This window comes from Rhododendron vialii, chromosome 5a (genome assembly GCF_030253575.1).
Source record: "Rhododendron vialii isolate Sample 1 chromosome 5a, ASM3025357v1".
Lineage (NCBI taxonomy): Eukaryota > Viridiplantae > Streptophyta > Magnoliopsida > Ericales > Ericaceae > Rhododendron > Rhododendron vialii.
In genome coordinates, this window is record NC_080561.1 from 36,422,555 (window position 1) to 36,558,523 (window position 135,969).

Below are 135,969 nucleotides of genomic sequence, written 5' to 3' on the forward strand. Positions count from 1 at the left end.
TTTAGAAAGAATATCATTTTATGCTACAATTCTAACAATGTACTTGAAGAATCGCTTAATAGGAGAAAGTGAAAAGTAAACAGCCAGAATGGAATATTGGCAGATGTAAGTATCCAAGAATATATATTATAGAACGATTATTTTTATTATTATTTTGTGATCCTTGCAACCAGGACCGGCCCTGGAGTAAGCCCAGCAAATTCTCGGGCTTGGGCAACCAAAAAAAAAAAAAATCTATGTATATATGTGTGTGTGTATAGACCACACACACTTTGACAGAAACATGGCTTAGAGGATGGCGATGGTTTGTTGGTAAGTAGCGTATATTAAGATCAGTGTGCTCACGGTTTGAATCTCGTGCCCAGAGACAAGAATTTATTTATTTTTGCTGACGCCCAAAATAGTGCTGTTGATGTGACATGGCCCAATTAGAAAATACTACTTGCAATTGCAATTAATTGTTAATTCTAACTCCTTTCATCTCTGTCTAGGGATTATGTTCTTTTTCAATCTCTCTCTCTCTCTCTCTCTCTGTCAAGGGTTTAATACTCATTGCTAGCAACCCACTTTACCTTCTTCTTTTTTAAACTCCTGTCATGGTCTAAGACTTTAACTCTTTTAATATTTAGCCTTAGATTTTATTTGGGTGATTGAATTTTATTGGCATACTTTCTTTTTTTTTATCTTTCGTTCAAATATTTGTACTTTTTGCATTGATTTTAATTGAAATAATTCAAATAGATACAAAAATTAAGATTATACTTTAGAACATAAAACTTAATATTTTTACTTTTTGCGTTTATCTTGAATATTTAAAATGAACAAGGTAAATATCAATACAGAAAACATAAGTTATATATTTTACAATATGCAGCACTTCCACATTAGTATATTCTTTCTATAAAATATTTTTGTCTTTTCTGAATTTTTTTAGATTCCTCTTATTTGTTGGATTAATCATTTATTTCGACGAGAGGAGTGTAAAAAGAAAAAAAAATACGGCCAAAAGGGAAAAAAAAAAGAAGGGGTCACTAAAGAAAATAACTTTTTTTTATTTTATCCTTAATGTTGTTCTATCTAAATCTTTTTAAAACTTTGGTTCACATTTTTATATATTTCTTGTTCCTTTCATCAAGATCAATAATTCATTTAAAAAATGATGATGAAAAGTTCAATTTTTTTTATAAAATACGATAATCGGGATTGCATTTTGATTTTGAATTTTTAATGTAATTCAAGCTAAAAACACAATATATATAACCTTATTTTTCTTTTAGTTTTTTTACTTGTTTTTTTAATGAATTAATATTAACCTTATTTTTAGTTCTATCTTTGGGTAGGGGATAAACCTATACAGTTTTTTTTTCCTATCAATAGGACTAAAAAAATGTTAAAAATTCTTTTTAAAAGGAGCTATTTTTTTAGCTCTGTGGAGTGGCAGAGGGCCCATAATATGCTTCGTTGTTTTTTTATTTGTGAGACCTTGGTTCATTTATCCACCGAAGAGATTTGGTGGTTTCTGAACGTTTTTTTTTCCGTTGCATAAAAGAGATTCCTTTCTCTCGCTCTGAAAGATAATGAACATGAAATCCCGGAGGCTGCAAGTACTATGAATCCTCCGACTCCCAATCGGGTTGCCTTCTGTATTCTTCTTTGCCTAATGCATCTCTACAGTTTTCTTTTTGTAATTGTCAATTCCTACAAAATAGTACCCTTCTTTGTCCCTGTCTTAAGCTCTACAATTAGCCACAAAAAACAGCCAAGTTAACACCACTTGTTCTTTATCAACAATGTGTGATGCTCCACAGGGCTTCAACTCAGGACCATCACCATTCATGTTTAGCATCACAACACCCACCTACCTGCACCAATCGGGGGATGGTGCTATGCACCCGCCCCACAGCACCTGTCCAAATCTCAACTTCATCGTGTAGCATCCGAGCCATTCATTATTGAGAAAAAACCTTAATCATAAAATTGCTGAACGGACGGCTCGGATGCCGCACAATACGGTACTGTGCGGCGAGTGCAACACCAACCCCCAGTTGCACCTGCCCTATTTTCTTTCAGGCCGGAGGACGCCATACATACGGACTGGGAGAAAAAAACAGTGAAGTTATTTCAGGATCTTACAATAATGTCACTGCTATATCATTCTCTGACAACAAATTCTGTATTCACCTACAAATAGGGAAGGGTAATGCTGTCCTTGCCTTTCCAATGGTCATGAAGTGCTTACGACTACACAAATGTGTGGAACCAACCGCGAAACATTTTTATGGCTCCAACCGATGTGTTTGATGGAAACGCTCAGAATCGAATGTTAAAAATACTTATTGACATGATACTTCTTCACACCGGCACTGAGTGCAATTTCGTTCACTCATCCAAAAAGTGAGTAAACATTACCCTCACCGTGTCAGGCTCATACTGAGTACCACTTCGGAACAATCTTGCAAATAATTCACTCAATTGAAGATCTGTATATGTTGATGACAGTAATCAATTCTTGATTGAAAATTCTAATAAAGAACAAGCATGGTTTGATCAAATACTTACTAGTGGGGGGACTAAGCTAATTTTTTGTATGATTTCAAAAAAAAATTAGTAATACCTAAAGTATACTATTGTAATCGTCGAAGAAGGATCCGGTATGAGCCCGCACAGAAGATCACGGTATACCTGAACAAAATTGCACTTTTATGCACCGTGTGGGAAATATCCTGCTAACTCAATGTGGATCGACTGATTGATAAAATCGGAATCATTGGATTACCAAGCCCCATGATCAAGATCTTCACGCAATCCGATCATGACACTTGTACATCAAACCGATTGTTTGGGGTCGCACCATACTCTGCCCCCCACCAGATTACCACCAAATCACACTCCCAAATTACTACCGCCGCCGCCCACCTTGACAACCACCTTCCACAGCCGCTCAATCTCGCCGTACACATCATCGGTCGGAAGCCGGTATCGGCAGCAGGGACACGTGTTTCTCTTCTTCAGCCACGGCAATATGCAAATCCAATGAAACAAATGATCACACGGCAATTCACAAACGTCTCTCCCTTCCCTCATATCCTCTTTGCAAATCACACACTCTCTCCCCACCACCCCGCTCACCGACGGCAGCGCCACCACTGCCGCCACTGATGCCGCCACCTCCCTTCCCTCCTTACCGCCGCCGCACCCCATCACCCCGACAAACCTCCTGCACTTGGCAATTGTCTCAATGTAATGAATGACAATCTCATTGGGTGACATGGGAATGGTGGAGATTGTTAAGATGGTGTCAGAGATGTAGTTAGTGAGGGTTGAACGCCAGCTGGGCAATGGGGTATTGGAGAGGGACTCGGGGTCGTGCTGGCGGATTTCGCAGAGGAGAAGGAGGAGGAGAGCGGAGTCGAGGTGGCGGAGATTGGCTGTGGCGGGTGGCGGTGGAGTGGTGTTGGTGGTGGGGTGGAGGGAGTGGGCGAGGAGGGAGAGGGAGGACAGGAGGTGGCGGGCGATGAGGAGGGATTTTTGAGGGAGGGAGAGGGAGTGGAGGTGGCGGAGGGTGAGGGAGAAGAGAGTGGGGGAGGAGAGGAGGGAGGAGAGGCGGCGGCGGTGGCGGTGGGAGAGGGAGGAGATGAGGTGGGTGAGGTGGGAGAATTGGGGAGGAGGGAGGGTGGAGAGTGCGGCCAGGATTGTAGTTTCGGTGGAGGTTATAATCGGGACTTCTTCCATATCATGTGGGATGTTGTGCTATTGGTGCTTTCCACCTTTGTTGGTGTGGGCAGTGTTGGCTTTTTAACAGAAAATTGGTAAGAGTCCAGTTGGGCATATGATAGTCTCTCTTTTTTCTTTTTTCTTTTTGTGGGGGGGGGGGGGGGGGGGGGGGGTAAATATGATATTCTCCTTTACTTCCCCTTTGTCCTGATTGATTATTCAGTATTGTTGAGTTGAGTACCTGTCACGTGATATTTCAGAGACCTATACCACTGCACATTAATTGACATGGGAGTGTGCATGTGGCATTTGCTATTGACGTGGAGGTGGGGCATCTACCACCACACATTTCCGCCACGTGAATGTGTTGTGGTAGATGCCCAACCCCACGTTGGATGTGTAGAGGTAGAGGCTTTTAGAGCACTACGTGGTGGTGCCTCAAGTGCCAAGAGCAAGTAATAATTTTTCCTATGTTCTCTTATCTCTTTTATTTTTATTTTTATTTTCTTCCCATTTGGCCTTTTCTTTTGGTACATGTGAAGCCTCACAATACAATAAAAACTCCGCATTTCCCTTAAAGTCTTTTATTTTTATTTTTTGATCACCACATTTCCCTTAGAGCCAGATAAGACTACTTTGATGCCACACTAAAGTCTACATAGTACGAAGTAGGAAAAATTCTGGTTATTACTTAATACGGATGGAATTCTGGGTATTTGATATGGTTTCACAAGAATAACATGACAGGAACAATTAAAATCGCTTTCTAATTAATTTGTCACGTATTTAATGGTAATGGTGAGTCAATGTATTTTTTTGATAACTCGGTCTTAATCTTGAAAACTTATTCCATAGTCCATTAGCGATGGATAATCAATGAATAATGCTCATGCTAGTGGTCTAGAAAAGACACGACAACATTACTAGTACGACTTGGATCTAAGCTGTCTCTCATTGTTTTTTAAAAGAATTTGTGAGATCCTATAGCATTTACTTCACATTTAGGATTTGCATTGGTAGTGGAATACTACATGCATGGTCTTTATTACGGCCTTTGGGTATCTTTTGTTATTATTACATGAAAAGCAAGAACGCTAGTATGTATCTAGCTATGTACATACGAGCAATGTGATGGTGATCATATTTGTATGTATAATTAGGTCGCGTAAGATGTCTAATCAAATGGTACTCAAATACGGTGCATAAGTATAATGAACGGTGTATGGATCAAGTACGTTATGATGCATTGAGATATGAAGGAGTGAACGTGTAGAACCTTGGGAATAGAGGTGAGGAGGGTGGTGGAGTGGAATGGAAGATAGGGGGAGGGGAGTGGCTAGGATTTGGTGATGTTGGGGAGGTTTTTGTCAACAAGCATGTGTCCAGTTCAAGCAGTTTTGGCTTTTTCCTTTCTTTTCGTTCTCTCTATATATGGTTACAATTGACAATCGTGGTGAATATATAAACAAGGCAGAAAGAACAAGCAGATGCAAAGGAAAGAAAAGAAATCATTTGTCCCATCACTTGACTCTGTTGTCCCTACAAATGAGAGAGAAAAAAGAGCATTCAATAATGCAAAATTGTGTGGCTTTGCCACCCCATAGGGTTAGGGGCCGGGGGGTTGGTTTGTCACCCTTTTACTTCCAAACCCGCAGCGGACTTGGGGTTTTTGTCGTGCACCCCGGCACTACAGGGATCTCAATTCCATCCCGTGCCTTAGTCTCGTGACAATTATGTTAGACTTTTGGGCAAAATCTTGATCACACACATATATATATTCTTGTAGAAGAATGATGTATCTGACTACATTAGGTATAATTTGTGCTCGTATTTTATAAATTTGAGCCAACATGGATTAGAAAAATTGCCCTAAAGCTCTCTTGAAAATCTCAATCCTTGCCCTTGGTGATTAAGGCCCCGTTTGTTAACCCTCTTCAGCCATTGGGATTGAGGGATTGGACTATCAATCCCAATGGCTTTCTAATCTCTTGTTCGGTAACCCAAAACTACTCCAAACTATATACTGTATGAATCCGGAATCCCATGGGATTAGCAAGACCCCAAATTGGGGGTATTAGCAATACTACTTGGGACTTGGTATTCATAGTCCAATTCCAACCCGTTTTTATTACCAATCAATTCTCATTACCAATTTCTTCTATCAATCCAATCCCATTATTTAATCCCATATCAGACAAATATGATATTAATAATCTCATCATCCAATCTCATCTTAAACAAACAATATACTCATTACTAATTCCTTCTCATTATCAATTCCAATCTTAATCTCATTTCCTTACAAATTCTATCCATTTATCACTGTTATCAAACGGAGCCTAAAAGTCATGTATGGCTTTAGTGACTTGTCAAATAAATATTAGCTCCGCGCCTTAATTACATGTGTAATTTGCCGATACTTTTTGGATACTGATAAAACACTACCAATCGTTACACCATCCTAATTTACCATTGGCACCCTAATGTGGTTGAGTATTGCATAAACCAATCGCAATACAAATTGGAAAACCACTCAGATCATGAACTCTTTCCTGAAAGAGTCTGTTTTCAATTCGAACAATTGATTGCCGAGATGGATGATCCGGTTGCGCCCTGCACCTACTTGGTAGGGACCTACTTGACAGTGTTCCGGGTCCCACAATAACATGATGTATGACTTTATGTAATGTCAAGTATGGGGACATATTTCCCAAAATATATAATAGCAGAAGCAATATATTAAGACATATAGCATCAACTAAAGGAGGCATAATGATACTTTTGGGGGATCCAATGTAGGCTTAAGAATTATGACACTTGAGTGCCTAGTACTGGAAGCCTTAAACTGCAAGTAAATATCTTATAGGATTAAGCAATAGAAAAATCATATCCTTGGAACTTCTCTTTTCATGTCCCCAAGGAATGTGCATGGCACTTTTTTCCCCCTTCGATCTGGTGTTCAAGTACTCTACCACAGAATCGATCCTTCTCTTTTTTTATAAGCTAAACTAGTTACAGATCCAGCTTTTCTGTAGTTGGGCAGAAGTTAGTACTATTCAATCACGCCCGTTCACTGCACAATCAATGATTCAATGGTTTAAATTTGTGGAAGTATGGCCTATAAGTAAGATATATCGTACCATATACGCAACAACATACTTCTTAGCAAATTACTAGTCCATTGAACTTTTGTACGTCTACGATCATGTGAAATTGCAGCAATTGCTCTATAGTAAAAAAATGGACTACAACCAAGCAGTTTCCATCGGTTACTGGGAGCGCTTAGTCACAAACAAAAATATGTTTCTTTACAACTCTTGATACAATATTTGAGGAGGTTCAAAATCAAGGTTCAAAGCAATGAAACGACATCGCTGCCGTAACATCCATTAACACAAGTAGTAAAATTCGACCGTGTGGAAAAAAATAAAATGAAAACCTCTCACAAATGTTCAAATCTCAATTCATTTTTCTATCATCATTCTACTAAAATGAATTTTTTAACAGGTTAATGTTAATCAATGCAATGTTGTCCTCAGGTGAATGGACTGATATTATGGCATTATCAATACTCATAACTACCATTGTTTCATCAGATTATACATCTCCATCAACTCTCTTTATAAAACTATAATAATATGTGAAAAAGATTATACTCTGGCCGCAAATTTGTATACACCGGCTGTACACTTTTACGTCATGATTACAAACTTTTACACAATGGCTGCAAACTTTTACGCCATGGCTGCAAAATTTTACTTCACTGGCTGCAAACTTCTACCCTTTTGCGCAAAGTGAAACCTCGTGGGCGCAATGTCTGACCTTTGGGTCAGAAATTGGGTTTTCGAGCTGGGCCTTTCAGGCTTCTTTGGGCATGGACTACTTCTGTTTTAAGTGCAAAAATGGTTGAAAACTTGAAATAGGTCCAAAACACGTTTAAATTTTGGCTGCTAATTTTGCCACTTCCTTTTTTGTTAACGCCACTTCCCTGCAAGTGTATTTTTGTACCAAAAAATACACCTGTAAGAGAGTGACGTTAACAAAAAAAGGAGTAGCAAATTCATTTTCCTAAATTTTTTCTTTTAATTAAACCCTAATGCATCCCATTTGTCGCCCCTTAGATTATTCGATTCCTTATTTTTCTGGGATTTATTTTAAGATTTTTTTTTTTTTATCCCTTAAACTATGTAACTTTTTTCTAATTAATCAATTAACTATCAATTTGGCGATTTCATCCCCTTAACTTCCACCCTATTACCTATGCGATCCAATACATAACAGAACTCAGATTCTGGACGGGAAAAGAACCTCACGTGCTCATCACGTGAGATCCCAATCCAAAAGACAAGGGTAAAATAGACATTCCAGGTAGACCGACATATTACCCCCACATGCTACGTCATTTTTTTCACACCCCCCTCTCTCTCTCTCTCTCTCTCTCTCTCTACACGTTACTTCTCAGTTCTCTCCCTCTCTCATCTCTATGGTTCGATCATGAGTTAGGGTTTGATCTGGAGCAAAAATCAAAGAGAAGGCAAGGGTTTTGGCGCAAAATCCTCGGTTGATTCACTGGGAAGGCAAGCATAGTAGTGCATTAGTTCGGGATGGATGAGTTGAGGCAAGGGAAAGGCGTTATCCCCAACTGTAAGTACAAAGAACAATTTTTTTTTTCTCGATCGTGCATAGCAGTGTGGGGGTTTAAGTTTGTTTGTAACTAATGATTTCCCCACTGTAATACTCATCTTCCCATGGTGCAACCCAACTGTACTGCAACTTATAATTAGACCTAGAGTGGGGGTTTACGTTTCTTTGCATTTTTGGGAAAAGATCGATTAGCATGTACAAAAATAGGTTAGCATTGTCAATTAATTGCATGTACAAAAATAGGTTTGTGTGGGGTTTTGTTTCTGATTCTCATGCATCAATTTTATATGACACAAGTGGTCCATTTTGTATTAAAGAAACAGTCACTTGATCTTCTCTCACAAGAAATGGGTTTTTCGCCTTGCCCAAAAGTTTTTTCGAGAATTCCTCCCATGGGTTCAATCCAGTTTTGTTTTATTTCCCAAGTTTTTTCTTGTTGGACCCATCTTTAATCAAGGATTCAAGGGGCATTTCATACATTACACGTTTGCAAGCATTGCAAGCAGAGAGAGAGAGAGAGAGAGAGAGAGAGAGAGAGAGAGAGAGAGAGAGAGAGAGGTGTACTCTGTTTTTTTGTGTGTGTGCAGATAATGCATATAGAATGGGTGTATATTGGACATTTGGAGCAAAACACATGTTTAGTTGGCACCAATGGGTTGGTCTACCTGGAATGTCTATTTTACCCGTCTTTTGGGTTGGGATCTCACTTGATAAGCACGTGAGGTTCTTTTCCGTCCAAAATTTGAGTTCTGTTACCTATTGGATCGCATAGGTAACAGAGTGGAAGTTGAGGGGATGAAATTGCCAAATTGATAGTTGAGGGACGAAGTAGAGAAAAGTTGCATAGTTTAGGGGATAAAAAGAAAAAAAACTCTTATTTTAACTTCATTCAACAATTGCCTAAGCAAAATCTTGAGCTTTTTGCGCCAATTTTGGAATGAACCTTCAAATCTAACTTTTGAGTTTACAGTGACCTGCTATCAGGTATCTTCTGATCGGGTCAACTCTTTGTTCAGCGATTCTTAATGTTTATTTATCTTGAATTCTCTGAATGATTCGGTTTGTATACTTCATCTTGTTTTTATGCTTTAAGCAATTTAGGGTTTGGATTTGAACATATAGTTAGCAAAGTCGATTAATTCCTGCTCTGTTTGGTGTAATGGAAAATATTACTACCAAGAAAATGATAAATGGACCCTTATAGAAAAACCAAGGGGTTGTCGCAGTAGTTAATTGACTTGCCTTGGCGGGGCTTACCACCCCAAGGTCGCAGGGTCAATTTCCCTTAACAACGATTTGTCTTTGGGGCCCGCTCACCTCACGCAAACGCTTGGAAAGGGCTGTGGGAGGGGCTTGAGTGATTAGTTCGGTTTATTGGGACACTCTTCATTACCGGAAGTAAAATAAATAATTTTGGTTAATTTACCAGCTTTTTTGTTTTTCCTTCACAAATCCCTCCATAAATCTAAAAACCAAACACAGCTTAGAGTTTGGAATGATCTATGGGAGAACTGTGAATATCTTCTTGATGATTTCTGTACTGAAGAAAGGTGTAGAAGATGAGGTTAGTGCTTGAGATTTCCCCACAAATACTAACGTGTCAGTGTGAAAAAAGGGCCAAACTTTGCCAGGGTAATCGTCTGTTTAAGGTCATCATGGATGAACCACAATTATGGATTCTATTATATGAATGCATTGAGAAACAACCTGAATTAACTGTGTTGTAGTTTGGTGTTGTTTACAAGTATCCTATGTTACATGGACTCGTCTTAATGTAGAACTTACCCGTGTCAGACACCTAACCCTAGGTAAGGGATATAGGATATGCGTCTGAAATGTTTTTGTCACATGTCCTGCTAGCAAGCATAACTGTAATTTAAGTTTGCAGGGAAAATATGCATAAAAGTTCTATACTATTCGTTAATTGCTTTAAGATGCCTCCTAAATCTTAAAGAAATGTTTTCTATGACCTGAGTCCATGTGCCATAGCAAGTATCCAGTGTATACTCTAGAAGGAGTGGGCCGAAGTGTTGTTACCTGGAGTGTGTCCTCAACATTAGAAAAGACAGTGTGAACTAAAAATCTAAGGGGTGAGAACTTGGTTTCTCCTAGTTCTACCTTTGACTTTACTATTGCAGAAATGTAACATGTCTCTCTTTGGATGGCACATAGAAAACATTGCGAGGGTTCGAGAGGAGCCTACGGGTTGCATGGACAACTTGGGTATCTCTTTTCCTTACCTGTCTTGTGTATATGAGAATGCCTTTTATATGTGAAAACTACCACCGAACCCAAGAGTTAGAACTGCTGACAAGAATCATTCTCCTGATAAGGGTGATTGGATAACCCATTGAAAACTACGAGTAAGCAATTTCTGAAAATTTCCTAAACTGAGGATGCATCCTACAACTGAAGAGGTATATGTCCTATAACAACGCTTAAGCAGGATAGGTTTATTCTTGATGTTTGGAATTGCTTTAATGGTCAAAGTGTCAAACAATATGTATCATTTCTCATCCAAACAAAGCTTGTAATTTATATCATAATATGTGCATGGAAATCCAAAATCCAATAGAATTCTCCCATAAACCTATATCCACAGATTCTCATCTCAGAATTTGGAACTTGGGATCTTTAATGAATAGCATCAAAACTTTGGTTGGGATTTTATACTTAAACCTATCATACCAGCCTGACCATGGAGGAGATTGTGGACAATATCTTAATGAAAAACCCACACCTTGGCTAGTACTCTGGGATATTCCGGAATTAGGCTTGTAATTTGATCAATCTGTGAGTAAAATGATCGTGGGTAAGGCATACTTTGAAAGCCAAATACCGCAAGTTTTCTTTTTGAAATCTGCATTCCAGTGTTTCAAATAGATTGTGGACATGATTTGACTTTTTTCTCTTTCAAAGTTACGTGTCCAGCACATGTTGGCACGGTACATATCTATATCTTGTACATGTTTTGAGTTGATACACTATTGAGTTCTAAGTATTTCCACATTGCTTGTAGTTGTAACCCTTTAGTTTGCAGTGCATTATTGGTACCACTTGATGAATATGCGGACTATTTATAGATGTTCATCAGTTTATGTTTGTACTTTTCTGGCAATGCAAATCCTTACATTGGGCAGTGATTCTATTTCTTGGTTCAACTACCTAAAATTATTGTACTCGGCAGTCACATTTTAAGCCCTAACATGATCTATAATACAAGTCCGTAAGATGAGTAATCATTCACTTTTTTTCGTACAGATCAATAAGTTCTATCTGCCAGATTATTGAAGAAATCCACTGGAGATGGACATAACGTGTAAAGAGGAAGAATCAGAAACTTTACCAACTTCGGTGTTTGAGTTACCAGGGGAACCTGCTATTGTTATCAATGGCGTTCCTCCATTGCCCCCGAATTATAATGCTCTTGTACCCTGTGACATTGTAGGTGAAGCTAATTCAGACAGGACAACAGGTTTTGGTGAATGGCTGAAGGGAAGAGAAGTTAGGAAGTTGTTCGGGGAGCAGTTTTATAAGGGGAATGTCACTGAGTTTGACAAAGACGCCAGTTGGTACAAGGTGGTATACGAAGATGGTGACTATGAAGATCTTGAGTGGCATGAGTTGCAGGAAGTGCTCGTTCCTCTGGATGTTACTATGCCGATGAAAGCATTGGCTTTGAAGATCATCAAACAGAGACAGAAACCCTCTCATAAAACTGGGAAGATGGTGACCAAATCTAGAAACCCTCAAGCGATACAAACGGGATTCAGTAGTTAGTTAATTGGAGACACAATGTGAATCTACAACTGCAGACTGCTAGATTTCAGAACGTATGCAATTAGGACATTGTAAAAGAAAAGCATGTTTTTGGAGCGATGAAACAACATACTGTGATGACGTGACTGCTAAATTTCTCAATCTGAGAACTATGGGTATCAAGTTGAGCAACTTTTGCAGCTTAGTTAATGGGACTTTTGTGTGATATAATTTTTTTTCGAGAAATGCTACACTTACAACATTTTTCTACAACATGTTTACAATATGGTAACGTGGCCAGGGGACCCACTCACTTTACCCAACCAAAAAATAAAAAAATGAGTGGGTCCCCTGGCCACGTCACCATGTTGTAAACATGTTGTAGAAAAATGTTGTAAGTGTAGCATTTCTGTTTTTTTTCCCGGTAAAAGTTTTTTCCATTAAAGCCCAAGCACAGAATACAAGACAGTCCAAAGGACCTACGCAATACAGGACAGTCTAAAGGACGTACGCAATACTACTATTTAGGCCATGCAAGACCAAGAAACACCAGAAACAAAAACAGATAGCATGGCAGACTTGGCAGTCAACTGCCTAAGCCAAAACACACCTAAACGACAGAGATTCCATGGTGAGAATTTGAGGAAAAAACTTAGGCCGGTTTACCCTCTCGTTTACACTAATTATTAAGTTCTGGTATTTTAGCATCTTGTTCATACTAACTAACAATTTGTTAATAATTTTTTCACTTACATACCTATCTATAACTTATTCACTACCGAAAAACAGCTTGACATTTCTCAACAATTTATTCACTATCGAAAACACCTAACAACTTGGAAGCACCTAACTTGATTGCAACAAATTTTTTCTCACAACTTATTCACTATCGGAAATGACCCTTAGTAGGATTTAAACCTTCAGTTTTGGAGTTGGGAGGTTAATGGAAGACCAGGACGTGCGTTTTACGAAATTCCAACCTCCGGTCTTGAAGAAGCGAGCTGCTTTAATTAACGAAAGTTACGAAAGGGTTAATTACTTGTTGCTCCCTTTATCTATATACATTTTCAACTTTACCCCCTCTCACTATAAAACACTACAACCTGCCCCCTTTATCTTCCAATTCCTAACACATAAGGCCTGCCGCTAACAAAAGATATGGCAGAGCCCCTGCCCTTATATTCATCCATACTTAGGGATTGTTCGGCTAAATAAGCTACTTGGCTTTTTTTTTGTCATTATTCATTTTTTTTTTGCATTTGTTACTCATCAATTTTTTGGAATTATTGCTTCGTCATGACGAGAAGAATCTAAAAAGTAAAAAATTACGATCGAAACCTATTTTTTTTGAATAAAGACAAAAATAAGTCAATAAGCCAATTTTTTCGTCTATATTAAAAAAAATGGATTTCGATTGTAGTTTTTTACTTTTTAGTTTCTTCTTGTCATGAAGAAGTAATAATCCCAAAGAAAAATTGACAAAATTAACAAATTCGAAAAAATCTGAATAAGGACAAAAAAAAAAGCCAAGTGACTTATTTAGCCGAACAACCCCTTAAAACAAAATAGGTAACTAAGTTTGGCAATTGACATAGTCAATTACATCCAGGAGAATTCATATTTCATCAAAAGATAAGGCCACAAGCCTTAGTGAATTACGTCCAACTTGTCAAGTTTCCAGCAATGTATGGCAGAGCCACTGCCCTTACATTCATCCATACTTAAACAAAATAGTTAACTAAGTTTGGGATCCCAGACTAACGGCAAACCTTATGTGTTAGAAATTGGAAGATAAAGGGGATAGGTTGTAGCGTTTTCTAGTAAGAGGGGGTAAAGTGAAAAACTTGTATAGATAAAGAGGGCAATAAGTAATTAACCCTTAACGAAACGTCGCAGTATCATTTGACATAAACCCAGATCGTCTGTTCGTGTTTCCGACTTTCGAACCCCACCCCCTCCCACTCCCCCTCCCCTCCCCTCTCTCTCTCTCTCTCTCTCTCTCTCTCTTTCCGAGAGTGTGCGCAGGCCGCCAATCCTCCCCCGCTAAACCGTTCGACGACGTGCCTGAAGGCACCACCAAACCTCCCACGCACCACCGTGCGAAAGTCTCTCGCCACCACTGTTGGATGCTTCCCACTATTCCCTCCATGTACGTCCGACCCTCCCTCCCTTCCCCCTTCTCTCTTTCCATATATATATATATGACGCAAAAACAAAACGAAGAGTACCCAAAAAGTCTCAAAGTAACTAACAAACAAATCTTGTTAGTTACTAGTTTAAGATTGTTTTAAGTTAAGCAGTGTTCATCACGAAAAGGTCGGCATTAGGGGCCGAAATATTTATGGGTTTGCTTATTTCTGTCTCTGGGTTTGCTAATTTGGGGTAAAGATGTTTTTTTGTTGCTTATTTCTGTCTCTGGTTTCATGTAGGCATTTTTTTTTTATATTGGTTTTTTGACTTTGATTATGGTTGTTTGGCTTTTTATGCTTTGATTTTGATTAATGTTTCCATTATGAAGCCCCTGCGAAGTAGTTCAAATATGGGTTAGTAAGGGTTTGACAAGAAGAAGGTGATCATGGCAAGAGGAGGGGCAAAAAAGATTAATTGATTTGTCCCGTCCAAATATGTGAATGCTAGTTTTTTTTAATCTTCCATATTTTCTATTTCTTTTTTTTTTTTGAAGAGAAAAACGTAAACTTGTTTAAAGAAGATAGAAATTTGAAAAATGGGATTGACAGTGGTACCAGACAGAGCTTAATTGGTTTCGTGCATGTGATTTCTCAGATCTTGAACTCCTACGGTCCTACACGAAGCCAATGTGGAAGCTGCACATCTCTTGATTTTTGGGGGCACTTAAGGAAAGAACGTTGTTGCCGATTATGATTGTGTCTTATTGCTATTTGTAACGAAGAACGCTGCTATGCCCCGATCTCTTTCTTTAGAATGCGTTCCAATCCCAGGCTAGGGTTTCTCTTAGCATGTGGCAAGAAATCATTGTTTCATGCTCTGTTGTTGAATAAAAAATATGGCATTGCTAGGGGAAACAGGGACTTGTTGTCGACTGCTATTCCAAGCTCCAATAGCTTTGCTTCTCTCTGCAGAATTTTCGCCGGTTATTCATTCTCGGGTCGCCGAGCATTTTGCGGCTACACCGTTGAACAGTTCTCAGATGATGAATATGAGTGCGACTACGACAATCATAAGGTTTTTCCATATAGATAACCAATTATGTTGATACTTTGTTTATCTGTGTTTAATTTATTTGTGTCTTCTGTTTTGTATATGTATTGGTAGTTCTGGATATATATAACAGAGGTTTGAAGCTCTTTACACGTAGTTCAGTTGCGTACTTGCAATATTAGTCATTGGGGTTCTCGCTCTCTTAGAAAAATCTGTTCAACCTTGACTAATATAGTTAATTAGGAGAGTTTTCTCTGTGTTTTGGGAATTCCAACGGAGGATGAGTTTTTTGCGGCATTGGGGTATGTGGAAGGGACGATTCCCAAACTGGGTGTTTTGCCAATAGGATTACGAGCAGAACAACCCTGATAAGATAAAAAAACAAATATCAAAATAGAGGGTTATTGTAGCTTTTTTTTTTTTATTATAGTAAATGACTTGTTGGAGTAAAAGGGATGTACATGGTCCAAGTATCGTTCGATATCAAAAGCCTGGCCCAATGCAAAAATCTTTCTTCTGTTTTCAAAAATTGTTTTACTTGTTTGAGTGACTGATCAGGGCGTGATGGGCGAGCGATTAATGACACAGCTCATACAACAGAACCAGTTTGTATATGTATAGAGGGTTTGTGTTTGTGTGTGTGTGTCTTTTTTCAGCTTTTATTCCCACAGTGCCGGTTATGGTGTTTCCATACCCCATGTTGTTCACTGTTTGTTAAAGTTCTTTTTTGGGATGAAGGCAAACAGTGGCCATCAAAGTTAGTTCAAAGGCTTTTGATACTGAGAAGCATTATGTAAGATTCTCAATGTCCTCTGTTAAACATGGTCTTACATTCTACGGTAAGCGAAAAGATAAGCTTTTCAAACAGGTATTGGTTGCTCATAAACCCAGAAAACTTTTGTAGATTTAAATACATATTTCCCTAGGAGTCTATTGTTGATGTGGTCTGTGACTATCTATTTAGTATTCTCTGTGAGCATAAATTGTGAATTTATTAGTATAGTTTAGACAGGTAAAAGTTGGGAAACTTGTGTTTGAAAGCATTGTATCGATGGCAGGCATCTTCTTCTGTGTGCAACATTGATGAGTGGAAATGGAAACTTAGCTTGTTATTACGAAGTGAGAAGGACCAGGAAATTGTGTCCCGAGACAAAAGGGATAGGAGAGACTATGAACAAATATCTAACCTTGCCAAGAGGATGGGCCTTTACTGGTGGGCTAAACATTTGCGTAGTATACTTTTGTTGGTTTATAATGTTCTAGCGTTTACTGCATTTTTCTTTGCACTGAAATTTTGCATGTGTAGTGAAATTTATGGAAAGGTGATGGTTGCGAGCAAAGTTCCTCTTCCCAACTATAGGCCAGATCTTGACGATAAGCGGCCTCAAAGAGAGGTAAACTTCTGGTTGCTCCTGGAAGTATCTCAATTCTATGTTTATGGGAAGTTCCATTGATGTCTGGGAGATTCTATTTTTTATTCGCTGTTCTTGCAGGTGGTTATCCCGCTAAGCTTGCAAAGGAGAGTGGAGGGTCTGCTGCAGGAACACCTTGATAGAATGCAGTTGAGTTCTGAAAAGGTCAGTGGCACTTCAAGTGACATTAAGGTCACTGATCGGGGTGAAGACGTACATTCAAATGAAGACCCTGATTCTTTCCTAGATGGTTCTGTTATGGAAAAAGTTCTACAAAGAAGAAGTTTGCGAATTCGTAATATGCAGAGATCATGGCAGGTGTCTTTCATTTCCTCTCTGTGCTACTTATTCAAGTTCGCATAAACTGACCTGTTAAATGTCAATTCAGGAGTCCTGTGACTCTAAATGGCAGATTCTACTTTCTGTCATTTGACTACCTTTTTTTATTGCTCAATCTTCTAATGCAATTGATTTGGTTCTTTTTAATGCAAAGCTCTTCCTTTTTATGAGTGGGTGTTTTTTGTCTTCAATCTTCACTATTAACGTGAGATAATGTGACAGTTTTGTTTCAACCATCGAACTGACAGTATCATTGTCCCTGGGTAGGGGATATAGAGTCATACACCATGCTAATGGGCAAAATTGTTGTTCCATGCATAGAGAATGTCAAAGTCCATGATTCTGGTTTGAAATTCAACTGAGAGCAAGTGATGCAGACAAGTGTACTGACAGAAATTAAGTGACAAGAAAAACTACCAACTGTTTTGAATTAATGATGCTCTTTCTAAGTCCAAGTACATAATTTGCTTTGTTGTTAGGCTAGATCCCTCAAAAGGAAAATATAAGTGTAGTAACCGCTACTAAGTCTTTTTGACCAAGCAACGATTAAATAGGGACAAATCAAATCAACTCAAGGTAGGAAAGCTCCCCAGCTTAATCCAAGGGAAAAAAAAGAGTTCTCTAAAATTACCTGTGCATCATTCTCCTCATCCTGCTCAATCCTATTCTGGTTCTGGAGTTGATTTGCGGACAATGAAGGAGCCTTTATGAGGACTGCGTCCTGTTCTTTTTTCATTAATTATAGATGAAGGGCCCATTATATTTCAAGCCATAATGGGAATGCATCATTTGGAACTTCCATCCATGTGGATTGCTCTTGTTGCTTTTTTGAAACTGAATAGAACCTTTTATTGTAGGAATCACCAGAAGGCAGGAAAATCCTTGAATTCCGGAGATCTCTGCCTGCATTCAAGGAGAAGGAAAGGCTGCTCGAAGCAATTGCGAGGAATCAGGTTGGATATAGAAACTCATACCCGTCCTTTCTTTATTTTCATCATGGTAGCTCATCAAGTTGATTTTTTTAATCTGTTTTGAATGCGTTTTCATGCTCTCTACCAAATGGTTCTTTGATTTGGCCCTTGTGCTGATTTTTCTTTGGTTAGGTCCTCCAATGCTGTTGGTCAATTGTATGATCTTACTTTCCTCGGTCCGATTACTTTGACTGCCACCTTAATCTCCTTAAAGTTTTCGTTTGAGTTGAGGCAAGGGGGAGAAAGAATCAAACAATTCACAAAGTTGCTTTACCATGCACATAAGATGGTGTGTGGAAAGAGGACAAAAGAGGATTTTTTTTCTTTTTTTGTTTGAGCTTCATCTCTTGTAGATTGGAGAAGTTCTTTGAGGTCGTTTATTACTAGTGTTTAAATTTTTTTTTTCCTCATCTTTGTTTGGTTTGGCTTGTGTTGGGCGTCCCATTTGGAATTCATGGTATGTTGTGCCTTGTTCAGCAAAATCAGCCTAGGTGCTCGGCAGACCCCCAATGCCTAGATTTTAGGGTCTAGGTGGTAATTAGGCATTTCTACAGTGGTTGGCAATTAGATGCCTATTAATTGGCTCAGGGGCGATTAATCAGAGGGGTGTGTTTAATCGTTTTATTTTGTGGTTAAACGTGTAATAGCAAAAAGTACGAGGTGATAAGTGCTATTTCACAAAATATATATGTTATATAGTACATACACAAATACATACGAAAGCACTAAATTGGTTAACAAAGTATATACTTTAAATGCATAACATAAATACGTAGTATATATTTAGTGTTACTTTTTAGTGGTTACTTTAATCTTAATTCATCTAAAAGTGGGTTTCCATGTAAGATAACCACATTCATGTTCCCTTTTAGATGTGTATTATTATCTGTTTCGAATAACTTATCAATTTTTTTTTAATCTGTTCAGAATAAAGAAATCAAACAGGCCAAACTCTCAATTTCCATGCAACAATGGGTCAGGCATAGTTTTTGTGATGAGTAATGAAAGACCCACTTCTAACAGGGTGTAGAGTAGCCAAATCTTCACACCTAACAAATCAAGTTTTCTTGGAGAGTAAATAGGTTTAGAGAAAGCCAAAACATGGCATATAACCAACTCTAATGACATTAAAACTGTTGCTTGAATCCTTTTCCAGATATAGAACACAGCAGCAAAGAAGGGCCAGAGCCTAATACATGCCGATAATGAATCAATCTTATCGTATCTTACTTCTCGAATAGTGAATCTTGCGATGCATATTAGGTTTGAATCATTCTTTAAGTTTGAATAACCTGAAAGAATTCTTGTGTGAGCTGGATTACTAAATAATGACGCATAGCAGATTAATGTCATATGCAGGCTTATATGAGAAAAATGATAATACCATTACCCCAGCCTTGGAAGTGGTTAATGATTTATCATCCTTAAATTTGGTCTCCTAACATTATATTTGAATTTCTATAACCTTCTTTGTTTGTTAGTTGTTACTGATATTCATCTATTGTCATTTAATGTAATGGTTTCGGAATTGCTGCAACATGTAAGGCATGAACGACCGGAGCTTTGTGGATTGAATTGTGGTTATATAAAAAGTGAATTTACTTATTTCATCTAAAAATGTGATCTAGAAGAACCTGATACGATTTTTACCCATCTTTTGAACAACAACAATTGTGCAAATGTTTGCGTTTCTTTTTCGTATGGATGCAGGGAAATGGATCTAATGATTTATTCTTCAAACCCGTGTGCATGAGTTTACATTTAGAACTGGTTTAATGCTATAGGTGGTTGTAATTTCTGGGGAGACTGGATGCGGTAAAACTACCCAACTTCCTCAGTTTATATTGGAGTCAGAAATAGAATCTGGTCGTGGAGCATTCTGTAGCATAATATGCACACAACCTCGAAGAATTTCTGCCATGGCTGTTTCAGAAAGAGTGTCTACTGAGCGAGGAGAGCCTCTTGGTGAATCAGTGAGCCTCTTTCCCTTTTATCCCCCACTCCTTGTGTTCTGTCATTTTAAACTGGAATTCCAGTATTCTTGAATGCTGAGTAAGCAGCTTGCTATTTGAAAGCATCTTTATTTTTACTTGCTATTCGAAGAGATTTTTTCATAGGTTGGCTATAAAGTTCGATTGGAGGGAATCAAAGGAAGAAATACTCATCTGCTTTTTTGTACAAGTGGTATTTTGCTTCGACGTCTGTTGAGTGACCGGAACCTGAATGGTATAACGCATGTATTTGTTGATGAAATTCATGAGCGTGGCATGAATGAAGGTGCAGTCCCTTATAAATTTACCTATCATTTGGGCTTTTACCGCATCATTGAACTCCAATTCTTAACACTTGAGGTTTTTTCAGATTTCTTATTGATCGTGTTGAAGGATCTTCTTCCACGAAGGAAAGACCTGAGATTAATATTAATGAGTGCTACTTTGAATGCTGAGCTATTTTCGAATTATTTTGGAGGGGCACCAAGAATCCACATCCCGGTAAGATGATACTTGAGGTTTTAGCAATATGGTTTCTTTGTTTGTCACCAGGGTTTTCGTTGTTGAGCTGATTGTGTTGTTGTTGGGGCATGGTTTGCCTTGTAATCCACATCAACTGAATGTGAAAAACTGCAGAAAATTTTGGAGAACTTCCATTTTTCTGGATACCAATCCTCACCTCCTCGGTTTCTCGAGAATACAAAGTGCATGGTTTAATTGCTTTTGAAAGCCAATCTTCTGCTTTTTCGTGTCCTTTGCCAGAAAAATAATGTGAGATTAGCTTGTCTATAACTGGAGTGAGGTCATAACTTTAGTGCTTACAGTTCTATGAAATTGCTGCATATAGTTGAGATAAGAAGTGAAAAGTTGCGTTTGTTTCTAAATTCAGGGCTTTACACATCCTGTGAGAGCAAACTTTCTGGAAGATATATTGGAAATTACTGGATATAAGTTGACTTCTTTCAACCAAATTGATGATTATGGCCAAGAGAAGTTGTGGAAAACCCAAAGACAGCTGGTGCCAAGGAAAAGGAAAAATCAGATTGCTACTCTTGTTGAGGTACTGCAAACTAAGAAATGTGAAAGCTTCATCCACTTGTTGTCTTAAACGCCAAGAGAAGCTACAAAGAAACCTGGCATAGTGCAGATTTGAAGATTCACATAATATCTGCGTCACTATTTCCATAACAACTGCTGGCTAGTGTTTCACCTTTTTGCTTTTTCACAGGACGCTCTTAACAAATCCAGCTTTGAGAATTATAGCTCCAGAGCTCGTGATTCACTGTCATGTTGGACTCCTGATTGCATTGGTTTCAATCTTATTGAGGCTGTTTTATGCCATATATGTCGGAAGGAACGGCCTGGAGCTGTCTTAGCGTTCATGACTGGCTGGGAGGACATTAGCTGTTTGAGGGATCAACTTAAAGCTCATCCTCTTTTAGGTGACCCTAACAGAGTTTTGCTGCTTACTTGCCATGGTTCAATGGCAACATCTGAACAGGTAAGAATATTTGCAATTCCACTGATATGCTGTGGAATTGATTGTTTCCTGTGGATTTTTTATGTTCTTCATCGTCATCATCATTATCATCAGCGTTATTGTAGTATGCTGTATTATTTTTCTTAAGAACTGTTATTCTTGTTTAGAATTAGAAGTTCAGGATACGAGTTGTTAGGAGCTAATATCTGCTTTCATGCCATACTGATTGATATCTGTAATGAAGCAAATGGTGAATAGGTCACGCAGTCAAGTTTGATATTCTTATTTTATAAAGCTCAAATGGACTTAATATTGTGATCAACCTGAGCTTCTTGGTTCGCTCTCTGAGCTTCTTGGTTCACTCTCTAAGGTTCCGTAGTCCAAACATTCATGTGCAAGATATACCTTTATGTTTCTGGAAAATTAGAGACACATTGGAAAATAAAAACTAAGAAAGAACCTTAGCCTCCATGCGCATTGGTATCTGACCACTCCTTTCGTTTGTTATGTTCCCCAGAAACTCATATTTGAGAAGCCGCCTCCTAATGTTCGTAAAATAGTACTTGCTACTAATATGGCAGAGGCAAGTATTACAATCAATGATGTAGTGTTTGTTGTTGATTGCGGAAAAGCAAAGGAGACCACTTATGATGCGTTAAATAATACTCCCTGTCTCCTACCTTCATGGATATCACAAGCTTCTGCTCGGCAAGTAAGTTATGTTCTGCTCTTCTCTTATCTTTGGGCAACACGGCCAGACTGGATAATTAAGTGGCAGAGAACCTTTCTGGTATCTGAATCATTACTACAGGATTTTGTGAACTGGAATTTTTTTTTCACTTTTTGAAAGGTGCATGTGTGGAAGCTTGCGCTCCATAGCTTGTGTTCCTGTCTTCCCAATTCCAATATTGCGCTTTTTTAAAGTGGGTGATCTTTTCAGGCCAGTCTATTTCTGACTAGCTTAGTGGCATTTGTGGAAGCTCCTAGGAATGCATGGATGCATGCAATGTGGAAGCTGGAAGTTTGTTTTTGAAGGAAACTGTCATTATAAGCATGTCTTGATGTAGAGATATGGAAGTAGCTTGTCTTGCATAAAGTGGTCAAAGGCGTACTAGCAGATGTTATAAAAGAGTTTTTTAGGGTTCCATTGGTGTTTTTTAGTTGCTTCTTTGGTGTGTCTTCATTTGTTCATTATCGTACTTATCTCCAAGTCTTAGTGCTTACAAGCTTCTTTATTTCATTGTTCTGCATATTGGTGCAGAGAAGGGGTAGGGCTGGCCGTGTGCAGCCTGGCGAGTGCTACCATCTATATCCCCGCTGTGTTTATGATGCTTTTGCTGAATATCAGCTTCCTGAACTTCTGAGAACTCCTTTGAACTCTCTCTGCTTGCAAATAAAAAGTTTGCAGGTGGGGAGTATTGGAGAATTTTTGTCAGCTGCTCTGCAGCCACCAGAACCGTTGGCTGTAAGTTATTTTGCATCTAATTTTTATTTGTTTTATGTCTTCTTGCTACGCAGATGTGTAATTGCATAATATTTGTGGATCTTTCTCATTATATGTTCCCTGCCGTAGCTTCTTATATATGCAAGTCCTGCTAGTCTGAAGCTTCGGAAAATGCAGTGGGCCATGCCTAAACTTTCAATTGAGAGTACCATTTGATTTGTGAACTCTCTTTACCAGCAAAAAGTTATACTCACTCTGTTCCACAATATTAGCCATTTTGGGACTACCTACTTTTGTGAGGATCATACATTTAATGCACTTGAATTCGAACAAAAAAAGTATTGATTTCGAGCATTTTCCCTTTATCCCGACCTTTACAAGTACCCATAAATTTGTAAGGGAGAGTTTTGGAATAGTACGAAGTTGGTATGCTTTGACCTTTCAAAGTGGATATGCATTTGAGGACATCCCAAATTCAAAAGATGGACCTATGTCACCCGTACCCTAGCGATCACAATGTATTTCCTATTTGTTTCAATAAAGATCTGGATAGAGCGTAGATTTGCAAGACAAAGTATAAAAGAAATTGGTCAAAAGACTCAAAACACTCTCAACAGTCAACATAAGCGTTTAGCATGAATTAAATTGAAAAATAAGGCAATTTATTGGATGTTTATCGTTTGCTAAGAGTACGTTTTGGTATTATAAAATATAGAAGTGTACCCTCGTCGTCCCACTATTTAGGGCATGTGGCGTACCACTTTCATGTTCTCCTTTTCGTTCTGTTCCCGTCCCATTCCTCATTCCAGAATAATCCGCATCCCTGATAACCCTGAGGTGGATAAATAAAATTGGACGGAAGGAGTAAACAAAAATAGACGTAAATCTTGCAGTTAATTTTGATATTTCATGAAAGTTTTATTTGACAAATGCTACAGCCCCACAGATAATGTACTGATATAAATCAGCTTGGAAGCATCGATCAAGAGAGACCAGAGTGCTGTTATTTTTAGTTCTATGCGTGCTGTTATTTTTAGTTCTATGCCCAGAGACTCAGGATTCAGGATCCAGGACACAATATGTTGGAAAGTGTTTTTTTTTTTTTGGGTAGAAGAGGCAGAGTATTTGTTTAGTATTTGCCATGCCCTAAATGTACACATATCAATGCCTTGAATTTTCTTCTTTTAAGGCTTGCAGAACCCCTGCAGCCTTATCAACATGCAAACAGACTTCAGGTTTCTGATTTATCTTCACTAGCCAATTAGGCAGACATAAGAAACAAATTGGGTATTTTACGTAGGTCCTATTTGGGGCCCTTTGTAATAAATTTTGGTGTACTTGGAGTCTTATTTTAAGTTTAATGTAGGTGAGAAGGCCACTGGTTCAGTTTTATTCATAATCTACAGTGTTTAGGCGGATTAGGGCTTAATGGGTTTGAAATCCAGGGCCCAATGCACCAACCTCGTTTGTTTTGGTGATTTTTGGCTAAATGGGTGTGAAATCCAGGGCAATAAATGTGCAAAGAAATCTGTCCCGCTTGAGTGATCCAGCTATTAATTGAGTCTCCATTTTCATTCTTTTAGTAGGAAACATGCTCATGGACTCGACAAAGCTAATAACTAAAAATACAGACCCTTGCAATGAAATTGCCAACACAAAAAGGACCAGGGGGTTACTAAACACAGTTTTAATGGTTTTTGTACCAGCTTGGGTATTCATGTCTGAGATGATTAGGGTTAGGGTGCCTTCAGGTGTGCTTATATAAATGGAAGTGAAACAAGTTTGACTTTATGTGTTACAGGTCCAGAATGCTGTTGATTTTTTGAAAATGATTGGAGCACTAGATGAGAATGAACATCTTACGCATCTTGGTGAGTGATTTCTGTGTGATGAAAGATACTTGTTAATGGATACTTTTGTTTATTCTTATTGATACTGTCTATCCTATATGTTTTTCTAACCAGGTGGATATCTTGCAATGCTGCCAGTGGATCCCAAGCTTGGGAAAATGTTAATAATGGGTGCTATATTTCATTGCTTTGATCCTATTCTGACAATTGTGGCTGGACTTAGTGTGAGGGATCCTTTTCTTTTGCCTCAAGAAAAAAAGGATGTAAGTACAAAAGTTAGCTTCTTTTTGTTTCAACTTGAGGTAAAAGGGAATGTATGAACTTATTACTTTCTCGTCCTTTAGTTTACCAATGTGCATTGTTCGTGGCATCTATAGGTTTCATTTATCTACCTTTGGACTTTGATCATTGAAATATAAGGTGGTGTTTGTGTAAGTGACTTTAAGGATCTGCTGCATCAGGAAACAATACCCATGGGATAATGAATAACTAAAATTCTCAAAATAAGTTGAGCGAATTCCATTGAAGCTACTTTTGTAAACAATATTTTTTTTTAAGTTGTCATCAACTAGTCATGGTGCATTGCCTTGAAGATATGTATGTCTTTACTAGTTTCCCATGCTTTTATCCAGCCATTTTTGTACCTAAGGTTTTCTTTGTAGACTGTTGTCCTATACAGACTTCTAAATATGAGCATTTGGTTTGTATTTGTTTAACAACCTTCTTAAGGTAACTTGGCTGTATTGGAAACCCTTTCACAGAAAGGAACTAAGATTTTGTGAGAGAGTTTATGAGTCTGTGAGTCTATGAGAGGCAATCCAATTCCTTGCACAAAGTAAAGTTTCAATTCTCTCCATTGAGATGAATTCGGTTTTTAGTATGCTTGCAATGGTTTAAAGACCCAGATAATCGCGAGAGGGACAAGAAAGAGAGATTTCAAATCTAGGACAGGATTAAGGTTGAACATATCAGTAGGGTCTTCGAATTTTGGTGTTAGACACATGCTACATTTTAGTTTTTTATTACCTCTTCATGGTATAAGGCTGAGCACCTTTTTGGTATTCATTGTTTCTCCTTTGTAGTCAGTAACTTTTTTTTATGTTGAAGACATAGATTCAACTGTCCATTGCTTTTCTTCCTTTCATTTTTCTCTCGTTGTAGTGTTGATAGGACTGGTTTAACAGACAGGTGGTTTCTCCATATGTTGCGTGATATAATCATTTTGTTTTCAGTTGATCAGCAATGCTTGCTTATCAAGAATTTACTCGTCAATATGCTTTTGCTCCTGTATCTCATGCACATCTTCATGGGGTCATTGTCTTTGCTGGCCAATTTTGGCCTTAATCCGCGCATAAGCTTCTCTTTAATGGTTTTGTATTTCTTTATTTTTAAAACTCAGTTAGCAGGCACAGCAAAATCCAGGTTTTCTGCAAAGGACTATAGTGATCATATGGCGCTTGTCCGTGCCTATGAAGGATGGAAAGATGCAGACAGAGAAGGATCAGCTTACGAGTACTGCTGGAGGAATTTCCTTTCTGCCCAAACACTTCAAGCAATCCATTCTCTTCAAAAGCAATTTCAATACATTTTGAGGGATGCTGGATTGCTAGATGCTGATGCTGGCACTAACAATAGATTGAGTCATAACCAGTCATTAGTTCGAGCAATTATATGTTCTGGCCTCTTTCCTGGAATCGCATCTGTGGTGGTAGGGTACTGTACTTGCAGTTGAACTTGTGAGTATTTCCTGTTAATGTTAGTTCAGATGACATGTGCTGCTTTCTTATCCATGTGCAGCACAGGGAGACATCCATGTCCTTCAAAACGATGGATGATGGCCAGGTTCTACTTTATGCTGTAAGTGTTTAATGGAAATATTGTTGCTGAACTCCTAGAATATAGTAATGTGTCAGTTTTAAGTGATTCGATATGCAACTGCCTGTGCACTTGGCTCCTTTATAATTACATACTCCTAAGGCTATACTGACCAGAAGTCTGGTTGCATTCATGGAATGAACTCTTGCTTTTTAGTTTGTGTATTGCCTATGAAACGGAATGTGGATTTCACACGCTTTTATTTCGCAAAAATATTTGGCTATCAAGGAGATTGACACCTAAGAGAAAATGTTGAATGCATGATCTACTTTTAGCTCCATGTTAAGGTGATAGTCATCTGCTCATATAAAAGCTATTGGAGAGGGGTAACTGAAGATAATTTAAAAAAAATGTGCATATCTACTAAGAGTTCATCTTGCATGGCTCACACACATCATAAAATGTTCATGCTTCTATGTGAAAGTTTGTTATGTGCTCTATGCTTCTATTCAATGCAGTTCATTGCAAGATCACGTTTAATGCCTCTATTTGGATCATAATTTATTAATGCGGGTCCCTCCTAGCCCGCCCCATTTAATGAGGAGAAGGGGATAATTGCCTTTTCATCTACCTGCGGGAGATACACCTAACTCCTGCTTTTATATTAGACTATTAGTAGTAGATTTGTTGAAAGGAAAGGATAGGTGCACAGATTTTGTGCACATATCCGGACACTGCCCGCTCACTAGGGATTGGTCCCACAGAGCATCCTCCCATTGTGAGATGTACAGTCTCCACCTAGAAAGAAAAAAATTGTCAGCCATTTCTTGATCATTAATTTGGTGGAGAAACTTTGAAACTGGAATGAAAAATCATTGTGCAAATAGTTTAATGCAAACGTTTTCGCCAGGGAAAGAGAGCGAGTGTATTGGTAGATAAGATTTGTTTCCTTTCAGGAGGATATCCCTCGACTAGTAGACTCCATTTTGTACATCTGATTGTGCCAATTGTTTTGCTTCAGAATTCGGTGAACGCACGTTACCAGACGATTCCATACCCATGGCTTGTCTTTGGTGAAAAAGTAAAGGTCAACACGGTTTTCATACGCGATTCAACTGGCGTTTCTGATTCCATTCTTATCCTTTTCGGCGGTAATCTTAGCCCAGGAGTTCAGGTAATTTCCTTCCCTGCCACATCGTGTTTAGTGCTCAATTTTGGTTGTGTAATTTGATGAAGGGCTTCTATAATTCCTAATTTACCCTCTTTTAGGCTGGACATTTGAAAATGCTGCAAGGCTATGTTGATTTCTTCATGGATCCCAGTCTGGCAGAGTGTTATGTGAAGCTTAAGGAGGAGCTTAATAAGCTTCTGCAGAAGAAGGTGAGCTTTTCAAAGACTAATTACAGTAATTGAAAAAGAATATGCATGCCTGTATGTTTCGTATATTATTTTATAGTGGTACCATATGAATATTGAGGTCCATTGCAAAATACAATCATGCACATCCTTCCCCATGTAGTAATATGGCTGGAAAAGGCCCCCTTTGTGTATATTAGTATGCCCTCAAATGTGATTCCATTTGTTGTGCCATTCTCTGTTCTTTCTTTTATAATTGTAAGAACTAGCACTTTCAGTGATTTATCATCCCGAATTTGCTAAATTGAGACAAACTGTGTTTACTATTTCATTGAATCCCTTCAGCAAATAAACATAGACACATCTATTGGCTACGTGTATCTATTTCTGACAAGTGTCAGGCACAGACAAGATAGGACGCCCAGCGGGCACGTCGGTCACGTCGAGTTGTATGTTGAACTTTGTTACTACCTTTTGAGGTTGGACACCTTCGAAAATGCTTGGTCATGTTGGGAAACACTGGGACATGTTCTGGATGCATTAAGAGATTGAAATGCATTTTTTAGAAGTTGCTCATGGTCAATTTCCATTAGTGCTTAGTTCATGAATTCTGATTTTCTGACTATGATTTACATCTTCCTAATGTTATGTCCCTTATCTGTTCTTCTACTAATGTTATGGAAATAGTGTTTTTGACTTGTATATGGGTCGTAAGGTACAACCTACCATGTGAATAGATTTTATCTTCAACGTGCCCTGGCCCCAAAGTTCTAGTGTCATACTTTGTAAGAAAATGACGTGTGTGTCTTGTGCCCGTACCTGTGGTTGAGGCTGTTGGGTAAAAATACCCGATCACCCGCATAACGGAAGCGTAACGAAAAACAATCACACACAAAAGAGACACAAGATTATGTGGTTCTCCAAACTCGGGCACGTCCACGTAGAGAGAACAACTTCTACTAAGATTGAATGAGTACAATGAGATACAAAATACCCTACTCTAGCTCTCAAGCTCTTGGTATTTTTATCTCCCTCAAACTCACACAATTTTCTCTCTCTGCCGTTTTTTTCTTCTTACAAAATCACAGCACATCACCACTTTAAATACACAGCATTGGCAAAGGCATGAAAAACTCTTCCACTGCCGAGAAGCCTCTAGAGCCATCACAACAAATGCTCTATGGGACTTGTAGAAATGCACCACCCAAAGCCAATTAATTCCACCGAACAATTTCCTATACAACCAAATAAATTCCCTCTATTTTCATTTTCCAAAAGCATTAACACCATGGGCAAAACCCAACAAACACCCCCTTTTGCTCATGTGAAATCGCACCCCCTCGCTCGGGAGCCTCGCACCCCCTCACTGGGTGTCTAGTTGAAAATATCGGAGACCAAATTTGGTGCGAAAGAAACCCTTTTCCTGGCGCACGATTTTTCTTCACCTTGTTCCAAAATCAACAATTGAGGCATTTCATTCTCGATGTTGCTCTCCACACCTAAAGATTCATTTGCTTGTGCCTTCACACGCCATACTTGTGCCGATGCCCATAATTTTTTCTTGGTCGGTATCCACCATTTGCACGCCACACTTCAACTCGACCTTGAAGCTTGTAAAGATTGCCTGCCATTTTTCCTTGCAACATAACTTTATCATTCTTGAAAACCTCAAGAACATCAACCCTTGTCGCAAAGCTACAACCCTTTGAATGTAACATTCCCAAAGAAATTAAACTTTTCCTTAGTCCCGGCACATGTCGAACTCTGGTCAACCTCTCAAATCTTCCATCGGCCATTCGAAAACGTACCGTTCCTATGCCAACAACCTTGTTCACTGTGTTGTTTGCCATCCTAACGGTACTTTTCTCACAAGCCTCATACAAACAAAAATACTTTCGATTTGAACACATATGAAAAGAACAACCGGAATCCATAACCCAATCAAAATTCTCCATACCTTCCGAAGTCACCGTGAGCAAATCATCATTTTCGGTGGAACTCTCAACCACCGCCGCTTTGGATTTTTCCTTCTCTTGCTTTATCTTGGCTTTGAGCTTTGGGCAAAACTTCAATATATGGCCTTCTTCATTACAAAAATAGCATTTCCTTTTGTCAATGGCCCGTGACTCACCACCTCGAGAGTGTGATTGCCCCCTTGGCTTGGACTCATTTTGCCTTTCCGTCGTCTGCCCTCTAGCTTGACTACCGGAAGATGCAACCATGGCACGATCCTCCGACATCCTCTCACTCTCCTTCCTCCGCATCGACTCATGGGATAGGAGTGTAGCAATAACCTCATCAGTCCGAGAGTGTCTTTCCCAAACAACAATGTAGTTTGGAGATGCTCATATGATATCGACAAGGAAACCAACAAAATGATCGCCTTATCTTCCTCTTCAATCTTTGCGCCAATGGCTTCCAACTCTGTTATTAGCTGATTGAACTCATCCAAGTGCTCATTAATATTTCCTCCCCCGGACATACTTCACGCATACAATTGCTTCTTTAACGACAACCTATTCGTCAAAGACTTGGACTTGTACCTACTCTCCAACTTCGCCCAAAGTTCCGCCGGATCCGTTTCATTGATGACTTCCCGGAGAGTGCTATTCCCGAGATACAATTGGATGGTGCTATTTGCAAGCTCTCTCATCTCCTCCCATTTATCTTCCTTCATTTCTTCCGGCTTTTCGGATTTCGGCTTGAGTGCCTTCACCAAACCTTCTCTCACCAAAATATTCCTCACCCTTTGTTGCCAAAGAGTGAAATCATTGTGCCCATTGAAAAGCTCAACCGCGAACCCGGTGCTTTTCCCCGCCATACCGTAGCTCTGATACCACTTTGTTGGGTAAAAATACCCGATCATCCGCACAATGGAAGCATAACGAAAAACAATCACACACAAAAGAGACACAAGATTACGTGGTTCCCCAAACTCGGGTACGTTCTCTCTCCACGGAGAGAGAACAACTTCTACTAATATTGAATGAGTACAATGAGATACAAAATACCCTACTCTAGCTCTCAAGCTCTTGGTATTTTTATCTCCCTCAAACTCACACAATTTTCTCTCTCTGCCGTTTTTTTCTTCTTACAAAATCACGGCACATCACCACTTTAAATACACAGCATTGGCAAAGGCATGAAAAACTCATCCACTGCCGAGAAGCCTCTAGAGCCATCACAACAAATGCTCTATGGGACTTGTAGAAATGCACCACCCAAAGCCAATTAATTCCACTGAACAATTTCCTTTACAGCCAAATAAATTCCCTCTGTTTTCATTTTCCAAAAGCATTAACACCATGGGCAAAACCCAACAGAGGCATTGAGATGTACCACCTTCCAATGTTCTCTTTCAACGGATCAACTACCATGTAGTTATGGATATTCAGTTCATGTATATTTATTTAGTGACTATCCATTTACTATGATATTTAACGTTAAATACTAAGTCCTTTTATCCTAATGTGTTAGAAATGATGTTTTTGACTTGTATATGAATTCACAAGGTGCAAACTATCATGTAAATACATTTTATCTTCAATGTGTTCCAAAGTGTCAGTGTTGTCTATGTGACGTGTCCGTATGCGTTCTTGAGGCATTGAGATTCACCACCTTCTAATGTTCACTTTCGAAGGATCCACTAACCATTCTAGATATAGTAAGGGCTAGAACTGTCATTCCTTCGAGCTCGGGGATTTTCTCGTCATTATGGAAATCTGAGTCTGGGTTGTGTTTCCAGCAATGAGATCACAAGTATGATAGGGAAATAATCCAGCTGTGTCCCCTAGGGGGTTGGGGGAGTCAATGTCTTTGTCCAAATCCCTCCATGGTATGAGCAAAGGATAAATAAAATGAGGATAAGAATAATAATTAGTTTCAAATTAAAGTTCTCCGGCTAAGTTTGAATCCTATAGAAGGAGAGCGGTTGGACTTGGGGACAAGAAAAAGAAGGATAAAAGGACAAAACTGATTCTTTTGTACATATTCTTCCATGGCTAATAATAACACTCTAAACTTTTAAATTTCCTAAAGAATTTTTTTTTATCCGATAAGTTCCTATAGAGTGACTAAGGTCCAGAAACAAAAGGAACCAAAAAAAAAAAGATGAAAGAAAGTGAAACAGAAAAAGGAGACAGGCATCTTAAGATGAAGGAAGCCACTTTTGTTATCATGACAGCCCCAAACTTCATTGTATCCTGATCTTATCCCTTTTAAAGAACTACAGAAAAGCACAAGGACCATAAATTTGGCAAACCCTAATTTCTCAATGCACCTACGCCTCCACCCAGGTAGTTCTTCCCCGCCACCACCTCCACCATCCTTCCCAATATTTCCACCCTATCCAACCCTCCATGTCACTCACCCCATTAGGCCATTACTCTTGGAAACCCTAGCTTTCCACCCTGCTGCCACAGGTGGCACGAAAGTATTTGGAAGTTGAGGTGGACATTGCATTTAGGATGTTGTAATCAGGTTGGCCTAAGAATCTAATGTTATCCACATTGAGGCGTGAAAATGCATAGGTGAGGTGAGGCTTTGTAGATATCATTGATCAGTTAACAAGACTATAAACACTAGGAAGATATTTGACGACGAGTTGAGGAAGAGTATGTTAGCATAAGAAGTAAAATTAAACAATTAGATAGTAAATTATGAGTAATACAATAGAGTTGTTGGTTTAAGAGTTTTAGAGTTTCAATAACACCGTCTTCAAGTTCATGTTTGGCATCTAGATATAATAATTGTTTGTTGCATGGAGCAAGAGCGGTGTAGTGGAGCATTTACAGTATGAGGCTAGGTCCGCTAGGAGCACCAATGTGAGCGTCTATATTGTTACATTTTTTAGAGGGTTCCAACCTAAAACCAATTGACAATAGGTGGAGTAGCCTCTAGATTTTATTAACCAAGCTTAGGTGGCTTAGATGAGCGATGTGGGACAAGTCTAACACTCCCCCTCACGTGCAGCCCGGATGCACGTGGAGGTTACAGACCAGGAGCTGAGCTGACTGACTGACTTGGGCGACAGAGATGACAAAGACTTTCCCATGAGAGATGAGGCCACCCAAGACCTAGCTTTGATACCATGTTACATTTCTTGGAGGGTTCCAACCTAAAACCAGTTGGCAATAGGTGGAGTAGCCTCTAGATTTTATTAACCAAGCTTACGTGGCTTAGATGAGCGATGTGGGACAAGTCTAACATGTATAACAGTAATAACATGTCCCCAACGTGGTGTCATGTTTTGCGTGGCGGTAGACTATGTCATGCTCTTTGCCTGTGTCAGTGCTACATAGATTCATACTAAGAAGACTAATAGAAGAGGACAGAGAGAAGAGGAGATACACTTTAAGAAAAATGTCTGATAGAGTGGTGGAAGTCTTAGATATATGATACTGTGGGTGTTAGAGATAATTCAAGTGACAAAGGGATGGGGGTATACTTATGCAATTGATAATATACAAGACCTAGTAAAAATTAGTTACTGTAGGGTCAGTCATCAACTTTGAGTCCTTACCTAATTTTGTTTATTTTGGGCATACTCAAAGATGATGTTTGGTGGTTATGTTGTTGGCAGATAATGTTGTCTTATTGGATGGAATTTAAAAAGGAATTTGCATCATGTGAAGCTCGAGAGCTAAAAAAGAGCTTAAATTGAGTAGGGTTGGATCTGATTCTCTGTGAATAACTTTAGTGAGGCAAGTAGGAATAGCATAGAATTCGATATTGAAAACTAGGAGATATCATATAGCGAACAGTTTTGTCAGGGCCTCATTTTATTAGTTCGTACAGGTTTAAGATTTGTGACGTATTTCATGTTGGTTGGCTTAAAAGGGGTAGCACCAACTAAATATATGTTGAGAAAAAATGTTAAGTTGATTCGGTCATATACAATGAAGACTGACAGATGCAACACTAAGGAACAGTGTGATAAGATCACTATAAATGGAAATCCTTGGGGGTGACGGAGACCTAAACTATATAGACTAATAGACGTTCTCATATTGGTGCAATTCTTTCGGTTTTCTAAAAGTGTGTCGTTATTCAAAGTACATGTATCTTTAGTTTTTTGCGTTTCGAGCTTGCTGAATTTTGATTGTTGTCATTATTATTTTTGCCTGTCAACCTAACAATATGGGTGATAATCTTGTTGCACTTACACAGCTCCAAGATCCTAGCATCGACATCCACAAGGAAGGCAAGTACCTCATGCATTCAGTTCAGGAGCTAGTATCAGGAGATCAATGCGAGGGTAGATTCGTATTTGGCCGTGAAAGTAAGAAACTTAGGGTGTCTAGTGACAGCGAGAGATTTGCAAAAGACGGATCAAACCCTAAGAGCTTGCTACAAACTCTCATGATGCGGGCGGGACACTCCCCTCCAAAGTACAAAACGAAGCATCTAAAGACGAATGAATTCAGGGCACTGGTAGAGTTTAAGGGGATGCAATTCGTGGGGAAGCCCAAGAAAAACAAACAACTTGCAGAGAGGGACGCCGCCATAGAGGCATTGGCCTGGTTGACTCAAACCTCTGACAAAAATCAAGACGAAGATGATAATTCCCCTCCTGATGTCACGGACAACATGTTGAAACTTCTTGGTAAGCGCAGAAGATCAAAGCGGCGCTCAGGTTGATTACACGTTCTTATTGGTTGGATCTTTTACAACTGTGGGGCCACAGAATTACAACTACGCGAGTTGCAATGTATAAAGACACCGATCTCGCAACTGGCATTGTTGGAAACATGCTAGAATTCTTTGAAGACGCTAGGATTGAAGCACCGGGTACTCACACTCAGTATTTGGAAAACGTTCTCGGGCTTTAGTGGTAACTTGAAGGGCGGTCGGTCTTCATGGGATCAAAAGTTGCTCTCTCGGAGGAAGAACAAAATCGATATTAACGGAAGAAAAATAATGTTTTGGAAATTTATGAGACCCGGCCAGCGCGATCTGAGTATCAGAGAGTCCTTGTTATTGCGTACAATCTATTTAATGTTCATTTACTTTGATGGGTGACAATTTTTGATTATGAGAATGGCAGGTTGGGAAAAGCATTTGAGCAAAATTTGTATCATAGGGGATTCAAATTTTGTATCATAGTGGGTTTCATGCATGCATGTCAGGATGGGAATGCGATCTAATTGTGATTGCAGAAAGTCTGGGCACACTTTTAAAACACAACTTCAGACACAATTGTGTCCGGAACCATTCATGCTTGTGAATCCATGCGCATCAATTGGTTCTGGACACAAATATGTTTGGAGTTATGTATTAAAGTTGCGTGTGTAACATTGCTTGATTGATGTAATTGTGATTATTTGCTTAATAAACTAGCGAAGTGCGTGGCCTAGGAGTTGAGCCACAAGTGGTTCTTACCTCAACCAAAAGTATTTCAAATTTCCATACAGGTGTTCACAAATGAAAATAAGGGCCTCTTCGATCTAACTTATTGGAGATTTTTTGGTACAGTTTTTTTTTTTTTCCTTCTTCCCATTATTTTCTAAAGGGCATACCCAGTGCACGAGACTCTGGCCATTACGGGGTTTGGGGTAGAGTTAATTTATGTAGTCTTACTCCTGTAAGTAGAGAGATTATTCTCTCTTAACTTTCCATGGTTTTCTCTTAACTTGTACTCCCTCCGTCCCTTTTTTTGTGTCCAGTATTTTATTTTGGGCTGTCTCTTAATAAGTGTCCATTTTGTAAAGTTAGATGGGTAAAAGTTGGTGTATTGTCTATTTTGTCCCTAAAAGTAGATTTTATTTTGAAAAGTTAGTCAGTAAAAGTGTAATGATGATGGGTAAGTGGGAAAGTGGAGGAAAAAGTTAATATGAAAGGTGTAATGATGATGTCTTTTTAATAAGTTGAAGTTACGAAGCAGGACACTTAAAAAGGGACAGACACTTAAAAAGGGACGGAGAGAGTATTAGAATTGAGTCAAATTTTTACATCATATTGTTGGTCTCGATGAGAAGAACCAACTGAGATTTGCTCAGTTAGCCATCCTTGTACATTTGATGTATTTTAGATATTTGTGTTCTTCTATCGCTTGTAATTAGGAAAAAATACTATTCAGTGAGAATTAAATAGCTAACGTTACTCCCTTAATTCTCTCTAAGATGAACTAACTTAATCAGTAAAGGCAAGAATTGAGTATTAGTTCTCTTGTACTTAAGCTTTACATTTCGCTAAAATTGTTGTTTTTTAAGTATTTTTGTTTTGTTTTACGAGATAGGTTATTCTTGCATAATACATCACATTTAATTCAAAATAAGTACTTATTTGAGTTAGTGGAACACATCCATTATTTTTCGTATAGGGCTCTCTATTGAATTGTCTTGTATTGGGCTTAATTTAGATATTGTGAACTTCACAAATTAATTTGAGGCTCTTTATTACTATGATTATTAGAATATAATTCTCGAAATAAGCATTTTTGCACACTTTTTTTCCACTACGTATACTCCCTTTTTTATTTCATGGTTCTGGAATGTTCTCACTTTTCACCATATCGAAACTGCCCTCTTGAAATAGCAGTTTGGCATTACACAAATGATTAATCTGAAAAGTTATATGCGAATTTAATAGATATTTAAAAAAAAAAAGGATAAAAAATATCACAATAGTTAAAAACAAAGATCTTAGGATCACATCGTGTACTCTCATTTATACATCTTCTTTCACAAGTGATTGGACCCTTTAAAGTAGTGTTGTGAGCCTTATCATCACTTGCAAAAATGGATGGGAACTTAATTTGTCCGACATTTTTTTCAATTTCAATCTACACTTTTTACTATATATATAATATTATAATATTATATTTCTATTGCGTTCTAGATTCGGCTTCTGTTCAGTTTCGTCCAGTTTTGACAATTTGTCGAGCCCACAACAATGATCGGATCTGTTTACTTTTTAGAGCTCGTCATAAACAATAACCATGCAAAAAATAAAGTACAGAGTATATCATATACCGTTTGATACGACTTTTAAATGTATTAATCTTGTAATAAAAAGGGTGTGCAACATAGGATTACATCCCATTTAACACATTTATCGGAAGCTTAAGGCATTTAAAAGTCCTATCAAACGGTATTTGATCTACGTGGTTTAGGACTTGGGGGGGCTGCTGTCCCGGCCGAGGGGCCCCCGCTCCGGTCTCACTTCGACTATCGGAAACGTTTAGTTTGTAGAGCTCGTCGAGTTGAGTAAGTTTTCAAAAAAATCAGTTTGATCGGATATCTTTAAGTTCCTGATTGGAACACATATAAGTTGCCAATAATGGGTTCTAGTAGATTGATCCAGTGTTTCGGATCCATTCTTTTCAAAATAAAAAGGTTTCGATTAGGTACTTAATGATATCTGATCGAGTTGATTTCTTTACCCATTTGTTCAACTTGACGAGCTCTACGAAATGAACGTTTCCGATCGTCGGAGCGAGACCGGAGCGGGGCCCCCTCAGCCGGGACAGCAGCCCCCAAGTCCTGTGATTCTGGGCATGACAAATGTTTTTGGCAAATTTTTAAAAAATGAACAGTTCTCATAATTGTTAGAGCATCCACATTGTAATAAGCAAATTGGTATGGATAAATAAACTTAACAACAATGCTAAAAAAACACCTCACATTATAATAAGCAAAGTTACAAGTCTTTTAGCAAATAACCAAATTCCACACATTCTATAACCAAACTTAACAACTTTTACCAATAACTAAAACTCAATAATCAAACCCAATAGCAAAATTCAAAACTAAAAAATTGAAAAATACCTTACATTATAATCGTCTCAACGAGACGAATAATTTGGTGTGGTCGGGTGCGTGATTGAAACTAGTTTACAATTGAACATAGGTGCATTGCGTATTGTGGGGGTTTTTTTTTTTATAGGTATACAAAAATAACTAATGTGAAGGTCAAGTTTGTTAAGTTTGATTATAAACTATATGGATAATTAAATACTGACGTGACACATTTTGGTTATCGATTTTGATTATTCCCATTACGGATGCTCTTAAATTGTCAAAATTGGACAGCAAACGGAGGGGAAGAAATTGGACCAGAGCCGAGTCCCTGCATTCTGCATAGCAGTCTTTTCATATCCTTCGCCTTTTTCAAGTCCCCACCAAGTGACCCCTCTCCTCCGCACGTCAGCGTCTTCTTCCTCCTTCCTACCGTAAACCAACCCCCCCGCTCTCTCTCTCTCTCTCCAACTCATTTTTTGTTTACTACCCAAAAAAAGACTCCATCTTCACACTTGAGTCAAATGATCTGCGCTCAACCGTCTCTTCCCGGCTGTAAGTTTTGTTAACTTTCAATTCCTTCGTCTCTATCTTTCCTCATTTTATATTTCTTGCATCCATTTCCCTTTCTGAATATATTCATTTTACAAAAGTCGGGCCTCATTCCGTTTACATTGTTTCCTTGAAATTCTCTTTTTATTCTCTGTTTAGTTGCCAAGAAAAGAACGACTTTTTTGGGAATTTTCTTTCTGGTGACATGGGTGTTGGAGAAGATTTGACTAGAATTTTCATGCCGAGAAATATATATATAAGAAAGCTGAGTGGATTTTTCCCCCCCTAATGTAATCGGATTCATAATAGTCTTACAGGTTTTGAGTGTCTTTCTGTTTCCTTCGAGAACTTGGAATGCAATGAGATCATAACTTGGTTTTAATTATTTTTATTTTTTTATCATAGTTTCCAATCTTTTTTAAAACAAAGTTTGAATACAAAATTGGAAATACATTTGCAAATTCCATACATTTAGGAACTTTTGTGGGAATTTTTTTGTGTCCTTATAATAAAGTATTTTAAGTGTATGACTGTAAACCTTCTAAACAAGCCCTGATTTATGTTGATCCCTCCGTTCCAAAAAGAAAGTGTGGTCCGAGAACTTTAAAATAATTCATTTTTGCCAAAAGTTTCACAAATTTTTTTCCACAAATTAGTGGATATATGTTTGAAAAACCAGTTCAAAATGTATCTTATGAATTCTTTCACTTTGTGAATTTAATTTTGAATATTTTTAACAAAATGTATTCTTTTGAAGTCCTCATTTCGTGGACCGAACTCTCTTTTTGGAACAGAGGTAGATATATGTATGAAAAACGGAACCAGTTCAAAAAATGAAAATGCTGATTCTCTGAATGAAGCCGATCTCTGTAATGATGCCTGTATGTCCTATCACAGTATTCAAACAGAGAGCCATTGTTCCATGTGTACACCTCTCTAGTGGAGTTCTATTTGCGCAGATATACTGTATATACATCAAAGTTGTTCTATGTCTGGCCGTTTGTGCATTTCTCTTCTTGTGTCAATCTCTATCCATCTATCCACCCCTAGATACATATAGGTTGCTCGTGTAGCGCAACCAAATGCATGGCCCAGTGCTTTAAAAAGCTCTGTGTGCACCGAGGCGCCACTGTTCCGCATAGACTAGACACAAGGTGAGGTGCATGCCTCATTATAGTGAGGCACAAATTGTAGAAAGAATGTGGGCAAATATTCTGCATAAGAAAATACTCCTAGAATTTCAAATAGTATCATATAAAAGATAACAATCTACATGTTCAAACCATAGATTTCCTGCCATCCAGTGCTGTGTATGGAAAAGCCCTCTTTGGAATTAAGTACCTCACGATTTCCTCTTCGCAAAAATAAGTCTTCACTTGACCGGAGCTTGGGCTAATCGTGATGAGACTCTTATGAGGCTTCAAGGCCTGGAATCTATCTTCTGCATTGGCTGGTTGCATCAATAACCAAAGGTGGTGACTTGCTTATCCACTTATGAGATGCACCACGTGACGTGTCCTATAGTTTTAAATTATTCTTAAGCAAAGGGACACATCGGGGACACCCGTGTCTGAACTTGGACATGGATGGAAACATGACAGGGATCAATTTATTTTATTGAAAGCTTATTTTGGGGGTATGCATTCCAAAATAGGAAGAAAAAATGACGAATAATTAATATTGACCAAATAAAAATCTCGTTTAACTTGTAATATTTAGAATGGAAACAACAAGAACTGTAGAGATACTATTAGTGTTGGTTATTCTGGATGGAATTTTTTTTTTTTTTTGGGGGGGGGGGGGGGTGGGGTCATAGTGGAATGTTAATATGAACAAGAATGAAATATCCATCGTAATTTGTGCGTATGTATATATATATGTATGTATGTTATGTATATTTGCCGTGTCTGTGTCCGTATCCGTATCCGTATCCATGCCTGTCTCATTTTGTCCATGTACATTTTTGTGCTTCTTAGATCATGTACTTACGTTGGATGTTTATTTGTGTGTTTGAGGCAATCTTGACCTACATATATTGCTTTCTAGTTTTCTCGTATTTAATTGTACATCATCTCTTATCCCCGCAAGGTAAAGAAATGGACAAAACAAGGAAGATTATTTTCATGCGAAATAGGGCTTCTTTCCTGGTATTGTTGTCATTGCTAAAGACCTTGGTGATTTTTTTGTTAATGAATATTACCGGGTTTTATAGTAATGAAAAAATCAGCGAAAAAAAAATGCTAAACAGTAAGCATTTATGGTATTCAAGGATGCAATCTCAAACATTAGACGCTTGCCATTCAAAAGTTAGATGTGTCTTGTAATATGAACTTGAAAGGTATCTTGGAACATTGTCACATCTTCAAAATATAATTTAGTTAATAATGCTTTTAGAGTTTTCTTCGAGTTTTTGTTGGTTTTGTTCATCTTGTACATGATGCGGTGTTGGTCTTAGTCCATCATCCTTGATACAAAACATGACTTGTGTTGTGGTTCCACTTTCGCGTTTTCTTATCAGCATGCTTGTGAGGTGCGGATAAGCATCAAGGGTGCAGAAAAACCTGAGTATCAAATGGCTGAGGAGAGAGACATAAAGGCGGCACATGTTTTGATGGAACTTGCCAACTGTGTTCTGTGTTTGCCAGAAATTAAGTTATTGACTACAGCATTGACTAATGGTACTAGGAAAGATGCTAATAGTCTGAGCAATAACTGCAAGAGCCGCAAGATAAAGGCGGTAATTGGTGGAAAGTTGAACTTTCCATTATCGAATGCCTACGCAGAGAGAAAACAGAAGAAAAGAAAAGCCGAGAATGTTTTTGCACTGCCGAAGTCAAAAATACATTGGACTCGACCCATTATTGAGGAGGAGGAATACTTGGATGGGTGGAATGAATACAAGTATCTACACTCGAGATCCAAAAAGTTCACCGATGAGCCTACTTCTTTGATGAAGAACTCAGGTTTACAAAATGTGGGTGCGGAAATTTCAGATGATGCGTCTATAAAACCAGAAAAAAGTCCTATGATCACTCCCACCCTTCACACGGGATTCTCATTCTCCATTATACACCTTCTTTCTGCCGTTCGTATTGCGCTTTTGACCCCACCTGCAGAAGGTCTTACTTCAGCAAACGGTATTCAGGAGGATAAAAACCCTCAAGGTATTAATGCGTCTCCTTCTTGTCAATCCAAGGGTGTCGAAAATTTGAAACAGGCAGAAGAGAAGAATTTACCTAAGCTGAATATTGATCAAATTGTCTCTCGTGTGAGATTAAGGCCTGGAGACCCTTGTATTCTTGAGACCAAAGAGCCTCTTATCGATTTAGTTAGAGGAGTTCTAAAGATACTTTCATGTAAAACAGCACCTCTCAGAGCGAAGGGTTGGAAGCCTCTCACAGCATATGCCAAATCTAACAAAAGGTGGTCCTGGATTGGTCCTGTCTCTCTTAACTTCTCTATCAACGATTGTGCCAGCGTAGATACAGCTTCTGAAGCGTGGTGTATTCCTCACAAAATAATTGTAAAAATGGTGGATTGCTTCGCTAACTGGCTGAAAAACGATCAAGAGGCGCTCAAACGAGTTGGGTGTCTTCCTTCACCACCTTTGGTATTATTGATGCAACCTGCCAACGCAGAAGATAGATTCCAGGCCTTGAAGCCTCATAAAAGTCTCATCACGATTAGCCCAAGCTCCGGTCAAGTGAAGACTTATTTTCACGAAGAGGAAATCGTGAGGCACTTATTTCCAAAGAGGGCTTTCTCATACACAGCACTGGATGGCAGGAAATCTATGGTTGCTCCTTTGAGAATGTGCAGCGGTAAGCCTTCAGGTAAGGCTAGAGACCATTTTATGCTTAAAAGAAGCCGACCACCTCATGTGACCGTTTTGGGTCTGGTGAGAGATGCGGCGGCTAGATTACCTGGAAAAATGGGTACCAGAGCAGATGTTTGTACTCTGTTGAGGGATTCACAGTATGTTGTGGATGATATTTCCAATATTCAAGTTAACCAAGTCGTGAGTGGAGCTTTGGACCGGTTACACTGCGAGGTGGATCCGTGTGTAAAGTTTGATAGAGATAGGCACTTGTGGGTTTACTTGCATGGAGATAGAGAAGAGGAGGATTTTGTGAGTGATGGTTGTTGTTCTTCTAGGAGGAATTGTAAATCACAAGGGGAAACAGGTGACGGCGAAGGCTCTGGATAATACTTTATTTTGTTTTAGTTTAGTTTTTTGACAAGAAAGGCATTGAAGGTGAACGAAAGTGGTGGCTTGATCCACTACAATGGTGACCTTAGCTAATCAGAAGTTACTAAAAAACAAGACTGTATATGGAACTAACCAGCATTTTGATTATAGTACAGAATCGCGCCTTTGGTTTTGATGATGCCGGGAAAATGAGGATGCAATTTCATTGTTGGTTACTTACAGTGCCTTGTTTTTTGACCAATTCTGAAAACATCAACGATATGTGACACCAGCAGCTGGCTGGTTTGTGGTACGTACTCTTGCTGTGGTATTTTTGTCTTCGTTTTCTATTTCATTGGTGGAAGTGTAAGAGCAGAACTTAGGAAGACTAAATTCGATGTCCTCAAATGGGGGCAAAATGATTTGCTGCCATTAGAAACTAGGACTCACCTCACTGAATAGTGACTTGTTAAAGTTCGATTTGAAACCTTGAAAGTGTATCAAAATGACAAGGGTGAAAATGATTTTGCTGGCATTAGAAAATGGGCTTTTGTTTGGCAGCTTATTGAGTCAAGCATGCTATGTACTACTGAGTCCAACTCTTATTTTTTCGCAAAAATAAATGACACGAGTCACAGCTGTTAAACTCATTTTGATAAGAAACCGAGATTTTAGACTTGTTTTACCCTATAAAGTAAAAGAGGACCAAAAACGTTCCAGGTGCCGATCTGTACTATAGTCTTTTCCAGGTAAAGGAAAGTGAATAAGAAAGGAGGTTAGCTGCCTTTTCCAGGAACAGAAAACTGAAAAGGAAATGAGGTTAACACTTGGAATAGTTGTCTTTCAAAATTTCTTCCCTTGAATCTCACTATGAGAACAGATTAAACTCATATGAAAACTGAGGAGGAGGACGAGGAGACTAATAGAATTTCCGCAGCTAATTATTTAGGCAGATCTTACAAAAAGCAGAAGGCTATGATAACACTTTGGTGTCACGTATTCGTTGCATCCCATTGCAGTCTGTGTCATGTCCCTTCTCACTAGTTAATATCGGTGATAGAAAATTTGCGATGCAATGATTGAGCAGCCTCAGACAACCCTAATGGCTTGTTTATGTCGCCATTTAGTTGTTTTATAGGTCTAGTGTCCCAATGCGACTTCAACGACTCAAATGCTGGAGTTTTGAGCTCTTCAATTGATGTCGTGCTTGGTAGATCAAACGGTTGCTTCTGTGGCGTTGAACGTGGAAGCTCATCCACCTAGTAAACAGAAACACATAAGGAGACAACTTTTCAACTGCAAATGCAGTGACAGGGAATCACACAAGACTCTCACCGTTTATGAAGGAAATTTGAATTTTGTTGGGGGATAAAAACTTGTTTCTGATGCGCTTACCATGTATTCGTCTATCAGACATTTCTGTGCGTTTTGTACGACTTCAATGGTCTTGTGGGAGACAGCGATTTCCATTTCTAATGCCCCGTCACGACAAGGAGTAATGAACGAATTGATTTTCTTCGTCGTATCTTGATCAAGTCTCAACAAATCTGCAAGAAAATCATTTACGGATTGCTTTGAGGTTCCCTTACATTGCAATCAATACCAAATTTGTACAGGACACTGAATTACCATCCAAGTAGAGAAAACGAATTCTTACTGGAAAACAATGTATATGCAACTTCGAACTTTTTTCTGGGTTCGTATAATTCGAAACTTACTCTCTATAGAGGAAAGACAACTCTTGCTTGCTTCATCTGATTCATCCATTGTTGACAAGGCAATAGAAGAAAACTGAGCACTGATCGTTTGATTCGTTTCCAGTCTATCCCTTCGTAAACAAATAACGAAATATTTGTGAACCGAAAAGCAAAAACAAATCAAAAAAGGTAACACAAGATGAACTTTACTTGACAATAGAGTCCACTGAATCAACTGTTATTCTCTCAAGACTTGAAAGTGATTCTTCAGCATTCCTCCATTGTTCGGCTAGTGTTTTCGCCTTTTCCACACTACAAATTGAAACAAGCACGTATAAATCAAGAAATGAAGCAAAGATGAACTTATTACCAAATCATCATCGCAATTGTCATGAAGTTGTTCGTACCAATATCTTAGTCCGTCTTCTAGGCCGTCCTTCCCACTTTCCACTACAGATATGTCCTCGATGAACTGGGTGCTGAGCTTCTGTATGTATTCTGTCCATTCTTCTTGGACAGAAGTAGTCGAATCGTGAATGTTTGACATTTCCTGATGTAGCTTGCTCATTCTACTGGTGGCACTCTTTCGAATTGCATCCACTGCTGTTTGAACCTAAATAGAAACAAGAAAGCATCCAAGACTAACTTCATCAGAAGAAGCTGCACGGATTGAAAGCGATAGAGATACTTCAAAATGTTCAACGTGGATTTCGACAAGGTAGGCATACTATAAATTGAAAAAATTTAAAAGAAATTGATGATCACCATGCGGTCGTATTATCAATTTTGGAAGAGTATTCTAGTTCATAACAAGGAACTCCCGAGGGATAAATGAAAAACGAAATGAAAAATTATCTTGCCGATTGGATCCATCCAGTCAATGCAACCCTAATAGATAAATGAAACAAAGGATGTTTCCTTGAGCTAAATGAAGCTGAACAAGAAATCACAAGAAATCTACCTTTTACAGTAGAGACTCAAAGGTCTAAGCAGAAAGCTATGTGTGGACTAATAGGTAAAAGCCTTAGAACTAAGCCAGAACGCCACTGCTAAAAGTTTATTTATTTTTGATATCCGGATGTCTGGACCAGCATGAACGCTTGCCGCCAAAAGTTATCATTCGGTAAATGGGGTCATCTTACCATCTTTCTTTTCCTATCATTTGAACTTGCTAACATCTCTGTCACTTTGTCCAACAGTTGCCTATCTTCATTAGCAGATTCCTACATAATCAACTCAACAAATTAGTTAAGTAAGTTGCCTTACATTATACCGATGAACATGCGAAAACAAGCTTTAATGAATATTAAGAGAACTACCTCAAGCTGCTTTTCGAATGCACATAGTTCCTGGTCATTTGTTTTATGTGCTTCTTCTACTAGAAGGGTCAAATTTTCGAAACTCATGCTTATACTCTGGAAGAATTTCCCTAGAGTTGCAGCAATTAATCGGGTCTCCCTCAATGTTCTGGTATGAGCCTGATGTCACAAAGGGTCAAAGATAACAATGAAAAATGGCAACTATTGCTCAACATCTTCGACGAATAGAAGTAAAAATAATAACAATCACCAACTGCTAATCACATACCTCGTGCTGCTGCTGTGCAAACGCAACGATCTTTTCCTTGTGATCGTTGAGGTTATTTTGAAGATCATCAATTATACCGCATCCTTCTGAAGCCATGTTTCTGAAAAGCTGAGTAAAACAAAATCCACTTAGGAGAAGATCAAAAACTGTCAGACGGCTCACTTAGCCAAAAAAACATTACTCACATCCATTAGGGAAGTTGAATTCTTCGATATTTCTGATTTTAGACTACTGAAGGCTGATTCGGAATTGCCATGAAGTTCACCTTCTAAATCATCAAAATACTTCAAACTGGAACCATATAAAACTTTCAGCTCTTCGAGTTGTGCTGTAAGTTGTTCAGTTGCCTACACAAACATGGAAAGAACAACATGAGTATCCAAATCCTCCATGAGTTGGCTTCAAGCATTGCTAATTAGTTTACAAAACCAAGGGTCTGCTTGGATCAAGAAAATGGAAGTGGAAACGTCGAGGGATGTAACCATTGTGAGCCGTTAACCTTTCCATTTCCTATTCTTTTTCGTTATCCAAATCCTCGATCCAAATACAGCCTGAAGAGTTTTCGTTATCACCAAATTTAGTAGGCAAATAACGAAAAGAATTGGTATTTTTACCATTGCCTTTGTCGATACAAACAATTGTGTCTCTTCTTCTACTACTTTGAGTTTCTTTTCTTGTTCTTTTACTGAAGCATCAACGGTTGTGTGTAAACTCGCAAGCTGCTGAGCTAGTTGAGCACGAAAGTTGTGGATAAGAACTCTGTTACTGTCTTCCATCTTGTTCTTACGGTCTGTCGAGAGAAACAATAGTTTGCAATGTCAGTGGATCCATACTTGGACGATTTTCAGCCACTGACATGATCTGCTAATAACGAATGAGTACAAACCAATTTCGGCGAGCAAGCTTGATACCTCTGACGCCGCCTTTTCCAGCTCAGCACGGAGCTCAAAAGCTTTTTCAGTCAGTGCTTTCTCTACGGAAAATGACTGAAGATTATCACGACATGAAAGCGATAATGAAATACAGAACCAAGATGCAAACCCTTATGAAGAAGTACCACATTAGCTAGATACATGCATTGAATTTCTTATACTCTATGAGGAAAATTATGTTCATGTGTGTACTAACACTTCCGTGCACACAAACTGCGACTCACAGATGACTCGTTAAATACAGGACAAATGATGTTTGTTTATATCCATATTCTTATACCGAAAGAGAAAAGAAGGTCTGCGCGGAAAACATCCTAATACTGCACCAAAATGGGAAAACATGAAATAGAAGATATTATCGTTCCTGCTCACCCGATTTTCTCAGAATGAACAAAATGAAAGCAATGTGAAACAAGACTAGAATGCCAGTAGGGCGGAAACCTATGTGCATAAGAAAAAAAATCGACAGCACTTGACTTACCCGATCCAAGGAGATTAAAAATGAGGTCTTCTTTTTCTTTGATTGTTTCGGTTGCGCGTCTTTGTTTTTCTACTAGATAAACCATTGCTTGTTTAGTTCGATCAAATTCTCTCTGCACGCAAAGTGAAAGCATGAAACAGGTAATTTAGTGCAAGTCGCTGAGGGCAAGGGCACTGCAGTTGGACATCAAGTAACATCATACCTGTGTCCTTCCAAGTTTTTCACTTAATTCCGCAAACAGCTTCTGCTGATTAACGTAAAGCTCCTGAAGCTCCGTTAGTTGCTGTTTTAGCAACAAATGTATTTATTCAACACCATATTACTTGTGGAGACACAAAATCACTTAAGGGTTACATTCACACCTTGTTCTTAAACTCTGATTCGAGTTTTACGTGCTCTATTTCCTCATCCGTGGCCTGTCAGACAGATCAAGAATTAGCAAAATGTTCAAGTCATAACAGCATTCTGTTGTTTTTTTACATTTTGAATAAGAGTGACTTCATCTACTAACGACTAAGGACGGGGAACTAAACCTTCTTGACAGCTTCTTCATTTAGGTAATTTTCCCGTAACTCTGTCGACAAAAGATAAAATAATTACCGAAGAAGATAGAAAAACACAACAATTTTGTACATGAGTCCAAGATCAGACTTTCTGCACATAAATTTATGTATCCTGTCATTATATAGATACTAAAGTAAAAAAGATCAAGGATCCAAAGGGCGGAGGTGCTCAAAAACCTTGTTTAAGACGGTCTATCTCCATATACAGATCATTGATCAGAGCAGATTTTGTCACCCTTTGATTTACCTGAACGAAATAGCGAGCTGAAATCAGTAGGGGTGGTCAAAAGAAAATAACCAAACCAAGCCGAGCCTTATGTCCCAATCACTTGGTGGTCAAAAGACGATAGTGTGAAAAAAAATGCGATGAAATGGCATCAAGAGACTTGAAACGGGTTACTAACCTCCGGTCTGTTTCTGATGTTTTTGGCACGGTATGCATACTCTAGAGTGCTGAGTGTTTCTTCCAAACAATACACAGACGGTGATATCGTAGCAATCATGCATGTCTTTGTTTCACCTCCTAATGAGTCTCTCAATAACCTTGTTAAGTTGCTATCCCTGACATTATTCCAAAGTGAAAATCTCAGTTTCGTTCATCATGCATTCTATGTCTCGTGGAGTGTTTCGCTTGAATTCATATACCCGGAAAACTATATCAGGAACTTGTGTATTGTTTTGATAACTAGAATCTATACCTATATGGAACATGTCCAGAGTGCTCAACGAGTGCATTTATGACGCGACCAAGAGTAAGCAAGCTCTTATTGATCTCCCCAGCTTCCCTTGCTCTTTCCTGCATAGAATACTTCTTGGTGTCGGTAACTTCAGAACTCTAACAAGACAGTCTTTGGTTCAGGAATGAAAGTAGGAATGGGATGGTCACTCTCTCGGATGTAAGTTCAATGTTCGGCTAGTCAAATCAATGGCTCGATGTGCACCAAAAATGGATCATCATTCATCAGTTTTTGTTCACCATTGCATTAGAAGGCCGAGGAATAACCATTCCGTTCCTCCCCAAATCATTCCCAGTGAACCAAACTCTACGTAAGGCTGAATTTCAACCATGGATTTGCGGAGGGACTAATTTCTTTGGCTTCACTATGGTCTCTATTCCGGGAAAAATCCATACAAATCCATGATCCACAATCGCAACCTTAATGGTAGATTCACTTCATTGAGAGCACTTGAGAGGCCAAAGAATGAGGGAGATTTTGTGAAGCGTATACTTAGAATTTTGGAAAAAGCAACAATAACATCCATCACTTAGAACCAAATTAGAAAAATGTGAACATAAACCAGATTCACCTCTCTTGCACCAGACCGTAAAACATTCTCAGAACCTGCAAGGTCAACAAGATTCAGTTTTCCGCACTTGATGAGCTCTACTCCCTCTGAAGCACACTCCTTGATTTCAACGGTAATGGAGAGTATCGAGTGAGACCGGTTACTTTGTTTGTTCAAAAGAGTCTCCTCTGCGATATGCTTCCTCATAGACCCTTCCTCTAAGATTTTGTAAATCTCGTCTGCTGTGTGAACTATACCCTCTTCTAGGCCCTTCACAAAAACAGCTCCCTTCCCATCTTCCATGACAGTTATTGGCTTCCTTGAGCCTTTCTCGGGGACTAGAAGATCCGTTATGTCCTCATGGTAAAGCTCCAGAAACGTAACTTTCATGCCATATTCGGCATTTTGAGCTTCAAGAGTGTCGAAAATTTGCTTGACAGCTCTTGGAATCACCCCGGCATCGTTGTGGAATTCTGTCTTCTACAAAAAATGGAAAAAACATTCAAGCAAGAAGCACGTTGCTCATTCCGTATCAAAAATTTATTCGACATGGCTCTAAATCGTGATAAAATAGCTGTAGGCAAATACACATTTATAGTTGAATTGTGAGCAATTTTCTTCAAAACATGTTTTGCGTAACCAAAAAACGTAATTTGCTAGTGTACTAGCATTGTGTTGGTAACACATAACGAGAATAGAAAAGAGAAAAACTTACAACAAAAGCAAATAAACAGATTAAAATGCATAGAGAACTAGATATGTAACTGAGATGAATATACGCCAACGATGATAAAAAAAAACCTTTTGTTTTACAGCTTCTCCCTCCATGGTGTAAGTTTTCCCCGTTCCTGTTTGACCGTATGCAAAGATGGTGCAAGTGTAGCCCTCGAGAGCCTCATTGACAAGAGGCGCAATGGCTTGTTCATACAAATCCTTCTGTTGGGATGCCGGCCCAAACACCTAAAACAAATTTTCCAAACCATCACTGCTAAAGAAAATTCCCAATCCTATCAACTAGAACGAAAGCAAAACCAAAAACTCACATTATCAAATACAAACGCTTTGTCCCTGTACTTATTAGCTACATTTTGGATCACAGATACTTCTCGACTATGCTCGTTACAAGATATTGCCACCGGAGTTTTTGCCCTCTTCTCGTCCTCACTCAATGGCCTACAACACAAAAGCTTCGGTTGAAAAATCAAAACACTTTTGATTTCTAAGCTCTTGTTTTGTAACAACCAACAGTTACTGAAAATCGAAGGTTTCTCACCTGCAACGCAGCACAACCTGCACATTTACGTCCTTATCTTTATCATTCTTGCCCGGGCTTCCACCAGCTGATCGCAAATCTTTAGTCGACCTATCGCTTGACCATAGGATTTGGGAAGATTCAAGGGGGATTGAACTCCCCTTCCTCTGCAGATTTGCCTTTGGATTATCCATAAATGAAGTTCTAATATTTCACCCTTGTCCCTATACCATTATGTCCCTATACCATTACAATCTAACAAATTGTGAGAAAAAAACAAAGAACACATAACACTACAAGAATATAAAACAATCACTTTCAAAGTCAAGAAATAAGAGAAGTCAATCCATAAGACAATTGAACTATCCATAATTGATGTTCTTATGTGAACATATCACCCTCTCTATCTCTATAACTTTTCAGACCATATGCAAGTACTAAAGTAGCGAAAACCGCAAAACTACGAGTACAAAACAATCCCATAAATTTCAAGAAACAGAATTAACTCATGTCCTAATAACCATAGTAGTTATGACAATTCTCGACGATATTCAACTTTTCTTCGGCTAACCTGTAAGCGATCATAGAACTTTCTGAACTCGCGACTGCTTGTATGAGCAGATAGTTTGTTCTTGTTCTCAGGTTCTGATTGTGTTCTTGTTTCCGGGGTATGCCCCTTTGGTTTTGTCCTCTGTTTTTTTTTTGGTTATAAAATTTTACATTACCAAAAAGAAGAAGTCTGGATTCAACAAGTAGCAAGGCAAAAAAACAAAAAAATGTTTTTAATCTTAAATTATCAATTCCTGAGTATCGCCGGCATTGTGCAATCAACTAAAAAAAAAAAAATCCGGCCCGATAGATCATACTATTTTAAGATGCTTGTTATATATATATATATATTGTCGTGACACATCAATGGAATCTATCTATACATAAAAGATTGTAATTTTTCTTATGATTGGTGAAATATATCAAGATGGTCGTGCGGTTAATTCCAAAAAGAGGATGTACATGGTAAATTAAATTTTATTCGCCATGTAAAATTCTGTATCAATAAAATTTTTTATAATTATATATGTATGTCTTTGTCACCGACCTGAAATTTTGGAACCGTCACTGCTTCGAGACAAAATAAAAGCATACAAATTAAATTCGGACAAGATTGGAATATTAGAAGCAAGACATAAATACAATAGCACTGAGATTTGACTGGTAAAAGTTTTTTTTTTCAGAATAAATATGCTAATGAAATGAAAATAATGTCTCACCTCTTTTTATTCCTTTTTAAATTGAAGTTGGGTACAGGGGATTAGTTGGTTAAATAATGCCGGCCCGGGACTAAGGCGTACGAGGCGGCCGCCTTAGGCCTCCTATAAATTTCAAATGTGTTAAAACAGCTATTTTTAGCGACCGTCTTAAGTAGTAATATTCCCAGTCATGTTGATGGCCGGCCGTTGAGACATTTGGGTTTGTGAAGAAAAGTGTATGACTTTACTAGCCGAATGGTGAAAGGTACAAGAACCAAAAGACTATGAATTCGAGAGAGAGAGAGAGAGAGAGAGAGAGAGAGAGAGAGAGAGAGAGAGAGAGAGAGAGAGGATCAATGCAATTAATCCTTTTTTCCTTTAATTAATCACAGCAATGCTCAAAGAACTGGGAAATGGTGCGTTTAATTAAGAGAAAGTTATACTATGATGCTTTTATTGTTGTGTTCGACAGTTTCAAACATTAATTTGGAAAGGGGAAGCTGTGGTTTTTTTTTTTTTTTTGAACAGCCATTAAAAATGGAACATGCGTTTCGTAGATTAGTTTGATTCTCATAAGAGATGGTTTGATTTTTGGTTTACCACAAAATCAGACTACCCGATTCGTGCTCACCCCTAATTTTTCCTGAAAACGATTAACGGGGTCACCGGAATATGACAAATTAATAGTCCATCGGTAACGGTGTTAAGGTCCTGTTGATTGACTGCATTAGACACATGAGATTGTATTGCAAATTGGAGAAATATTTCGGCCTAAATTTTGAAATTCTTATTACTTTTTTGTCAAAATAGTAACTGCTTCATTTATAGGAAAAACATAGGTACAAAAGATAATCATTTAGAAGTAGCATTCGTCCTTAAACAAAGGACCGTAAAGCCAAAATAGAGGTACAAAAGACAATCATTTAGAAGTAGCATTCGTCCTTAAACAAAAGACCGTAAAGCCAAAATAGAGAGTAGCTTTCTCAGGTGCATGCACCCTGACCACTGCTACGTACCTCTCCTTGCCAAAGAATAATTCACTCCATTCGCACTTTTATGCACAAAAGAAAACTTATGCTGATTAAAAGTCCAAACACCCGTAACAGCGAGGCCAGCAAGGCGATCGATTGGCCTTTAAAGTGAACAAGTGGAGAGATTGCACATTAATACTACGATGATTTACTAACCTACAAATGCCGTTCAAAAAAATAAAAAACCTAGACAACAAATACAATATGCTAGAAGCTAACCAATGGCCAATTAGTGTGAACATGCCTTAGGAGTAGTACTCATCTCTCTCAATGTTTCTTTTGGCTGCTAGGGATTGGAGAAGATAGATCATACTGATCTTGTGCCTCAACAGCCAAGCATCACTCACGACACATGCCGCCATATAAGAATGTTTTATCCGCCCCGAACACCTAAGTTACTAAAAAGTGTAGAGTGTCTTATACTTTCAAACCCGTAATTTATGGCTTGGTTATCAATTTGTTTGCATTTGTTGTGGTCATGCCTATACCTTCTTGGGGCAAAACATTAGCGTTGTTTGAAATATTGGCCGTTATTATACAATCCAAACAGACCATCTATACTGAATACTTCGATTCCATAGGTATTTTAGTATCATGGTCTATTTGGATTGGATAATAATGTCTAGTGTTTCAGTATACACCATATGAATACTTCACACACACAGTTATATAACTACCCGTTTGAAGTATTCGTATGGTTGTATGTTGAAACAAATTGATAATGAGGTTCGGTCAAACATCTTTCAAGTTGCAGATGAGAATCAGGAGTGGAGTCAGGTTAGTGGGGTCAAAAAAATCAATTCATATGCAAGTTTTTTTTCTACGCACTGGTCCAAAAATAACTAAATTAAGAGGTTAATTATAAGATCGACACTACAACAAAAATCACATTTTATAGCGTGCGAAAAAAGCTGTATTATCCGATGTTATTAAAAGTCAAGACTTTCAACCGCGTTCATTGCACGCTATGGTATACTACCTTTTTATAGTGTTTTTTAAACGCTATCTTTTACATATTTTCAATAGCGTTTTTTAGAACATTGTCTTTAAAATACTTTTAATAGTGTTTTTTGGACGCTGTCTTTGATAAACTTTTAATAGCATTCATAGAATGCTATGTTTGGAATACTTTTAACAGCATTTTTTGCATGCTAAATTTGAGATTCTTTTAATAGCGTGTTTTTCATTGCACCACTCATTCAATATAATTTTTTTATAACATTCAATATTATTTTTCATTGCATTCAACACCAAATACATCCAAACGCGAAATGATGTCAATGTAAAATAAATAATTCAACCATTGGATGAAGATTCATTACAATAGCTTGGAAAATAATTTTCCAACACAAACTATATCGAAGACTCAGACTAATTACACTCATTAGAAAAACACTAATGTAATCTCCGTTTCCAAAAAATAAAATCCTATACTAGGCAGCCATATCATTCAAGTACCCCAATTCTTCACCCGCAGAGATGTTCTTTACTTGAAGATTACTTCTTTACCGAGTTTATACCCTTTTGCTCCCAAAGCCGAACACATACCTGTAAGTATATAAATATTCAAAGTAACACAATAGTAATGTAAAAATCATTAAGTACAAAATTTTTTTTAAAGCAACACAATGCAAAACACATACATATATAAACACACAATAATCATGAAACTGATACTAGGAGTGACATTGAAGTTAAATTGGCTACCTAAAGAGAGGCCATCTTCGTCCATTGTTGTGAACCAATTGGATGCCATTGTCTAAATCTTCAACTATAACTCCTTCCAAACTTTGAAATCAAGAACAAAAACAAAGGAAAATGAGTCTATGTTTTATGTGAGAAAACCATGAATAAGAAGAAAAGTATACTAAAGAATAAGAAGAATCAATGCATAATGGAAACCTTGCTTCCCCTTGCCAAACAACAATTAGTCCAAGATGAAACTGTATGTTCAAAGGAACACAATCAAACATCACAACATGATTAATGTCCTTCAAATGCCTCTACTCGTGCTTTTGGATCAGTTGGATCTGCCTTGTGGTGGTGAAACTTCACCACAATGCATGTGATATTGTCCGCACTGCCGCGTGTGAAAGCAGTCTCTGTTAACCCTCGGGTTCTTCTTCCTTTCCTATTTCAAATTACTCTCAAGATGGCTACGAGCAAGTCCTCATCTTAACTAATGAAGATAGTAGTCATAACGAATGTCAGGCTACAAACTAGCCTAATTAATCAGGCATAAATATGATAAGCAGAAAAAGGAGTAAGCAAATACAAGTCCTATTTAACCTATACAAACAACAAATGCAAGTTACGCGTATACAAGCTAAAATACCTTTTTCGCACCTTGGTGCATACATAAATCACACTAATGTACCCTCACACATAGAGCTATATCATTACTCTTCAGTGAAAGACTACAATACACACCCCTTATTTGGGTGTGTATTATATGCACCCCCAAAATGTTATGAATTATAGAGAAAATGTTACGAATCATATTGCTAAAAAAGTTACGAATCGTATAAAGGTTACGAGATACACCAAAATGTTATGAATCATAATGAAAATGTTACGAATCGTACTGCTGAAAAGTTATGAATTCTAGAACAAAAGTTACAAAATACGCTAAAATATTATGAATGAACTATAAAATAGGTGCATATGGTACACCCTTTTAAGGGGTGTGTATTGTAGACTTTCCCTACTCTTCAATGTGGATTTGGAAGAAAACACAATAGGATTGGATTCATGTGCAAATTAAACAACATGGAAGTTGAGAAGGAATTAGTTGCTACCACGGATGTTGTAGTTTGAAAGCCAAAACAGCAGCAAGATGTAAGCCCGAAAGCTCCGCCATGTTTCATTTTTTGTTCTGTCCCAACACCCCCGGATATAGAGTGCCGAAATAAGGTAACATTTTTGTTGGAAAATGATTAATTACACACGTGACACCACTCCTAAAACCCATGTACTCATCTAGTTCCGCTAAACAACAAGCGATTTCACTACCTAGTACGTAGTATCTTTTTACTATTCGCGCAAGTAGGATTCGAACCCGCGACCGGGAGCCATGATGCCCCTATGAACAGTTGGTTAATTGTTTACCACCGAGATGGACTACTCCTTGTTTCATTGGCTTGAGTTTGCCCATGACAAAATTTACCAGAGAGGAGGAGTCGTCCCTGCTATTTACAATTGAATTCAAGAATCCCATCTGAATAAGTACTCATAATCCCGTATCCGCTACTCTTCACTTCAATGTCAGGTCTCTCTGCAAATCTCTCTCTCTCTCAAAAAAAATCCGAGGTGGTGGTAGATTAGGATCAGAGACAGATAGATTGATAGATTGATTTGTGAAACTTGATTTGATATTGTTCACGTTTCACTGAACCTAGACATAATTATCACGGTAATTGGTGATGCAAATCCTAAGTTATAGATATTTTGCTATACGCAGCAGCCAATGTAACTCTACGCCCAGGTGCAAGGAGATGCGCCTGAGTCGCATCACAGAGCATTTGGATGCGCCCGGGGCGCATTTCTAGGTGCCTGAGGCGCAAGGAGATGTGTCTGAGTCGCATTATAGAGCACTTGGATGCGCCCGGGGAGCATATCTAGGCGCCCAAGGCGCAAAGCGATGCGCCCGGGGAGCATTATAGAGCGTACTTGGATGCGCCCGGGGAGCATATCTAGGTGCCCAAGGCGCAAGGCGATGCGCCCGGGGAGCGTTATAGAGCGTACTTGGATGCGCCCGGGGAGCATATCTAGGAGCCTGAGGCGCAAGGAGATGCGCTTGAGGCACATTATAGAGTGCTTGGATGCGCCCGGGGCGCATTTTTAGGTGCGTGAGGCACATTACACAACACTTTGCTACGCCATTTCATCTTTCCTCCATCGCGACCCTGCCTTTTTTCCTTTTCCTCCCTACTCTTTTAGCACCACCACTACTACATAGTCCAGGCCAAGGCCCGCAATTGTACTTTTTTTTTTTAGTTGCTTCCCTACCACTATCATAAAACTATGTAAAATTTGTCTTGATTATTCTTTGCGCCACGCATGTGTTTTACTAGTTTGGCCAATTTCTCAACAGATATATCGTTCTATAGACAGTTTCGTTCGAAAATATTGGTGAATTCGAGGGACAAAGGAGACCCTGATACGCCATTTCTTCTTTCCTCCATCGCGACCCTGCCTTTTTTCCTTTTCCTCCCTCCTCTTTTAGCACCACCACTACTACATAGTCCAGACCAAGGCCCGCAATTGTACTTCTTTTTTTTAGTTGCTTCCCTACCACTATCATAAAACTACGTAAAATTTTTGTCTTGATTATTCTTCGTGCCACGCATATGTTTTACTAGTAAAATATTTAAATATTCATCCTCTTTATCCATGTCATGTAAGAATTCATCCCGCCCTGTTTTCATACTTATGTTTTCATCCTTTTAGTGTGTGAATTACATTTCTTACGCTTTTCACTATGATATACATATATTATGTTATATTGCTTTCCTAATTTAGTGGGATTGAATTTGATTGTTTTCCCAATTTAGTGGGATTGGATTATTTTCCTAATTCAATGTTATATTGCTTTCCTAATTTAGTTGGATTGGATTTGATTGTTTTCCCAATTTAGTGGAATTGGATTGGATTATTTTCCTAATTCAATGGGATTTGGTAAATTTCAATATGATTGATTACTTATTTTTAGGAATATAACATGATAAGTTGACCACATATTTGCATTTTTTCTTCATTTTTTGAGTTGGCCAACCAGATAACAGAAAGTCATATTTTTCATTGATCTTATTACATGGAACATGACTAAATTACCGTAAAAAAATATATAACATGACATATTCAAACCGTTACATGGTTAAATTACCATGATATTACATGGTTAAATATAATTACCATGACGATTACTACGTGGACACGATTAATATTCCATGATTCGAACAAATATTTCATGGTAAATGATTCAAATAAACAAAAAACCATTCAATTTGTGTATTGTCATGGAAACCTTCATTAATAATCATGGTAAGAATACCCAAATAAGCCATAAATAAAAAAAATCAACGAACAAGACGAGAAAAAAAATATGAATATTCAATCGCCGATTCATGGTTATTAAACCATGAATACCCAAACCATATAAACAAAAAAAAACTTCAAATCACTACATCTTGAAGATTTGCTCCGGCGATAACGATAACGCCCACTTCTCCGTTAAACTTCATTGACGATAGAAGATGATTGATTGGCGAAAGGGAGGAGGGAATCGGTCGACAGCAACGGTATCGAAGGGAGATTTCTGTCGGCTTCATTGATGACGACGAAAGATGATTGATCGGCGAGAGGGAGGAGGGAAACGGCGGCGATAGAGCGGAAGACGTCGGACGACGAGTGGATCGCCGCCCACCGGAGGACGTGTAAATGGCAGCGGCTGTTTATGGAGGACGAATGGAGGACTTTGGAGAGAGAGAGAGAGAGAGAGAGAGAGAGAGAGAGAGAGAGAGAGAGATGCTTACTTATATATAATCCCACCCGAATTTTTGAGATCCATAATTTTAGGGATTGAACGGAAATCGTGGGACGGGACAGGAAAGATTATGTTTTGGTCTCATTTTCTGGTGTGTGTGTGTGTGTATATATATTAGGGGCACTTTTGGTATAAAAAAAAACAGGGATGAAATCATAACTATTCAAAAAATGAAGGATAAATACTTAAGTTGGATGAGATTTGAGGATGGATAATTAAGCTTCCTGGCCAATTTCTCAACAGATATATCGTTCTATAGACAGTTTTGTTTGAAAATATTGGTGAATTCGAGGGACAAAGGAAACCGGATTAGTGCGCTACCGGATGAAATCATTGACTGCATACTTCTATTCCTGCCAATGAATAGATTTAATAAACTTCAGAAACAACGGACCCAAACTATGCCAATTGTCAAGGCAAAGGAAAGTTGAGAGGCCATTACCAATTCTAGATTTAATAAATTGTTGCCCTTGCCCTCTAAGAATAAAGAGTTTTCTTAAAGTCCAAGAAGCATCAGAGGGCAGTTTCATAGACCAAGACTCAGAAATGCGGCCATTCGTGAGATCATTGCTAACATTGATGCTGGTTTCTTACGTGATATTTCCAAAGATGATGAGGTTATGTGGACCTTGACACCAAATGGTTGTTATTCAGCAAAATTTGCCTGGATGGCTCTTCGAAACCAAGCCCCATCTGTGGATTGGGTTAATATGGTTTGGCATAAAAGGAATGTTCCTCGCTGGTCATTTATTTTGTGGTTGGCTCTTCTGGGCAGGCTATCTACTTTGGATAGATTGATGAAGTGGGGGGTTACAAACGCCAAAGACTGTGTCCTTTGTCATGGTGGTCAGGAATCACACTCCCATTTGTTTTTTGATTGTCCATATGCTACCTTAGTGTGGAATGGGATTAGGTCCAGGTGCCATAGGCATGGGGATAGCATGAGCTTGCTGACTAAGTTCCAGTGGGGATCCCAGAATCGTTCCAAGTCTGGTGTCATCTACTATTTTCCAGTGGTGTTTGGCAGCCTCAGTATATTTCCTTTGGAGGGAAAGAAACTCAGGAATTTTCAGACATAAAGGGGAAGATTCCTTTGCCCTTGTTAACAGAATTGAGAACGAGATTAAAGCCTGTTTGGCTTCTCTGAAGTCTTCCATCCACTCTGCTTCTGAGGTTGCAGTGTGCCAAGCTTGGGGGATTTTCAGTTAGAGCAGTTAGTTAGCCTTGTTTTGTTCGCTTGTATGTTGGTGCTTTGTTCTGTTCGATCATTGTTTTGTTAGGTCGGGAGCCTTTGTGTTGGCTGTATTGTTGTAATCTCTTCCAAGGCTATCTTCTTGGTCTTTTGGGCTTGGTCCCTTTATAAAATCGCCTTTTTCCAAATAAAAGATTATGTCACCTCTGGAAATTCAACCCCGCTGTTGAATTTTCAAATTTTCCATTTCAAGGACCAAAGCCCAAACTTTTGCATCTCACTAGGAAGTTAGGAGTCATTTAGTCCATTTGATCCTAGGTTCTTTGAACTGCCCGAGTCATTTTATGTTGAGAAGAATACGATTCCTTAGGAGTAAATTATTTCTCTTAAAATACCCATCAATTGTATACACGGTACACCATTCCCATATTTTTACACGTATCTAATAATAACCAATCATATTCATTAAAAAGAGGGGAAAATAAAGATAAAGAGAAGCTCCGGAGTGGTATGATCCAAAAAAAATAGGGCAAAGAGAAAAGCGTCTTTTTTTGGGCCCACATAAGAACTTAAAATTGATTTGTGTTCACAGAAAAGATTCATGTGTTTTTGTGTGATAAGTTTGTTGTAATCTAAGTTTTCATGTCCCAATAGTCTTTTTAAAATTACGGAGAGGCCGACAAGTTATTTTTTTACATGTAAATAAAGAAAAAAAATTATTAAATAATTATGGATTTTTCAAAATTGGGGGAGGCCTTGGCCCCAATAGCCTGCTATTGCCTCCGTCTTTGGTTTTGGTCCATGAAAACCCTCACTCTTTTCAAACCTGTACTTAGTGATCGATGAAGAGCTTGAAGCCATTTTGACTACAAGGTTAAGGTTCCCAGTAGGGTTCTCGAGGAATTCAAAATTTCCAAGAGACCCTGGAGTAGACTTAGAAATCAATATTACAAATAGACAATTTTGCTGGTCTTTTTCCAATTTTTTTTTTTTACTTCGGTCCATAACTTTATAAATTATGATTTTTCTCATCGAGAAGGATAGTTAATCTCAACAATTTGACGAAAAGTATTAAAACTAAGAGTACTTATATTATTTTTCAATATAAGTAATTAATTTAGTCCAAACTGTCTCTAAATACCACAAGCAAATAGGAAACTCAAATCCGAATCGCAACTGCAACATAAACCCCCCTAGCCTTATAGCACGCAAGTCTTGCAAATGAGAGAGGGCTTTTTTTAGCCCTCTTCCAAAGGAGTAATTATTTAGTAGTCCCGGAGCACAGCCACACGCGTAGTATTCAAAAGGATCAATCCAACACCACGTGAGGTCCATACACTTTGTCGCGGTCTTGTAAGAATGTGCGGTGCTAAAGTGTCCCGGAGCACCACTTAAACCTTCCGAGAAATTATTCGTCAGTACTCCTGCTACTTCCATCCAATTGGGGCTTTCGAACCAGGAAGAAGTAATTTGCTGTGAAGATTCCTTTTCTGTTACCAATTCAAGCGTAATTAACAACAAGCGTTCATCCCATATGTACATGTGCTTAGTGTATAGTATAAATATATTGATCATAGACATATTGTGCAAAAAAAAAAAAAAAAAAGCCCATTGAAAAAAAATTAAGCTAGTGAAAAAAGCCATTGACAAGAGCCCATTGTAAAAAACTCTTTGAAAATGTGACCTTTTCAAATAAATACAATTAGACCCTTCAAGTATGGGCTTGGATTTTTTCGAGTTTATATATGTGGCCATGAAACTTAGAGCATCTCTAGCCTTTAGTCATAGTTTTACTCCGTACGAGTAAAAATTTGAGTAATATATCATTTCGTAAGAATCACTCTGATGGTTAAAACCAAATATAAGCATAAATTTGCATAAAATTGTTATTAGTGACTTAGCTAGTAGTGCATTGAGAGTGGAAAATAGTCGTCAAAATTTTGAGTCTCCATTGACGTAACAAATCTTAAATTTGATATAGGTTTGAGTCAAGACCTGAAATGACCCTAAAGTAAAAATATATGACAACAAAGTTGGGAAATAAGAATGGGAATGCTTCTCACCTTCCACCAGCAAATAGCCCGTCTGCAGCTTTCTCCAGAAAGGCTTGAACTCTCTGACTTCCTTTAGGTGCAAGTCCCACATATTCTAGAGCCATAAGCTTCAAACATAGAAGCCAAAGCACTAATTGATAGCTAACCGATGGCACTAATTGAAATATTCACCAAATGAAAGATCTTATTGATTGTATTTCATCTCTCCGTACTCCTTAAAATTTCGCATTTCGGACCGTGTCTTGGCCGCAACGACGATTGGAAATGTTGATTTCATGAAGTTTTGAAAAAAAAGAATACTTACACAAAAAGTCATACCTAACATTCGTCGACATCCACAAGAAGTCATATTTTGTTTTACAAAGTGGACAATTTTAGGTTAGAATCGAATGTAAAATAAGCTGGTGCAAGAATGGTTACACAGCTCGTTCTTACCATGTTCCTGGTTACAAACCGTCCAACGGCTGTCGTACGGAAGCTACTCAGTGAGAAGTCACTTGTGTCCAAAGGCAAGTACCATTGCACGGGTGAGTTCGATCCAATGTCTTTGTCCCACATAACCTTGATGCCAAAATAATAAACAATAAAAGTAGTTAATTATTTTGTACTCCTTTTTAAAATCTTTCCTCTCTCTCTCTCTCTCTCTCTCTCTTTAAAATCTTTATTCATGAGAATTGGATACTCACCTCAAAACCCACTTGCTTGAGAGCTTCAAGGCATTGGGCTCTAGTCCTTACATCAGTGAGGCCATTCCCAAGTTCAATTTCCTTCTGAAAAACAACATTTGTACCAAATCAGTTGACATACTGTGTAAATTACACTTTGCCACAAATCTTACCCTACTCTTATTTGTACACTTAAACTACAGATTTAAGCAATATGATCCTTAAACTATTGGATGTTTGTTAACACAGTCAACTTGATATTGTCTCCGTCGCCTCCTGAAATAGAAAAATGCGACATGACACTGATCCAAACGTTGATGGAAAGGTGATGGCAATTTTTTTCAACGGATCGGTTGATTGTTGTCAATTGGACCACAATGACAATATCCTATAGTCGAAGGGCAACGTACGGTAGGACAATTCAAAAATTCAAAGGCAAAACTTCAATTCGTGTAATACTAAAAGGATGCAAAGTGCAATTTGCCTATGTATCCAATAATTAACAACTTTGGTTGCAATTACAACCTTGATGTTTAGGTGTTCTTCGTTATTGGGATCAAAGGAATCAGTCATACACCACTCAAATGCAGCAAAACATTGGCCAGGCTTCAAAACCCTATGAATCTCTTTGTAGCATCCAACCTTCATAGCATATACGAAATATAAATCAATAAGCAATAAATGGAGCCTTCGAATAGATAAATATTATGCATCTCAACGGAAAGATACTCACATGGTTTCATTTTGTTTGTCAGTTTTAGAAGTTTCAACATTTTAAGCAGACACGCAGTTACTCCACTGATTCAAATTTAAAAGGATATTTTTTTCCAGTTATCTCTTTATTGCCCACATTATACTTTAGTAGTTATTGGTTTTTGTCAAGTGTAAATTTGACAACTCAGAGACTCCTATCTGACGACAAATATGGGCTAAAAAGTTTACCGCATCAGGGGCGTGGCAAGTAGCCTCGAGTGCATATGCTGCATCAAAACTATTGTCGGGAAATGGCATTTTCATGAAATCAGCCTGCAACAATATGAAACAATAATCAAAGCATATATAGAAAGAGGAAGCCCAGAAACAAACCATGAAATTTACTATTCACCTTCACATAGTCACAGATCTTATCCAGTCCTGCTTTCCTATTCAATTCCTGCAAAATAACACAAGCATCTAAACTAATGTTGTCTATTTAGGACTCCGGGGACAGCAGCGCTCAATCTCACCGTCCAAAAGTGTTGACGGTCTAGATTTTAAAAAAACTCTTTTAGGAAAGAGTAATCCAAACCATTTGGACGGTGAAATTGAGCGCTACTGATCAATGTTGTTGTCTCTTGGGAACAACAGCTCCCCAAGTTGATCTGTTTATATGTAGACTTTATGTTATTTTAATTAATTCTCAACTGAAAAAGCTTCAATTAGCTGCATTGGGATAAAAGTTTAACCTTTATTATCCTTGTTTTTCTTTTTGTAGAAAAACCTTGTTTTTTTTGGGCAAAAAGATAGATTTCATTAACTCATAACACAAAGTACCGAGTCGATCATTAGAGATTTGGGTACACCAGCATGATCACCCAAGACCCCATCTCCTAATCATACGGAGGAATCTATTTAGACCCCAACAGGCTGAACCCAAACCAGAAAGAAAAAAACACCTAAAATCCAAAGTTGGTAAGAAACCAACAACGAGATCCAAAAAAAAAAAACCCAAAAACCTAAAACGGGCTAGGCCCAACACGAAAACAACCACCCAAAACAAAACCCTACAAAACAAAACGCACAGCCATCCAAGGCCGCCGCCGCCGCCGCCACACCTGCCAACAGAGACACACAGGGTTTACTACTAGCTAGATGTAAACATGGTTTACCTTCCCTCTTGTTATCTGATACTCGTTATTGTTCAGGCCAGTAATGGATGTCATGCTGCCAGATTTCATGCACCAAAAAAACTAAATTAATTACTAGAAGCCAACTCCTGAGAAGAAAAAAAAAGTCTAGTCAATCAAATGCAATTATAGATTTTGATTTCCAAAGTTATGGAGTTGTCCCACATCGATGTCTAAACCACCAAAACAAATCTAGTTGTTTGAATTAATCACCCCGATATCCTAATTGACATGATTTTTTTGTGATAAATGATGTACGAGTTATGACTTATAAAATAAACGATAGAAGAGATAGGTGTTGGGATTTGTCCCACATTGGTTAATTATCTTCTCTAAAATTAGTACATGAGTCTGGGCGGTCTCTCCACTCTTTGCCAATTGGTTGGAGTTGGATACTTTAACATGGTATTAGAGCTAGGCTTTCGGAGGCTTTTTTCTTTTTGTTTGTGCTATAGTTGCACTTTGTTTCAATGTGATCCGTGTGTTTTGGATCCTTTGTTGACCTCTCCACATGCTTTTGTTTCATTGTGATCCGTGTGTTTCGCATCCTTTGTTGACCTCTCCACGTGCGAATCAGGGGTCACACGTGCGGGGGAGTGTTGGGATTTGTCCCACATCGGTTAATTATCTCCTCCAAAACTAGTATATAAGCCTGGACGGCCTCTCCAGTACTCTTTGTCAATTGATTTAGAGTTGGATACTTTAACAATAGGCATATCAGAAGATTGCCCTGTATTTGTTTGTATTATTTTTGATTTGGATGTCTTTTAAGTTCTAACTAAAGTAACATGATCATCATGTTAACCATGCTCTCAGTTTTGGTTGGATTACGTATCATTTCCCAATCTCTAATAAAATGTTATTTTTGCCGATAAAAAAAAAAAAATCATGCGATCAGTTTTTCATTCTTCTTCGAATCAAAATATGGTCATTAGTATAGTCCTCGTGAACTAGATGTTGTGTAGTGGGTACCATCTGTCCAGTTTGACATACTTATTGCGGAATCTCATATGGTTGAGGTAAATGTCTCCCTCTCGTAATTCTAGCGATATAAATGAATTTAATTCTTCTACTGTTTCACCAAAAAGATGCAATACTAATTAATTTAATTACGCTAAGAAAAGGAAAAATTAATCTTCTACCTAAATTGGGCAATTTCCCTTAATGGCCCACCAATTCCACACCCAACATCCAAGACCTACATGTAGAAATATAAAGCCAAAGTCATCAATTTCACACATAAATAGATCCCACATGAGTGATTACTTTTCCATTCAAAATAATAGTCCATTAAGAAATCTAGCTATTTTTAATTAAAGATAAAATACTTATGTGTGTAATATCTAAAAATAGCACCACTTTTCGTAATGAAATATCATTGTGGAAGAGTTGAAGATTTTACATAAGTATATTCTACAACTTTTGCAGATAGGGTAGCAAACGAGCCAAGCAGAGCATTGTTGAGCTCGAGCTCGGCTCGTTTACGTACTGAACGAGCCAAAAACTTGAGCTCGAGTTCGGCTCGAGCATTAATGAGTCAAGCTTAGTCATTTACTAAACGAGCTTATTTAATTGAGCTACAAGTCAAGTTTTCATCGAACAAGCCAAGCTCCACTCGATTCATTTACCAAATGAGCTAAAAACTCGAGCTCGAGTTCTCGAACGGCTTAGTTCATTTACGGCTCTAATTGTAGGATATAAAGTTGAATGAGGAAAAAATACCTTTTGCCCAGGTTTTAGGCATAACTGTAACGCAATGAAGTGTTCCTGCCGCTTAATGCCCTCTTTAAGAGACTCCCCTTTCCATCTACACCACAAATTAATAATTATTATCATCATCTCTTGCTTTAAGTAATTATTATCAAGGGCTATATACAAAAACTCAGCATATATAATATATACGTGGTGTAATTAAATTGCTTAATTAGATTTGAAATTAGAGAGGTGAGGAATTAAATTGAAAAAGAAAGACTTTATAATCTGAAGAACCTGGAAGCAAAATGGAACGACTCTCCCCAACCATATTCGTAGAAGCTTGTCACAAGATCAAAATATTTGTTCACCTGGCCAAAACCATGTGAGATCGCAAACAAATAGTACTCCTTATCTCTATATACGTGCACATATATAAATTGCACGGGACTAGAACTGCGCATTGCTGGCACAACAGTCTGTTGTGAGGGTTATTTTTGGTCCATGCCGGGCCGATTAATTTGATCCAAACTGTTCATTTCATTCATCTCGATGGTCGACTTCGTGACATTTGCCAAAAAGTCGCACTGGTTAGATACTAGTGGCAGTATAAACAAAACTTTACTAGTTCATGTCCATCAAACAAACTCAGTAAAAACCTATGATCTAATCATATGGCTACTCATGTCCGATCACTGAAATTTTTCCACAAAAAAGCTAGCTTGTGAAGTGTTTGAATTGATGCAGGAGACTTTTTTACTGGTTAGAAATTATATATTCCAATCCTCACTGATTTTTTTATCGACAAAAGTAACATTTTATTAAAGAAAACTTGACAAAAAGAAACATAGGGATATTCTAAGCATATCCCGTCAGGACGTACGCCATTTTCTGGTCTTTCCCGGAGTTTATTATTTTTCAGATCTCGTTTATTATTATGTCAAAAATTATGTTAACAATGTATGATAGATACGATTTCAACAAGAGCTTTATCTTAAAATAAATAGATTCTGATGCAGTATGTCAACGTAATTTTACTTATGTTAAAAGAATTTTGAATTAATATCTATCGGGACCCCCTCGATCGACATAATCATTTAGCATGACATATTCTATATTGCTCTTGTAAGATTTAAAATTTGAACTATTTGAATTATGATTGTGGTTCCAGAAGGCCACAAAGCGCCCGTCACATGGTGCTCTATAATTCTTTTCAGTTACATAATCGTGTGGGCTCTACCACAAAGCATGTGACCTCCAATCAATATGTCGTGGAGTTCCTGGCGGTGCTCTAGAACGCTGAATAATCACTCCTTTTAGGGACCGAAAACAAAACCCTTTCCAATTATCTGCATACCATGTCTGCATAGTTCGCCTTTCTCTCTTTCTCATCACCTCCGTAATAGCAATGGTACTTCTCATACCTGAACCATTCCACATACAACTTCAGTCAGGCCATTTAAACACACACACACACATAGAGAGAGAGAGAGAGAGAGAGAGAGAGAGAGAGAGAGAGAGAGAGAGAGAGAGAGAGAGAGAGAGAGAGCACTTCTCTACTGCATTGTTTACTTCCTCTTTCGCTATCGTTCCGCCAACACTATTTGCGAGATCTAACGTCCCAGGCTTCGACATCTCTTGCAAAATCGGCACTGGAAACAAATTGTTTCAAAAATGAAAAAACACCGATGGTACAAAAACTACGTAGTTTCCTGAAACAAATGAATTTACTCGATATCAAAAATAAATGCATGATCGAGTTATCACACCATCCTCTAGAGGTGGGCTTGATTAAAGCCGAAAAAAAGCTTCATATGGACTATGAACGTCTTTATTTCTTGGACTTAAAATTCAAGCCTGTAGAGACTCAAAATGGAGCTCGGTTGAAGTGCCGGTTGAAGTGCATCCAGTTTTCATTTGGGAGAAATGAAGATGGTTTGGATTTGATCTAATACCAACTCTATTGACAAGTACGTGCAAATTGCCTAAATTATTTTGTCTTAAAGATAGTTAGTATTATTATTTTTTAGTGATTTTTTGTTTAACTTTTCATCAAAGCTTTGAGGCACAATCGTTCGTCTCAAAGAGAGCAACTAGAAAAATATATATATAAAAAAAAGAACTAAAGTTGAAAAAAATTCAAATAAAACGATTCTAAAGACAAAAAAAAGACAATTCTGTAGTGGTATTTTTTGTTGTGGCTTAGCGTATGAGCATTATGTGACTTAATGTAGCACAACATCAGTTACTTTCTCACTCTTCCTGTCACGCCCGGCTTTTCACTGATCATCGATCACTTCCCCGCTTTTCTAGGGCAAAGAGGCGGCGCCTTCAAAATCATGAAGTTCAAATACTACGTACGAATTGTGTAAGTTGAGTTTGACAGCTGTGACTCTGACTATTATTATGGGAAAAATAGAGTCGCTGCCTAACATTGAGCTTGGGTATATATGTCGGGTCACGCTTAAGGCCGTCTTCAGAGAACGGCTTTAACTTTCGAAAATAACACCGTTTTGAGCAAATTTTTCTTTCAAGCGTGGTTTGAAAATGACTATTGTTCTAGGGTATATGGTAACAAAGATGAGTTTGGAGACAGTTACAAGTGCAGAATGTATTAGGCATCCCCACATCATCTTTTCAGTACTTATTTCTTATCCGAAAACAGTAGAGAAAAGAGACACTACAAAAAAAAAAAAAAGTATGAGCGATAGTGATAAAAAAGTTGTCACTGAGCAGTCACTTAAAGTGTGTTGCTAAAAAATTTTAGTGACAGTTCTTCACTTATAGCGACGGCTATCTGTCACTAGCGGTCACTATAGGTGAAAAGTTGTCACTAAAAATTTTAGCAACACATTTTTAGTGACAGTTCAGTGACAATTTTTTTGTCACTGTCGCTCAATTTTTTTTTTTTGGTAGTGACATCAAATAAATAACTCTTGTATATGATAAACTTTGAAGGGGTAGAACCCCAAACGAAAAATATTTTCCTCACCTGTGTGCAGGAATTACACAGATCGAGAAAGGAAAGGGATTCTGAATTTTTTTCAAGAACGAGAGAGAGAGAGAGAGAGAGAGAGAGAGAGAGAGAGAGAGAGCTGAGAGCTTCTTTCTTGCTGAAGGTTTCCTTCTGAAGCTTTTCTACTTTTTTTTTACCCAATTGAGAGAGAGAGAGAGAGTGTGTTAAGCCTCTATTTTTCCGGAACTCTTCAGTGCAGCCAATGGCAGCCTTATATAGCAAAATGGGGGTACTGGCTTATGAAGCTTTTTATTTTCTTTTCATGTGAGAGGCCACTCACTTTGCAACTTAATTAATCAAATACCCTTCTTTAGAAATTGGTATAGTCAGAGGCTTGAATATTCAGATATGTCCAAAGCAGTGGGGATGCAGAATTCTTGATACAGAAGTACCGAATCACGTATATTTATAAATTAACAACAAAATATCATCCTCATATTTGGATATTCAGTTTGTCGATCTTAAAAAGAAAGCAAGAATTCTGCGTCCGCCAGAGGAAAGCAACAAGGATATCGACGAGATATTCAAATATGACGATAGACCAGTTTGTCCTAGTGGAAAGCAACTCTATCTCTCCTAAAGAAAGGTGCAACAAATAATTAAGGATATTGACTGAGATATTGGAAGCTGACTCTGTGATTCATGTGACAACCAGTTTGAAAGTACATTACTATGTTGTCATGTATTTTATGTATTTTTGAGAAAAGAAACGTATCTTTGAGCTTGACTTAGTCAAGGAGTGGAATGGATAGTATAGGAGTTGATATTGGACCCGAGGTCCGAGCCGGTTACTTTTTGTAAAAAGAAACTATTCTTCTTGGGAAGATTTTTTTTTTAATTTGGATCATCGATAGTTAAGATGGGCGGCTGGAATGTTGCACTCAAGGGCAGGGCTACGTAAGGAGAGTGCCACGTGCCACTCCCCATTCCAAAAATACCCACCCCCAAACAAAAAAAAAGGGTAAAAGGAAAAAAGTGAAAGGAGATGAGGCAGAATCACAGAAACCATAAATGGAGGCTGAAATCCAACACTTAGTCTAAGCTCGAAGCGATCAAAGTCCAAACCCTAGTACGTTATATATACATGGTGCTATGGACAATGTACTTTACGGATATGATTTTATATCGAGGTAATCGGAAGCATATAATTTGCTTCGATTCTCCGTAGTATTTGTTGGTAAATCCGGCCACTTTGTATTCCGCTTGATTGTTATGTTATTCGTTGAAAAATCCATTAATTCTTGTTGGGGTCATGTTATTATGTATTACGTATAATACTACTGGTGAGTGCGTATCGTAGAACTGATTAGTATATGGACTGCGTGAATTTTGCCAACAACTAGGCCAATAATAGCCAGATAACATAGAGTTTGTGAGACCAATGAGAGGCCCGTGAGGAGAGCCAAGTCCTATTATATCTGTGAATTGTTGTTTGACTCTGTGCCTATTATTGGTAGGTCTCATTTAATTCTAAGCACCTATATTCCCGTCGTATTGTTTACTTCCCACCTACATTTATGTTTTTCTAAGCTAGTTGGTTTATTTATTAATTTTTGTTACAATGGTACACTTTTTTTATTTTAAATTGCAGTTTTCTAAATAAATAATACCTCAGTAATATATATTAACAAGACCTGTTCTAAGCTCTCTTATTTTTAAGTGCTTTATCCTTTCTTTTTCTTCATCCAGAGAATAATCTATCTGTTTGGTGACGTGCCATGCCACTCTGTATAAAGTTTGAAAGAATAAAAGTTTGCTATATAATTATAAATCAGTGGGATCTCCAGGATATATATGCTCTTAAAAATTCTTTGGGAAAAGGTAATCATTGGTGATTGCCAAACGAGAAATTAGGTTTATCTAAGTGAGTGACTTCTTTCGAATTTTTGACCATTGAATTTGATGGTCACGCTTTCAAATAAGATTGGAGGATTCTCCGATTCTTTGAAAATTGGAAAGGAACCCAACCCGTTTTGGCCGTAGCATTATCAATTTGGCGCAGACGGCCATCTAAATTAACCTATTTAATGGGAATTGTCGGCTAGGCAGGAACATCAAGAGCGACACTTGCGTAGCCTAAGCCTATCGTATCAATCCCTGGTGTTATGCGATGCTCTCGATTGATTTTTTTTTTTTTTTTTTTTACCTCAAACTGTCGACAGTGCCCAATCATCGGAGTCGTATGCAGGAACAGGTGAGGTGAGCCATGCGGAACGCAACCCACTTCCGGTTCGACAAACAGTAAAGAAAATACTTCAAATAAATACTCGATCTTGTACTAAAATGAAAAATTTTGAAGGAGAATTTAAAGGCCTCTGGGAATGATTACATTTTCCTCACCTAGCCACACGAATTACACAGAGATATGCGCAGAAGTTATAAACTGAACAAAATTATAATGCGAGATAGCGCCACAGTTCCTTTTAACCTCTGGTTAATAAAATTATCTTTGTTGTTCAAAAAAAAAAAAAAAAGATTACTCCAATTTAAATCTGCACTATTATCTAGCTATCTAATTTCGTAGAATATACTCTCGGCTTCCACAAGATTTTTGTGGGCTTCAAGATTTTTTTTCAAGAACGAAAGAGAGCGCGCGCTGAAAACTTCTTTTTTGCTAAGGTTTCCTTCTGAAGGTTTTCTAATCTTTTTTAATTTTTTTTCCCAATTGAAAGAGAGCGAGCTTGTCACCTCCAAAATAGCGCCCCCCCTCTAATTTGGCCCTTACTCCTATTTTTATAAAGACAAAATGCTAACAACCACCCTTAGGTGCGTCATTCAACCATTTGTTGGATGCGTTGTTTTTGTTTGTATGTTCTGTTGTATCTTGGCTCATTAAGCTAAGATGTAACCCCCTCGATGTACCCCTTTGAGATTTATAAAATCGTTCGTTTGCCAAGAAAAAAAAACTCAATGGCCTGTCAATAAGATATGGCAAAAGTAGGCTTTATATAATATAGCGCAAACTACAGATTACCTCCCTGAGGTTTTCGCGTTAGGCAGATGACCCCTTGTGATTCATTAATGACCACATCGCCTCCTTGTGGTTTTGGAGTTAAGTGCAATGACTAACTCCGTTAATTAGGGGTGTACATGGTCCGGATTGGTCCGGTTCTCTAAAAAACCAGTAATCGGACCATTTCCAACGGTTCTAGGAAATTGCGAACTAGAACCTAACCAATATATGCGTAGAACCTAACCAGAACCAAATCGCAAAACCGGTCCGGTTTTGGTTCGGTTCCGGTTCTATCCAATTAACATTCAAACACTTATTCACAAAATACAAACTCATAAAATTAAAAATTTAAAGCATCAAATAACTCATAAAATAATAAAAGACATTTTATTAAGAATTAAAACCCAATATGGTTTAAGAAATACTTAACACTCGACAGAAAAACATTGACGAAAATCACCAATAAATTAGCCAAAACCACTTATGGAATAATTAATTTCAGCGACAGAAAAATATTAATGACCCATTATATTTAGGACTAAAATTAAACTTATATCATAAACTATAAAATATAGCATCACGTCTTGAAGTAAAGAACAACATCTCTAATGCCCAAAATATCACTTAAATCAGCAGCACTAACTTCTTTCATGTTCAAAAAGTAGACCAATCTCTACACATATTTTTATTTTTATAGAATTATATATATTAGTTCTAAACGGTCCGGTCCGGTTCTAACCACGGTTCTTTAATTTAGAACCAGTAACCAAACCAAAATTAACAGTTCTTATTTTTTTTGGAACCATAATCTGACCATAGAACCGCAGAACCAGACCAAATAGGACGGTTCGGTCCGGATTATTTTATTACAGCTAATTAAGGAGCAAAAAGATTCGAGGCTGGCAATGTGGTTTTGAGTTTGTTTAAGGAAGAAGATGAGAAAAAGGATAGTAGTCATTTTACAATTGATTTTGACTTTACCTATTATGTATTTTATTTTCCACTGACAAAAAATGCGCGTGGTCTCTACTTTCCGTTAATTTATACGGAAAGTCTATCGGTTGCACTTTACTCCAAAACCACAGGGGTAATGAATCACAAGGGGTCCTGGTCATCTGCGAAACGCGAAAACCTCGGGGAGGTAATTCGTACTTTGCCCTATAATATAATATGTTCTTATTTCGGAGCTGGGCGACTCTATTGGGGTTCGAGAGGGTTCAAGTTTCGATTCAAAACAAGTAGCAAAACATAAGTTAATAGTATTCGTGCGATGACGGTTGTTGGTTCGCCGGCTATGTGTGTGTGTGTCAGCAGGCCGTCGTGCATATTGCAATGACGCTTCTACGTTGTTGTTCAACTATTGTATTTTGAGAGTCTGATGCCTATAGAGAATTCGTTCACACCATTGAGGGACGAATTTGTCTTAAGGACATGTGCCGGCCGCTCTGCTCACCGCTAGCCTATCACATTTCTGTTCGTTGATTCTAGCAGTTAGGGATTCTAAATATTTCTAAGACTAATGTCTCGTTGGTTGTAGTTTTTAATAGTCGTAAGATTTAAGCAAGAAATTGTTGATTACGCATTCATCTTGACCGAGGAATTTATAATACAAAATATTATGACCAGAAGCAAGAAAAAGTTTACTGAGAACAGAAAAAAAATGTTACTATCGCTTGAATAATCTGAACTTTTTCAACTCCGGATCATATTTTCCTAATTTTCTTATTCCTCTCATCGAGACAATTAGTTTACAAAGATTTGAGAAAAAGTCTTGAAAATTTTCACCAAACACTAAAAATACTTAAATGTCTTTGAAAATAATTAGTTTAGTTCAAGCTGTCTGTGATGACACCATAAGCACCTAGGAAATTCAAAACCAAACGCAAGTGGTACTTGAACCCTTATTATACCTAAGTCTTACAAATGAGAGGGCTTTCCAAGCCCTCTTTCAAAGGAGTACAGTAGTTTCAGAGCACAGTCACGTGGTGCTCCGAGATGAGAGGGCTTTTTGAGCCCTCTTTGAAAGGCCGACAGATTTGTTGGTTAATTCCCGGCCGCTTGGAAGCTGCTGCTGCCCGAACGGGGCTTTCGGACCAAGAAGAAGTAACTTGGGGTGAAGATTCCCTTCCTGTTAATTAAGTAGAATTTGTCACATAAGAAGATTTAGAGTTATGTATTGAAAGTGCATCTATATATGAAACATAAACTTAAATCAAATTTTATCATTGAATTGTTTTCTAGCAGAATCTTCAATTTATCAAATCTATTCATATTATGCACTTTGCCAATTCGGAGATTTTATCAAATCAGTTCATCGGTTTAGAAATGAGCCAAGTTCGAGCTGGAGTTTTTGGCTCGTCTAACAAACGAGTCGAGCTCAAACACTACAACACTCAAAACTACATGAAAGAAAGTTGCTAAATACGAGTGGGAATAACTCTCACCTTCCACCATCAAATAGCCCTTCTGCAGATTTCTCCAAGAAGGCTTGAACTCTCTGACTTCCTTTAGGTGCAAGTCCCACACTCTCCAGAACCATAAGCTTGAAAGTTGAAACAAAGAAACCGAAGCACTAATAATTAACAAATAACCCATGGCACCAGTGGGGAATATCCACCAAATGAAAAATCTATGATTAGGTCTTTCGGGTTGTTTATGTTGTTCATTGTTTTTTTTTTTTAATCTGGGCATTTTAGGTCCTCGATCAGGTGTTGTATTGGGCTTTATCCTTCTAACTGTACGATTTCAACGATTGATTGGACTCCTTTTCTCTTCCCCTAATATATGTTACTTTAATTTTGCCGATAAAAAAAAAAACGAAAAATCTCCTTGCAGTACCCGCTACAGTTGACAAACTGGACAAGCTTTTCGTATTTCTATCTCTCCATGCAGGGGCGATCCCAAGGGGTGCAAGGGGACCCGGGCGCTAACAACTTCAAATATTCTTGTCTATTATACTAATTTTCAGGTTAATTAAAAAAATTATGCGGAATTGGCCCCTGCAAGTGTTTGAGTGGGAAGAATTTCTTAAAATTTCTATATATAAATATGGGGTAAAAATTCTTAAAATTTTAAGTTATCAATCATTTTTTAGGTTGCGTGTATAAAAGCTAACGGTGTCTATGCACAACATGTACACAATTAATATTGTCTTTTCTTCAGACCTCGCAATTGACTATATATACTTACAAAAGATTTTTTTATTATCAAAACGCGATTCGAGTCCCTGCTAGATGGACACAAATAATGGGTCCGCAACTGTCTCCATGACTCCATACTTCTTCAAATTTCACGATGTGAACCGTATCGATCTCGGCCTCAACGATGATTTAAGATGTTCATTTCATGAAATTTAAAAAAAAAAAAAAAACATTTATGCAAGAACTCATATCAAACATCAATCGACACACAACAAATCGCATTTTCTTTATAGAATGGATAATTTAAAGTTAGAATCAAATATAAGATAAACTAGAGCTAAGTACAACTAGCTCGAACTTACCATGTTTCTGGTCACAAACCGTCCAGCGGCTGTCACACGGAAGCTACTCAGTGAGAATCCACTTGTGTCCAAAGGTAAGTACCATGGCAGGGGTAAGTCTGCTCCAATATCTCTCTCCCATATAACCTTTTACATACAATCCAACAAATATTAATTGATAGTTTTAAGTTTAGAAAATCAAATAACACAATTTTGAGGAGACTTTTTTTTCATAATTCATACAAACAAAACCTAAAGGTTATATAGGCGGAGGGTGGATGATAAAAGGGGAGTGCAAAAAATCATTTTGTACAAACTAGAATTACAAAAAAAAAAAAAAAATACTCTTAAACCGGAAAAAGAAAAAGAAAAAAAAGAAACCTCAGTTCGCATTATTTTTCGCAACAATGTTATGCTATTCCAGTATTTCACGTAATACCTTAGATATTCCACTCTTATAAGTTACGGAGTATATGTTAAATGGGATCCCAAAAAAAATGTGCCATACTTAGGCCTCGTTCCACTAATGTTTCTGCAGATCCGGGATGCTGCCAAGCAGTTCCTGCTGAGCATCATACCGAGCGGGTGCAGGGCACATCCGGACCGTCCAAAAATATTTTCATCGGTTCGGATTAGAAAACAAACTCTTCTTTGGACCATTAATTATCGAAATGGACGGTCTAGATGTGCTTGACAGGGACCACTTGGCACCATCTCTGGGTCCCTCTTTGGCCATATATTTGGCGTAGCCTTTTTTTTTTTTTGGGGGGGGGGGGGGGGGAGGGGGGCTCCCCTGTCCTTAGGGGTTGTTGGTATTATTTGAATCTTAAATGAATGGAGTATCGTAGAAACGAAAACAAAGACCGGTAGTTAACTTCAGGTCCAGGAGTTAGTTGAGGTGCGCGCAAGTTGGTCATCCGGATGTCTAGTCATCAAAAATAAAAAGAAGAACGAAACAAAATAGTTGGGGGGTTAAAATTTCATAAACGGGAATTTCAAATATGGGAAATTCGTGATGTACAAAGAATTTTCCAAAATTAAAAATAAGGGAATTTAGCTGGTAGATTTTAGGGATGTGTTACTCACTTCAAAACCCACTTGTTTGAGAGCTTCAAGGCATTGCGTTGTAGTCCTTATGTCTGGCAGGCCATTCCCAAGTTCAATTTCCCTCTGAAAAATACCAAATCTATACCAATTCAGTTGCCATGTGAATTGGATTCTCTCCGGTCTTTAATTTGGACTGGACTGGACGTTTCCGTCCATTTCTAAGCTCTTACTAGTAAAACCGTTTATTGTACCAATGTATGGTCAAGATTTGGACCGTCTTGTCCAGTCCAAAACATGGATTGGAGAGGATCCGAACCTCTTGCCATGTAACTTATATACTATGGAAATTACGCTTTGCAACCGCATAGTTCTTTCGCCAATCTTATTTGGGCACTAAATACGGATCGATTCAAGCAATATAATTGTTAAAACCATTGGACGTCTCTAACATAGTCTACTTGATAATTGTCGCTAACTTCTCTAACAGAAAACGCCACGTGACACTAAACCCAGACAGCATTAGCTAAATTGAGAAGGTTGTGGCATTTTCTGTTAAAGAATCAGACGACTGTTGATTATCGATTCGTCAACCATGATGACAACATCCTCGGAAAATTTAGAAGCTCATGGCACAAAGTTTAATTTTTGAAATACGATAAGGATGTGTAAAGTGTAATTTAACCAAAATCCAATAAAATAATCAGCTAGAGAATTGGTTGAAGTTTAAAACCTTGATGCTTTGGTGTTCTTTGTTATTGGGATCAAACGAACTGGTCATGCACCACTCATATGCAGCAAAACACTGACCAGGCTTCAAAACTCTGTGAATCTCTTTGTAGCACCCAACCTTTAGGGCATACATACGAAACATAGATCAATAAAAGATAAATTAACCCTCCAAAATAAACAAATCTTATGCATAACAAGAAAAAGATCATACTCTTGTTTCGTTTTGTTTACCCTTTTCAAGAGTTTCATTGTTTCAACATTTTAAGCAGGCACGCAATTACTGCATTGATTCAAATACAAAGGATTTTTTTTTTCCGTCGTTACCTCTTTATATGTTTCCCACATTCAAGTGTATATGTTAGTAGCTATCGGTTTTTTTTTGTCTAAGTGTGAATTTGCCTTGAGAACATAGCGTCTAACGTACGCTAGCCTTGATCATCATTCATGTACACAATTTGTGAATTTGCATTGATTCAAATACAAAGGATTCTTTCGTTTTAGAATATCACAATTGCACAAATTGTGTGCACACATTTTCTCACAAGAAGCGGATAGTGCAAACAATATTGTGTTTTTGTGCATTTTTCACGAGCTCTGCATAATGAACAACTTTGATCATCAAAGTAGACTTGAGAAAGAGCCCAGAAGTTTAATAAAACTGGAAGGGTTCCAATTTTAATAAGCCGGCCCTTTAAATATGCGCGAAAAGTTTACCACATCAGGAGCATGGCAAGTAGCTTCAATTGCATATGCTGCATCAAAACTATTGTCGGGAAATGGCATTTTCATGAAATCAGCCTGCATCGATAAGAAAATCAAGAATCATCAAAGCCTGGGAAAGAGGAAAACCCAGAAACAAAATTGAAAATTTCCTAACAGTACAAATACATTTTACCAACAAAAAAAAAAAAACTAACACCTTGATATAGTCACAAGACTTATCCACTCCCGCTTTCCTATCCAATAACTGCAAAATTAACACAGATTTTACGTAATTTTAATTTATTCTCGACTAAACAAACTTCAATTAGATGCATCGGGATTAAAAAAAAAAATTTCATAAGCCTTGGTTTTTTTTTTTTTTTTTTTGGAAAAAAATAAAACCTTGTTACTAGCTAGATGTAAACAGGGTTACCTTCCCTCTTGTTATCTGATACTCGTTATTGTTCAGGCCAGTAATGGATGTCATGCTGCCAGATTTCATGCACCAAAAAAACTACTAATTAGAAGCCAATTCCTGAAAAATAAAACAAACAAACAAACAAACGAACGAACGAAAGAGTGTAATCAATAAAATACAGGTACACAACCATGTTTTTGATTATAGAGTTTGATTTCCATACATTGCGGTAAACTTGCCCCACATCGCTGTCCAAATCACCCCTTTTGAGAATGTGTGGAGCCGACACATATGTGAAAGATATGTGGTCGGTAGGGGTGTACGACTGTACATAGCATTGTTGATTTAATAAACAAATATCATTGCCAAATTGCCAATTAGTCATGCATAGATTGGATGTTTTGCAACTTTTCTCACACGATATTAGAGCAACCTCAATGTGTACATCATGTTTGCGAAATATCGCACCATTTTGAGTCTCTCTTTTTTTCAAGAGAAAAATAGCCGATAAAACTCTAACCATTAATAAAATCTCTCTAACCAAATCTATACTTAGAACTAAACCCTTACCAATATCGTATTGACATGGATTTTTTTTTTCCATCCATGATGTACACAAATGAGCAACTCGAATCGAGTGGTTGAGTGTCAACGTTTGTTGCAATGCTATTCGGCAAATTATTGCGGAACCCCACATGATTGATGTAAATGCAACTGTTTCACCAAGACGATGCAATATACTAATTCAAGGCCCCGATTAGGCTAAGTAATGGGATAATCACCTACCTAAATTGGGCAATTTCTCTTAATGGTCCACCAATTCCACACCCAACATCCAAGACCTACATGTAGAAAATATAAAGCCAAACTCATCAATATCACCCACAAATAAAGTGATATGATCTTCTCCATTCAAAATGATTGTCCATCAAGAAATTGAGCTATTATATACTCCTTCAGTTAAAAAAAACAAAGTACTCATGTATGTAATAACATTCAAATTTATTTTGCACAATATTGAAGAAGTAATTGATCAGATCGATCTTCAATTGGTGCATGCATAAAAATTTAGAAAATAATGTGCAAACGTAAATTTTTTTTTTTTATCTAATCGTCGCACCATTTTTCGTAATGGACTATCCTTATAGAACAATTGAAGATGTATGTTATATTTCAGAATCAGCTGAGTGAGGAAAAAATACCTTTTGCCCAGGCTTTAGACATAACTGTAAAGCAATGAAGTGCTCGTGCCGCTTAATGGCCTCTTTAAGAGACTCCCCTTTAAATCTGCACCACAAATTTTATTTTATTTTGTTTTCTTTAACTAATTATCAACAGGTATATATATATATAATTAATTAAATTTCTTAATTAGATTGAGATAAAAGAAGTGAGGAAATTGAAAAAAGAAACACTGTAAATTAAAAAAAACCTGGATGCGAAATGGAACGACTCTCCCCAACCGTATTCATAGAAGCTTGTGACGAGATCGTAATATTTATTCACCTGACCAAAACCACATGAGATTTTTAAAAAAAGTACAACATATTTTTGCAGACCACGTGGGATGGGTTCGTGTTGCTAGCTCAGCAGGCTACTGCGAGGGTCATTTTCGGTCCATGCTCGACCTATTAATTAGTTTGATCCAAATTGTTCATTTCGTTCGCCTCGTTGAGTCGTTGGCAATTGCCGAAAATCTCACTAGTTGGATACTGATATAACTACATGACCAAAACACATTCTTACTTATTAAAAATGTGTTGTGTTGATCATATAGGCATATATAGCTATTGATGTTCGATTATTTTGGTTTTTTTGTGAGTATTGCCGACTCTGTGAACCAAAGAAAATAAAAAAATAAATAAACTAATGAGCCCAAAATGCCCTCATAACAGCCCTGCCTTGGGACACATGAAACACTTCAGTGACACATGAAACACTTCAGTACGGTTACTACTGTGAAAACATTGAACCCTAGCTCAGAGACTATATTAGTCAATCAAAATAGACTATTTATTTGGACCTAATGCATCGCGCCAACCGGAAACAAGAACGTACTCTCCTCCCACAAAGAACGTCCTATCTTCACTGTTCGCACCTTTTATAAACTTGAACGTCCTATCTTTACTGTACGTACTCCATATATAAACTTGAACGTTTTCGATTATTTATTTTGGGTTCCCGGAAGGCCCACAAAAGGTTAACCTTATAGTGCAAACCCAATTAGTAGTCTATCCCCTCGGGTTTAAGTACTGAAGATTAGATCGCGAGTTCAAACCGATGGAGGTTGGCCCGTAAGTAGTAGCAATCTAACTTATTAACATCCTACCGTCAAGAAAAAGAGAACCAAAAACCAAAAAAGATGAAACCGTTTTCCAATTCGGATACCATGTCAGCATAGTTCGCTTTTCTTTCTTTCTCGTCGCCTCCGTAATAGCCATGATACTTCTCGTACCTGAACAAATCCCCCATACAACTTTAGTACTATAGTGGTTTAAATGCTGCTAATTACACATTTATATACTAATTTCAATATGCCTTCCTAAAAGAAAAATAGATAAGCACATTCATATTGTTAGAATAAATGGATATAATAAATAATATCGTGATCATATCATGAGATTGAGATTTGATTGTAATTAGGATAATTTTCTTCCGTAGTTAATTGAGATGATCGATTTCCTTCCTTAATTAGGCTCCCTCTCCTCTATAAATAGAGGAACTCATTGTACAATATTATCGAAGTCAATAAAATATCTCTTCTCTCATATTTAACACATATGATGATATGAGAGAAATGCAACACGAAACGAAACGAATATACATCAAATCTAAAGTTGAAGTGAAATACTAGAATAATAAAGAGACAAGACGCAATGTTAAGAGGTTAAAACCTTATCTTGATAACAGGTGTCTGGGGCAGTTTATGCACTCGTCTACTACTATAATCTTGAGGGACCAATCGTGTTGTCCACTAATCCTAGGGTTCAAACCTTATGTAGTCATTTTTTTTTTTGTACCATTGCTTCCGTGAAATATTAGATCGTGGGCCGAATTTTCCTATCCCTATATATAGATCAGAAATCCTATTGGTACCGACGGTACCCATAGGGAAAATGCACCGACGGCCACCGGACGGCCGTCTCCGGTCACCGGACGGCCGATCCGAGCCGTCCAAAAATTTTAAAAAATAAAACCGAGTGGCCTCACGCGAGAATCAATGGCATCCGAGGTGTGTAGGGTACTTGATCCGAGTACCCCTTTTTCGTGTATATACACGTATATACAAATATACACGAAAAATGGGTGCTCGGATCAAGTACCCTACACACCTCGGATGCCATTGATTCTCGCGTAAGGCCACTCGGTTTTATTTTTTAAAATTTTTGGACGGCTCGGATCGGCCGTCCGGTGACCGGAGACGGCCGTCCGGTGGCCGTCGGTGCATTTTCCCTATGGGTACCGTCGGTACCCATAGCAGTACTCTATATAGATAGAGTGCTGCTATTGGTACATATAATATGTACATACAATGCACATATAGATTTTGTGGCGCCCAATTCGGGTCCCACAAAAATGCTCCGAACCGCTAATTATTTTTAAAACATCTTTTTTATGGAGCCCTGTAAAAAATCAGCTTAACCCGATATCGGTAAGGATTTTTTCTGAATTTGTAGGGGCGAAACTAAGCAGTTAAGTAGTTTCGCCTCCACAAATTAAGAAAAAATCCTTACCGATATCGGGTTGTGCTGATTTTTTACAGGGCTCCATAAAAAAATATTTGAAAAATAATGGACGGTTTGAATCATCTTTGTGGAACCCGAAGTGGGCCCCACAAAACTGATATGTACATAATATGTACATTTCATATGTACCCCTAGCATTTTTGATATAGATTCTTGCACAATTAATGGAGAAAATATACAAAAATATTAGTACACGCAAAAAATAAGAACTCCCTCAGTTCCAAAAAAATTTTTCTGATCCACAAAACAAGGAATAAAAAATAATGCATTTCTTTCAAGAAAAAATTCAAACTTTTTTCATAAAATGAAAGAACTCATCGACATCTAGTAAATAAATTGAAATTTTTTTGACTTTTTCTCGCGAAAAATTGGGTTATTTTTACGTTCTCGTTTTGCGAACCGGACAAATATTATGGGACGGAGGGAGTACAAAGGATTTTCGGGTATGTATAATACAGATGCAAAATATTAATCGCCACTCCTATGTTAGCTAGTCAAGACAATTTTTGAGATATATACTATATATCGTCAAGGGGAAAAAAAAATAAACAAAGCGAAAAGATGGAAAAAAATTAGAGTGCATACTTCTCTACAGCGTCGATTACTTCCTCTCTCTCTAGCTTTCCACCAACATTAGTTGCGAGATGTATAGCCCCGGGGTTCGACATTTCGTGTATAACCGGCAATGGAAACGAACTGTATATATAGAAAATGGAAAAAAAAAAAAAACACCAATGGTGCAAAAGTTAGTTTCCTAATGTAGATCAAAAATAATCGTAGCGTTGTTGAATGTTCTTGTTAAACAAAAGTAGGGAACTTACGATATTTAAAGTAGGATGATGCTATGGTGTCTTCGATCATTTTGGGGACACCGTAATTTTTGGCATAACTTTACCATTATGAGTATAACTAAAACCCATTACAAGCATAACAGAACTCAAATTAAGCATAACTAAGGAATATCCAAAAAATCAATCAAGACATAACCAAATCCAACTAAGGCATAACATACAAGTTATGCCTTTATGTGGTTTTGGTTATGCTTTGTTATGGTTCTGTTATGCTTGTAATGGATTTTGGTTATATTCATAATGGTTTTGTTATGCCAAAAGTTACGGTGTCTCCAAAATAACCGGAGACACCGAAGTCATTCTCTTTAAGATATGATCCGAAAAATCGTGAAGTGTGTGTGTGTGTGTGTGTGTGAGAGAGAGAGAGAGAGAGAGAGAGTTTATATGAAGAGAATGACTTCGGTGTCCCCGGTTATTTTGGAGACCCTGTAACTGTTGGCATAACGAAATCATTATGAGTATAACCAAAACTCATTACAAGTATAACAAAACTATAACAAAACATAGCTTGTTTGTTATACCTTAGTTTGGTTTGGTCATGCCTTGGTTGGTTTTTTGAATATTTCTTAGTTATGCCTTATTTGGATTTTATTATGCTTGTAATGAGTTTTAGTTATGCCAAAAATTCATCCATATATGAAGGGAAGAGAAACTATGATACCTTCATCATCCTATAGATAGTTGGAGAAATGCTACGGTGTCCACCTGCCGTTTGGGGACACCGTAACTTTTGGCATAACCGACCATTAAAAGCATAACAAAAATCAGTGATGTGTATAACCAAAACTTTACAAAGGCATAACCCTCAAAATCCCCAAAATTTCTGGGGATTTTGAGGGTTATGCCTCTATAAAGTTTTGGTTATGCACATCACTGATTTTTGTTATGCTTTTAATGGTCAGTTATGCCAAAAGTTACGATGTTCCCAAAATGACCGGAGACACCATTGCATCATCTAGATAGTGACACGGATGATGCTATGGTGTCTCCGGTCATTTTGGAAACACCGTAATTTTTGGCATAATTTCACCATTATGAGCATAACTAAAACTCATTACAAGCATAACAAAACCCAAACAAGGCATAACCAAAAAATATTCAAAAAATCAACCAAGGCATAACCAAACCCAACCAAGGCATAACAAACAAGTTATGCCTTGTTATGGTTTTGTTATGCTTGTAATGGATTTTGGTTATGCTCATAATGATTTTGTTATGCCAAAAGTTACGGTGTCCCCAGAATGACCGGAGACACCGAAGTCGTTTCCTAGTTATACATGTTGATGTGAAGTGAGATCTAATTAGAGAGAAAGAAGGGAGGGTAGATAGAGAGAAAATCAATCTTTCTATAAAACTAAGTGTGACCTAAAAACGCTCCTCCGATGCTTGAATCCCTTAGGATTAGCTAGTCACTGAACTAGAAGGGGATTATCTGGTCCTATACCTATGGGACCATCCAATACCACGTGATGGGGTAGTATTAGCTAATCCAGACCATTGTGATTATTTTTCTCTTCACCGAATGGTCAAAAATGATTTTCCCACTCTTTATCTCATCATTTAGAAAAAAAAAATTAATAATGAAAGTTGTGAAGAGTGAAAATGGAAAATCTGTGTGGGCCGGATGGAGTACATAGTTTATAGGTGGTTTAAAAATCGTTTGTAAGCAGTTTAAAAATTCTCCTCTCATACAAGCCTTGAAATAAAATAGTACAACTCTTTCGATTCTTTTTATTCAGTCGTTGCGAACCTGCCCTGAAAGGATTTCATAAACACAAAATCAAATCAGTGAGTTATGATATACAAAGGTTACACAATTAGCATGGGATGAATCTTTACGCAAAAACATTCAATAACTCATTTCAACATAATATAACCACCATCAAAGAGAGAGAGAGAGAGAGAGAGAGAGACGAATCAATAGTTTTTAGGCTCGAAATTGTTAAACAGAGAGAGAGAGAATCTGACAATATATCATTCCATAACAAGGTTTTAATTAATTAATGCATTTCACAGAACATTTAAAAGTGGAATTATGTAGCGAACGTACATCCGTAGCTCACACTTGATGCGTGAACCAAAAATGGCTGCGGGTAATTTTTATCGACGGTAGTGGGTATTAGGGTGGATTGTCGGCAGTTGAAGGAGGGGAAGGGAATTTGGTTCGCGAAAAAGAAAAGAAAAAAGGAAGGGGAGAGAGAGAGAGAGAGAGAGAGAGAGAGAGACAAAGAGAGAATGATTAAGGAGAAAGAGGGGGAGGATATTTTGTACCAGAAAAAGAGGTGGAGACAAGATACAGGTGGATGATTAAAAAAGAGGGTCCGGCTAGTAAAAGCCAGTTAGGTCAACAGTAAGAATGGTCAAAACACGATATTTAATAGGAAAATGACTTTTACATTTTCTTTTTTATTATATATTCTTTTTTTTTTCTTATTCATATGAATTTACTTTTTTACCCTTTTATAAGTATGCTTTTCACACATTAAATGATAGAGTAAATTCATACCAAATAAAGACAAAAAAAGAAATGTATGTTATAAGAAGGAGAGTGTAGAAGAAATGTATGTTATAAATGCTTCAACTGCATATGTAGTAGTCTCACCATCCCAAAACGTAATGTGAGTTTTGCTCTTTGCACTATCGTGATGTTTGACTCCAAATTCACACCCATACTCATGAACTGATGAATATAAAGTTGCGCGCTCTACCAAATTCCTCTTGAAACTTCTCAAAACAAAACGGTGTAAGAACGTACACCACAAGCTTGCTCTTCCAACGGAGACATTGTTCTTAGAGTGGAACCCCTATACTTTTGCAACATTGTGTTATGCAATTGCCGTTGTTGAATGTTTTCAATTGCAAGATCAACCTAAAGCAGTCAATATGGTTCCATCTATTATGATGGGTTATGATGGAATCAGGTCTTATAAATAGGTGGTCAAGGTCTCCACTCCAAACCCTCTTTTCTCATACTTTCCCATCTTTGTGTGAGACTAAGGTCAAAATCAAAAGAAGGATTTTGGAGGCAGAAGACGAATAACCACACTAAGATTTTCTTCCTCTATGGCGATAGGTACGCATCCGGTATAATTTTTCTTCAATGGTTTGATATGAGTTCTTGGGTTTAGGGTTTCGTATGAAATCCTACATGATAGGGTCCATGAAACATGTCCATGAAAAGAAATTGAACGATTAAGATAACCGTCCAAATCCTTTTCATTGACACTTTCATACATATGTTTCATGGACCACAATATTTTCGGTTCTTATTTTAACGGGTAGTGAAGTTGGCACACACTACACTTGAAAGAGAAAGTACACCAACTATCCTAATTCTGTTTTTAATTTTTGGTTAAACATCTTGATTCTTGACTCTCTGCTGATTGGATTAATCGTCCAATTCCTTTACACTTGAAAGAGAAAGTACACCAACTATCCTAATTCTATTTTTAATTTTTGGTTAAACATCTTGATTCTTGACTCTGCTGATTGGATTAATCGGATTAATCGTCCAATTCCTTTACACTTGAAAGAGAAAGTACACCGACTATCCTAATTCTGTTTTTAATTTTGGTCAAACATCTTGATTCTTGACTCTGCTGATTGGATTAATCGTCCAATTCCTTTGCATTGATACTTTCATCCATATGTTTCATGGACCATAACATTTTCAGTTGGTAGTCAAGTTGGCACACACTACACTTGAAACAGAAAGTACAACAACTATTTTTAAGAACCTTTCTATCCATACAGACAAAAGTGTACAGATTGTGAACAGATTTTTGTGTGGATCCCACACAAATGATCCGAGCCATTCATTAAATATAAAACACTTTTTCAAAGGTCCTTGAGAAAAATCAGGTCAATCCGATACCTAACAGTTCTCGACCCAATCATCTACCTTTTCATTGAGAATTCAAGAAAATAAAAAGTTAAATGATTGAATCGAACACCTATAAATATCGGATTAAGCTGATTTTTCACGGTGACTCTTGAAAAAGTGTTTTGCATTCAATAAACGGCTCGAATCATTTGTATGAGACCCGTGGTGAGCCCCACAAAAAATATATGCACAATCTATGCATGTAATGTCTGTGTGGACAGACTTTCTGTATCTTTAAGAGTAGTGCTAGAGGCACATCACTCCCAACCACACCCTCTCACATACAGGCGAGTTCCGTTTCAGTGGGACCCGCCTGTAAGTGAGATGATGTAATTGAGGTGTGGTTGGGGGTGACATGGCTCTAACTTTTTTGGTATCTTTAATTCTTGACTCTGCTGATTGGATTGGGTTGGTTTGATTGGATTATGTTGGTTCATTTTATCAGGACGACCGTTGCCTACCCCAGACACGTTAATCTAGGTGTCATTCTTTCCTTGGTTAAGAATTATTGGGTTCTTGAAAATTTATAAATTTGAAACTTATTTCGATATTTTTTATTTTTCGTAATTTTTTGTCTAGCTTTTGGTTATAATTTTTGGGATTAATCCCTCGCCTCGACAAAACGAATCGGAAAAGTATAAAAATATGGACCGATGGTGAAAAAAAAATCAAATAAGACAGCTATTTGATATTTTTTCGTCTTTCATGAACTTTTTTTGCTTTCCGTTATAATTTTGTACTTTTTAAACTCCTCTCGTCGAGACAACGAGACGGATGATTAATCCAAAAAATATGATGCGAATCTAACAAAAATTCAGAAAAGACAAACAGAATACACAAAAAGAATAAGAAAAATAAGTTTACAAAAACGGAAATGCTACACACACAACCAACAAAGAACAACCAACCCACACAACCGCTGACGTCAGCGTGACCTAAGCACAAAACGACGTCATTTTATTAAAAAATAAAAAAGGGCCCGGCTAAATACAACTGCGAATTTACTACATGTAGCCAATTCATAAAAGGGAATCCCAAAATTTCCTTTTATGAATTGGCTACATGTAGTAAATTCGCAGTTGTATTTAGCAGCACCCAAAAAAAAACCTAGGTCGTGAACAGCGCTCCCCCTTGCCCTTTCCTTTCTCCTGCCTCACGAGTTGAGTTTTGTTCACCCTCCACTTAAGAGGGTGAATATTACCCTCCTTCCTATTAGTTGAAATGATGTAGACCCTACCACAAAGTGATGTCATGCTTACCAAAAAGTGTATTGCATGATAAGCATGACATCACTTTGTGGTGGGGTCCACACCATTTCAACCAATGAGAGAGAGGGTAATGTTCACCCTCTTTTAAGGAGGGTGAACAAAATTGCACTCCACTTTCACGCTCAAAAAATTTCAGAGACGAGAGAGAGGGGCTCGCACACCACCACCACCGGCGACGATGCTTCCCACCTCCACCGGCGACCACGCTTACCATCTCCACCAGCGACCACACTCCCCACCTCCACCACCAGAACCCAACCACAGCGCTACCCACCGCCAGAGACCGCCACCACCACCAGCTGGGAAATCCGACGTTGTTACCCCACCACGAAGGTCTCTCTCTCTCTCTCTGGTTCAATTAGTACCCTAACTGATTGCTTAGTTGCTGGGAAAAAAAATTAAATTGAGTTTTTTGAAAGGAAAAAAACTCTAATTCGAAAATTAGGGTTTCGTTTTGAACTTAGAGTCAAATTGGCTTGCTCTAATGTTAAAGGGATGGAACTGAACTGTTATGTATAGATAAATATACAAAGATTAGTTTGTCTGCATTTAATCAAGCTCTCATGTCACAGTTTTCGTGATTGTCCTGGGAAAAAAAATGTATTTGTAAGTCCTGAAAAAAAGAATGCATACATCTTGCAAATTATTACTACATCGTGATTTAGAAACAAAAATCATGGTTTTCGTGTGTTTCCTTTTCTCTTTCGTTAGAGTGCGCAACAATCCTGTTTTGCTTCTAAACCACGGCTTGCTTTTCCTAAGTAAAAGAAATATTAGAGCATGATAAGAAAATTGATGGCAATCTTTTTATTTTGGGCAAATTATAGTTACCCCCCTCTAACTATGCCTCGCATACACTTATCCCCCTCTAACTTTTTTTTTGGCACTTAACCCCCTCAAACTAACGGAAATTCAAACGGTCATAACTTCTTCATCCAAAATCGAAAATATGCAAATTATATATCAATTTCGAAGTCTTGAAGTCAGCTTTCTAATGACACCAAAATCACATCACGATTCAAAGCACACAGAAAGTTATGATTAAAATGGTCTTTCTGTCTACCAGCCCTTACTCTTTTGATCATAACTTTCTGTGTGCTTTGAATCGTGATGTGATTTTGGTGTCATTAGAAAGCTGACTTCAAGATCTCAAAATCGATATATAATTTGCATATTTTCGACTTTGGACGAAAAAGTTATGACCGTTTGAAGTTATGACCGTTTGAATTTCCTTTAGTTTGAGGGGGTTAAGTGCCAAAAAAAAAGTTAGAGGGGGGTAAGTGTACGGGAGGCATAGTTAGAGGGGGGTAACTATAATTTGCCCTTTTATTTTTCCCTAAATGCTTTTGTTTCCTCACTGTTGAATTGAGAACAAAACATACATTAGCACCGGTTGTGTAGTGACTCTAGTCTTAATTGTTCATTGGCCATTGAAAGTGCTTTGTATTATCAGATATTGAACCTAATAAAGAGCCATTGAGTTGGAGCACAAGAATAAAGATTGCTATTGGTGCTGCACGAGGCCTCGACTACTTCCATTGTAAAATAAATCCACCAAACTCAAATTTTTCTTTGGCTGCATTTCAATGACTAATGCCATATAGGATGATAGTTTTGCTGTCCTTTGGATGCTTTAACATTGTAAAGGTGCTCCTTGAATTAGGTATTAACATTTGCCTAGCTACCCTTAAGGATATGAACTTCGTAGACCATAATTTCTGTCCAACGGTAAATTTGCACAATATGAAGGGGTGACTACTGGTTTAGTGTTAGAAACCTCAACTGACTAAGTTCTAGGTTCTGGTTTGGTGCCCACATTAATGTAGCTCTTCTTCTCAAGAAGTTTTTATATAATTTGTGCAGGCTCATCCTTTCTTAAAAGACAAGAGGAAGTTCGTGTATAATGTTTGTGCCAATTGCAATCATCTCGTCATTACAGAACAGGCCGTATGCAATATCATTGCTGAAACTCTTACAACTCAAATTTTTTTGGAGGGCTAAGGGTTGTGTTTTGGATCCAATTTTTTTGGAGGGCCCTATGCAAAATCATGAAGTTGCTGAAAGATCTCTGCAGTTTTCTGGTGCTATGAATACTGTTTTTTAATGAAGTTGCTGAAACTCTTACAACTCCAATTTTATGGAGGGCTAAGAGATGCTATAATTAAATGGTGATATGTTTGTGGGCACTCAATCCTTGTCTACTCAGTTGGTGCTCTTTTATAATGGAAGCATTGGAGAGGATGCTGTTAATCGAAAGAGTTCGTTGGTAAAGATTTCAGCCTGCAAAGGCTAGTGGAGATTCGAAAAGGCAATAAAAGAGATTGAAGCTACTCAAGTGAATCAAAAGCCAAGGAAAATGATCAATTTGTTGTAGTTTGGAATATCAATATGTACTAAGCTTTGTAATATCAAGTTATAGTATTGCAAAAACCTAACTTTGTATGTTATTGATAATTGTGATTGTGGGCACGCGCCCCGAAAATTTTCGTTTACAAAAACTTGGGCGCGGCCCTTTTTCGGAAAGCGCGGCGAAACGCTTCGATTCAGAGTCGCCACTCGGGTTTTAGCGGTGAAAACACCCAAGGAGCCGAACTCGAAAACGTTTGCCACGTTTGTTTGATTTTGAAAAAGGCTTGTAGACTGGACCGTCGTCACCTTCGATATCTGAGGTTCGGGAGCCAGGTTACGAGAGGGGAAGGGTTTTATGGCACCCCTCTCGCCCAATCCGGAGATCGGTCTCTACTCGGGCATTTCTTTGTAAAACGTTTGCATTTTTCTCTCATTTGATCATTTTTAGCCAAGCTAGGGCGGGGGAAGCAGTTAATGGGGATTAAAACTGTAACAAGTTGTGATTATGTGACAAAATGCTTATGGATGATTTACTTGCAATAGTAAACATAGATTGAGAACAAGCACTGAGAGCAGTCTGAATAAGTTGGGGTACGCTGCCCCGGAGGGTCGTGAACAGACTCCGTACCAGCGTGCACTGATCGAACCAGTGCACGCAAGTAGGACCTGCGCACGCCACAACTGGACTGGCGTGCTCCACTTACCTGGTTTTTCAGTCTTTGTTTGCAATCCTCTGGGCTCTGGAAAGGGACCAGCACATACCCAGGGCAAACCACACAATTAATATAGCAGAAAATACATAGTTACAGACAGATGAAATAACTGGAAGCCATAAAAATAGACAGGAAACCCCCTAAACAGAGTGAGGACATAAAAGAGGCCAAGTTTAAGCTAAAATGCAAGGGCCAGCCACTGGATCCTAGTTTTAACTGTCGTACGCCAGTCATGGACTATCGTACGCACGTTTGACCCTAATCCAGTGCTTGGCTTTGCATCATCTGGGCTCTGGAACATGACCAGAAGGATCCCAGAGGCCTTTTGAATAGACGAAGAGTAAGCAATAACTACCACATCTAAACAGTTCTAAATATACAGAAAGCAGTAAACTGGTTATTTATCATGCAAGGGTGATTGACAAAAAGATAAAGTAACAGAAATGACGATCCATGATCCCCACGTCAGTAGTACTCATACTGCCATGACTGGCGTACGGCATATATGTACTGGCATGCGCCATGGTCCATCTCATACGTTTGTCGTATTTTACCAGTTTGAGGCCAGGACTAGTATTGCTTACTAGCCTGAGCCTTACTGGTTCCCCTCAGGGGTCAAAAACAGAAAAGGGACACAAAGGTGGTATACCTTTTTGTTTGAGGATTGAATGTGGTATTGAGCTTAAAGCTTGGAGATGGAGGCTTAGATGGTGACTGGATATCAGTAGGGTGTATGGAAGTGGGTTGCTTTCTTTTCTCTTTCAATGGAAGAAAAGAGATGGAGAGCAAGAAAGAGGGAAGAAGAGAGTTTTTTCTTCTTAATGAGGCTAACCCCTTGCAAATGAATGCAAAGGGGGGTATTTATAGGGGAGAGAGACTGAGATCAGTCTGGTGCTAAGGCCCTGTTTGGCTGGTTGCTTGAGGAAGGGAGCCTCCCATGCATTAAATGCATGGGACTTGCCTTGATGGGGGGTGTAGGAGAGAAGGGGGACGGGCCTGGACGATATAATCATCAGGGGCTACTGTGGCCGACGTCAGGGTGGCACAAAAGTCTCGTCCATGTGGCTGAATAAAGTTGATTTGACTTGATTTGACTGGCGTGCGCCACACTTTTACCGGCATGCGCCAGTGATAGCTGAGTCAACGGTCGATGACTGACACGTGGCAGCTAACTGGCGTACGTCATCAAGGTACTGACGTAAGCCAGTTGGGTTTTGCTTGGGCCGTTTGGCTCTAGTTTGAAGGGCTTGAAAGGGGTTTGAAAGAGGCTCGGGATGCTCAAAGCTCAAACACACCATCGTCCTCAGACTGTTCTCGACTATAATCATCATTGGGGGAAACAAATGATCGACAAATAACGTTATCTGGACAGTCCAGAATGGGGTGTCTACAGTGATGAGAACGGCCCTGCGTGGTTTCTAAATTTATTGTATTATGGTTTTCGTTATGAAATGATAATTTGGCTATGAATGTGACTTGTGAATGATGATTTAGAATGAGAACTGTTCGGCGTGGGCTTGTACGTAAACTGGTGTTGTTTCTGGTATACTGGCTAAGATGCGAGACGTCGGGCTAGGACCAAAAATAGAGGAGATTTTGCCGAAATTTTTCCAAAACCTACCTTTGTGATTTACTGACATTCTACCAGGAATATGTCCATTTCCATTAATCAAAAAGAATAACCTATCATCAACAACAACTAAAGTAGCGTTATTTTATGAAAGGTTATCACGAGACTAACAAGCAATCAAGTCGTAGGACACGACATGGACACAGGACACAATATAAACACAGGCCGAAATTTTTTCAAAACCTAGCTTTGTGATTTATTGACATTCTACGAGGATAACCTCCACTTTATCATTCAATTCCAGTCTTCTTTTCACGGGTTCATCAAGTACCCTATTGCTCTTCAAATACCTTGCCTTTCCCGGACTCAGGTCATGATTGTGAACTAAAGCAACTCAGTTTAACCTCCACTTTCCATTCGAGTGCAACACAACAGTAACATGAGCTGGACAATTAATTTTTTATTGTGGTCGTGGTTTGACCGGGTTGCTTATTGTCACCCTTGCCTTTCTAGCACGATTGCATGTTATAGTTACATCCTTCAACTTTCCATCTTTTCCCTTTCTCGATGTTCTTTTTGCCACAGCAAATCCTTTTTCTTTAGCAAATCTTGAGTAATACGAATAAGCTTCCTCTGATGTATCAAATATCATTCCCTCTTTCGATTCTTCAATTGTATCTTCACAATTTTCTGTTGCCTCCTTCCCAACTCCGGTAGTATCTATTTCATCTTGATAGTCTCCACTCCATACCTCTTCTTTTTTTACACACTCTTTGTTTGGAGGCATTGCAGACGGAACAGAATCCGGTGACATCATCTATTAGTTAAAAAAATGAAACAATTACATACATGCCAAATCCCATTTTGCCAAAATAATAAACTCATAATGCAATGACTAGAGTGAACAACAATATAAGATACAATAAGCTAGAACACGAATTCTATTTCTAACTTTGTCCCTTCACATATTCATACAAATATACAACTTTTACCTTTCACAAAACCACTCTCCAAAAAGGGGGGAAAAATACGGACATAATAATTGATTAATATCCCACCATAAATATGACCGGTACCTTTTACGCATGACTAATTGCCCATGCCAAAAACTGCTCTATTTCGCATTAGGGGTTCTTTTTACAGAAAAACTGCTCTATTTCGCATAAGGGTTTTTTTTTTGCAGCAAGTCAGTTTAAGATTTTCTCTTTCCCTTTCAATTTACAAGCATATGTACAAGGATTGATTAGTGGCCCAACAAAAAAATTTGTCTTTTTCTGTTGATTGCACTTCGATTCCGTCAAAAAAAAAACAAACAAACAAACACCAAGTTTTGGCTTCAATTACAAAGTTACAAAGCACTTACAATTCTCATGATAAGCCCTAGATATTGTCAGTTTTATTCCTTGACTCTAAGACATCCACATAAATGACATAAAGTGTAAAACCAAATGCAGTAAAGCGTACAAACCATGTAATTGCTGGAAGAGAAGGCCCCTCTCTGTCGCCTTGAAGCTGGGGGAGTGCGCCGGGATTGGGTCGCCGGTGGTGGTGGGAGTGTGCCGGGTTGGGTCAGTCGGGAAGCCCTCTCTTATCTCTGATTTTGAATTTCTGATTGTGAAGGTGGAGGGAAAGGGAAAGGGGGAGCGCTGTTCACGACCTGGTTTTTTTTATTTATTTAAATAAAACGACATCGTTTTGTGCTTAAGTCACGCTGACGTCAGCGGTTGTGTGGGTTGGTTGTGCTTTATTGGTTGTGTGTGTAGCATTTCCCGTATTGATCAAATCTTGACTAACAACGAGAGCCGAATGTCCCACAGATGCAAGGCGACAGCGGATTTACTGGTTTACATTTGTGTTTAGTTGCTTTGTCACGCCCCGCCCCGCAAACGGCACCCAAAGTGGGCCCGAGTCGACGCGACCACATGGCATTCCACACAGGAGACCAAGCCATACCTCATAACCTGTCAGAAATAAACACCTAGCGGAAGGCTTATCACCTTAACATAAAAATGAGTCAACGTATTGACCAACCAACCATGACATCACACAGCCAAAAAATAACATCTGCGTTATAGTATTTTAAAAATTCTATACTTCAACACATCCACCGACGACTTACTTACAACTTGAATAAACCAACTTCTTCATCAACCACCTACAACAAACTCGACCATCCACAACGTCCAAGGCTAACCTCAAATAGAACGCCAGCCATCGACCAAATTTAATTACAACCTATACAATTTAAAAGCTTTAATTATCCTTAGTTACAACTCCTTACAAATTAAGTTCTGCACCAGCTAAGGTGAGTCCACAACGTAACCAAAACCCCACCTGACGCTAGCAAACACCTTAACACAACGACTAGTAGTGGACTCACTCTAAACAACCTGCTACCTGACAGACCAAAAAGGGAAGGCAAAGTGTGTAAGATATAGAAACGCTCAATATAATACCACAATACCCCAAGGAATATCAACAAGAATACACATCACCAGCGTAACTGAAATACTCGAATGTATACAACAGTTATAACCAACTTGTCCACTCAACTGTGTAGTAACATACGATGTACAATAAAATGAATATAATCACATCACATGCAGTGACACGTCTGCCACATCGCATGTACCCAAGACAATGTGTCCCACATACCATGCTCTCATCAACCGATAATTAGCCAGCATGACATACAACATGGTATGCCTCACACGCTAACCTTCGGCGGTTCAATCAACACCCATCGGCATGCATATTCATCTAACACGCATATCACAACCAAATCTCGTGTCCCACACACTATGCTCCCAACCATCGTCCATTGAACGATGGCTTACGACATGGTGTGCCTCACACGCAAACATTCACAACATATCAAAAGCTAACAGCAATAGCATGATATACACCCCTCACTACAACAATATCTCATTAAAGATAACCATATCAAAAGCTAAACACAATTAGCAAGATATACACTCACCACCACAACAGTATTATATGGAGAAGAACCATATCAAACACACTCACCTTTGCATCGACCGAGATACGCCAAACTTACGGTTTTCGCACCTCCTATCTGACCAGCTCATTACCTAGTCACAGGCTAACTCCTATTAGCATACAAATCCCTTCGAATGTTTAAGTAAATATATGATACACCCCATAATATATTTACCATGCTAACAAGTGTCAAAAAAAGTTAACAAGGCCACCAACACCCCTAAACCATTTAACAATTATTTGATACCAAAATATAAAACTAATAAGGTATTAGATGATACCCAACGAATACAAATATGTCCATCTTAAGGCTTAGAAGTGCCTCCAATCAAACGTAAGAGTATAAATATGACATAACTCTTAAAATTGGTTTGAAAACCATGACCTTCCTGTCGTATTCTGACCATAACTTTTTATTGGTTAAGAACCAGGTTATGAGACCACCACCATTAGAAAGTACACATTTGGTACATGAATTTTGATATAATATTTGCCCAACATAGAGTCCGAACGACAAAGTTATGCTTGTCCGAAGTTACATACACAACTGCCCAAAATTGTAGATTATGCACGTCTATCAACTTCAAATCAAAAATTGATTTAACCTAGTACAAACTAAGCCACAACCCCTACATATTCCGAAAGTTATACGAGTCTAGTTTCAGAATCAAAAATCCGTGCGCAAACCCGATACTCGAGCTAAGAGATATGACCATGCAGCAACTACAAAACTCAACAGGGTTACACCAACTTGTAAAATCTGCCAAACTTAGAATATGCATCTAATAAATCCCAAATTTCGTAGAGATCATAACATATCAAAGTTTATCCCTGATTTTTTCTCATATTTTTCACAATAAAGGAACCTAGTCAAAATCACCTCCGAACTCAGAAATTCTGTGCAGCGAAGTACAATTTCTAGCAGAATATCTGTGTTCAAAAATTTATTAAAAATCGAATACTTAATACTTTTTGGTAATTCTAATGCCAAAATATCACCAATTTATCAATCTTTCAGACTCATAAGGACCCATAATCAGGAGAATTGTTTAACTATAAAAAACTTGATGCATAACACAGATCTGTAAGCTGTTTGCACAAAACCAGCAATCCAACTACAGCTTGGTTTATGATTTTTATCTTTTTCTACACTTCTCAGAAAATTTTGAAAATTTAACATGATACAATAGACACACATATAAACATCCAGTAATTATTACAAGAATTTAGAAGCTTTCTAGATATCTCGAATAATTCCTTGAAGAGCAGCCTAGAGTTTCCTCCTCTTTTCCCCTTCCTCCTCTCCTGCTCTCTCTCTCTCTCTCTCTCTCTCTCTCTCTCTCTCTCTCTCTCTCTCTCTCTCTCTCTCTCTCTCTCTCTCTCTGATAACACGAAGGAAAATAATCACATGCAAGTGAAACCCTAAACAACTTATGCTCTAATTCCTAAACCACATAAAACCACCCGTAAGTTTCACCTCCTACGAATCAACCCCAACTTCACAAATTAAAATAACTAAATATTCGGGATGGGTGCTACATGCTTCTAGCTAAGCCTCACTCATGGAAATATCATAAATATCTTTAGAGAAAGCTGTTCATTCACTCGCTTATGCTTTTTCCATGAGATTGGCTTATTCACGGAGGATTTGTGAATAAATCATTTGCGGAGCTACACGATGGACGGTCCGGATTTTTAAAAAAAACTATTCGCTAGAGGAATTTAACTCTTCAAGCGAATAATTTTTTTAAAATCCGGACCATACGATACACTTTGGACACATGCGATTTGACATGTAAACATAAACATTCACGGAAATCTTGTTGTAAAGCGGAAGAGATAGGAATCACTGATTAGAGGAGGAGATTTCTCACACACAATAATAAGCACACTTTTTATTGATAAAGCACACAAACAATTACAAAGCTCTCACTCACCTCTCTCTTTCTTTCTCTCACTCAACTCCCATACTTTTACAATATAAATTACAAGCCTATTTATAGGTAAAGCTACACATTTAATTGATAAGCTTACATTTATTGAAACACTCACAAAATCCAATACTCAAGGGTGGACCTAGAATTTAGTGTTACTGGGGTCAAAGTATCTACAACATAAACTGATACACAATGACTAGTATCAGTGCGTGTTGTGCACAACCATCTGGAAAAAAATAGAGATAAGGAAGGGTTTTTTCAAGAGAGAGATAGGTAGGTAAATAAATTTGGTCCCCCCCTAAATAATAGGATTTTTCGAATTTGAAGTTATCTTATTGTTGGGGCCAATAAGATTTAAAATAGGTAAAACATATATAAGTGTGTTTAGAGTCATTCTAAACTATGCCACATCTCAATGAAGTTTTTCATAGAAAAACCCCCTCTAATACTATATAGAATAGATACTAAAAAAAAGAGATCAATTCATAATAATAGATAAATAAAAGGTGGAAATGTCAATCCATAACATATCGTTTGATTCCCAACTGACCCTGACGATTTTTCATATTTTGAAATTGATTCCCGATAGTATCATTTTTAACCTATCAAAAATCTATTGCTCAATGTACACAAAATTCCAAGTCTAAAATTAGAATAAACCAATGCAGGTACTAGATAGTGATAAAGAAAACTGAAGCGAAAAAGAACTATTGCATAGTTAGTAGTACAATTCCAAAAACAAAAGAAAAAAATAACAAAATCACAGATTCACAATCATATAGATAATTAATCAAATTTGTCTCAAATTGATCTAGGTTTTTATTTTAAATTATCAGGGGTTTAGAATTGTAAACATTTAATACTTATAATTTAATGCATCTTACATTTTAAAAAACAAATAGGCAAGATCACTTTGGAACTTCCTTTTTTCAGAGAGAGAGAGAGAGAGAGAGAGAGAGAGAGCGCTTGTTGAAAGGAGACCACAGTGGGTAAAAAGTTGGGCAATTTTGTAATTTTTGCAGAGTACTTAGGGCAAGATATAAAAGGGAGAGATAGGATCTTGGGGCAAAATTACTAAAATGCCCAGAAATCTACATATATCTCTATGGAGAAATTTTATCCAGTGAGGTCAACTGACCCACCTTGCCACTACATGCGTCTGCCCCTGCAAATACTTAATGGCAAAAGTCTTCACCTAATCTTTGACTAAATCTCTATTCAAAAAAAAATCTTTGACTAAATCCTTCCACTTACTTTGAAACTTATCAGTACCAAGCCTCCAAAAGAACGGTTCCCAAATGTGAGAATCATGCTTACTATTTCAACAAAGCTCTGTACGTAATAAATTTTTTCTCTTTTTCCATTACTAGGTTTCAGTTGAGTCTCTCATTTGCTCAACTGGCATCCCTTGTTAAATACTACACATTGAATAGCATGTGGAGTCTTGGCAGATAACAGTGCTCTCTTCTCTTGTTTGTTGACTCCTCAATCTTTTCTTGGGCTTTGTTCAATGTCTGCTATGAAATCCCAAGAAGCCTCTTCTTCGGCTTCTCCATGTAGCTATCATGTGTTTTTGAGCTTCAGGGGCGAGGACACTCGCAAGACTTTCACCTATCACCTCTACACAGCTTTGAACCAAGCCGGATTTTGCACCTTCAGAGACGGTGATGGCTTAGAAAAAGGAGAAGATATCAAGTGTGAACTTGAGAAAGCGATTCGAGAGTCAAGAATTTCGATAATTATCTTCTCAAAGAACTATGCCTCGTCAACTTGGTGCCTTGAAGAGCTTGTGATGATTCTTAAATGCAAGACCCTTGGACACGTAGTTCTACTTGTCTTCTATGATGTGGATCCATCTGAAGTGAAGAAGCAACTAGGCAGTTTGGAAGAAGCATTTACAAGGCAAGAAGAAAAGCTCAAATCAGAAACAAGTGAACTGGCAAAAGAGAAATTGAAGGATAAGGTAGAAACATGGAGGGTTGCGCTTAGAGAAGTTGCAGATGTGGCCGGGATGAATTTACAAAATCAAGTTGATGGGTAATTTCCTCGTAGCTTGCTTCTTTAGCTAGGCATAATTTGTGTCACTTTTCATCCCATTATTGCAGTAGTGCCAATAACGTGCTCATTTTTGTTAGTTATTGCTTTGAAATGTTTAATTCTTGGTTTGTGCGATTCAATCATGTATTCTTATTGTTTTTTATGTCCCGTCTTCATCATAATTTTCAAACACGAGGCAAGGTTTATCCAGAAAATCATAAAAGTGGTTCAAGATAAACTAAGTCGCACATCCTTGTACATTGCCCCCAACTTGGTTGGAATGCATTTACGAGTCAAAAACGTTCAGCTTTGGTTAGAAGATGGACCAAGTAATGTTGGCATGGTTGCGATTTGTGGAATGGGTGGAATAGGCAAGACAACCACTGCAACATTTCTGTATAATTTGAATTTCTCAAGATTTGAGGCTAGCAGTTTAATTTATTGCAAATGTAAGAGAAATTTCACAACAAAAAGATGGTTTACTTCGTTTACAAAGACAGTTTCTTACAGACATTTTGAAGACTAGGAAAGTAAAACCAAACAGTATTGCTGAAGGAACTGCTATGATTAAAGATGCCATATGTTTCCAAAAAGTTTTCGTAGTTCTTGATGATGTAGATAAACTTGACCAATTAGATGCACTACTTGGAAAGTGAGGTTGGCTTTTTCTAGGAAGTAAAATCATCATAACCACCAGGCGTGAGTGGTTACTAGGGGCTTATGAATTCTATAAGATGCACAAGTTTGAAGAACTGAGCGGTGAGGAATCCTTAGGGCTCTTTAGTTGGCATGCCTTCGGAAAATGTTATCCCGACAATGGGTATGGAGAGGTCTCAAAAAGGGTTGTGAGCTATTGTGGAGGGATTCCATTAGCAATTAAAGTTTTAGGTTCTTCTCTATCAGGGAAATGCTTAAACGTATGGGAAAGTCAATTGGAAAAATTGAAAATGATTCCCGACAGTCAAATCCTTGAAAAACTTCAAATAAGCTACGACTCTTTACAAGATGACCACGACAAACATCTATTCCTCAATCTTGCTTTTTTTTTTGTTGGAAGCAATGAGGATTGCACTGTTACGATCTTAGACGGATGTGAATTTTACATAGTGGTTGGCATTCAAAACCTCATGGACAGATGTTTGATATCGATTGATAGAAGTAATACATTGGTAATGCATCATTTGCTTCAAGAAATGGGAAGAGAGATTGTTCACCAAGAGTCACCAAAGGAGCCAGGCAAACGTAGCATCCTTTGGAATCATAAGGATGCACTTAATGTTTTGAGAGAAAACAATGTAAGAATTATACTATGCTCTTTAGTATGTATTTTTGTATGAATATTTGTAGGGATTCTATTCACTAATCATTGTTCCTGCCACACATGCTCCCTTTCCTTTTTTTCTCATTCTTATGTTAGGGCACAAGCAAAGTCGAAGGCCTTAAACTCAATATTTATGCGCTGAAGGAAGATATATATGCTAGTACGATTCTTGGTGATAATAGAAAATGTCGCTATGAAGAGTTCCTTCAGAAGTCCTTATTGTTAAATGTGGGTTCTTCGCTTAAAAGATATGGTTTTAGCATCTTTTCCTCTCACCTCGAACCCACTGATCCAAAAAAATCAAATCTAGTGGCTTTGGAAGCTAATGCATTTGCAAAGATGCGCAAACTAAAACTTCTGCAGTTGAATTGTATACATATTAGTGGGCCCTATAAAAAGTTTTCCAAAGGATTAAGATGGTTATGCTGGCGTGAATTTCCACTTAAAGTCCATACCTCGTGATTTTCCTTTGGAGAGAAAGTGAATCCACCACCACCCACCCACCCCCCCTTCTTTTGCAATTTCTACGGTTGTTAAAAATCCTCAATCTCAGTCATTCATATAACCTTGCCAAAATTCCCAACTTTTCAGAACTCCTCAATCTTGAGAAACTGGTACTTAAAAATTGTACAAGTTTGGTTGAGGTTCATGAATCCATTGGACGCCTTGACAAGCTTGTTATGTTAAATTTGGAAGACTGCAAAAATTTGAGGAATCTTCCGACAAGCATTTGTATGCTAAAACATTTGGAAACGCTTGTCATCTCTGGTTGCTCAAATCTCGACGAATTGCCGACAAACATGGGAAATATGGAGTCTCTAACTATGCTCGCGGTAAATGGAATTGCTTTAAATCAATCTGTCCCTACCAATGGGCAGGTAAATGCAGTGCAATCTTTCATCTGGTCTTGGCGGTTGAAGCCAAGAGAAAGTCCAAAAATTTCATGGTCTTCTTCACCATGTTCCTTGGTAAAATTACATCTAGCGAAATGTAATCTTTCGGAGGATGATTTCCCTAGAGACCTTAGCAATCTATGGTCACTGAAGGAACTAGATCTGTCGTTCAATCAATTTCGTGGCCTCCCAGATTTCATCAGAGGTCTGAAGGTTGAGTACTTGTACATTTATTCTTGCCCAAGGCTCCCGCAACTACTTGGTTTCTTTTTTGCATGTAATAAATTGCTGGAGGAAGTAACTTTTCAAATTTCCCACCGTCCAACAACCACTTCTCTAGAGACTTTGAGCCTATTCAAAGTAGAATCCGTAGGAAACGTTGAAGCTAAGATTGTTAATAATTTGGGGTTGTCGAACTTGCAATCCATGGGAAACCTAACTGTAAAACTAACGTCATGGCATGGCATGCGACAAAGGAGGCTTCCCCTCCAGGTGCTCTCTCTCTCTCTCTCTCTCTCTCTCTCTCTCTCTCTGATGCTTAGATTTTCTTTCTGTGACACAGGTATGTTATGAAACATATATAATCTCCGCTTATATTCCTGGTAGCGAGGTTCCACCCTGGTTCAATTTCAAGAATCTAGGAGCCTCAATTGATTTTATTGTGCCTTCTATCTTAATTCAAGGACCCGAGGCTTAAATCTGTGTTCAGCTTATGAGTGCTCTCGTGATCCAAAAGACTATGAACCACATACGGTTGTAAGTAATAGGACGAAGGGCTTGGTTTGGAACCATTGCCCCCCACATGTCTTTGGAACGGCAAAAGATGGTGAAGACATGATGTGGTTAAGTTATTGGAAATTTGGAAATCATTTGGAAGGCGGCGATGAAATCAATATTTCAGTGTCTGGAGGTGAATTTGTGCAAGTAAAGGAGGTTGGCTTCTATACAAGGAGGAACAAGAAGATATGAGCTCCCAATCAGCCTATGAAGATGAAATACCCCATCAATTTGGAAATATTGTTCCAGGAAATGTTTCTGCACATCAGCCGGGCACAAAATTGTACCAACTCGGCCTTCATCTTGTTAAACGCGAGCGTTGTGATCATCGGTACCCTCCACCTTGGATCCCTGCCTCTTCTGATCATGATCCTACTATGGAATGTTCATGTTTCTCTGCTTTAGTAAATTGGAACCCATTTTATGTTTCTCCAGATCCTGGTTGTTGATTTGTTAAGCTGCTACAATCTGTATCAACGAGATTTAGTAGTCAATCTGGATAATTATCTTTTGGTGTTTGAATAACCAAAATTAGCAACCTTTACCTTTTCTCTTTGAAATAACCATTTTTTTATGGGGACCACCTCTCTCTCTCTCTCTCTCTATCCTTTATCTCTTCTCCCATCACTATCAATAGACCCATCCACTTACATTTATTCCCAACTCTCTCTACTAAAAATGAGTTTTGATTATGGACCATTGGGAGACTTCACATTGTTAACTTTAGCAACCCCTTAAATAGATAACCAAAAAATGAGGTGATAAGTTTTGATTATTTAATTTTGGTTATGTCATTGTTTATTTAACGGTGTATGTATAACTCCACCAAAAAAAAAAAAAATATCGATAACGGTGCCTGGACAACTTGAAACGACCCTAATATTTGTGCTGAAGAAGGTCAAGCTGTACGAGAATAGTCTATTTTGTTATAAAAGAGCAAAGCAGTCGTGTAACACTACACATGTTACTATGTGTTAGTGAAGTTTTAGGTTCGAATTGACGGAGTAACATTGATGTTCTTAGTAGGAACCTAACCTACTTATCCCCTGATATCTTTATCTCTAGTAAGAAAACTACTACATAGATATAACTTTTTGTTTATGAATTAGCTTTACCAAATCTATAAGGGCGTAACATTTTTAAGAAACTCTAATAGAAAGGACACGTGAAATACGAGCCTTGAGTAGTTAGTATTGGGTCTGTGAAGTCTCACAATTCGCTGACTATTTGGAGTTTGACATGCCTGGTTAGGTCACAAGGGTCCAAGGGGCCGCCCTAGGATACAAGTACTTGCTATACGCAATAGTCAATCTAGTCGGTACTCATTCTTCAATGCATAATAAAAATTGATATAAACCGTGGATGCACTCAACTATACAATTGAAGAGCAACATATATATCTGTGTCTTTTCTGATCATGTTCTTTACTTGATTGTCCTTCATGTGGTGTGTGTGTGTGTTTTGATTTGACCAATTTTTCAATCGTTAGCTCATTCAATATTTTTTCAAATATATTTTCAACTTAAAGGAGTGGGTAGCTCATACAAATTTTGTTTGGAATGAGTTGGTCCATTTTAGTGGGCTTGTTGGACACTTTCCTATATTTTGTGGGGTCAAGATTGCAAAAAAAAAAATCTCAACTTCGAGAGTAATTTTTAGCAATTTCAAATTTTCACATGAAATGGGGGCTCCAGCACTGACCCCTAAACTTCTCTATCATACATTCAAGAGCATCGCCACCATCGACCATAACCACATCTATTCTTCCACAACCTTCGCCTTGGGGATCACAGTGACAGATTTGCGTCCAAATATGAAACAGGAGTCATTCGCGCATGTGAGAACAGTAACTGTTCAATTTCAAAATTGTACTTGGCAACTGAATGGTTTTCCAAATACGAAACAGGAGTCATTTGCGTGTGTGAGAACGATAACTGTTCAATTTCAAATTTGTACTTGGCAATTGAATGGTTTTCCACCATGACTAGTAAGCTAGATTTCATATCGATTTGTGCGTCAAATGCAATACGTTAGACAATGCGCGTCAACCTCATCAAACTTTTCAACACAATGAAATGACAGTGAAAAACGTAGTGTAGTAGATTGCAACGACTGGGGTCAAACAATTTGATGAGGGGCTGGAAGTCTACCATGGGATAAGAAAGTGAATGGCAAAAACCAGATGCTCATCAGCAGTTTGAGTCTGTGCACATGTAGAGGGTCTCATGGACTGGGGAGAAGTGCTCATTGTCAAGCAACTTGGATACATTTCCGTCGATATAGCAAAGAAATCAATGGATTTGAATGAAAACATGGCCAGCACAGATCTTGTGATTTACTTTTGTACGGGATTCCATGATCGTTGGACATGCTTAGCATGGGCTCGCAATGCAAGCATTTAGATTATTTGGGTTCTCGCAAGACTCCTAGAAACTGAACTGAAAGTTTTTGAATTACATTCCACAAAGTTATAGTAATAACAATATGAACGTTGTTGTCGGTTTGCTATTTGCCACACATTTCAAGATTGGTGTCTTCATGCCTAACAATACCGGGAAAAATCCCAAAAATGGACCCAAAGAAAAGGGGAAAAAACAAACATCAGACACCAAACCCTTCTCATTAATGGGAAAATTCCAAGCAAACTTGAGAACAAGCAAGTCTAATTTGAAGTTGTGCTGCAATACCTAACCATTTTCAGTTCAAATATGGCTACAAATAAGAACTACAAGAGTCTAAATGGGAATAAGTTGTTAATGGAGAACTCTCACCAAGATTTGACTATTGAGACAGAACCCTCTGTTCTTCGTAATGAAGGCATGCATTGCTTGTGTCTTTGACGGGAAGTGTACAGTTGCCATTCTAATCAGGTACGGCGATGGCCTGCAAAAGTAAAGTTATATCGTGAATCGCGAAATCGTATAAAAACCTGAGCAGTTAAGAGGGAATTTTACTCCAAGATCCAAGGTTGAGCGCGGCTTAGTACATGCGATATATTTTTGGTATTCTACTCAATTGCAATTTTATTATTTATCTTCAACATTGCCCCCTCACTAGGCTCTCCTCCACAAACAGACTAAACATGTTTGACAGCATGCTTATCAGAATCACACAGTTCACCGTTTGATACGAATTTCAACCAACTCGATTTGAATTGTGTGACGTGTCTTTCACTCGGAAATCAAGCAAATCATATGGTTCAATTTGGGGTTCACTGTGATTCACTAAGATTCATGCAATTCTGTGCAGACTTAGTGTAGGAGAGATTCAAATCAAGCCTTAGTATTCCGGAGAATATAAGTGCTGGAGAGGTATGGAGGATTAAAGATTAGAGGAACAAGAGATGGAGTACTCTGGGGGTGAAGAAGGCATGAGTGTACAGAATGCACTAATGCAGTCACTCTGTGTGGGTGAGGTTGACTCAGAGTCCCCAGTAGAAAGACAATAGGGACGCTGTAGAAAGGATATTCTCCTTCCTTGGAATAAGTGCTCTCCAACTTTCTCTCTCTAGGTTAGTGGTCGAGGGACGAGAGCCAAATCTCTTGCCTGATGTGTTCAATTAGTTCGAAGAATGTGAGCAGCAACCAATTCTTGCTCGGTGACATATGCCGTAAAACATCAGACCCCCGGGCTCTTTTATCAGTGCAAGAGCTTCTTAATTTTGTGCCCATGAAGTTTCCCGACGACATAAATGGTTTAATGACAATGCTTGTTGCTCCAAGTACAGTGATGCTGCATTGAAGTACATTCAATTTTATAATGTTGGGATGGCAGCATGGGATGGCAGCAGATCAGGGTTACCGAGGAAGATGGACAGATGAACATATCCCAATGCTCGGTAGGCAAAGACTTTTCCTCAACCACTACGTAGCTCTGAATCATGGGACTGAAGCACAAAACAAGCTCCATGAGCACTTCGAGTGGGTCCCCTGTTGGGAAGGCAGTCGAATATCTCAGTTGATTGCAGAGCACCCATTGTTGGGGAATTTTGTATGTCTCATTTCTTTCAACAAGTTGGAGATGGGAATAATATAGCTAGTCATATACATATCCCATTTTCACGTCCCTTAATTACTCATTGCGGGCAAGGTCAACCCTTGAATGTTCGACTAAGTCAATAATTTTGACTGACCAACCGCGAAGCAACACGTGGCAGAATCGCGAGCTGGCAAGGCCTGCGCCATGTCAGTAAATATGTGGCGTGGGTCTCGCGCTACCCCCGCAAGGCTCGAGCAGGGGGCAAGCCCGATATAATAACATTAACTGAATGAGCCATCCGAACAGGAGACTTGGGCCCAGAATGGAGATAGTATTGGCGTGGCCCTGAGGAAAAGGCATATAACACGAGTTGTCAATTGGCTCCAACGTAGTGCCCAGACATCTACGTCTGCTACAGTCAAAGGCAAGACCCGAGGAGCCCTCTGAGGCTTGGTTGCTGAATTGGCCTCGCTGAACAAGTGCTGACCGCACGGGGGAGATCTAGAGGCACGGTGGCTTCAAAAGGAGAAAGGATTCTCCACGATAAGGGGGAGAGGCTGGGACACTTGAAACTCGCGCGGGTCAGCTACGGCTGCTACGCTACCCCGGTGGTCAACAGGTACGTAAAGAACACGTGTCGATGCGTTATAGAGCCACATGGTTCTTGAGTACTGGCCCCAAATGCCTATAAATATGAGACATTCCTCTCAGATTTTAGAGAGACGAAAAGACACCTAGAGAGAGAGTTGGTGAGTATATAGATTATAAGGAAGGAGAATATCCTTTCTATAGTGTCTCTATTATCTTTCACCAATGAACTCTGAGACAACCTCGCCCACATAAACTGACTGCCTTAGTCCATTCTGTACACTCATGTCTTCTCCTTCACCCCCCCACCCCCCCTAGATCACTCCATCTCTTGTTCCTCTAATCGTTAATCAGCCATACCTCTCCAACACTTATATTCTCCGGCATAGTAGGGCTCGATTTGAACCTCTCCTACACTTAGTTTTGTTTCTAATTGGGTTAACCAGCGGTATTTTCACCGCTCTATCAAGAAAATAACAAGAACTAGATCGGTCATATTGATTTTCATGGTATCAAAGGAAGTGAATCTTACGAATCATGATTCGATATGAATCATAATTCAACAGTTTAGCAAAACAATTTATGACTCAATTTGCAATTGAGCAACCATAGTTTTCGAGTCAACAATGCAGTTCTTACATTGAATCTATTGCATGTTCTCGTACCATGTTAAAATGTTACTAGTTCTAGCTATAATGCACGGGTACTCCAAAAATGTTGTCGAGAACTGGTATGGCACCAATACGATAAAATAGGTACCCACCAAAAACATATCGGTACATGATATACCGTGAGTACAGGATGTGTACTTCTTTGGGCACAGATCCGATATGCCCTTTTTTAGGTTCCTCTTGGACGTTGCTTGACATGAACAACAAATTTCATGTTGATATGTACTTATTACATTTTCTTCTTAGAGATGAAAAGAATGACCTTCACATGATTTTCACACACTTAAGGGGGGAAAAATACGATCAGGTGCCTAGAGCCGTAGTCATATGGTGGGAGAAGGGGAGTTTGACAAAACAATCTACTGATGTAGTTGAGGATAATATAAGGGAGTTGTCACTGTTATTAGATCCCCAATGGAGGAAAATAAGAAAATTCCTAATCACAGTAAGTTTACACCAAGGGTCCACTTTGAGTCCTTACCTGACAAATATTTGCATTGTGGATGCATCGTAAACACATCCAGAAAGAAATCGCTCTACGTCATCTGGAACCGCATTTCGAGGGATTCCTTGCAGCAACACCTAACAAGGCACATCAAAATAATCTCACCTGAGGCATGCTGTTAACCAAATGTCCATGCAAATTACCAAAGTTGCCATCCCAAAAGTCGCAAAGCTATATTGGCCAAAACATATTTGATAGCTGATGCAACCAGATCTAAGCAGTAAGCACTTTTGGCTCTCCTTCAGTGCTATGAATCATATCATGTTCACTCCCATGCTTAAAAATCAAACTTGCCTAATAATAGATTACAGTTGAACTTTCTCAGCCACACCAAAATAGTGCGATCAGATAATGTTATCTGAATTAAAAGCACAAAACAGGTTACAAATATCGGAAACTAACAGTCCAGGTCCTGCACTCCAGGATATAGGAAGGAATAATCTTCATTTAATGCATATACTAGAATAAATTACACTACCAAAAATACAGAAGATCTTATTTTTAAGTTTTGTACCACGGTACCACCAAATACCATTTGAGGTGAAATTCAGGTGCCACTTCAAAATATGGTTTGCTCAAGTTCTGAGAATATAATGAACAGAATAACTGGTAATGAAACTGGTTAGTGATTCATATAGCTCGAGTAATTCAAGGAGACAAAAAATCAACCTTAGAATAACTAGCAACTCAAATATCAGTTTTAATTACAGCAAACAAAGTGAATAACCCAGAACTTCTACTTACAACTTTTCCATCATAGGGTGTAATACCATCCCACTGAGACCGATCAGCCTGACATCAGAGAAACAATGATAATTAATGCATCAAACTTCTCCTTGACCAAAATATGAACAACCACACAAGGCAAATGCAGTTATAATGGCATTACCCTGTCCAACCTATACAAGCGACCCTTCCTATTATTAGCCTTGATAGCAGCATCAAATGCATCCTGAGAAGAGAATTGAATCATCCTAGGCATACCCAAGACAGTGTTAGCAGATTTATCATTTCAAGCAATCCCAATTTACTAATACGATGTGTAGACAATTGAAATAGACAAGCAAGTAACAAATGAAAACATTAGTTTCCCAATAACTAAGTCGATTTACATTCCAGTTGGCATGTAGACTCTGGGATAGTGACTATAGTCCACTCTGAGATCATCCAAACTCAACCCACAATCTTCAAGAAAATTGAGAATATCACTCTTTGTTGTGTGCTTTGTAGTGCCAACCAATTTGCCATAAACAAAACCTGCCAAATCCCAGAGAGAACACAAATACATGTCGGAAACTTAGAATGTGAACTGGTTATTATTTGTGCAGATATGGGGAGAGACACGATACAAGATGACACGACAATACCACCATGGCGATTCTGCGAATAAAAATAATAAGAGACGACACAGCAATGACAAGACAAAAACTAGAAATGCATCATGATCATCATTTCCAATGTTACACTTAGATAAACATTACAATTTAACCATCCCAGATTCCCAAGATAGTAGGATACCATTTCTGAAGTCCACTTTATTTTTGGTTATCATTTCTAAAGACCACGCAATAGAAAAGAAGTGCAAACAAAAGGTTGGAAGACTTTTTTTTCCGATCCTGATGGAAAGGCTTCAAAATTTAACCTGAACTTACATAGGCCAAACGATAACAGATCAATAGATGTGTACCCCATTACCATTCAATTTATCATTTGATCCCAGCTACCACTCAAAGTAGAAAAGTGCTTCATTGTGGCTGAATGATGAACACATATCATGACTGTTGCATGCTTCTAAAAAATTTAGTAACAGAAGGACGTTCAAATGAGGGACTGGCAAGTGACAATGTTAGACACGTGAGTGGCACAGGAAAGCCACCTTCTTAGAAATGTATGTGCAACTTAAACCCTAATATCTCTTTGGTAAATATGAATAACTACAAGACTCCAATCTAAAAAAAAAACCCAATTTTGACTAAACAATTTCAGTCTACAGATTATTTCATCTTTAAAGGAACAAGATGGAGGGTTCGCACATCAAATGCTATCATGTGAGCCAAAACAAGAAAGTCCTTGATCCAGAACAGCAAAGTAGAAAACAAAATAAATTTCAGCAGCAGTTTCATGCGGGGCACATGTAAAAAAACTTCTTTAAACTAAACAAATAATCATCCTAGCGTCAAATGATGGCCATTTATCTTTCAAGTAAGCATGTTCAATAAAAATATATATATTTCAGGTAAAGGCTAACTATCTGCTAAATGCAAGACACAAATCACAGCCATTTCTTGTTCTCAAGGTTCTGAATAGTGAATATCCTCACAATGAAAGTTATTCTCCTTCACTTTACAAAATCATCAAACTGGGAGCTAAAGTAAACACTGCGTCCAATAATTACACACAGCCAAAAGGAAATCAATAAGGATAAAGAAATTTTATAAAAAAAAAAAAGTGCAATCACACGAGCTTTTCCAACTAAACTAAGCTAAAGAAATGATTAATTTAACTGATGCATTCTGAATCAAAATTTGTTGACCTCACTTAGTGATACACAATTCAACAAAAAGAAAAAACTATAAGCACACAAAACACTAACTCCAATAAATTCAGGTCACCCAAAACTACGGCTGTAAACGAACCAAGCTGCTCGCGAGCAGCTCAAGGCTATGCTCGTTAGGGCTCGGCTCGGATCGACTCGTTTAGTAATCGAGCCGAGCTCAAAACTCGAGTTTTGGGCTCGTTTAGTAAACGAGCCGAGCATAACTCTCCAAAGCTCAGCTCGTCTATGGAGGCTCATTTAGTAAATGAATCAGGCTTGACTCATTAAGGGCTTGGCTCGTTTGTAGCCGAGCCAAGCTCTAGCTCGAGTTTTTGGCTCAATTATTAAACAAGCCGAGCTCAAACACAACATGGCACAGCTCGGCTCGTTTGCAGCCCAAGAACTACTAAGGGCCCAAACCCTACTTAAGTTGTTAAACAGAAGCATATGAAATGAGAAAAAAGAAATAAGCACACAAAACCCTAATCCAAAAAACTAAGGGAATTCCAAATAAATGGCGAGCTTAGAGAGGTTTTGGAGTAATTGATGAGAACCTTTGGTTGGGGGGCGAAGAAAAGAATCAACGGAAGGGTTGTCCTGGCTACTGGGCTGATGATCTGCAGCTTCGGTCGAGAAATGCATCGGCGAGTCGCGAAGGAGCAACGAAAGCCCTCGATTTTGGTTGCTGGTTCGGATCAGACGGTGGGATTTCGCCGCGGCTCTGAGTAGGCTCATCGTCGACATTTTTCGGATCCGATGAAGCTCAGAGAGAGAGAGAGAGAGAGAGACGAAGGAAACAGTGAAGTACTTGGGCTTGGGTCAGCCCAAAAATGAAAATAATTGGGTCGGGTTGGGTTGGGTTCATCCCGGTGGATCATTGGGATCCATGGGCTGATTTGGACTAAGTCCGTTTAACAATGCATATGCGGAGAAATTACGGCCTAGTTTTTTGGGACGTATATCCCTGGATTTCCAGCAGGAAAAATATGTGCACCAGTGTCAGGGCACACGCCGAGTTGGTGAGGCTCATTACCTCCCTTAATGCAGGCGAGAGTTCGAGTTTCGGCAGGTACTCAAATCTCATTTGTGGATCAAAGAGGGGGGGTTTTCACCAATTGTGTACTAAAGTGGTGCCGTGGTGACTGCCCGTCCTTTCGGACGGTAGCTATAGCTCGAACCGAATATTCCATTGACGGGTAGAGAGCCCCTATGGTCACTCCATTGACGGATTAGGCACTTAATGATATCCGATCGAACTGATTTTTTGCATACTTGTTCAACTCAACGAGCTCTACGAAGCGAACATTTATGATCATCAAAGCGAGATCGGAGCGGGACCCCCTCGATCGGGACAGCACTTTGCCACTGTCCCTTTGCTCCCCCAACTCTCATATATTTAGATTTAGATTTTTGCACTCCCTTTTTGGAGTGCGGTTAGTTGTTTTGAAAGTGTGAATATCAATTCTCCTAAAATTGGAGTATTAGATATTTCTGAGAGTATGTTTTGCTATTTTTCTGATTCCTCTTTGTACGCAGTTGCTTTTTTTTCTTACCAAGAATTTTTCAAGAAAAGTTAACTAATCATGCCCTTTGGACATTACTTGGCGGTACCCCCAAGCTCTTCTTTACCGCACATTTGTGTTAACTAAAAAGAGTGTAGAGCACCATGTGGCGCCGTGGCGGAGATTGAATTACTAGTAGTATTTTGCGTAGATTGTTGGGCTGGTTAACATGCAACCGTACGATACGAAATTGTCAAGGTTGTACGAAAGAAAATCATCAATCATACAGTTATATTACTTATCAAGGTGGTTGACGTGGGCACGTAATCCGTCAAGATAAAGACAGATCCCGTGTTCATACAGCGTAAAACGTAAGGTCCTCGAAACTCCCTTTCGTTTGTTTATCACAAACAGAGAAACATTTGTTTGGGCTTATCACACGCCTAGACCGGTCTTATTAGGAACCGGCCGTACAAATGCTTCTAATTTGGAAGTATCATACTTCAACTGGGATTGCTATTTTCGATAAAAATAAATAAAACCAGGACTGGTATAGAAATTAATATACTTCTCCTAGGCACGATTAGAATATTTCCCCCTGGTCAGCTGAAGGGTTTGGACACGTGGGTTCTGTTTCTTTTCTTTCCTTAGAAAAAACGGGAGAAATTTTTGGGTGCCCCGCATGTGATTTCAGCCGTCCAAACGTGTTTTGGACAGTCCGGATTTTAGAGAGAAAATGGTCGGGTGAGGGGAGAGAGGGAGAGTAGAAATCTGGGGCTACCCAAAACACGTTTGGACTGCTGAGATGCATGCGCGCAGAATACCGCCAGGTGTTATCCGCTCGGCACTCAAAAATTTCTCGAAAAAATTGATAAATAATCAATGTTTTTTTTTGTTTTTTGGTCAAATGGAATTCCATAAATAATCAATGTTTAGATCCTTCCTGACCAGGGTTTTTTTTTAACCTTTCCATAATAAGAGTAAAGTAGAATCCCCAGTTCCAACTAGTCCTGCATTGGGTTCCTCCCTAGTTGATATGGAGGTGTCATTTTTCTGAGATTATTATTTGGCGCTCCGTAAGCATTGTTCCCCTATCTTACGAAAGCATAAAGCATCGGTTCCTGTTGAGATTCTCTTGGCTGTTTGTTTGTTTATTGTACAATTTTTTCGATTTTGAATTTTTGCTTTTTTAGTTGGAAAGTGCTCGCAAAAGATACAAAGCAAGCAATGCAAAAATTACCTGATCCACATGCACCCACCTGTAACGCCCCGATTTTCGGAAATAAAATCGGAGGCAATAAATATTAGTTTTTCAAAAATTTATTAAATTAAAGTTCATCCAAAACAGATAATTCAACATAAAAATTCATTTATTACCAACCACTGCGGAAATACTAAAAATAGTCTTTGTGGTAAAGAAATAGATAAAGTACGGAGCCGACTCCTAGGCTTGATAAGGATTCCAAGCATATTTTGGCTCGACTTCCACCTCTGGATTCTCCTCTGCATAAAATTGCTCGTATTCGAGGTTCTGTGTCTCTTCTTGATTTTCTGCAAGATCTGGCACGGATGCCAGGCAATCGGTACCTGAGTGATAGAGTTCACCACGTAGTATAATCCAACCCAACTACCCCTCTTACCTTATAGTTAGCAAACAGCAGGATAAATATGGTACGAAGAAGTAAAACAGAGATTTTTCACACAAATTAGTTTATTACTAGCCATTATCCTATCGTGTGATCTCAGATCTTCTCCACGAGATCTTTCCTCCCTAACCGCTAGCCATGTTCCATTCCATGAGATCACTTCCTTTTGCTGTCGCAGATACACCTAAGTTATGTATTGAGTGTGCATCCCAATGACTACAACAAATGGTAAGCTTATCATGCCATGACATAACTAGAGTTTGTCTATCTTATTCACCACTTCACAATCATCACTAGACTCCCGCCAGTTTCAATTCATCACTGGGCTTACTTTGCCAGTTTCAAATCATCACTTCCAACTTATCACATCTCAAAATCTCGCCTGCAGACAATCTAAAAATAAAACTTTCCAATTTATCCATTACCTAGCATCGTTTAGATGAATTCTATTTGCATACCATCTTATGTCTCTAGGGTCCAATCTTACAATCAAATCAATTAATCAAATAATAATTAAAACAAATAACAAGCAGTACGATCACACAACTTTTTATGACCAAGTCGTTGCTCTTAGTCTTGTTTGGCCACGATGTCAATAATAAAGTAAGAACTTTTATAAAAGAATTTAAAAATAAATTTTTCTAGGCTATCATTAATTATTTCTAGGAAATTAGATTAATTAAAAACTAATTAAATACATTAATTAGGTAAAAATATTAGAATAATTATCATGACCTTGATAAGAGCCCTAAAGGTCCTATACAACATGTTCGAGTGCCAAAAGTTGAGTTCGGAGGGTCGTGAGATTATTTTAAATAATGGTATTAACAAAAGTTGTCGAAAGTAGAATAAATGGATAATAAATTGTTTAATAAATAAAATATCTTGAGGTTAACAACGTTTCATCTTCAGAATGTAAAGAGTCTAAAAAAATTTACTCGGGCATCATTAACATGATTTATAAGGTCGAAGAATTTTCGTATGTAAACCTTTGAATGAAAACAAGTAAATAATTAATAAATAGATAATAAAATAAAAATATATATGATATTAACAAGGTATGATCTTTGAGGTGTGAAAAGTCTAGAAAAAATAGTTCGGGTGTCAAAAATGAGGTTTGAAAGGTCGCAAATTGGTTTCGAACCAATTTTAATGAAAACCAAATGGAGTTCGCGGTGGGAGAGCTGGCCGCAAGGTTTGAATTGGTCAACCTTGCGGTGAAGCAGTTAGCTGCGAACTTGGCTCTGGTTCTTGCGGCCCAAAGGTTGCGGCCGCAAGGTCGTGTCCAGTTTTGATTTTTTTTTGTTTTTCTTCATGATTTTGATGCATGGGACCCTATGGGACTATGGTCTAGGCCTAAAAACACTTAATATACATAGAAAGGAGGTTGGAATGGATTATAATACTTTGAATTGTCCAGATTTGATTGAAAACGAAACTTTGAAATTTTTGGAAGGTGATTTTAGTTTTGGCTGAGGGGGAGCCTTGGGATTGAATTGAATGTTGTTTGGTGTTGCTTTGGGGTGTAGGAGGTGATTGGAAACGTTGGATTGAGTTTGGTTGGGTCTAGGCACAAAATCCACTTTTCTCTCTCACTTTCTCTCTCTAAAACTCCATTGCTTGGAGCTTGGTTTCCTTTGGTTTTTCTCTTCTTTTCACACCGGTGGAGCGTGGTGAGTATCGTGATGTGCCCTTGGGTTAATGGGATAGGGTATTTATTGGTGAATTTTGGAAGGAAATGATAAAATTGAATTTAATGGGGTTGGGTTCATGAAACTTGAAATGGACGAATTGGGACTGTTTTTGGGGCTAAAGAGGAACCAGGAAAAAGATATGAACGAATTGAATTCGGATTGAGCTTGGTGATGAAGGAATTTTTCGGTTTGAACCATGGGGGATGAATTTGGTTTTCTTGGAGGAAAAGAAATGAATGGAGTAATGGCTGGAGAGAGAGAGTGAGTTGTGAGAGGGAGATATGGAGACATTGCAAGAGAGTTAGGTGAGGGAGGTGATGGGGTGCATGCATGCAAGTGTGTAGGCAAAAACCAATGTTCTGAATACCGTATCGGTCAGGGTACCGGTTTTTCTACTGGTACGGTACGTACCGGTACCGGTCAAATACCGGGTACCGTTTTCGGATTGATCGCTATTAGTGTTATTTTCCTACTTAAAAAAAAATTATAGTATAATATACACTTTTTTAAAATAAAAAAAATAAAAAATCCGGTATTTGTCCGGTACCGTCCGGTATTTGCCCGGTACCGTCCGGTATTGTCCGGTACTTGAAAAAAAATATAAATTTAAAAATAGTCTCGTACTGTCCGGTTACGGCCGGTACCGATCGGTATTTGAGCCGGAACGAAATTAGAGGTATAGGGTACCGGATTTGGTCAAAAACGGTACGTACCGGCCGGTACGGAACGGTATTAATAACATTGGCAAAAACATAAAATGCATGCATGTATATATTGCATGCATAATTGAAAAAATAAATAAATAAATAAATTTGTATATATATTAAGGAAAGGGATTTTGTTATTATTAATAATACTTATTAATAATATTATTAATGATAAAAAATACGGGTTGTTACACGACCTTCTAAAATCATTAATTGTGAAAGTTTTTATGCCTTATTGGGATGGAATTTTGAAAAATTTTAGATTTGATTTTTGAGGTAATGAGTGGAGAGAGAAATTAGGGTAATACTAATTGGAGATAGGTATAATAAGTGAAGAGATAAATGAGAATAATGATTGAAATTAAAGATAATTATAACCCGGGTGATATACGGATATACGGTCTAAGAGACATATGGCTGTTCAATTTGGGCATTAGAGTATTCCCACAATAAATTTTGGACTTTGTCTTCTCCGAAAAATGGTAAATATTCACTGGGTAGAGCCTTCTTGAACGTGTTTTGTCAGGGTAAATATTGAATCCTGCATGTGGACTTTGATTTCTTATAGTATTTTATTTTTTTGCATTTTTCTAAATGGTCCTGCTAATCTTAGCCCGTTAAGCGGGGAATAATATGTCAATAATTTCAAACAATGGGCGGAAAATAATATGTCAATAATTTCAAACAAGTTTGATATCGATACATGTTTCACGGATATTAATACACTTTCACAAACATCCGATGGGCTCTAGCCCAATTAGCATCTCTTGGTCCTCTCTGCGTGAGAGGCCAAGGTTCGAGGCCCGTCGTGGGCATTTGGAATTCAGAGCTATGAAAAGCTTCTGAAACCTGATGTGGACTAACCTATTAATACCCCCACTAAATCCCGCTCATGTATACAATATTGGCAACCAAAATTTCAGATTTTACCTGGTATTTGTTTTTTAGGATGGATTGGCCAGTAAAGGAAATAACCCATATAACTTCATCTTCCCTAGCCCTTCGAGGTCGAATTGAACTAGAAATTGGATTTTGAATCTGTTGAATCATGGAATATCTTGGTCTTGGCCAATTCCATTCTCCATCCTAGATTACAGAGCTTACTTTTGCAGAAATAGATCTTCCAAGGTTAGCAAAGGCTAAATCACTTAGAGCATCTCCAGTCTTGACCCATTTTAAGACTCAAATTTAAATATAGGGCAAAAACCACAAAACCTCTCTCCAATCTTTGATCCAAACCCTTTCCATTTTGGGTTTTACCCATTTTTTTGCCCAAATCTGAGACAACTTTTGCCTTGACTCATTTTTCCAATAGCTAATTAGAGAGAGAGAGAAAGAGGGAGGAGGAGGGAGAGAGAGAATCTCGTTGGCAGTGGCGGCAGCCCAAGGGCCGACAGTCTGAGAGGTGATGCAGAAAGTGGCAATGGCATTGTGACCTTTAAGCCGTCTTGGGTCCCTTAGAGTTGTCGTTATCTTCTAGCCTCCGATAATGATGATGAATGAGTTTCAGAGTTGTTTTTTGTCGTTGTATCTGGTTCTGGGTTTTGTGTGAAAAAAAATTTGTGTTTGATTCTTGGGGAGGGAGAGACGGAGATGGAGAGAGAAAAATACCGAGTCTCCTATTTTGGATTTGATTGTTTTACCTTATTTACCATTATGCCATTAAGAATAAAATGTATATATATTTGGGTAAAATTTGGATTTGATGGTTGGAGATGTGTCTACCCAAAATGGATTTTTATTTAAAATTTAACTCAAATTTGAAGAAAAATATGGGTGAAGGCTGGAGATGCTCTTAGGAGCTTATATAATGGACCACTGGGGTGCCAATCAAAGTTGTCAAATCCGTTCCGTACCGGCCGGTACGTACCGTACCGGTGCGTAAACGGAACGCAAAAAGTCATGTTCCGTTCCGGTTGAAATACCGGCCTGTTTCGGCCAATACCGGGTGTACCGGACAATACCGGCCTGTTCCGGACATATTCCGGTGTTCCGGCCGGTACAAAATTACCCTCTCTCTCTTTTTTTTTTTTTTTTTTTTACATTTTATTTATGTTTATACTTAAAATATGGTAGATATATATTAAATATATATATAAAATATTAATTGCGGTAAATCCGGAACGGTACCGGGATACAGCCCGGTACCGGTACGTACCATTCCAGTAGTGAAAACGGTACGCTGGCCAGTACGGTATTGACAACTTTGGTGCCAATTATCAAAGCCATAAGAAAGTCCTCTTTCCATCACCAATTAATCACCAATTAAGTGTTGAACAAAACTCTGGCATTGCACTCTTAATTTCAACAACTTCCTCATAGACTGTCATAGTCCATGAGCAATCCTGGTTCAATTTCATAACCCAAAAATTCTGATCTTTAATGATGTACCTATGGATCCATTTCACCTAAAGAGTATCCTCTTTCTTACACGAAGCCCACAAGTGACGCAACATGGACGCTTTATTCCATACCTTTAAAGACTTCAAGCCTAAACATCCTTCATTTTTAGGGGTATAAACATCACACCAATTGACCTTAGCATTTTATTTTTTTGCATTTTTCTAAATGGTCCTACTAATTTCAGCTTGTTAGGTGGGGAATAATATGTCAATAATTTCAAACAATGGACGGGAAATAATATGTCAATAATTTCAAACAAGTTTGATATCGATACATATTTCACAGATATTAATACACTTTCACAAACATCCAATGGGCTCTAGCCCAATTAGCATCTCTTAGTTCTCACCATGTGAGAGGCCAAGGTTTGAGTTCCGTTGTGGACATTTGGAATTTAAAGCTATGAAAAGCTTCTGAAACTTAATATGGACTAACCTATTAATATCCCTACTAAACTCTGCTCGTGTATACAATATCAGAAAGTATACACACACATACAATCTGTGCACAGATTGTGCACAGATTTTGTTGTGGGGCCCACCACGGGTCCCACACAAATCATCCAAGCCGTTCATTAAATGTTAAACATTTTTTCAAGGGTCCCCATAAAAAATAATCTCAATCCGATACCTATAGATGCTCGATCCAATCGTATAACTTTTCATTATCCGAAAATTTGAATGAAAAGTTAGATGGTTGGATAAAGCACCTATAGGTATTGGATTGAGCTTATTTTTTTACGGAGACTCTTGAAAAAATGTTTTATATTTAATGAACGGCTTGGATGATTTGTGTGGAACCTGTAGTGGACTCCACAACGAAATCTGTGCACAGATTGCTGTGTGTGTAGCACAGTTCATACAATATTGGCAAAAAAAAACTCACATTTTACCTAGTGGAGTATTATTTTTTAGGATGGATGTTAGGAGTAGCATTTTTTTTGTTAAAAAAATACTCCTCCACTGCCTCGTTCTTTCTCTCTCATCTTTCATCTCTCTCATCATCTCATGTAGAGTACTCCAAAGACAGTACAGCCGGACAAGGTACTTCCCACATGTCCCACTTTCCGTGCCCACCTGGCCCCATTCCACCTCCCTACCCCAGGGCTTCCATTTGCCTACTCGCAATCTTCCCCCACGTAAACACCACATCACTATGTAATTCTCATTAAGTTTTCCTTTTAATTCTCCTCCCCCGCCAAGGCCAAATGGTTCAAGTCTTGGAGCAATTGAAAATGGTTTATCCGGTCTTTAATTTACACCCGGAAATTTGTCGAGGTATGGAGAATTTTTTTTAATCTTGAATTAAAAAAATCTCAATGAATCAAGGCCGACTTCGAGTATTCGAAGGCCCAATGCGAATTTTTAAAAATGAGTTCATTTATATAATTGAAAAATAAAAATAACAAGATAAAAACAACTTTAAAGAAAATACTGCAAGTATTTAAGGAAAAATTGGATACTCATTCTATTAATTTCAAATACATTACTTAAATTAACATCACTGTCTTTTGTATTTTTGTGGTGAAAGCATTAATTAATCTCTCTTAGTCAAGTTTAGCCACTATTGCCAATTTGCCACTATTTTTTGGCCCTTCTGTTTTGAACTATACCATTCAAATTGGTCCCAAAATTTTATTTGACGTTTTACTATACTAATTATATATACATAATATAAGGGCATAAAATTTTGGGAGCTTTAAGCAGCTGCATCCACCACGTATGTCCAAAGCCAACCTTGACTACAGTGCACCAAGAAATCTCTGGTTTTGCTCACACGGAATCGAGGATGTATGCTGCGAAGTACCCCTGTCAAGCGGGTGCCAAGTAACCAATTCGGTTATTTATTTTAGCAATCAACAGCTCAAATCTTTATTGAACAATCAACGGTTTAAATTTATACGCGCTCAAACTTAATTTGAATCGTCCATACCGAAATCAACAACCGCTTGATAGGGATGCCGCTCGGATCATCCACCGAATTCCCACATTCAAGTGGCCTCACTCCTACTCGCGGGCGCGTACCCACTGTTCCACCTTTCTCTCTCCCCTTTTTTCGTATGTGGTCGTACGTACGTCCCGTTACCCGTTTAGTGGGACCACCTCTTTTTCCCAAATCACGGATAGAAAATCTTAAGAAAAAACAAAAACAAATTATTTATTCTGACACGTATTCATTTCCACAGGAAAAAAACTCCACGAGATGAATCGCTCTTCATCTCCCCCACCAGGGGAAGGTCGTTTCTCTCTCTCTCTCCATTATATACTCTAAAAACCAATCCCTTCCATCTCCAAAGCATTTCTTGAAATCATCTCTCTCACTAGACTAATCATTACCGCGTAAAGTCGTGTTTGGGGATTCGGATTCCAAGTGGGTTAATTGGGTTTTGTGTTTTTTCTTGTCGATACACTATCATGGATTTGCAGTGGGCTTTGGATTTCTTGAAGGGGATGATTAAACCGGTTTTAGCCCTGGTGGTGGTGCTCATGGCCGTGATCTTGTCGTACACCCAAAAGCTGAGGTTGGAAGGTGAAATGCTCTATTCGATCCTCAGGGCTTTTATTCAGCTCTCCATCATTGGGTTTGTTCTTCAGTTCATTTTCACCCAGGGGAATGCCTTATGGATCATCCTCGCTTATCTTTTCATGGTATGTTCTCTTTTTCTCTCTGTTTGGTTACTCAGAAAATGCAAAAATGGATAATGGGTTGTGAATTAGTTATCCTGAATCTGAAGAATTTTATTCAGTTTTTTTTTTTGGATAGATAATTTTATTCAGTTTTACCAAAGTTGAGCCCACTTATGCATGGGTGGATTGAATTTGGTTAATTTGAAGTTGTTTGTTCCATTAGCAAAATTTGAATGAACCGAGGTATTGGTATAGTGGTAGGTGTTTTTCTTTAATAGCCAGATGTCTGGGGCCGATTCGCGTGCACCTCGACTAATTTTTACATCCTGAAGTTAACGACTAGACAAATCTTCCAGTGACCGCAAAGTTTGAAATGTTTGGCCTCGAGTAGTTCTCAGACAACAATCTAATCTTTGGCTAGTGTTAGAAGACTGTAACCCGCGTGTTATCAGTTTTTGTGTGTTATCAATTTTTGTGTGTTATCAATTTCCGTGTTAGCTAGCCTATACGTATGGGGTTATGTCTCGATTTTAATTGGGTCCGCCAGTGGACGGTCAGATAAACTCAAAGAATAGTCGGACCATTAGGTTGGATATCGAGCGCAGTTATGGTGGTGGAAATCAGGGTTCTCTTTCTTGGTATTTTCTATTTTCATGTAAGATTAGATCATGTATAGTGTATGAGTCTGAGTGCATATCCACTCATTGCCAATTGGATTCTTTATTTTCATTATTATTTTTATCCTAAATGAAAATTTGTTTTTGAGGCATTGAGCCACAACTTAAACTGTTCATTCTCACTTCGATGGGGGTGCTAGACATCTATTGGTAATTGGTTATTGGTTCCTCGGGGGCTGTCGCAGGTCTGAATTTCTATGATCATGTCCAAAGGAGGTTATTAAGGCCGGTCACCCGCTCCTCCACCTTTTTGGTTTAAAAAAAAAGATTATCCCTCGGGCACTGATTTATGTAAACCTTTCTATAGCTGTACTGACTTATTCAACCATTTCCAAGATTTTTAAATCATGGAATAACCAACAACTAAAGCTATGATTAAAAAAAAAAACCCAGCAACTACAGTGTATTTGTGTTCTGCATGGCTTAATCAAAAGCCCTTGATGTTCTGCTCAGTACTTCCCTTTAATGGTATAGCATTATTGGCTTATGGATATTGCAAGAACTTTCGCCTTTCGATTGACGTTGCTTTGGTTATCCGTTGTAGGTTTGTGTTGCTGGTTACACAGCAGGACAACGCGCCAAACATGTTCCAAGGGGGAAATATGTTGCTGGAGCCTCCATTCTTGCCGGAACTGCTATAACCATGTTCTTGCTAGTTGTGTTGAATGTTTTCCCTTTCACTCCACGGTACATCATCCCGGTTGCAGGGATGATGGTTGGCAATGCAATGACGGTCACTGGAGTTACCATGAAACGACTCCGGGATGACATCAAGATACAAATGAACTTGGTAAGTACCTAAGGAAAGAATACTTCCTCTTACTCTCTCAACAAAATTCAATTTTCAACAAATAATCCTGTCGGCAAGGCAGAGCACTAGATACAAATTAGATATCAAAACTGAAATATGACATATAGAATTCCCATACGGAATTTATTCATCTTTTTGAGTCCTTTCATTTCAAACTAGAATTGCGGCTTATGGCATATATATCACTGTCATGTAATTCAAGATTGGTTTTGTCAGTTCTGTTTGCAAACAAGTTTCCATCTTACAAAATGTCAATGAAGGCATGTTCAAATTGTTCATAACTGCTATACATATTGCATATCACTGATAAAAGAAGAAGAATCGGCTCATCTCCATTTTCTTTCATCCATGATGTTCGGTTGGACCGATTCATAACAAGATTTATTCTTATGATTTTCATGTGTTATCCAAGACCAGGACAATTCAGTCCATACAAGCAATAAAGAATATGACATATAGAACAAAGTAAGAGTAAATATAGGGCACCTCAGGATGCAGTCATTTTACATGGTCAAACGTCGTGAAATCTTGACTGGACAACTTCTCATCAGACCTAATGACCCTCATGAATATTCTGATTTCAGGTGGAGACGGCGCTAGCTCTTGGGGCTACCCCTCGTCAAGCAACTCTTCAACAGGTGAAAAGATCCCTTGTGATCGCCCTTTCTCCGGTCTTGGACAATGCCAAAACGGTAGGTCTCATCTCCCTACCCGGTGCAATGACCGGTCTTATTATGGGAGGAGCCTCTCCTCTAGAAGCCATTCAACTCCAGATTGTCGTGATGAACATGCTCGTGGGTGCATCAACCGTTAGCAGCATCATGTCGACGTATCTCTGTTGGCCTGCTTTCTTCACCAAGGCCTATCAGTTGGAAACCAAAGTCTTTTCTGCGGAATAAGGGATTTTGATTTGTTTCGCTCCCACTTTTTGTATTCCCTCTCAATTGTGAGAAAAGTTTCATGAATGAGGGAACCGATTCGCGTGTTTGATGAATTTAGTTGTATTGTTTTGTTAAACCAAGCCTAGATTTTGAATCACAAGCAATTATTTTGTATCATATGAATCTAGTTGCTCTGTTTTCTGAAGGTGGTAAAATGTTCCTCCTAGCTAGAAATATTCTAGCCGTGTCCTTGGATATGGATTCTCTTGATGAGAATATATTCTTTAAGGAGGTTTTAGTAAAAATGGATTTACGGAGATGAATATCTTTACATCCTACTAACCAACTAAGTTGGATTATTGACTGCCCAAAGGCTTGTTTAGTACGTGGACGTCAGGGTTTAAGTCCGGGCGTTTTGGTTGTGAAGCCCCTTTCCCTTCCCATAAAGTAGTTTCTATCGATTGAAAAAATATATCGGTCATTTTTTTTGCTAATTTCTTGCTGATACCCTTAAAATCACATTCTGATCACATTGAGCGACTCGGATCATTAAAATTTGATGGGAAACTATAAGGTGATTTTTTAGGTGTTTAATTAGTTGTCACTGGAACCGTTCCGATATATATATATATAGAGTTAGGTTCCGGTGAGGGATCCCTCATTTTATTAACATGCGGGACTCCTCTTCCAGATTGAATTTCGATGATCCGAGCCGCTCAAAGTGATCAGAACGTGATTTTAAGGGTCCCCGTGAGAAATTAGCAAAAAAAATGACCGGGAAGGGCTTCATCCGAGCAGTTTTCATTGAACGGTTCAAAAAAACTGCTCGGATGATGCTTTTTCCGGTCATTTTTTTTGCTGATTTCTCGCGGGAACCCTTAAAATTACGTTCTGCACACATTGAACGGTTCGGATTTTCAAAATTTGATCGGAAAATGAAAGTCCCTCATTTTAACAAAATGAGGGATCCCTCACTTAAAAATTCGTCTATATATATATCGGGACGGTTCAAGGGACACCCAAAAAAACACCTTAAATCTCAATCTCATAGTTTCCGATCAAATTTTTATGATCCGAATCGTTCAATGTGTGCAGAATGTGATTTTAAGGGTGCCCGTGAGAAATTAGCAAAAAAACTGATCGGAAAAGGCTTGATTTGAGCAATTTTTATTAAACCGTTCAATAAAAAACTGTTTGAAACTGTTCCGATCAAGCCCTTTCCGGTCATTTTTTTTGCTGATTTCTCACGGGTACCCTTAAAATCACGTTCTGATCACATTGAGCGGCTCGGATCATCAAAATTTGATCGGGAACTATGAGGCGTTTTATTAGGTGTTTTTTTGGGTGTTCCCGGAACCGCCCCGTATATATATATATATATACAGATTCAATCAGGTAAGAGCTCCCTTACCTTGTTAAGGTAAGGACCTCCCATTTTCAATATATATATATTATAGAGTTCAGAAGGTTCTGCGTATATTCCTACCACAACATATTTTTACCATAAAATTATTGTTTTGGCAAGAAGTTAGTACTTTTCAATATTAAATATGATAGACCTTGCACATATATCACGTAAAATCAAGCCTAGTTGCTTGTTTAGAGTTTCTAGGGATTATCACAACTGGGCAGGTCTGCCTTAGCTGAAAAAATCTGACCATAAAAGAAAGAAAATCAAAAGGAAAAAATTGGCTTTAATTGAGCTCCTTGTAAGTAGGCCGTACAAATAAAAGTAGGCGGTGGGATTGGGCTCCCATAAATTGTTGAGTTGCACGTAAACTGGTTAAGACACTTGAGTTTTAAAAGAAAAGGAACAAATCTATCATAGAAAGAGGAAAATAGAAAATGGGATTCACTCAAGGGTGAGGATGGATTGACTTGATTTTATAGGAAACCAATATCAACGAATTACGATTTTGGAAAATCAAACCAAACTATAAATTTTATAGACCTAACCAATTCAAACCATTAAGATACGGTTCGGTTGATAACCCCAGATCCCCCAAAAAACCATTGACTAATAGTGAGATAACCCAAAAAATACAGAGCAACTCCTATAAAGAGTTGATAACCCAGGTCTCTAAGGGTTGAAAAAGTGGGCATCGACAAGCAATAAATACTTGACCATGTGATCACATATTCGAATCATCCCGAACCTTGGGACTATTGGGGGTTATGCCCGGTCGTTCCCTTTAGAGCTCCGGAATTAGTCGAGATGCGCGCAAGCTGGCCTGGACATCCAATTTTAAAAAAAGTTCCCAAAGAGTCGAAATGGTACCCCTTGTATAGTTGTATTCCTTATATACTAGTACTAGTTAGAAATTGGGTCTCGTTTAGTTTCTTCAATCCAAGACCGAGCAATTTACTTAACGGGGCTAATTTTTTTTTAACATAATTTACTCTATCTTAGAGGACTTGGAAAGGGGATGGGTGCATACGAGAATCAAACATTGCTCATGTGCATAGAAGTATAAAGGAGACACCAACTGCACTCCACTCAACTTGCTAACGAGGCTCATAATGAGTCCTATTTATGTGCTTAGAATCATTCCTTTTACAGGTCCTGGCACGAAGAACATTTAATCAAAAGATCAGGTACACTGGATACCGGTAAGTACTGGGGGGGGTGGTTTAGAAACGGTCAAGTGGTTACGTGTGAGCAATTGAATTTTTTGTTGTGAATGATCCATGTTCAGTTCTACAAAATGAACAATTCGGATTCATCATCAAAATGATGCATGCATGTGACGGGCGCATTGGTTCCCCTTCACTTTAAAAGCTGATATTTTTTTTTTATAACAAATGATTGATCTTTTTTTTTTTTTTTAATGTCATCTTGAGTTGGAATATGATTTCCTCAAAAAAAAAAAAAAAGGGTGGAATATGAGCTGGTAAAAGTAGGTATTTCCACTAACAGGTTGCTTTTGATCATGTTAGCAAAGAAAAATAAATAAATTTTCACTTTTGAGAGTCATGTTAAACCCCCAGGACAAATCTGCTAATTATATTATTTTTTCGCACTCCAAAAGCATTTTGTTTTTTGGTTGAATATAAACAAGATATGCTTTCTTTTTTTGGTTGAATATAAACAAGATATGCTATGTTGAGGAGTTCAAATATACCAATGATATTGGCATATGATACCTTCATGATTTTGTTCCTTCCCCAGTAGATTCACTTTTAAAAGTGTCCTATTTAAGAAACCTTGATGGTTTGGATAACTTGGATTGGCGGTCAAAGCTCGAGGCATAGGAGTTTGCTTTGTTCTGAAATCTCAGGTTCGAAACCTCGCCAATGTTACGTAGTCCTTTGAGATCATTCCAAATGAAGCTTTCGTCTAGTTATAATTGGCTCCTCAGAAGTGCGCGATAAGATTGAATCCTCAGGATTAATCGAGGCATAGGCGGCTCTACCCATTTAAGTGGGTGGTCAAGTGAACACCCTAAAATATTTTTTCTGCGAATTTTTTATTAGTTCCAATTGTGTTTTAGGCTTTTTTTAAACACCGAGCTCTATATTATGAACACCCATCAGTTTTGGTAATTCATAATTCAACACCCAATTCATTCGTTCAAACAAGGTACATACTCCTAATGTCAAACAAAAAGAAAAAAGAAAATAGAGAATCTGTTACTGCTCTCTAAATGACCATTGATTTAACATCTCGAAAAAGAAAAGAATGTCCAAAGAATTTGTGCCAACCCATTCATCACAATTTTCCCTTTTCGAATATTTAGTAGATTTACGCCAACTTAATCTTGCGCTCAAAATAAAAAAATAAAAAAATTGTGAAGAACAATTCTGAAAAAGTTACTTATTTAATTTTATGTTTTTTAATCGCACTATCCTTGCTACTATACAAAGTTTTATGGATATGCTACTAGTTATATGGTTAAGGTAATTCCCCTCTCAAAAATTTCTAGAGTCACCATTAAATTGAGATACGGGTAAATTAGTATACATTCAGGTGTCCGGGCCGCTGAGTTAATAAAAAAAATAGTGTCGTATCTAACTTCGACAATCTAAGTACGCGTATATTTCCGTACCATTCAATCACCTTGAATTTAAGAGTGACTTTTCTTCCCTCCTTTTATTTATGGGGAATGCTAGGTACAAAGAAAATTTACCCCGAAAGTACTCCGAAAACAGCAATCAATGGTTGAGAATTACTTTGATGATTGTGTCACACACATCAAAGTGAATCTTAACCACTAGTTGATCTTTCGGGGTAGTTTCGGGATAAATTTTCTTTGCTCCTAGCATTTCTGTTTATCTAAAGCTTTCAGTCAATCGAATGGATGAGAGGTAGGTGGCAGTGGCACGTGGATTTCATGGTTGGTGGTAAGTGGGTTATACCGGTGGATGCGATATTTCTTGAAAGAGCATTTAATGTCCGTGTCCAGATCAACTTACGTACATATCGACTAATAATATTCTGAAGTTAACGATTGAACGAACATGCAGCGATTCCCGTAGTTCTCTTAATGGTGGTGGCCAGGAGTCGAACAGAGTTTGTTTTTTCTTTCTTTTCAAAGACCAGCACAGAGTTAGTAATTAAATTGCCTTAAATCCGTTCAGTTAAAACTTGTTGGAATATTTAAAACTACACTTTTATCTATGTATTAACATTGTTCATTTTTTACAGGAAAAGAAAACACAAGTTATATTAATACAAATCAAATAAAAAATAGAGTACGGATAACATTGTTCATTATAAAAGGGAAATATTGTAATAAATAATATAAACTCGCGTAAATAAAGAAAAAAAACAGAGTATGGGTACAGAGTAACCCCACACTTCCTTAACAACACGGCAAATTCCTTTTTCAAATTGGGATGGGCGGCAGTACCGGTAACGGCCCAAAATCCCTTACCTAGTGGGCTGTCAACGCACCACTCGGCCTATGATGATGATGTTTCCTATGTGCCCTATGTGCACCCACCGTGGACGGTAACGAATGCGCGTTTTGGAAGGGATTCTCATCCTGATAATTCCCCGGCGGATTATAGGAACAAACGATAAGAAAGCCCAATTCGTTATTGCAAGTGACGTTGCCACAACCTACGGCTTTGGTGGCGCTCCAAACAAGCTGGGTGTAATGCCCACACATGCATTTCAATGTCTCCGTTTGGCACTTGCAAGCCAACTTGACATGATCATAGTTGACCTCCTCGTCGATCCACACCTACTGGGACGGAGTCAGAAATTTGTCCCAAATGAATTTAGCAATTCAAACTTTTTTCTGGTGAAAGAAAGCTTTAATTCAACATTTTTAGGTTAAATTTGGAGCATCTTTTTCAATTCGTGAAAAAATCAAAAAATATAAACACCTAAGTCAATGAGAAATGTTCATAATCTTTTTTCGCTTGACGAAGAGAAATTCAAGAAGTATAATTTTTTTTATTAAAAGTTGGAAAATATGTGCAACAAAAGCTTTCACGCAATATATTGAAAAATCAACAAAAGGGAAAAGTAAGAAGGGAAAACAAAAGCTAAATGGAGTCTAACACAATGGCCCTTACATACAAAGAAAGCATCTGTTTAACCGATATGAGCATAAGTTTGGACTACAGGTCTAAAGTAATCAAATATTCATTGTTTGGTTAAAATATTTACGACATAATTTAATCATGCCTCAGATATATTAAGGCGTGAGATATAAAATACTATGGGGTGTGGTATACAAGGATGGAGCCATGTTTGCATTTTAATATTTCCTCTAGGATTTTACAATTTGAGCAATATACTTTGATTTGTATCAATACATGAAATTTTTTTTTTTAAATTCAGCACCACCCAAGACAAAATCCTGACTTCGTCCCGGGTGGTAAACTTCATCCAATCACTTTTGCCGGTAGGATTGCCTATCTAGTGACATTATTTATCTCATCAAACAAACAAATCCAAATTGCACAAAACTTGGGAGGGCTATTCGATTTTCGGGTGAAATAGTTCTATCGTATTTTCCTAATTGAATCAATTCTAAAAAAAGTTAATACCTACGCACCTGCGTCACCTCGGTCGGCGTTCTCTCGTCGTACTGCTCCCACAAGTTATTCTCTCCATACGGCCCGTCGGAGTGGTGATGGGGGTTACACTCATTGACGCCTTGTTCCGCCCAACGCTGTGCGTATTGGGCGAGCTTTTCATCCCATTGCAGGGGCGGGACGCCCTTCTTATGGCGGATATTGTTGTGGGCATTGAGGTACTCCTGCGCATCAGACGACAAGCGCTGGCTGTGCGGTTGGTTGTGCAACAAAGAGACTAGGTTTGAAATGGCGTTGTGCGTGGGTTGGCCTAGTGGTTGGTTTTGCACCAACGAGGCTAGGTTTGAATTGGGGTTGTACGTGGGTTGGCCTAGTTCTAGGCTCAATTCGGCGGCGGCGGCGAGTTGGGCGAGGAGGAAGGTGGAGATGATTAAGGCTTTGAGAAACGGAGGAATTGGCATGGTGGTTGTTTTGTTCTTCTTGGTTTGTTTTGTAGGTTTTGTTTGGATGGCCACGTTCGTGGCCTTGGAATAGGCTTAATGTGGAGGGAGAGAGAAGAAAACGAGAGATCTTTATTTTCAATTTGGGGTTGACATTGGATGGTGAAAATTCTAGAGCAATCGTAGTTTTAGGGTGTCCATAGAATATATGGTTGAATTCTTCTGAAAAAAAAAAAAAAAAAACTCTTTGCTTCAATAGAACTTTCATGACCTTGAGGTCAGAGGTGGCTCTACATGGATGGTTCCATGGTCAACTGAACACCCAAAACAATTTTTTTTTTGTTTAGAATACATAATTTTTTGTCTAACCTTACTTTGAACACCCAACTCAAATGTCAATGCAATTGTAATAGTTTTGAACAATGTTTTCAAATCGGGATACGTATTGTGTATCTTTTTTTTCACTTGGATATTCGTATCGAGATACGTATCATGTATCTTGAAATACGTTTGCTGGAAGAGTAAGAGTTTCTGTTATGTAGTTAGACAACATTTTTGGAAGAGGGAGAATACTAAAGACAAGAGTGGGGAAAAAGAGTATTTGTATTGCACTAGAACTTGAAATTTTTTTTGGCTTGGTACAAAATGGTTAGAATTCATCCCTATTTGTACTACTCCATGGAAGACTCTAGTATAAAGATATTTTCATATAAGATAAATTTTGAGATAATTCTAGAATTACACATGAGACAAATTCAAAAAAAAAAAAACTCTAGATATTTCACAAGAATATTCTAGAGCGCTAAATATTTTAGAGTTTCTAAAAACTAGATATTTATATCTTTTTCGATTATATCTATCATATTTAGGTTTTGTCAATTGGAGCTTTGTCAAAATTCTAAATTTATTTTATGTTTTAACAACGTTAATCATAATTACAATATAATTAAGAAGTAGATACACTTAATAACACCAACAAACTATGCTTATATTTAAAAAATTTAAGATGCAAAATTTCAAATCTCTCAACAGAAGCCTATTACATTAAGGCTCTATGTTATATTTGTCAGGAAAAAAAAAGTAAGACAAAATACAATCGAAGTATGATTCTTTCTTTTATACAAAACTTACATTGAGGTTGAATTTCTATTAAAGGGTTTAAAAGATGCCATAATTAGATCAAACGGCTTAGATTAATGCATTTAGGATTTCGCTTCTTGAAATAAGGTTCGACTTTTTTTGAATAAGTAATCGTAGGATACGTACAGAATAGGATACGTGTATAAATCGTAAGATACGTGATCGTATCGTATGATTTTTATACAAAAAATATACATGATGGGATACGCATCCTTCTCCAAAAGAGACGATACAAATCGTAAGATACGTATCATATATTGTAAGTTTTTAACAACTATGGTCTTGAACACCTAACCCAAAACCAATTAAACACTCCATACCCACTTACAACCCATCAATCCAAGTAATTCATATTTGAATACTCAACAGAGTACCTCAAATACAACACACAATCATAATAAAAAAAAAAAAAAAGAGAAAAAGAAAGAAGAATCTATAGGGGTAAGTATTATGTTATACATTCTCTCTCCATCTATATTGTTGATGGCTTAAATGTGTTAATTTTGCATTTATGACAATAACTATATATTTTTTTGTTTAGTTAGCTTATAGAATTATAGATAAAAGCTTTAAAAAATTCAACTGCATTGCAAAATTCCTTTTAACTTTCTAATATTTCTTCGAATTAAGACTACGATAAAATATCTCATCATGTCATCTTAAAAAATAACATATTTTTTAGAAGGTCTACCCAACATACTCGCTACAATTTTATTCAAAGGGAATTTAGTAGATTAATACGCTAGTTAAACGTTGATACAAAATATGAAAACTCGTCTAAGGCAACTGTAAAAAATTATACCTCCTCATTCTTGAAACACTGTCTAGTACGCAATACGACAACTTCAAAAAAAAACTTTTTTTTTTGTAAAAAGTTTTTTTTTGTAAAAAACATAGTATATATTTTAGTTCTCATTTTGTCTCGTAGTTATTTTTTTTTTAGAATAGAAGCTATGTTTTTTTACCGCACTATTTATACTAATTTATGAAATTTTGTACATATATTATTGGTTAATAAATTAGCTAGTAGAGTTAAGGTAATTTTTGAACACCCTACCACAAATTCCTGGAGCCGCCAGTGCTTGAGGTTGGACCTTCAATTAAAGTCCTTTGGTCATATGAGAAGTGACGCCCTACCCCTCGGAGTTCCTGGTAGTGGTCAACTGGTAACGAAGAGGTAAGTCAGGGGTGGTCCCACATAATTTAGTGAAGTGTAAGTTGTGTGCTATAAATAATAGATCGCTAATATACCTTGTATAAGGCCATTTAAAGCTATGCGGACGCCAAAGTCCATTGGAACTTCACAGTTAAGCATACTTGTCTTGGAGCCATTTAAGGATGGGTGATCTCACCAGAAAGTCTAAGGGGGATTGGCGTTCAAAACGGACAATATTGTATAGGGTGGAAGCGGAATAATGAAATCCACTAATTTTCTTGAGTTTCGGTTTATTTCTTTTGGTCTTACGTTGTTTCTAGTTGTTTCAGCAGATGTTTCGGTTTTGTTTTTCATGGGGGTGTTTTGGTTGGCTCCTCCTCGCCTTGCTTTGAGTTTGGTTCTTGGGTGACGTTTCACCGGTGTGCCCGTAATAAGTTAAATCTTTGTAATTTTTTCAAAGATTTAATAAAAAAATTACTGATAATTAAAGAAATTAATGAATCCACTAATCAAAAGGAAATTATAATAAAAACGATAATGCATTTAGGGGGTGCACAAAGAAAGTTGACGCTGCATTTTGGGGGTGTTAGGGAGTTCTATTTATTTTAAAAAGATTTTACCAAGTAGGAGGGAAAAAATTACTACAGACAAAAAACGTTGTAAAAAATTGAATAAGCAACTAGTAATCACTAGGAACCGACCCGACCATGCGCATCTTATACATACATGTGTATTTTTTACTAAGATCATATGTAACAGTACTCGTGTATATAAATCTCTATGTGAATATGTTTTTTCAATAAGATCGATCAATCTTGATTTTCCGTATATTCAGATAATGGCTGGGAGGTCGAAGAGAGATCTCCAAATGAACAATTGAATCAACAATGCACTTGGGCTGGAAAAACAGTGAAAACTAATGCAGGAAAAGAATGAGAATGAGTTAGAAATGATCATGGAAGGAGTTAGCAGAGTCATTTTTTGTTAAATCAGAAAAGATTAAAAATAGTGTAAATGGATTTTGGCACTCTTTTTTTTTTAATTTACCGCCAGCACTTTTCTTTTTCTCTTATTCATGTGAATATTTAGAACTTACCCTTCTATGTATGTAACATCATTCATATAAAAGGGGTAAAATTGTAAATTCTCATAGATAACATAAATACGTATAAATAAAAACCAAAAAAGGAGTGCAGGTATGAAGTAACCCCAAACTTTCTTGAGAGAACACGGCAAATCCCTTTTTGCAAATTGGCATAGGTGGCCGGAGTACTGGTCACGGCCCATGATCCCTTCACATGTGGTCCTTCAACGCGGCCCGTGGCTTATGATGCCGCTTCCTTCGTGGCTTACGTGCACCCTTGCTGGACGGCAACGGATGCGCGTATTGGAAGGGGTTTTCATTTTGATAATTCCCCGGCGGATTATAGGAACAAACGATAAGAAAACCCAGTTCGTTGTTGCAAGTGACATTACCACAACCTACGGCTTTGGTGGTGCTCCAAACAAGTTGGGTGTAATGCCCACACATGCATTTCGACCTCTCTGGTTGACACTTGCAAGCCATCTTGATATGATCGTAGTTGGCCTCCTCATCGATCCATATCTACTGGGACGAAGTCAGAAATTTGTCCCAAATGAATTTAGTAATTTGGAGAATTTTTTTTTTGGTGAAAAGAAGGCATTAATTCAACATTTTTAGTTTGAATTTGGAGTACCTTTTTCAATTCGTGAAAATTTCAAAAATGATAAAGAAAAACTAAGTCAACGAGAAATGTTCATAATCTTTTTCCGCTTGACGAGAGAAATATAGGAAGTTTAAATTTTTTATTTTTTTTTAGTAAAAGTTGGAAAATATGTGCAACAAAAACGAAAATAAGCCAAGCTTTCACGTAATATATTGAAAAATTAACAATAGGGGAAACAACAGCTAAAAGCTAAATGCAGTATAACACAAAACGAAGCGTATTACAAATGCACTACCATTGCACAATATGCGGAATAAATGCGGACCCGGGGACTCTGCCAAGCAGGTCCTGTCGAGCACATTTGGACCGTCCATCTCGACAATCAATAGTTTAGATATGTTTTTTATTTTTTATTATCGGTAAAAAATATCAAACATATCTTAACCATTCATTACGAAAATGGACGATCCGAATGCGCTCAGCAGGATGCTTGGCAGCATCTCTCAATCCGACAAATGAGGGGCCCTTACATATGAAGAAAGCATATGTTTAACCGATACGAGCATTGGTTTGAACTACACATGTCTAAAGTGATCAAATATGCAGTGTTTGGTTAAAGTATCTACTATCTACGAGATGATTTAAACATGCCTCAGATAAATAATCACACAAGGTGTGAGATATAAAATGTTATGGGGTGTGGTATACAGGGATGGAGCTAGCTATGGTTGCATTTTAATATTTCCTCTAGGATTTTACGAAATGAGAACAATTTTTTGATTTGTATGAATACAAGAATTTTTTTTTTTTTTTTTGGGGTCAAATTCCGGCACCACCCAGAACAAAATCTTGACTTCCCTAATTAATCACTATTGCCGGTAGGATTGTCTATCTAGTGAGACATTATTAATTGGATTATTAATGGGAAATTATAATGCCACGACACTTTTGTCTAGTGCCACGACAATTATACATCTGTGACCAAAGTATTCCATCCCCACCCCTCCCCCCCCCCCACTCTCTCTATCTCTCCGAAAGTTTCTCACGGCACTTTCAATTTCTCTCTCTGGTGCAGAGTGCCCAAGAAACCCATTTCTCAATCATCAGCTTCTCTCACATCTTTCTTTACAAACCCATTATCACTGACGAAGGAAAATCAAAAACCCCATCCTCAGAGAATTGAAAGAACATGAAGTATAGACCTTTTATTTTTTGAACGGGAGGAAGAGACTTGAAGGAGTAAATTAGAACAGATTGTTTGAAGAGATTTGAAGGGAAATTGAAAACCCCGTTTTCCTCTCTTTTTTCACATTTCTCTCATTCTAATATTTCTTGGACTTTTGCATGGTGTTCCCTTTTATTTTTGTGTAAAATAATATACCTTGACAATAGCTAGAAAATCATGTGATTGCTGATGAGTTCAAAGATGTTAGCTCCATCCTAAGATCAGTGACGTGCGGCCGTTCGAGTCATTGTGGACCACAAAAAGGGGTCTTTAATTTTGATAGATCAAGATGAACGGGGTAGAGATCCTAAACTTGCAAAGCAGCCAAGAACAAATTGGAGAGAGAGATCAGCGGATTAAAAGAGGAAAGTAATAGAGAGCTCAGACAAGATGAAAAAGCAAACAACGAGAACTGGGAAAAGGTTTCTTTGCAAACAAGGAGAGAAGTGGAAAAGATTAAAGTGAGGGCAAGATAGTCAGACTACACAAAAGGTCATGGCAGTAGAAATCTGAGTTGTGGCATTAGGGCTGCCCTTATTAATTTATCTCTTCCCTAATTAATCTCATCAAACAGACAAGTGTCACAAGTCCAAATTGCACAAAACTTGGGAGGGCTATTCAATTTTCAGGTGAAATACTTCTAACGTATATTTAATTGAATAAATTCTAATAAAAAAAAAAGGTCAATACCTACACACCTGCGTCACCTGGGTTGGCGTTCTCTCGTCGTACTGCTCTCACAAGTTATTCTCCCCATACGGCCCGTGAGAGTGGTGATGGGGGTTACACTCATTGATGCTCTGGTCCGCCCAGTGCTGCGCGTATTGGGCGAGCTTTCCGTCCCATTGCAGGGACGGAACGCCCTTCTTAC

At 38.0% G+C, this 135,969-nt stretch overlaps 13 protein-coding genes across 20 annotated transcripts; 7 read left to right on the forward strand and 6 right to left on the reverse strand.

Annotated features, from left to right (window-relative positions):
• Window positions 1-2,487: 2,487 nt before the first annotated feature.
• LOC131326988 (E3 ubiquitin-protein ligase SGR9, amyloplastic) lies at window positions 2,488-3,847 on the reverse strand. Its single transcript, XM_058359931.1, has one exon. It carries the CDS (start codon window positions 3,730-3,732, stop codon window positions 2,884-2,886), a length of 849 nt encoding a protein of 282 aa, XP_058215914.1. The 5' UTR covers window positions 3,733-3,847; the 3' UTR covers window positions 2,488-2,883.
• A 4,276-nt stretch (window positions 3,848-8,123) lies between these two features.
• LOC131325055 (dirigent protein 17-like) lies at window positions 8,124-12,322 on the forward strand. Of its 5 annotated transcripts, none has more exons than XM_058357096.1 (3): window positions 8,125-8,358; window positions 11,620-11,677; window positions 11,807-12,322. In XM_058357096.1, the coding sequence occupies exons 2-3, from the start codon at window positions 11,665-11,667 to the stop codon at window positions 12,136-12,138; spliced, it is 345 nt and encodes a 114-aa protein (XP_058213079.1). In that variant the 5' UTR covers window positions 8,125-8,358; window positions 11,620-11,664; the 3' UTR covers window positions 12,139-12,322. The 5 variants fall into 5 exon arrangements, with proteins under 5 accessions (XP_058213077.1, XP_058213079.1, XP_058213080.1 ...); XM_058357097.1 differs by having other exon boundaries at window positions 8,139-9,342; XM_058357094.1 differs by having other exon boundaries at window positions 8,124-8,358; window positions 11,620-12,322.
• A 1,731-nt stretch (window positions 12,323-14,053) lies between these two features.
• Window positions 14,054-35,115, forward strand: LOC131325053 (DExH-box ATP-dependent RNA helicase DExH3). The gene is made up of 20 exons (XM_058357092.1): window positions 14,054-14,266; window positions 14,902-15,321; window positions 16,356-16,510; window positions 16,604-16,691; window positions 16,791-17,027; window positions 17,906-18,001; window positions 19,804-19,992; window positions 20,137-20,296; window positions 20,381-20,511; window positions 20,900-21,070; window positions 21,239-21,511; window positions 22,008-22,202; window positions 22,752-22,955; window positions 24,736-24,805; window positions 24,899-25,047; window positions 26,184-26,492; window positions 26,582-26,641; window positions 27,621-27,773; window positions 27,869-27,979; window positions 34,124-35,115. The coding sequence occupies exons 2-20, from the start codon at window positions 15,061-15,063 to the stop codon at window positions 34,592-34,594; spliced, it is 3,483 nt and encodes a 1,160-aa protein (XP_058213075.1). The 5' UTR covers window positions 14,054-14,266; window positions 14,902-15,060; the 3' UTR covers window positions 34,595-35,115.
• Window positions 35,116-38,115: 3,000 nt separating this feature from the next.
• Window positions 38,116-42,608, forward strand: LOC131326252 (uncharacterized). The gene is made up of 2 exons (XM_058358963.1): window positions 38,116-38,247; window positions 40,763-42,608. Exon 2 carries the CDS (start codon window positions 40,817-40,819, stop codon window positions 42,449-42,451), a length of 1,635 nt encoding a protein of 544 aa, XP_058214946.1. The 5' UTR covers window positions 38,116-38,247; window positions 40,763-40,816; the 3' UTR covers window positions 42,452-42,608.
• A 629-nt stretch (window positions 42,609-43,237) lies between these two features.
• LOC131326258 (kinesin-like protein KIN-5D) lies at window positions 43,238-50,964 on the reverse strand. The gene is made up of 23 exons (XM_058358975.1): window positions 50,804-50,964; window positions 50,254-50,456; window positions 50,024-50,153; window positions 49,782-49,940; window positions 49,002-49,460; window positions 48,392-48,489; window positions 48,098-48,254; window positions 47,871-47,940; window positions 47,664-47,704; window positions 47,493-47,546; window positions 47,333-47,413; window positions 47,131-47,242; window positions 46,604-46,690; window positions 46,332-46,507; window positions 45,903-46,064; window positions 45,718-45,825; window positions 45,450-45,608; window positions 45,273-45,353; window positions 44,538-44,743; window positions 44,341-44,442; window positions 44,152-44,261; window positions 43,829-43,980; window positions 43,238-43,692 (listed from the first exon to the last, which is right to left on the reverse strand). Exons 2-23 carry the CDS (start codon window positions 50,424-50,426, stop codon window positions 43,474-43,476), a joined length of 3,096 nt encoding a protein of 1,031 aa, XP_058214958.1. The 5' UTR covers window positions 50,427-50,456; window positions 50,804-50,964; the 3' UTR covers window positions 43,238-43,473.
• A 9,691-nt stretch (window positions 50,965-60,655) lies between these two features.
• On the reverse strand, window positions 60,656-67,191 carry LOC131327876 (cycloartenol-C-24-methyltransferase-like). The gene is made up of 13 exons (XM_058361000.1): window positions 67,097-67,191; window positions 66,902-66,968; window positions 65,842-65,915; window positions 65,575-65,659; window positions 64,995-65,050; window positions 63,835-63,889; window positions 63,072-63,119; window positions 62,909-62,992; window positions 62,492-62,608; window positions 61,988-62,071; window positions 61,737-61,862; window positions 61,311-61,408; window positions 60,656-60,737 (listed from the first exon to the last, which is right to left on the reverse strand). The coding sequence occupies exons 1-13, from the start codon at window positions 67,177-67,179 to the stop codon at window positions 60,656-60,658; spliced, it is 1,059 nt and encodes a 352-aa protein (XP_058216983.1). The 5' UTR covers window positions 67,180-67,191.
• Window positions 67,192-73,291: 6,100 nt separating this feature from the next.
• Window positions 73,292-84,795, reverse strand: LOC131326980 (cycloartenol-C-24-methyltransferase-like). Of its 4 annotated transcripts, none has more exons than XM_058359916.1 (14): window positions 84,759-84,795; window positions 82,222-82,332; window positions 80,279-80,345; window positions 79,323-79,396; window positions 79,093-79,177; window positions 78,677-78,732; window positions 77,906-77,960; window positions 77,690-77,737; window positions 77,485-77,568; window positions 76,772-76,888; window positions 76,081-76,164; window positions 75,016-75,141; window positions 73,958-74,055; window positions 73,292-73,641 (listed from the first exon to the last, which is right to left on the reverse strand). In XM_058359916.1, exons 2-14 carry the CDS (start codon window positions 82,302-82,304, stop codon window positions 73,557-73,559), a joined length of 1,062 nt encoding a protein of 353 aa, XP_058215899.1. In that variant the 5' UTR covers window positions 82,305-82,332; window positions 84,759-84,795; the 3' UTR covers window positions 73,292-73,556. The 4 variants fall into 4 exon arrangements, with proteins under 4 accessions (XP_058215899.1, XP_058215900.1, XP_058215901.1 ...); XM_058359917.1 differs by lacking the exon at window positions 84,759-84,795 and adding an exon at window positions 84,538-84,724; XM_058359918.1 differs by lacking the exon at window positions 84,759-84,795 and adding an exon at window positions 84,551-84,706.
• A 429-nt stretch (window positions 84,796-85,224) lies between these two features.
• Window positions 85,225-89,760, forward strand: LOC131325953 (uncharacterized). The gene is made up of 3 exons (XM_058358473.1): window positions 85,225-85,560; window positions 87,775-87,971; window positions 89,502-89,760. Exons 1-3 carry the CDS (start codon window positions 85,551-85,553, stop codon window positions 89,637-89,639), a joined length of 345 nt encoding a protein of 114 aa, XP_058214456.1. The 5' UTR covers window positions 85,225-85,550; the 3' UTR covers window positions 89,640-89,760.
• Window positions 89,761-95,650: 5,890 nt separating this feature from the next.
• Window positions 95,651-99,384, forward strand: LOC131327877 (TMV resistance protein N-like). The gene is made up of 2 exons (XM_058361002.1): window positions 95,651-95,726; window positions 98,641-99,384. Exons 1-2 carry the CDS (start codon window positions 95,651-95,653, stop codon window positions 99,246-99,248), a joined length of 684 nt encoding a protein of 227 aa, XP_058216985.1. The 3' UTR covers window positions 99,249-99,384.
• Window positions 99,385-99,978: 594 nt separating this feature from the next.
• Window positions 99,979-102,795, forward strand: LOC131327878 (disease resistance protein TAO1-like). The gene is made up of 4 exons (XM_058361003.1): window positions 99,979-100,539; window positions 100,662-100,927; window positions 101,014-101,950; window positions 102,021-102,795. The coding sequence occupies exons 1-4, from the start codon at window positions 99,979-99,981 to the stop codon at window positions 102,153-102,155; spliced, it is 1,899 nt and encodes a 632-aa protein (XP_058216986.1). The 3' UTR covers window positions 102,156-102,795.
• A 2,030-nt stretch (window positions 102,796-104,825) lies between these two features.
• On the reverse strand, window positions 104,826-111,439 carry LOC131326785 (uncharacterized). The gene is made up of 6 exons (XM_058359664.1): window positions 111,068-111,439; window positions 109,090-109,234; window positions 108,867-108,951; window positions 108,722-108,769; window positions 107,954-108,054; window positions 104,826-105,118 (listed from the first exon to the last, which is right to left on the reverse strand). Exons 1-6 carry the CDS (start codon window positions 111,255-111,257, stop codon window positions 104,989-104,991), a joined length of 699 nt encoding a protein of 232 aa, XP_058215647.1. The 5' UTR covers window positions 111,258-111,439; the 3' UTR covers window positions 104,826-104,988.
• A 9,190-nt stretch (window positions 111,440-120,629) lies between these two features.
• LOC131326828 (protein ALUMINUM SENSITIVE 3) lies at window positions 120,630-123,638 on the forward strand. Its single transcript, XM_058359713.1, has 3 exons — window positions 120,630-121,113; window positions 122,314-122,559; window positions 123,165-123,638. Exons 1-3 carry the CDS (start codon window positions 120,880-120,882, stop codon window positions 123,477-123,479), a joined length of 795 nt encoding a protein of 264 aa, XP_058215696.1. The 5' UTR covers window positions 120,630-120,879; the 3' UTR covers window positions 123,480-123,638.
• A 4,513-nt stretch (window positions 123,639-128,151) lies between these two features.
• On the reverse strand, window positions 128,152-130,029 carry LOC131326502 (pathogenesis-related protein 1A-like). The gene is made up of 2 exons (XM_058359303.1): window positions 129,470-130,029; window positions 128,152-128,647 (listed from the first exon to the last, which is right to left on the reverse strand). Exons 1-2 carry the CDS (start codon window positions 129,908-129,910, stop codon window positions 128,336-128,338), a joined length of 753 nt encoding a protein of 250 aa, XP_058215286.1. The 5' UTR covers window positions 129,911-130,029; the 3' UTR covers window positions 128,152-128,335.
• Between the last annotated feature and the right edge of the window lie 5,940 nt (window positions 130,030-135,969).

Coding starts and splice junctions, on each gene's coding strand:
- LOC131327878 (XM_058361003.1), top strand. CDS start 99,979: ATGCACAAGTTTGAAGAACTGAGCGGTGAGGAATCCTTAGGGCTCTTT. Junction 100,928..101,013: donor CGCAAACTAAAACTTCTGCA/GTTGAATTGTAT, acceptor TTCCACTTAAAG/TCCATACCTCGTGATTTTCC. Junction 101,951..102,020: donor AAAGGAGGCTTCCCCTCCAG/GTGCTCTCTCTC, acceptor TCTGTGACACAG/GTATGTTATGAAACATATAT.
- LOC131325053 (XM_058357092.1), top strand. CDS start 15,061: ATGCGTTCCAATCCCAGGCTAGGGTTTCTCTTAGCATGTGGCAAGAAA. Junction 15,322..16,355: donor GCGACTACGACAATCATAAG/GTTTTTCCATAT, acceptor TATCGATGGCAG/GCATCTTCTTCTGTGTGCAA. Junction 20,512..20,899: donor CACCAAGAATCCACATCCCG/GTAAGATGATAC, acceptor TTCTAAATTCAG/GGCTTTACACATCCTGTGAG.
- LOC131326252 (XM_058358963.1), top strand. CDS start 40,817: ATGGCTGAGGAGAGAGACATAAAGGCGGCACATGTTTTGATGGAACTT.
- LOC131326258 (XM_058358975.1), bottom strand. CDS start 50,426: ATGGATAATCCAAAGGCAAATCTGCAGAGGAAGGGGAGTTCAATCCCC. Junction 46,691..47,130: donor TTTTAATCTCCTTGGATCGG/GTAAGTCAAGTG, acceptor CATTTTCCGTAG/AGAAAGCACTGACTGAAAAA. Junction 46,065..46,331: donor TTGTATCGACAAAGGCAATG/GTAAAAATACCA, acceptor ATGTTTGTGTAG/GCAACTGAACAACTTACAGC.
- LOC131326502 (XM_058359303.1), bottom strand. CDS start 129,910: ATGCCAATTCCTCCGTTTCTCAAAGCCTTAATCATCTCCACCTTCCTC. Junction 128,648..129,469: donor CGCCGACCGAGGTGACGCAG/GTGCGTAGGTAT, acceptor CCGTCCCAGTAG/GTGTGGATCGACGAGGAGGT.
- LOC131325055 (XM_058357094.1), top strand. CDS start 11,665: ATGGACATAACGTGTAAAGAGGAAGAATCAGAAACTTTACCAACTTCG.
- LOC131326980 (XM_058359916.1), bottom strand. CDS start 82,304: ATGTCGAACCCCGGGGCTATACATCTCGCAACTAATGTTGGTGGAAAG. Junction 76,889..77,484: donor CTTGCCATGCTCCTGATGTG/GTAAACTTTTCG, acceptor TATGCCCTAAAG/GTTGGGTGCTACAAAGAGAT. Junction 76,165..76,771: donor AAGAACACCAAAGCATCAAG/GTTTTAAACTTC, acceptor GGTATTTTTCAG/AGGGAAATTGAACTTGGGAA.
- LOC131326988 (XM_058359931.1), bottom strand. CDS start 3,732: ATGGAAGAAGTCCCGATTATAACCTCCACCGAAACTACAATCCTGGCC.
- LOC131326828 (XM_058359713.1), top strand. CDS start 120,880: ATGGATTTGCAGTGGGCTTTGGATTTCTTGAAGGGGATGATTAAACCG. Junction 121,114..122,313: donor TCCTCGCTTATCTTTTCATG/GTATGTTCTCTT, acceptor TATCCGTTGTAG/GTTTGTGTTGCTGGTTACAC. Junction 122,560..123,164: donor TCAAGATACAAATGAACTTG/GTAAGTACCTAA, acceptor TTCTGATTTCAG/GTGGAGACGGCGCTAGCTCT.
- LOC131325953 (XM_058358473.1), top strand. Junction 87,972..89,501: donor GTTGTTACCCCACCACGAAG/GTCTCTCTCTCT, acceptor TAATTTGTGCAG/GCTCATCCTTTCTTAAAAGA.
- LOC131326785 (XM_058359664.1), bottom strand. CDS start 111,257: ATGTCGACGATGAGCCTACTCAGAGCCGCGGCGAAATCCCACCGTCTG. Junction 108,952..109,089: donor GTCTACATGCCAACTGGAAT/GTAAATCGACTT, acceptor GGGTATGCCTAG/GATGATTCAATTCTCTTCTC. Junction 105,119..107,953: donor ACAATGCAAATATTTGTCAG/GTAAGGACTCAA, acceptor TTACTTTTGCAG/GCCATCGCCGTACCTGATTA.
- LOC131327876 (XM_058361000.1), bottom strand. CDS start 67,179: ATGTCGAAGCCTGGGACGTTAGATCTCGCAAATAGTGTTGGCGGAACG. Junction 65,660..65,841: donor TCGTTCCATTTTGCTTCCAG/GTTCTTCAGATT, acceptor TTTGTGGTGTAG/ATGGAAAGGGGAGTCTCTTA. Junction 62,609..62,908: donor CTTGCCACGCCCCTGATGCG/GTAAACTTTTTA, acceptor TATGCTATGAAG/GTTGGATGCTACAAAGAGAT.
- LOC131327877 (XM_058361002.1), top strand. CDS start 95,651: ATGACCTTCCTGTCGTATTCTGACCATAACTTTTTATTGGTTAAGAAC. Junction 95,727..98,640: donor GAGACCACCACCATTAGAAA/GTACACATTTGG, acceptor CACATTGAATAG/CATGTGGAGTCTTGGCAGAT.